The sequence below is a fragment of the Salvia splendens genome, chromosome 10 (assembly GCF_004379255.2).
Source record: "Salvia splendens isolate huo1 chromosome 10, SspV2, whole genome shotgun sequence".
In the NCBI taxonomy this organism is placed as follows: domain Eukaryota; kingdom Viridiplantae; phylum Streptophyta; class Magnoliopsida; order Lamiales; family Lamiaceae; genus Salvia; species Salvia splendens.
This window is the reverse complement of record NC_056041.1, coordinates 21,074,224-21,216,898: the sequence shown is the minus strand read 5'-3', so window position 1 is coordinate 21,216,898 and position 142,675 is coordinate 21,074,224. Positions and strand designations below refer to the sequence as shown.

The 142,675-nt window shown below is 41.7% G+C and overlaps 11 protein-coding genes and 1 long non-coding RNA gene across 20 annotated transcripts; 5 read left to right on the top strand and 7 right to left on the bottom strand.

Annotated features, from left to right (window-relative positions):
- Window positions 1-2,737: 2,737 nt before the first annotated feature.
- Window positions 2,738-4,979, bottom strand: LOC121751318. Of its 2 annotated transcripts, none has more exons than XM_042146038.1 (3): window positions 4,888-4,979; window positions 4,307-4,713; window positions 2,738-4,058 (listed from the first exon to the last, which is right to left on the bottom strand). In XM_042146038.1, the coding sequence occupies exons 2-3, from the start codon at window positions 4,693-4,695 to the stop codon at window positions 3,857-3,859; spliced, it is 591 nt and encodes a 196-aa protein (XP_042001972.1). In that variant the 5' UTR covers window positions 4,696-4,713; window positions 4,888-4,979; the 3' UTR covers window positions 2,738-3,856. The 2 variants fall into 2 exon arrangements, with proteins under 2 accessions (XP_042001972.1, XP_042001971.1); XM_042146037.1 differs by having other exon boundaries at window positions 4,307-4,722; window positions 4,888-4,927.
- Window positions 4,980-10,675: 5,696 nt separating this feature from the next.
- On the bottom strand, window positions 10,676-13,105 carry LOC121752258 (probable polygalacturonase At1g80170). Its single transcript, XM_042147234.1, has 3 exons — window positions 12,444-13,105; window positions 11,745-12,076; window positions 10,676-11,559 (listed from the first exon to the last, which is right to left on the bottom strand). Exons 1-3 carry the CDS (start codon window positions 13,046-13,048, stop codon window positions 11,069-11,071), a joined length of 1,428 nt encoding a protein of 475 aa, XP_042003168.1. The 5' UTR covers window positions 13,049-13,105; the 3' UTR covers window positions 10,676-11,068.
- Window positions 13,106-61,693: 48,588 nt separating this feature from the next.
- Window positions 61,694-64,735, top strand: LOC121751206 (receptor protein kinase-like protein ZAR1). Its single transcript, XM_042145925.1, has 2 exons — window positions 61,694-63,173; window positions 63,964-64,735. The coding sequence occupies exons 1-2, from the start codon at window positions 61,937-61,939 to the stop codon at window positions 64,548-64,550; spliced, it is 1,824 nt and encodes a 607-aa protein (XP_042001859.1). The 5' UTR covers window positions 61,694-61,936; the 3' UTR covers window positions 64,551-64,735.
- Window positions 64,736-66,673: 1,938 nt separating this feature from the next.
- Window positions 66,674-68,814, top strand: LOC121750514 (protein POLYCHOME-like). 2 transcript variants are annotated; one of them, XM_042145066.1, is made up of 3 exons: window positions 66,674-66,856; window positions 67,172-67,577; window positions 68,047-68,814. In XM_042145066.1, the coding sequence occupies exons 2-3, from the start codon at window positions 67,173-67,175 to the stop codon at window positions 68,431-68,433; spliced, it is 792 nt and encodes a 263-aa protein (XP_042001000.1). In that variant the 5' UTR covers window positions 66,674-66,856; window position 67,172; the 3' UTR covers window positions 68,434-68,814. The 2 variants fall into 2 exon arrangements, with proteins under 2 accessions (XP_042001000.1, XP_042000999.1); XM_042145065.1 differs by having other exon boundaries at window positions 66,674-66,861.
- Window positions 68,815-69,217: 403 nt separating this feature from the next.
- On the bottom strand, window positions 69,218-70,711 carry LOC121752757. Its single transcript, XM_042147853.1, has 3 exons — window positions 70,536-70,711; window positions 70,230-70,241; window positions 69,218-70,148 (listed from the first exon to the last, which is right to left on the bottom strand). Exons 1-3 carry the CDS (start codon window positions 70,709-70,711, stop codon window positions 69,218-69,220), a joined length of 1,119 nt encoding a protein of 372 aa, XP_042003787.1.
- Window positions 70,712-93,750: 23,039 nt separating this feature from the next.
- LOC121750582 (rhodanese-like domain-containing protein 9, chloroplastic) lies at window positions 93,751-95,511 on the top strand. The gene is made up of 6 exons (XM_042145140.1): window positions 93,751-93,909; window positions 94,143-94,378; window positions 94,480-94,633; window positions 94,714-94,799; window positions 95,089-95,193; window positions 95,288-95,511. Exons 1-6 carry the CDS (start codon window positions 93,830-93,832, stop codon window positions 95,356-95,358), a joined length of 732 nt encoding a protein of 243 aa, XP_042001074.1. The 5' UTR covers window positions 93,751-93,829; the 3' UTR covers window positions 95,359-95,511.
- Window positions 95,512-96,991: 1,480 nt separating this feature from the next.
- LOC121752239 (cleavage and polyadenylation specificity factor subunit 6-like) lies at window positions 96,992-102,571 on the bottom strand. 5 transcript variants are annotated; one of them, XM_042147195.1, is made up of 3 exons: window positions 101,668-102,571; window positions 99,011-101,341; window positions 96,992-97,347 (listed from the first exon to the last, which is right to left on the bottom strand). In XM_042147195.1, exon 2 carries the CDS (start codon window positions 101,221-101,223, stop codon window positions 99,067-99,069), a length of 2,157 nt encoding a protein of 718 aa, XP_042003129.1. In that variant the 5' UTR covers window positions 101,224-101,341; window positions 101,668-102,571; the 3' UTR covers window positions 96,992-97,347; window positions 99,011-99,066. The 5 variants fall into 5 exon arrangements, with proteins under 5 accessions (XP_042003129.1, XP_042003130.1, XP_042003125.1 ...); XM_042147196.1 differs by having other exon boundaries at window positions 96,992-97,350; window positions 99,011-101,234; XM_042147191.1 differs by having other exon boundaries at window positions 96,992-97,350; window positions 101,668-102,570.
- A 761-nt stretch (window positions 102,572-103,332) lies between these two features.
- Window positions 103,333-108,969, bottom strand: LOC121752321 (cleavage and polyadenylation specificity factor subunit 6-like). 2 transcript variants are annotated; one of them, XM_042147323.1, is made up of 5 exons: window positions 108,724-108,969; window positions 108,337-108,392; window positions 107,892-108,011; window positions 105,150-107,395; window positions 103,333-103,672 (listed from the first exon to the last, which is right to left on the bottom strand). In XM_042147323.1, the coding sequence occupies exons 3-4, from the start codon at window positions 108,000-108,002 to the stop codon at window positions 105,206-105,208; spliced, it is 2,301 nt and encodes a 766-aa protein (XP_042003257.1). In that variant the 5' UTR covers window positions 108,003-108,011; window positions 108,337-108,392; window positions 108,724-108,969; the 3' UTR covers window positions 103,333-103,672; window positions 105,150-105,205. The 2 variants fall into 2 exon arrangements, with proteins under 2 accessions (XP_042003257.1, XP_042003258.1); XM_042147324.1 differs by lacking the exon at window positions 107,892-108,011 and having other exon boundaries at window positions 108,724-108,968.
- Window positions 108,970-122,540: 13,571 nt separating this feature from the next.
- On the top strand, window positions 122,541-123,903 carry LOC121752756 (pentatricopeptide repeat-containing protein At3g53360, mitochondrial-like). The gene is made up of 4 exons (XM_042147852.1): window positions 122,541-122,629; window positions 122,701-123,322; window positions 123,470-123,631; window positions 123,877-123,903. Exons 1-4 carry the CDS (start codon window positions 122,541-122,543, stop codon window positions 123,901-123,903), a joined length of 900 nt encoding a protein of 299 aa, XP_042003786.1.
- Window positions 123,904-124,504: 601 nt separating this feature from the next.
- On the bottom strand, window positions 124,505-129,039 carry LOC121753056 (squamosa promoter-binding-like protein 17). Of its 2 annotated transcripts, XM_042148211.1 has the most exons (4): window positions 128,981-129,039; window positions 125,896-127,316; window positions 125,161-125,300; window positions 124,505-125,087 (listed from the first exon to the last, which is right to left on the bottom strand). In XM_042148211.1, exons 2-4 carry the CDS (start codon window positions 126,081-126,083, stop codon window positions 124,594-124,596), a joined length of 822 nt encoding a protein of 273 aa, XP_042004145.1. In that variant the 5' UTR covers window positions 126,084-127,316; window positions 128,981-129,039; the 3' UTR covers window positions 124,505-124,593. The 2 variants fall into 2 exon arrangements, with proteins under 2 accessions (XP_042004145.1, XP_042004144.1); XM_042148210.1 differs by lacking the exon at window positions 128,981-129,039 and having other exon boundaries at window positions 125,896-127,427.
- LOC121753057 lies at window positions 124,903-125,481 on the top strand. Its single transcript, XR_006040338.1, has 2 exons — window positions 124,903-125,043; window positions 125,121-125,481. It is a non-coding gene; the product is annotated as an uncharacterized LOC121753057 (long non-coding RNA).
- Window positions 128,474-130,639, bottom strand: LOC121752755 (transcription termination factor MTEF18, mitochondrial-like). Its single transcript, XM_042147850.1, has 3 exons — window positions 130,505-130,639; window positions 129,118-130,453; window positions 128,474-128,574 (listed from the first exon to the last, which is right to left on the bottom strand). Exons 1-3 carry the CDS (start codon window positions 130,637-130,639, stop codon window positions 128,474-128,476), a joined length of 1,572 nt encoding a protein of 523 aa, XP_042003784.1.
- Window positions 130,640-142,675: the final 12,036 nt, after the last annotated feature.

Below are 142,675 nucleotides of genomic sequence, written 5' to 3'. Positions count from 1 at the left end.
TGTTGTTTTCCCATTTCTTCCCCGCTTCTTTAATCCTCCCCTAGTCGCGATCTACCGTGTTTTCTATCCTTAGAAAATGCGGGCGTGACAATTATAGTCATGTAATACCTTCCACCACCAAGAGTCTTCACTGGTGTTGGACCCCACAAATCTGAGTGTGCATACTCAAGAGGTGAGGAAGAGTGATGAGTACCCGTAGGGAATGAAGTCTTTTTTGCCTTGCCAAGCACACACTGCTCACATGGCTCAAGTTTGGAACTGACATCTCCTGGGATCAGACCTGACTTCACCAGCTCCTTGATACTTCCTTCAGCTGGATGACCTAGCCTCTCATGCTGTAGCCTCAGATCATCAGTTACCACTGAATTTGAATCCCCAGTAACAGCCTCTGCCATCAAATAATAGAGACTATTCTTTCTTTCAGCCACCATGACAACTTGACTCCTCTTCCTAACCTTCATTCTCCCATTGGATGAACTAAAGGTGAACCCCTTCTTCTCCAACAATCCCAGAGACACTAGGTTTCTTTTTACCTCGGGTATATACCTTACATCACTCAGCTTCTTCATAGAACCATCATGCATTTTCAGCTTCACCATTCCAATCCCTCTCACATTACTGATATGATTATTTCCCAACAAGACAGAACCAACAGCATCTTTCAACTAATGAAACCAAGATTTATTTGGACACATATGAAAGCTACAACCAAAATCCATAATCCACACCCCACTCAAACCATTCTCCATCACATTAAGAATCTCTAGTGTAGTACAATCTTCAATGCAATCAGAGGAGGGATGAGGTTTACCTGATTCGGCCTGCTTCCTTTTCCACACATTGATGTGTCCGGGCTTCTTGCACCAGTAACACGATCTGGTCTCTTTTTGAGCTGGTACAGGAGACTTGCCTCCATCTGGTTTCTTGTTGAACTTTGGCTTCTTGAATTTCTTCACAAGTAGACTCTCAGGTACAGCCTTCGAAGACTTAGCTGAACCATTCTGGAGCTCTCTTGACCGCAAGACTGATTGAACCTCACTGGGGGTAATAGTTTTCTCCCTCCCATACACCATGGCATCTCTGAGGTGATCATAACTCCTCGGCAAGGCATTCAGTAGCATGATTGCCTTATCTTCATCATCGATTTGAACATCGATATTCTCCAAATCATCCACAGCCTTGTTGAATTCTTCCAATTGCTCACTGATTCCTCAATCCTCCAAAAACTTGTATGAATACAGTCTCTGCTTCATACACAGGCGATTGGCTAGAGACTTGGTCATATACAAGCTCTCTAACTTTTCCAAGACCCCAGCCGCTGTTGTTTCCTTTGAGACTTCCCTCAATACCTTATCTCCAAGGCAAAGGATAACCACGCTATGCGCCTTAGCGTGGATCTCAGCTAGCTTGATCTTCGCCTTTTTCATTCGGTACTTCTCCGGCCTTCTGATCTGTGGCTTTATCCTCCAAAGCTGCAGAAAGGCCCTGCTGAATCAGTAGCCCGCACGGGCTTAACTCAGTTGGTTCCTGGGTGGTAGATTGTCCCTAAGCAGACAGGATCGAATGCTGGCAGCCGCAGTGTGGGAGTTTCACCACTGTGGTGGCTCCTTGTGTGCTGGTTACCAGTGTAAGTTCCTCCCACCTAATGGGCCGCTGAGGTACCGTGTTTGAACCCCTCCATAGCGATGTCGGGCCGGGTTATGGGGTCGCCTGGGGTGAGCGAATCACCTTTTGTCCCTAAGAAAACAAGAAGAAGAAAAAGCGCCCCTAACTGATTCTAACGGCTAGTTCAAGAAGTTTAAACTGGGCCTTCTCATCTCTTCCACTCTTGGGCTGAAATGGGCTGGGCTGCTTTATGCATTATACTTCACATTTTGATTTTGCAATGAAATTATTGATTTCTTCTTACTTGCAAATAGTCAAGATTATGGTGTTAGATAGAGCATGATGGTTTCTATCGGAGGTCAATTATGATTTATATTAAGCTATATTAGAGTCAATATTTTAATTGTTTGCTAAGTTTGAACAAATCAATAATTTAACAATTTATAAGACGATTTTAAAGCAGGTATGCAAAATCTGAATTTGACAAAAGTTAAAGAATTTATAGACAAGTACCCCTTGTACTCCTTCCCCACCCCACTTTAAATGCTATTTTGGGATGTCCACTTTTAGTGGATTCGAATAACTCATTTCTCTTGTATTTTATTATATAAAACTATTTCCCCATTGTAGAAAGTAGTCTCTTTCTTTCTATTTGTTCCGTCTCCCAAAATTAGTTCAGTTCTATTTTTGAAAATAATTTCACTACACACTACACTAGGAAACGATTTGCTTATAATTTATGTAAGCACCTTACAGGAGCATTACCTCAGTTTACGGCACGTTTAACTAGTGTTGGGAAAAAATACTGAAATACCAGCCTTATTGTACCGAAAAAAATATAAAAAATACCAAATTTTCGGTACGGTATGATTTCGGTTAATGGTATGAATTTTCATATACCGCGGTACACCACTGCATACCGAAATTTGGTATAAACCGTAATTTAAGGTGTACATCGTAAAATATAAATATAATTAAAAAATATAAAGTATATTTTATATATTTTAATTTATAAAATTACTTGAGAAATATAAATATAATTATGAATAAAATATATTTAATATATTTTCAAATTATAAAATATAAATAATATTCTAAAAACTCAAATTTTCTATTTTCATTGATGCTGAAAGTCAGGTATACCTCAAAGTACGGTATACCGAACTTCAGTATGGTATACCAAAAATGAAGTAAGGTATCAGTATAAAATTTTGCCATACCGAAATTCGGTATACCGAAAATTTTGGTAAGGTAAAGGTACGATTTTTTCGCATACGGTAAGGTATATCGTACTTAACCACCCCTACGTTTAACGGTGTTTGCATTGTTTTATATAGTATATTAAGTGTTAATCTAATTCATTTAAAAAGTTATTGACATTTTTAAATTTTAAAAATTAATAAAAATCAAAGCTCAATTTATTCGTTTTCTATACAACTTTAAATATAAAATAAAATAACAAATCAAGCTTTAATTTTTTGACTTTTTTTAAAATTAAAAATGGCAATAATATATAAAAAACAACAGTAAACGTGTTTCGAAAGATGGTATTGCTCACATAAAGTACTCCCTCCGTTCCTCTATAGTAGAGGTGTTTCTTTTTAGCACGAGATTTAAGAAAAGTTGTGTTAAGTGAGCTAAGTAAATGAATAATAAAGTAGAAAGGAAAAAGGTAAAGAGATGAAGAGAGAATAAAATAAGAGAGAGTAAAAAAAGAGAGAAGAAAAGTTCTTGCTTTTTGCCCAAAAAAAAAGAAACGACTCAGCTATAGTGGGATAATTCAAAAATGAATACGACTCGGCTATAGAAGGACGGAAGGAGTATGTACCATACCATTCCGCACTACACTATCACCTAAAATTTTTATTATACAGAAGAAGAAAATTTATTGAAATATGATTCATATTCCATAAAATTTTCCACTCAATTTCCTTTCCATTATTAAAATATGTGCCATCTCAAAGTGACACATTTATATATGAACGAAAAGATTATATATCATTGATTTGACTAATATATAAGAATTTAGATTTATTACATATATGTTTTATTCTAAAAATAATTAGTCGTACTAAACAAATTATTTGATTTTATCTACGACTTAATAATGCTGTTGGTCCTCAAAGCTTCTACCATGTTTTGATCCATATTTTAAGAAATACTACATAAATTAGAAAAAGTCACAAATATTAAAGGAAAAAAATATGCTAAACTTTTCTGTAACATAAAATTTGGTGGTGGGAGTAATTTCTTACTTGATAATTTGAAGGAACTCCTTGCAATTAAATAAGCCTCTAGGTTTATTAACTTGGCCTATCATCTCTTTGGCATTTTGGTGTTTGACATCTCGAAGAATAGCAGTGAGTTGAACATCTTTGACACCTACTGTGCCATCTTTCCTGAGGATTTCGAAAGCTTTCTCGAGGCCATTGTTTTTCACCGCGACGATTGCTCTACACCAAACCAGACACATGATTAATACTTATTCTATAGCACCAATTACAGGGATGTGATAAGTTGATGTCAACACGAAGACATTTAAATGTCAACAAAATTTAGTTGACATATCAATGCATTCTTATTGACATCTATAATACAGGTTGATGACCTATTTAGCAGTTAGCGATTTAAACCTAACAGGATCCATCAATTACATATTACTATGAGATTATTTTTGGGAAGAAATTTTACTAGTACTTACTTGACAATGTAGACAAAGTCTTCACAACTAAACAAGCCTTGTTGACTGAATTCTTGAATAATCTCCTTGGCTTTTTCCTCTGTGATTTCTGAACCTCGAGCATTGACTGCACGCTGAAGATGGTCACATTCAAGGGTACATTTCCCATCTTCACGGGGGCAGAGGACGCGGAAAGCGTCCTTGAGCCCTTCTTCACCCTCCTTCTTCAAGGCATTTTCGAATTCACCCATCTTGCTAGAGTTAGGCTCATCACTTGCAATTTGTTGACTATCACTCATATTGTCAACTTTTGGCTCTTCACTTGGATTTTGTTGACTCTTCCCATTATCACTCTTGTCAACTTTAGGCTCATCACTTGGATTTTGTTGACTCTTCCCATTGTCACTCATCTTGCAACCTTATACTTACTGAAAATTCTAAATTATACAATTAGTTAGTGTATCATGCAATTTTTTTGAATATGTGGATTTACTTCATATGAGGAAAGTTCAATTTAAGACTCAATTAGAACAAAAAATTCAAGTACATTTACTAATAAACACAAAAGAATGTAACAAATTAAATAACACTAGTAAAGAAACCTGAAAATTGCAGACTTCTCTTGCAAAGATGTATAGTGAAAATGAGTGTTTCGAAACATGAGGTCTTTATACAGATATATACTTCGATTGGCAGGATTGAACATTAAAAGTTATTCTTCACCAATTCAATCAAGCCAAGAATCGTGTATATCTCTTTCTTGCAATGATTTCTATACTCTTTAAATGTTAAAGTAAAAGAATTTTCACACTTTTGCGTAATACTATAATCTTTTTCTTACCCGTCTTTAACTTTATTTATTTGCGAGCTTTTCGGTCATTATAGTGTTATTGATTAACAAGAGATTGATCCACAAGAGAACAAAATTCAAATTTAGATAAAAAAGAAAAAAAATTAATAAAGCCAAATCCTAATTGAGGAGGTAGGGTTTTAATATGAACAAGTTAGGTGCACTCGATAGAGGGCTTAACCCGCGTTTAATTTAGCGACTTTCCTAGTCATTAACCGAGATGCATATAGTTCAACACTTTCATTGTGTGAGTTCATGTCTTCCCATTTTAATTGGATCCAAAACTCTATATTTCTCGACTTGTTTCAACTTACTTGTTTCTTTTCAATTAGTTCATAGATAAAAACTTAAACACACCCTTTCATAGTCTAAATAGTATTTGAAATACGAACATGGTAATTTAGTCTATGTGGATTCCACAACTTGCCGCTTATTACTAAACCATGTACATTTAGTGATTTTTCGTTCTAAAAGTAGTTCGAGTCATATCTCTAAATATGATTAAGGAGAAATACACTAGACGAGGGAAGATGAAAGATAAAGGAAAAGCAGAAAGATAAATGAATTGAATGACATCTTAGTTTAAAAATAAATTTTTATTGAAATTAAGTTGATGAGTAGCTAAGTGTTAAATTTGCAAATATCAAAATTTCGCTTATTTTAAAAGGATACTTGATTGTAAATTTGTAAACTGTAACATTATGGTTTTGCATATTAGCTTTAAAATTCGCCTTAAATTATGAAACTATTGATTTGTTATGGTACCAAAGTATTAACATTCTGATTTTGCAACTAAAGTACTGATTTGTTCCGATTTGCAATCAATTAAGGTTTTGGCGCTAACATAACTTGATAACCTACTTGCGTGACACTATCGAACGCCATTTATAACGACGTCATGTTTTGGTAGTGAAAATATATCATATTATATTAAATTAAATAATTTTATTTGTTGAATTAAGATTTATAATAAGCCATATTATGGAAGAAATATAGATTGACTGTAAAATCAGAATAAATTAATAGTTTAATAGTCTTTTCTAGATTATTATTTCTCTTTTTTACTCTTTCTCTACTTTAACTATATCATTTTCTCAAATCGAATGCTTAAAAGAAACGCCCCATGGGACATAGGAAGTACTTTATGTGGAGATATTGAAATTGGCATGCAAAATCATAATTTCAGAAAATTTGAAAATGTAGAGGCAAATACTTCCATCATCAATCTCATTAAACATGTACCTGTACAAATATGTGGTTTACAATAACCATATTGGCAAAAAAAGCTAGATGTTCCAGACAAAATGAGTTGTATTATTTTTTAACAAAGTCAAATAATTATTATTGCCTAATTAATTGTTTTTTTATCAAAATAGTCTCTGAAGACATAAATTCTAACACATAATTAATCAAATAAGAGAAATAAAGGAAAAAATACGGATAGATTAGAACAAAAGAAAGAAAATAAATATTGCAATTTTTGCATTAAGAGCATCCACAATAGCGCCTAGCGCACCGCCTAGCCGAGTGTCGGCGCTAGGCGGTGCGCTAGGCGATCTATTGCAGCCGCCTAGCGGATTTCGCGAAAAAAAACCCCTAGCGCTCGGCGGTTCCGCGGCGCTAGGCGGTGCGCTAGGCGATCCGCTAGGCACTATTGCAGCGTCCGGATCGCCTAGCGCACCGCCTAGCGCGAATTTTTTATTTTTTTTTCCGAAACACTATATATACGCGACTTGCCTGTCATTTTCATTCGCACCACTTGTATTAACGAGTACTCTCTCTATCTAAATTTCTGTACAAGATCAATAACGGTAAATGGATCTCAACAACGAGCCTACTTCAGGGAGTAGCGGATCTCAAACTCCCCCGATTCCCGTGGGAGGTGGATGGAGTCAGATGCACCCATACTACAACATGTACCCGTGGCAGCAGATGATGCCCGGGATACCAGCGGGGGGGAGTCCGCCAGGGGCGTTTCCGGCGATGTCGGGGTGGGCACCCAGTGTCCAGATGCCGGGGAGGGCACCCAGTTTTGATTTTTCGACTGGTTCGTCGCACACATCGACGCCAACGGAGGCTGCGCCTCCGGCCCAGTTTGACACTTTCTCCTTCGATGACTTGGGGTTAGATCTTCCGGTGTTCCGGATGCTCCCGTTCAAACGGGGGGCGCAGGGCGGGGTCGGGGCGCCCCAAAGAAGAAAGGCAAGGGAAAAGGGTCGGCGAGTCCTCGCAGCCGGGTGAGGACGGCAACTCGGTACGGAGGAGGTGGACGGATGCGGAGAACGTCGCGCTGTCCAAGGCGTGGGTGAGTGTTTGCGACGATCCTCTCGTTTCGAACAACCAGAGGATCGTCAACTTGTGGGGCAAGATAGCAGCAGCCTACCAGAGGTTTTGCCCGGAGGGGAGGCCACGCAATGGGGAGGATTGCCGGAAGGGGTGGGACCGAATCAGGGTTGCGGTCTCCCGATTTTCGGGCTTGTACACCAAAGCCCTCCGCATGATGAGCAGTGGGCAAACGGAGGAAGACTGCAGGAGGATAGCGGAGAAAGCCTTCCCCCTGAAGGGGGTGTACAAGGAATTCACCTACTGGAACTGCTATCTTGTGCTGAACGACTCCGAGAAGTTCCGAGTAGGTGTCGACTCTGGCTGGCCGAAGAAGCAACGGTTGAACTATTCCGGTGATTTCAGCGGCAGTAGCGGTGGTTCCCACGACCTCCCTGAGACGGCCCAGGAGGTCCCGACCCCTCGTTCGTTTGCTCGCCGTACTTGCCCGGTTGGGCACAGGCGGGCTCAACGGGAGGCGAGGGGGGTCGCCGGGGGGTTAACAAGAGGTCCAGTCGGCATCCCCCCTTGGCCAATCCACAGCGGATCTCAAATTCTTCACGCGTCAACAAACGCGCGCTCAGATGGTCAAGACGATGGCCGAATGGCGGGCGGCGGTGGACCTCGTGGAGAAGAGTTTGCTTCAAACATTGCTCCTGAGCATGCAGGAGGATTTGGAGGCGGCACGGAGGGAAGCCGCCGGGAGTAGAGGTGGCGGCGACGGAGGCGGAGGCGATGGTGGCGACAGCGACGGAGGAGACGACGACGGCGACGAGGAGTGAATTATTGTACTTTTTAAAAAATTATTGTAATTTTTTTAATTATTGTACTTTTTTAAATTATTGTACTTTTTAAAATTATAATAGTATTATTAATGTTTCCCGTATATGTCTGGTAAATTAAATTTCGTATATTGTGTGATTGTTAATTATTTCATTTTGTATATATTTGTTAATAGTGATGTGGATATTATGTGGTTAGGCCATGACTGAGCTATTGCTGGGCTATTTGCTTGTTTTGATGATGTGGCAGGAGGATTTTTAGTGCTGATGATGTGGCAGTGGCTAGGCTATGGCTGGGCTATTGCTGGACTATTCCTATTGTAGATGGCCTAAATTGAAATGGGATAAATTTTAATAGATAAAACAAAAGGGAAAAAATAGTACTAGTTTACTAATAGATGTACGTATTGTTTATTTTTATAATAATGAAGAGAAACGAAAAGGTCTAGTGTATGGGACCCCCAACACTTTGAACAATATATAAATAATGACAACATCCACAATACTTTTCTTATTTTTTATTATGATAAAGAAAAAAAAGAAAAAGTAAAGGAAAAGGAAAAAGAACAGAGATGCAAATGGTGGTGAGCGTTGAACAGGAGCATGATATATATTGTGATAAGATCTTAATATTTTCTTAAATGCTAGGGAGAATTGGAAGTTACTCTCTGTCCCGGCTTAAGTAATTGAAATCTTTTTAGCCATTATTTTATAAAAATAATAACATATACTTAAAATGAAGAGAAAGAAAAGTAAGAGATTAAATAATATGTATTTATATTATTCTCTTACTTAATTTACGTTCTCTCAATTTTAACTATTTATGTAGTATCATTTATCCTAAACACGTGCCGAAAATCAGTCAATCACTTATCGAATGTACGTATTATTTTTGGGAGAACAATAGTCTTTAATGTGCTTCTAATACATGAACTTATTAATTTGATATGGTCTATGACGGCAGGCCAGGCCAGGCCGGGTTGGGTTTCAGACTATGTTTATAAAATGAAATTGCAACGATATGGAAGAAGCGAATCTAAATGGAGCTAAAGAAGGCAATTGCTCCACCTCATATTTTCCAACCTATATTAGTATCTGTTTTTAAGTTTATTTCTTTTAATCTCTCATTAAATATCCCGTTTAAATTCTTTAAAAAATCTATACTAATATAAATGGAGAGTTGTCTTGAAGCTTAAGGGTGTATTCACTATGTAAGAATTAGGCAATTCTTGGCCCAATTGGGGTAATCATGGTTGTTCATCTTTCACTAATTAATCGTTAGAGGCCTTATAATTGGGGTCAACCTGCACTGTTCATACCAATTGAGAAAGAATTGAAATCTTGCCATAATATATTGTACAAACTCTAAACTATGATCTGAACTGTTAAAAAATATCAACAGATAATAAAATAATAGCAACAGAAAATATCAACAGATAATAAAATAATAGCAACAGAAAATATCAACACAATGTCAACATATTATCAACACAACACCAACCGTTGACACTGTGTTGACATTTTTGTTGCTACTATTTTGTCATCTGTTGACATTTTCTAATGGTCCAGATCATATTTTGGAGTTTGTATAATATTTATAGTTTGCATTTGATCACATTCTTCTTGTCATATATGTAAGATTTGTTTGTGCATTGAAAAGTGCACCAAGAAATGGACTTGATTTTACACATTTGCCCCACATTTCCACCTTTCCACTTGGAGGGATAAATTTATCAATCCATAATTCTATTAGGTCAAAGTCAGCATTTTGGATTACTATTTGGGCCTTATTTAAATTCAAATCTTGTATACTAAACAATGTGGTCTAGAAACTTGGAAATGTTAGAATTGAAATTCTTCTAAAGTGAACACACCAAGAGTGTCCACAATAGAGTGGAGCGGCCACGATTCCGCCAACGCACAGCCATAAAAACTCTTCCACATCACACCCGCCACAAATCACATTCTTTTATCATTGTTGGTATATTTTAATTGGACTGGAACAAAATTAATTCGACAAAAATAAATAGAATGGAATTGAATGAAAAAAATGAATAGGGAATAAATATTTTATACTCCTTCCATCCCCAAAGAATATGCACTTTGGGGTCGGCACGAGTTTTAATGTAAAATTGGTGAAGTAAGAGAGATGTAGAGAGAAAAGTAAATAAAGTATTGTTAGTGGAGAATGAGTTCCAATTCATTAGAGAGAAAAGAATTTCTAAAATTAAAAAGTGCATATTCTTGTGGGACGGACTAAAAAAAAGAGTGGTAGATAAAATTTTAAAAATAAAATTAAAATTCAAAATTTTTGGCGGACTCCGTCGCCGGCGTGCAATAGGTGCCACGGCTCCGCCACCGTCCCGTCCAGCCCTCCCCGCCGCGAACCACCTATTCTGAAAACTCTTAAATGTTATTTTGGCATAAAGTTGGGTATTGGTTAAGATTAATTAATTAATTAGTTATCAATTATCTATCAATACATATCTGAAAAATAAAATAAAAGAAATCAGAAAAACTGTAGACGAACAATACATAATGGCTTCCCATATACTCCAGACCTTTCAATTCTCCAATATAGAAATTTGGCTTTGAATCTTTTTAGCACTCCTCCTCCATTAGTTTCAACTCCAAAGGCTTAGGAGCTTTGAATAAGAGGAAAGTGACGATATCTAAAAGTTGGTGATAGGAAGGCGGTCGTGGCGGTAAGTGTTACTACTAACATTTCATTCAAGATTTAGATACCAGAAAAACAGAAGAGCAAGGAATTGAATAAGAGCATGCATGCCATAATTACTTCACAACCATGCATCTTCATCTCCCCTTCCCTCATTTTTGCCACAATCCAGTATAGAAATTGAGCAACGAAACATTATTCACAGTTGAGGGAAGAAAATCGAGTGGATTATTCCACTGTTTGTTGTTCTTCTCCTCAGCCCACCTCATGCTCACATCTTCAAGATCCAACCCATCAATGTGTTCCATCATCAGCCCTGCCGTGCTGCGATTCACCAGCCCCTGGCACCCTGGTCTGTAGTCCACAAGCCCGCCCGTGTAGTCTGTCCACCGCTTGTAACTGAGGCTCACGTTATGCAGCTTTATGTTGCTCAGGACTCCACCTTCTGATCCTGACAAGAACACTCCATTCTCTGAAGTTGCAGTGATGTTTATGAACCGCAGGTTGGAAATGGAGCCGGCTCTCGAGCTGCTGTCTCTCGGGCAAGTTGTGATGTAAATAGGTTCTGCTCTTCCCCACCATAGTTCGTCGTAGTACCTTGTGCTGATATTGATGTTCGAAAATGTAATGTCGCTAACATTCCCTTCATCACCACAAACATCAAGACTAGGTTCAGACACTTTATAGTAGTATGTTTGATCTTTATAGAAGCAAGCCATCAATATCTAAACATACAACTACTTGATCGAATACGCTTCTTTCCAAACACGACCAAGCTTTTTCAAGAAAAAGGCTAAATGGAATTAAATGTGAACAAGATATCTGTACCTCCATCTCGTATCTGTAGGGCGAGCCCTCTGTGGGATTCGAAAATGGTTATGTTGTAGAACAACAAACCTCTGAAAGCATACCAACTGGCACTTCCGAGTTTGATGGCTGAGGACTTGGTTCTAATCCAGCAATTGGTTGCAGTGAGATTGTGGAGAGGGCTATTATAAGTCTTGGGACATATAGCATCATCTCCTGTGTCTATGGTGCATCGAGTTATCAATGTATTGTTCGAGTCCTCAATGTCTATGCCATCGTTGTTAGGCGTGTTGAAGTCCCCGTAGATGGAAGTGTCGTGGATCGATGTGTTTTGACATCGAACAATATGCAGGCTACAACGACAGGAACAACAAACATTTATTTGGAATCAGGTTAAGCAAGCAGAGTAGCATCAACAACAGCTCTACCAATCTCATATTCATTGAGATTTTGAGATTTTGCGTATGTTTAAGTCTTTATCAGTGTGCAATTAGAGATTTCACACAACTTATCACAAACAGAAGCAGCTCTCTCTCTCTCTCTCCTAGGGTTCATCTAAAAGATGCACAAACAATTTTCTCTTTGTCGAGGTTCTAATTCACATATGTAATTCAGCAATTGAGTTTGATCATCGCAAAAAGAAGCAGCTTTCTCGATCAATTGAAGATCTATAACACAAAAACAAATGAAAATTTGAAGCAAGCAAAAATCGAAATGTACCACCAATAAGCAGGCTGATTGAAGCTGATATTCCAGATCCTCACATTTTCGCAATCAATAAAACCTACCAACCGCGGGCGGCACTCATCGCCTGAGCACGCGCCAGTGCGATTCCAGCTCACCATCACATTCTTCCTCTCATCGAATCTCGTCACGAACTCCAAACCCTGGCCGTTGATCTCCCCGCCGCCTGTGATCCCCACGTCCGACGCATTCTCCGCCAGCACCACGTACCACTTCTCCTGCTTCTCAGGGTAGTCCTGCAGCCTGGTGCCGCCGAGGATGGTGGCGTTCCTAGAAACGTCCAGCACGACGCCGGATTTCAGGTACAGCGTCGCCGTCAGGTAATTTCCCGGCGGGAAGTGGACCTGGCAGGTGCGGAGATGGAGGGCGGCGGAGGAGGCGCAGTCGTCGATGGCGGATTGGATGGCGACGGTGTCGTAGCGGCGGCCGCGGCCTGTGGCGCCATAGTCAGCGACGGAGACGGAGAGGTCGTCGCCGCAGCGTTGGAGGATGGAGAGGCGTGACGTGGCGGATAGGGATTGGAGGAGAGTGAGAGCTATGAAGAGATATTCGATGCGGATAAGAGTGGTGATTGGATTCATGATATTGTTTTTTCTTGAGGAAAATATTCGGAAGTTTTATAAATCCTTTAGCTATTTTATTTTTATTTCCAACATTATATTATAATCATGATTAATTAATAAATAGGACACACAAGTATTTACATAGTAGTACTTTATTTTTGGCAATATTTTTATGCTATCGCAAGTTGATGCTGATACATCAGTTTTGTTAGATAAGGAATAGTCCACTTTCATTATCCAGGAAATTGATGTGCATAAATCTTGCAAGCAAAGTCCAACCTCAACAATCAATTAAAATATCTTTCTCCTATGACAGATAAGTCACCCTTACTGACACTCCCATCAAATAAGTGGAAGACTAATCGAATAACTAATACTAATATAATATAATACTAATATAATATAATAGAAAATACTAATATAATAGAAAAGAAAAGAACTGTATGCAACTTTAAACTATTACTAATTCGGTCCAGAAAAATAAAATAGTATTTAGTGTGGATAACATGAGATTTAGTACACAATTAGTAAAATAAGAGAGATATAACGATATTTGCATGTAAAAACCACGTCCTCCCATACTTAAGTAGAGGAGAGGCTGCGCGGTAAAAACTCGCGAGTTCAACTCAAGAATCAAGAGTATGTAACAAGTGGTACGTCTGGTTTACCTGAATTCGTGGAGAAGTGGTAACTCAAGTAAACAATTTGCAGGAGGAATGAAGTTAGGGGGAAGGATATCCTGCTATGCATAGCAAGGGGCGGTTTATTTTATGAATAAAATGCAAGGATACTTGTTTTTATCCTTTTTTTTCTTCGAGTGAACTGCACAAAATGGCCCTAACTTTTCGCCTTGTAACAGCAGAGATCTCTAACATTTAAAAATCTCATCACAGGTATCTAACAAAATATATAATCACAAACCGTGTTTTTTCAGACCATAACACCCTCCGGGCTTGAAATATGGTCGCCACTGCATCATCTGCTGCATGTGCTATTGACGAGACGGCAAAAGCAATTGATGTGACAGAAACATCATGTCTTTTGTCATCTCTTATCTTCCCACTGTAGACGCCGCTTCAGACGACCTGCATTGAAATTTTCCTATTTCCCTCCAATCCACTTTCACTTCATCATTTTCGTCTGGCATAACCCTATCTCACCACATTTTTCTACTCATTCTCGGAAAACACTGCTTCATTTCACGCCATTTTCATCAATGCCTCCAAAACGGAGACGAAGTACCGCTGGAGCGTCCTCCGCCCGTAGTTTTTCAAGGCGCAAAAAGAAGCCGCCAACGCCATCGTCTTCGTCACCATCACCTCCAGCATCACATAGATACGGTAGAAGGGGTCGAGGACCGGAGATAATCGACGTAGACCCAGAAACATGGAGCATTCGCGATCCTCTTCTGGATTTCTTTGTCCCGGAAGAAGAATATAGTAAGTTCAAATTTAAAATTCCAAGCAAACGATTTTGAATGTGATTTAGAGCTCCGAAAATTGGTTGTTTTGTGAAATTGTTTTGATGTCGTCGTGTTTGGGAAATTGTTTTGACTGTGATTTAGGACTTTATATGTGAAATTTGTTAGTTTAAATTTGGAATTTTTCTAACTCTACAAACCCTAACAGGGGACCGTGTCGGGATGTTTTCCGTCGCTTTTCATCACGGATGGTCAATCTTTGAAATCAATGGACAAAAGAAGTATGTTGGGGGGCAATTGACATTCTTTGACTTTTGCAATATTCGCCAATTCGAGCTCTTAGATCTTTCCAGTATAGTGTTGCGATTGAGGTACGATAGGAAAACCATTTGTGAGTTTTATTACGTCCATCCAAGGTACAGTGATGGTTGTATGGGCGTGGACATAGGAGGTCCCATTGCTGCCCATTACTGACGATCCAGATCTGGCCCCTTTTCTCGAAGTCGCCGCTACTAGCACAAAGCTAGTTCACATTTATCTCGTGGAGATGACAGAGGCGGCCGCCTTGCTCAAGAAGCGAAAGGAAGAAGCGGAGGAGTTTCTAAAATTTGTGAAAGCTTGTAAAAAACCCACAGTGGTCATTGAAGAGATTGACGAACAGGAACCAATTGTGCCGAAGCTTAAACCGAAAAGGAAGAAACATTAGCACGAGGAGAGGAAACCATCAGCACCATTATTGATGCTTGAGTGGTACCCTAGGGATGTCGAGTTTGAGGAGTATTTGACCAAAAGTTTGGAAGACAAACGTCGCGAATGGAAGAGGGAAGAGGAGGCAACACGTAAGAATTTGATGGATGCATTTGCATCATGTAGTGCAGAACAAGCCGAAGCTGTTGTGGTGGAGGTTGAAGAGAATGATGCAGTCGATGGAGTTATTGGACAAGGAGAGGTCCATGCATGCGAAGCTGTTGTGGTGCAAGATGTCCCAACCCCAATTCACCCCATGTCAAGACCTCCTACTGGGCAATCATTTCCTACTCCAATTCACCCCTCTGTTACAGATATACAACCTGCGGTTGAGGTAGAAGATGGAGTTGAACAAGTTAGACATGGCGAACACGTTATATAACCTGAGGTTGAGGTTGAAGCAGTTGTAGACCCTGCAGAGGTTAGTACACTACTGTGGACTATGTTTGTGATTTATTATTTATGTTTGGTATTCATATGTGATTCATCTTGTGGTCAGATTGGGCAGCATGAAGATAAAGCAATTGTAGACCCTGATAGCGTGGCAGAGGCAGAGGTTAGTGCACACCTTTGTACTAGAGTTGTGATTTATGTTTGTATGTATGGTGTTCATTTGTGATTTTATGTTAAATCAGATGGGGCAATCTATTCACAGTCAAGATGTTCAACATGTTGAAGACAGTGTGTACAACCCGACCCTGGATTTGTCAGACGAACCTCAATGTCAACTGCAGTCGGAAGTTCCCATTGTCGAGGAGATTCCGGATGAATTGCTATTGTCCGGACTTGAACGTGGTGTGGAACATGCTGGACATGAAGTGCATGATGGGCCTGAAGTGCAGGGTGGACCGGTAGTGCAAGCTGGACCCGAAGTACAGGGTGGACCGGAAGTAGAACCTCAAGAGGAGGTATACATTCCATCGTTTGAGTACGTTCCGGACGGCTGCCATCTCCATAACGAGGGACCGCCGACTGATGATGAAGACGATGAGATGGACCATTTTATCTCGTTGGCACACATGTGCCGGGATGAGCAGCTTTTCACCTCATATTACGAATCCATTTTCCAACAACAACATGCGAGACATGAGCCAGAGAATGTAGACCAGCCGGGTGAAGGCGAAGACCAGCAGGGGTCAGGGGGTCAGGGGATAAACGGCGGAGGAAGTATTCGCCTTATGTGGACAAGATGAACATGACAGATAGCCCACTTTTCGAGGAAGAATTTGTGGACGAGCTACAAGATATTGATGACCTTGAGGATTTGGAGGGTTTGAAGAAAAGAGGCATAAAGTTTACCCCGTTCAAGCTCATGAGTAATGAGCTTCCGTTGTGGAAGTCTGGTGATGTTTTTAAGTATAGAGATTTCTTCTATGACGTGTTGAGGCAGTACGCAATAATGACCAGAAGGCGGGTGTAAGTGAAAAGAAGTGACGGCGACAAACTTCGAGCGATTTGTAAAGGGCAAGGTTGTGAGTGGTATGTGTACTTGAGGAAGCACGAAAAACACAACGGTCGGGATTACGTGGTGATGAATATGCAACGCGATCACGCGCACACATGCTCTCAGGTGTTGGATTCGAAGTGGCTGATGACAAAGTGGCTAGGTGAGCGTTACATGGAGAAGATCAAAGCCAACCCTCACATTCCACTTGCAGCTATACGGCAGTGTGTCGATGAAGATTTTAGGCTGAAGATAGGTAGGATGAAGGCATATCAGGCCAGAGAGCATGCACTGGACGACATATTCGGCTCTGCGGCAAACCAATACAGAAACTTGTTCTACTACAAAGCCGAATTGGAGCGGACGCACCCTGATTCTATCATACATATACATTATGAGAATACGATGGATTCTGGCGCCGTGGGTCCGAGATTCCTGATGTTCTATTGCTGTCTAGGCGCATTGAAAAAAGGGATGGATGCAGTTATGTCGGCCAATTATCTTCTTCGACGCTTGTTTCTTGCGAGGAATGTACAAAGGACAGCTCATGACTGCAATGGGAATTGATCCCAACAATGGCTGGTGGCCGATTGCTTGGGCTGTGACTGAGGTCGAGAGTTATGTCCAGTGGAAATGGTTCGTGGAGTACTTATATGATGACCTTAACTTGCATGCAAATGGCCCACGATATGTGTTTATGTCTGACCAACAAAAGGTATGGCTGCAGTGATTTCAATATTACATAATGTACTTGGTATGTGATTTAATTTTATCTATGATTTGATCAATACCTTATGTACTGGAATTGTGATTTTTTGGTAATTTTTGTTTGTTGTGTTGCATCAGGGGCTTGCAAAGTTGATTGCTGAGGAATTCCCACAGAGCGAGCATCGCTTCTGTGTTCAGCACATATACAACAATTTCAAGAAGAGATTTGTCGGAGGAAATTTCAAAGACCGGTTGTGGGAGATTGCCTCGAGTACCACCCTCGAACATTATGTGGACAAAATGGATGCTTTACAGACCGAGTATCCCCAAGCACATCAGTGGCTTTCTGGAGTTGCTCCCAAAGAAAAGTGGGTCAAGGCATTTTTCTCTTCACACACTTGTTGTGATGTGCTCCTCAACAACATTTGTGAGACATTCAATTCGAAGATTGCATTGGCTCGAGAGAAAGCAATTATCAGCATGTTGGAGGACATTCGAACAAGTCAAATGGAAAGGATTCAGATCAGAGGCCAGTGGATCAAAAGCTACGATCACGCAGTCCCTCCTGTTATCAAGGAGCTTGTGGATAAGTGGTACGCGCAGGCTTCATCGTGGAGGGCTACATGGAACGGACAGTCTTCATACCAAGTAACTGGGCCGTCTGGCCAATATGTTGTCAACATGCGCGATTTTACATGCTCCTGCAGATTGTGGCAGCTAACCGGAATCCCGTGCACTCATGCTATCGCAACAATCAACAAGAATGGCGACGAGGTGACGCGATTCGTTTCCCGCTATTATTTGAAGTCAACAATGATTATGCTGTACGAGAATGTCCTTTACCCAATCAATGGGGTGGACAATTGGCCCAAGACTACTTCTGATGGTGCGGTGGAACTGGCGCCCCCGAGGTCAAAGCGACAGCGTGGTAGGCCGAAGAAACTGAGACGTGAGGAGCCCCAGATTCGTCTTCATGCGGATGGAGGTTAGTCATTATGAAATGTCATCGGTGCGGTCAAGAAGGTCATAATAGGAGGACATGCAGCAATGATCCTCGGACAGATGCCCGTTCTCAGGTTGGGGAGACTTCGCAGCATAACGGGTCGCGTGAACGTGGTGAGAGTACTTTGCCTGAATCGTCAAATAATCGTTGACGCCAAGAGGTACTATGCAATAAGCATCTGCAACTATATTCTCTACTTGTACACAGTGCTTTGTCATATATACTTACTATACTATTAATTGTTGCAGCCTAATGTTTCGGATTCGGGACCAAGCAATCGGACCAGGACTCAGCCTCAGAGATGTGGCCGCCGCGGTGATCAAGATTGACGAGCCTTACTTACTCTAAAAACTTTGTGTTTGTTTGGGATGAGTGAACAATATTTTGTGGTAGTGTTGATATGATGTGTATGTTAACGACGAGTTGTTATATTTTGGTGGCAGTGATGATATGATATGTATGTTACAGACTAGTTTGTACCAAATTACTCTAGTATTTTGGTGGAAATGATATCATGACATCTTTTGGTGGCATTTGATAGAGTACTTCGTCGGTTTGTATTCATTTGTGTACATGGTTTGTGATTTCAGTCATAGTTGAGTAACTACATTCGTGATTTCAGGCATAGATGAAAACAAAACGTAATCAATCAACATCAGACATTTGATAGAGTACTTCCTCGGTTTGTATTCATTTGTGTACATAGTTTGTGATTTCAGTCATAGTTGCGTAACCTCATTCGTGATTTCAGGCATAGATGAAAACAAAGCATAATCAATCAGATAACGACATAGCTTTGTTATAACAGTAGAAAAATTACAATGCATAAGAACAAGATTGTGATTTTTAACTGTCGAAAAGTTGTTGCCGTTTTACCAATTGTTAGCGCTCATGCGTCACACTTTTCAGTTTTCATGCCCAGTTGTAACTTCAAGGCTTCAAACTCCACAGTTTTCATGCGCAATTTCTCTTGCAGAACACCTTCAAGTAGCGATTTGGCTTGAAGTTCAGATTCGAATTGGTCTCGCTCAAGTTTCACTCTCTGAAAGTAATTGTCTTGGCTTGGGGATAGACTCGCATCAAACCATTAAAAAAACTTGCAATCATCTTCTTGCATAATACTTTCGCATTAATCTTTCTGCCAACAAAATTAATGGAAAAACGAACAAAATACATGATTTTAACCTTCCATATCGGGCAGCGATAGTAACGTCTACTCGGGTTAGCAACCGTCCTAGATGTCACAAGCTCAGCCTCAAGATCGTGATTACAATTCACAATTTTGGGACGAGGCCAATTCCAATTTAAGCTTGAACCGAAAGATTGAGAAGAAGAAGAAGAAGACGACATTGCAACACGACCTGAATTCAATTCGACAGTACAAAATTCAAATCAGCAATGCAATTTCGCCGAAACATAGCACATAGCACATAGCACAAAAACTAAAATCATAATTCCAGATGCCCAACTGTAAACTTCAACCAAGAATTGCAAAATTTTCCAGATGCCCCGACTGTAACCTTACAACCATAAAATTCGACCAACAATTGCAAAATAGTTTTTCAGATGCCCGACAGTAACCCTACAACAAACAAAAATTCAACCAACAATTGCAAAATAAAATTCCAGATGAAATCGCCTAAACCCTTGTGGATACCCTAAATTTAGCGAAATCCAGATGAAATCCCCTAAATTCCAGATGCCGAACAAATGAAATCCCCTAAATTTCAGATGCCGAACAAAATAAAATCGCCTATTATGTTTAGAGAGGGAAATATGAAACCCGACGAAGATGAAAGATGAAAGAAACAGAGTGTCTATTCTGTTTGGAGACGAATGAAATCATTTAGAGATGGAGGGAAAGATGAAAGAAAATAGGAGAATGGAAAAATAGTGTCTATTCTGTTTGACAAGACAGCTCTTACACATGCAGACTATGTGCAACATAGGGTGCATGTTTAGTAGGTAAATAGTCTAAACTGCCCTTCAGCTCATTTGGGCATTTTCGTCCGGAAAATGGCAAAAAACACAAGGTTTGTGATTATATATTTTGTTAGATACATGTGATGAGATTTTTAAATGTCAGGGGTCTCTGCTATTACACGACGAATAGTTAGGGCCCTTTTGTGCAGTTCACTATTTTTCTTTTTTCCTTTAATTTTATTTAATTGTGCGTTGAAATAGCACAAACTTGCTGTACATAGCAGAGGGATCCATTTCCATGAAGTTAGAGATGTGAGCTTATCTGGACCAGACAGATTGATGAAGCTCATCACAATGCCACAGCTGTTGGAGCTGTAATTTTCTGGTCCCCTCGAGTTGTCCCTCGGTGCACACGAATGGAGCAAACACGCCGTTGTAGCTGGTGTCGTTTGAAGATCCATTAATTCTACATGTTAAAATTCAAGATTTGGCATGAAAATTAGATCAAATTTAGTTCAGATAACCCTTCCTATATACTATACATAACCATTAGCATCAAAATGCGTTGCAATGAAATTTATTGATGAGAAATAACAAGGGGAGCATCATCCATGAGAACGCAAACAGAGCATAGTCTTTTTAATGAAAGTCTGGCATAACTAAATGTCAGACATCTTGAAGTGCAAGTGCATCAATTAATTTGGATGTTAGAATTGGAATAACATGTTGTAGTTTGTCATCTTGCTTTTGGTAAACTATTACCAAATTCTGTGTTTGCGCCCATCTCAATAATCACAAAGCTGATAATATCATGCCAACATATTTACAGACTGAAATTTTATTTTTAAACATCTATTTAAATGCATCATACAAATCCCGACAAGATATGTTTAATGTCCCAGTCCCATACTTGTTTAACTGAATTCTATCGAATCACCAATTTAGGCCAAATTAAACACAAAACAAGAATTAAGAACCACATTGTTTTTTTCTTTATGCAATTATCAATAATTATGTAAACAAACAATATACAAGCCAAATCATTAGCAAAGGGCTGTAATAGTCGAGTAAAATGTCATTCGATTGCCATGACTAATTATTGAATAATCCATCTAGGATTAAGTTATGAAATTATTTTAGTTGGAGGGAGTGACTATGACTAATAATCACATGATTATCCATCTCGAATTAAATTGTGAGATTCCTCATTAATCAAACACAAAGGGATGTCAATCAGGCCGGCCCATCGGGTTTCGGGCCAACCCTACTCGGGTTGAGGATCAATCCGGTGCGAGCTAATCAGGTTGTGATTTCTTTCGGGTTATAGAAGTTCGACCCTAACCCTAAAAGCTCGGGTTTCGGGCTAGCCCATCAGATTAATCGGGTTACTACCGATAATGTTAACATGCGATCAATCCAACAAATAATGATTAAAATTAGTTATATGCTTAAACTCAATTATAAACATGATCAAATACTAATATTTGAGATATTTCGTGAATTTTTAATGCATGCTTTAGAAATTTAAATATTTTTTAGTGAATTTGAAGTTTTAAATTTATTTATTAATTATTAATTATTATATTAATAAAAATTTTAATATGTAATTTTTATATTTAATATAAAACCGAAAGTTATTTTTTAGTTATCTATGTTATAAAATTAATCAATGAAATGTCGAATTAAGAATTAAAAAATAGAATAAAAGAAACTTTCGGGCTTTCGGGTCTGGCCCCTAAGGCCATCCACATCCATGTCTCAATAAAATCTCTTAACCGTCTCATCCCTTAACTATTAATGAGCCCACTGCACTTTTTACCCCCTCTCTTAACTAAGAGACAACACATGCATCCCTCCATCTCTTAACCATCTCATCCCTTAACTATTCATTTAATTTCATTTTTTATTTTTATTTCCAACAAATTCAATTAATATTTCATTGAAATATTAAATTAATACTAATAATTCATAAAATCATTAAAAACCACGAAAATTACAACTTCCGAAAATATGAAAAATACATAATTGAAATCCTAATATTTATAGAAGTAATTGGGAGCTTAAAAAAATAGAAAAAAATTAAAATATTGGAAAAAACGGCTATAAACTACTAGTATTTTTGGTAAAAAATTTATTATTATTATTTTTAATTTTTGAATTTTTTCAGAATTAAAAAAAAAACAACTTTAACGGATATAAACGACGCTCACTCGCAGGCCGACGAGTGGGCGTCACTACTGCACGGGAGCTCGCCATGTGGCCAACGCGCGTGGCGAGATAGCTCGCCAACCACCTCTTGGCGGAGGGACACGGAACGAGACGGAGCACCGGCATCGCCGTCTCGATGTCGTCTCGTCTCGCCGAGACCGAGCCCGCATCGAGACGGCGATGCAGATGCTCTAACGGGTTAGAGGTTAGTGGGGATGCGTGCTAATCGGGTTTTGATTTTATCGGGCTATAAATTTTCAGCCCTAACCTTATAAATTTGGTGGGACATTCGGACCAGCCCACGGGTTATGAGCTACACCAACATACAATACATATTTAATATCGAGATATAATTTTATAAACCGAACCGCCCTAAGAAACTGATATCATTTAAACTAACAATGATGGATAACAGAGTGTCGTGAGTCTTGTGACAATTAACCTTGTTGCATCCGCGGACTAGCTCTTGTTACAGCTTCATTCTGGCATTAATCTTCTCCCTCATTGCCAGCATTTTTACATCAATTAAAGATCAATTACAAAACTTAATTGCACTTTTCGCGGTTACCTAATCTAGATTAGCGATATGATTAGGACGCGATGAGAGATTAAGCTGTGGCTTGGCTGCGGCGAACTCTGACGTGAAGCTCCTCGCCGCTGCCTTTGACAAGTTTCGATTGCTGCTATATACTCATTTTTTAAAAATGATAATAAATAGCTATAGTGGAGATAATAAAGTAAGAGAGAATAGTGTATATGAGAGTTTTCTCTACGTTGTTCTCTCTTACTTTACCGTATCTCCATTTTAACTATTTATTATAATTTTTCTAAAACGAGGGCGGAAAATGAAATATGACAAATTTTTAGGAACATGGAACTATTTTTTTTATTTTATTCGATTCTTTCACCTACCTAAGAAAACAATGTTAAATGACTTTCACACAATACAGAGTGGAGTTTACCTCTTATTTTCTCTCCAATGATAGCGCATTGCTTAAAGAATAATTGTAAAATAAAATAAAAAAAATTGCGATAATATAATCAAATTAGTATTAATGGATAACGAGATAACATTAATAATAGTATAATATTTTATAAAAAAAAGTTCAAAAAATATAATTGAATTAATTTTCATGAACAGATGGGAAAAATTCATGGCCGAAATTCTCAAAGTACATGAAAATAGGAAAAATTTCCATATTTGATAGACTATTTTTTTACACATTTAACTGTGCGTAAGTGAAGTGCATATATATTCTTTCGGGGAAAAAACATGCTCCCTCCGTTCACCAAAAAATAGTTTTATTTGTGGACGGCAAGTTTTAATAAAAAATTAGAAAAGTAAGAGAGAAAAGTGAGAAAAAATGAGAGACATGAAAAAAAAGTGGGTAAATTATGAGAGAGGAGAAAAGTAAGAAAAGTATGGAGAGAAACTCTCAATTTATAGAAATGGACTATTTTTTTGGATATCTTAAAATGACAAAATGTTACTACTATTTTTTAATGGACGGAGGCAGTATTTTCACCTAAATAATGATACTCTATCTTTGAAAAATACTAGATAATTTTAAAATGACATGAATTTTAATGTACAATTGATAAGATATGGGCTTGGATGGTAGCTTGAGAAGTAATTTTCATGGAAGTGGAGTTAGTAGGCTTTTGGTGTTTGGTACAAGGGAGAAACAACCATTTCTAATACTTGTCCTCTAACTTGATTGAGTTACAATGAAACCCGTTTAGTTTTTATTGAAGGGGTTGGCAGCGGAAGCATGCGTTCTAACGGATCACATATACGGATCTATTTAGCAGATTATTCAGACAAATTCTATTCGCGTAATTATCACATGTATATGCTTATGACTTGAATTTCAAACATGCTTTAGCACAAATAATCCCTAAAACATGCTTACTACGGAGTTAGCCAATTTACCGATTTGATTCTCCAAAGAATCGTCGATTGCTCGCGCCTTCTCCACGATGATCTTCAATATTAGACCACGGATCTTCTGGCTGGTGTCCCGAACTCTATTCCGACATCAGGGTGGGCTGATCTTATCGAAACACTAGTACTCGAATAAAGAAGACGGAACTTTCTCACGGAGGAAGAGAGAGAATTTTCGAGCTCCTCTCAAAATAGAGGGGGACGAAAATTTCATTGTGAAAATCAATTGATTTTCTGTCTCCTTTATTCTCCTATTTATAATAGTTCATATTGGGCCCAATCAGAGATCTATGGAAGGTTTTGGATATGGGCTTCCCCAATTAGCTTTTTACTAATTAAATTGAACCCACAATTTAATACAAGCTTATATTGGAATATTACGAGCAGCCACTATAGACGTAATATTGACCTCCCCATCCAAATCCGAAATTACAAGTAATCCGGGTTTTCATTTTTGTTTATTATTTATTTCCCGCGCTTAAGATATAAATGTCCATTAATTAATTAAAGTCTACTATGGACTTAATTAATTAACATCTTATTAATTCCAAGAGTGGACTTAGCAATAAACACTTATTTATTGTTCATAGAGTAATAAAACTCCAACTGGCCAATTTCCGAATAATAAAACCTTGTTCAAGCTCCTCTTGAGGACATTATCAAACGAGACTCACCTCGCGCACGATTCAACATAATAGCAATCCTAGCACCGCTAGATAATGATCATCACTACCCAATATACCTGGATCGTTGAGTGACGAAAAACCCGCACCTTTGGTAAGTCAAAGTAGTAGATACTCAATATCGTATGCTCAATGCTAACGTACATTGATTAAGAAATAGATATTTATCAAGACCTCGTCTTTCAGTAGATAGCATAAAGACACGTCTTGCTGTTAGATCCATTCAGTGTTATATCACACCAACGTCATCTTATTTCAATAAGGCTTAGAAATAATCGGACTGACATTGCAACCTTTCACGATAGGTAGCCAAAGCCTATCTAGGTTGTGAAATTCTCCTTTTTCTTTTGCAAAGCAGTAGTTACCTTAAAGTGGACGACGCCCACAACCAGTCTACTAAGCAAAAGACGTAGGCTTTGTTTACTTCTTATGCATTTAAATGTTTATAAAACATCTTATAAACGCACAAGCAAACACAATGTAATAATATATTGATTCTATTCGTGCAAACTGCTCGAATGATACTGAATCGGGTCAAAAGTGGATTGTAGAGTTTTTCCGTACACAAGTAAGATTCTATTTAAGCGAAGTCGCTCGAAACATGCTTTTGAGTATACTAACCCTAACAATCTCCCACTTATACTCAAAACATGCTTTCGAGTATACCCACTGCCAAAAACTCTCCCACTTATACCCAAAGCAGGTCTTGGAGCTAGATATATCGAACTACCATTCATTTCACATCATGTTTGAAACATGTTGCCACAAAGGCAATTTATGTGAAAAATCTGCTTGGTTGTTCTCTGATAATATCTTTTCCACTACTATGTCTGTGCTGTGTACTTGATCTTTAATTAATTTCATCTCTCTAAGTGATTGCTTAGCTTATGATCTCGTGTTCCCCTGAGTTAGCCTTTGCTAGAGTAAAAATACTCATTGGCATACTCAAACTTACGATCAAAGCTTCTAGGAGTATACTCCTAATGTAAACACATATAATGAGGATGACTTACTCGATCACTGATTAGTCATAAGACTTAGTCAGTGTAACCCCAAGGACATTACATGAATGACTGGTAAACTAGAATATAGTGATTAGTCTTTCTCAAGTACTATGGTATATCCATTACCTCAATCAAAGTCCTTTGCCACAGTTAATATGATATATGATTGCTATGCAAAAGCACAACTAATATCAAACTTAGTACACATCATAGCATACATGAGACATCTATCTGCAGAACCAGTCTCATAATTCTTGTTCTCACTAAGTGTCAAACAACACTTGACTAGAGACAAGACAATTCCATCTTGAATGATAAAAACCTTTTCATGGAAATTCTAATGCTAAAATGTTCCAAGCAATGTATAGATATAGGATTCCTAAGAGAATCTCAACATTCTTTCTAGCAATCTTAAAGAATTAGATGCTTAGAATGTAATTAGTTTCTCTTAAATCCTTTATCTTAAACTGGGTAGACAACCAGTTTCCTACGCTATATGTCAATCTTAGTTGTTTGCAACTTTTATAGATTTCATCATCGTAGAGTACCAATAATACCATATTCAATGCACTTTCAACTTCCTTGTGCTTACAACACATTTAAGGGCACATGTCAAATTCGAAAGATTTGACAATCTCGCTAAAACACATACTTTGATTTAGATGCATGCCTAAGACCACAAAGGTCTTCATAAGCTTCTAATCATGTGTTTTTTGCCCTTTATTGCATACTTATTAGGATGTTCCACGTAGATGATTTCCTCTAGACCTCTATTAATAGAAAGTTGTCTTGACAATCATAATACATACATTCTAATTATGTAAGTGCTGATAGACAGTAGGATCGAACAAATCTTGGCACAACGACAGCGAGAAGATGATATTTCTCTTTGGGCATAGCCCATTGTCATTGTCTAGCCATTTGAGATCCACATTTACACTTGCAAATGTACTAGCTCCCACTGACTGACACAACCTGTAGGTAGTATTGCAAGTCTTGTAAAACATGTTGTCTATCTAAGATTGTAGTTTGGAATCTATCACCTTTTCAAGGACGAATATCCAAATGAACCAATTCCACATTGTAGTTAAAGGGATTATGTTCAAGTTAATCTAAGACTGGGTCTTACGACACTCTTAGACCCATGAACTTGTTATGTTCTTTAGGAACGCTCCCACTACGACATGGTTCTTACAATCTTAGGTTCTGAATTTGATTTTATTAGTGCAAAATTTCTAATGGTATGAGTCCTTGGTAACGTGGAAAATTCGATATCTCTTTGTCCTGAGAGTTATCACGCTGTTAGGCTTTTAGTTCCTTTCTTGATCTTCATACAAGAATTATATCTTTGAAGATTACAGAACTTATAATCTTACATCATTTGGGACAACCTTAAAACATGCCTGATCAGTACTCAACTCCAATTACTTGGATACCTTTCCAACATGTATTGGAACAACATTACACCTTGAGATGTGCCAGACTAAAGTCGCTCCAGTCCACAACTCGTGTTTTGTAGAAGGTACTGATTTTGGTAATTTCTTTAAGGTGTATCTCGTTATATTTAACGCTTGTCCCATCAATGATAAGATTTTCATGAGTACAACTCATCATTTGATCAAACTTGTCTTAGAAAGACTTCGATTCCTTCTTACATAACTATCCCATTCTTTGAAAGAATGCTTGGATTCGTTAATGGAGATTAGACTCCCACTACTGATCATAACGCTTTGTTCGTCTCCTCATTGGTGTAAACCATTGAGACTTGCTAGTCTTTCTACGTTGCACTTATATAAGTATTCTGAATCAAATGATTCTAACTCATAGTGCATCGAATAGACATTCTCGACTTTCAAACTATTTAACAAATTGTTAAAATCTTGATAGTCTAGATCAGTTTGAACAATAACCAAGTATTTTCTTGGCCTTAAGACTAAGAGCCATAAATATTTCATCATTCATTGTTTAAGAAGTTGATGTGTTGTTTAATACTCAATCTTGTTGCATCTATATTGTTTCAATACTATGATGCCTTAAACATCAACCATAAAACAATAATTGAGCATTAACAGCTCCCACTGCAACAAAAACCTAACTGGATCAAGATCTTTTACTTAGAAGTTGCATTGTTATGTAAGTCATTGTCCTTCTCTAAAAGAGGTCAATCCAACTTACAAAACATCTTCATTCGCTTTAAACAAACTTTGATGACAATTCAGACTCTCTCATTTCCATATCTAGTCTTTTGTTCAAATGAACTAGGAATTAGGGAAAATGCAACCTTTATGAATTCGTCATCTATCATGTTACTTTCCTCTAAAAGTAATATGACAACTAATATTCTGAGGGTTTTCTACTTTTCAGTTAAACCTTCTTGTAGTCATTTCTTATTACTTTAGACGATGACTTGAGTCAGAAAACTATTTGAGTGATCAAAAGATTCCTCAAAACATTCTGTCCATCTAGGATATTCCAATCGAATCATCTTGACAGATTCTATTGATATCCATCTTTCATCGTCACTAATCAAGACTTGTCATGCTACTTATAAGAAAATAGTTTGACCTTATTCCTCAAAGAACTTGTCAAGTACATGCAAAAAGCATTCTCGAACAATCTTCGTGGAATTATGTCAAGGAAATGGAGGACATGAATCATTGAGTATAAACTCCAAGTTTTAGCTATGAGATTCTTATCCATTTTCATTTCCAGTCTACATAATTTTGGCATTGGAGTTCATTTCTTTAAGGATCGCAGACAAAATATGAACGACATAATGAAGATTTGGCATATTAACTTATTATCACATACTTATGCTCAATACATAATCGCAAATAACCACAAAACAATTATGTATCTTGCAACTGTAAAATTAAAATTTTGTATCCCCCAGAGGAGGTCAATACGCATTAAAATCTTACAATTTTACTGGTCACAATCATCGACGAATAGTCCAGAGACCACAGAGTGGCATGGCCGCCTAATGTTGCCTAAGCAAGACCACCGAATTTAGCATTACAGAGTCTCATTTCTACAGCACACTCCCATAACAATGCTCATGTGCTGCTAACAAGATCAAGCTATCTCATAAATTCTGTGTGAACTTCTGAATCTTGCAGTTTCTTAGGCTTATTGTCCCCACAGAGCAGGTGGCGATAATATTGAAAACCACATTCTAGTTCATACTATTTATATTTGAGAAGTGAAGTAGGAGCTGAGTCGGATCGTGTGCGTTTCGTGTGCTTACAGGGAACACTAATACAAGTGCTCGGTCAAGACACCGCGCTTCTTAAATCCACTGGATCACTAGGTCCAGTAACCCAAGGAACACAGAGTGTTGTTGTCGTTGGACACGCTCGACTCTCCTTCAAAAATTAATCCCTCAACCCAAATTACTATTAAATTAGTATAGGGAAGTGGGGTCGATCCCACGAAGATGGATTCGTGAGTAGTGTTTAGAGACTCTGGAAACAAGCGGCTGCTGCCACGCAAAGGGTTGAGGTTTATAACAACTACCACTAGACCTAGGCACGGAATTTAAATGCTAGACCTAAGAAACAGAATACTTGTAAAATCAGACATCAACACCGAAAGAAACAATAACTCGCTAGACCGTGTAAATGATTAACTAAATATGACTAGGCAGGAAGAATTAAAAAGTGGGGACCAGGACATTCAAATAAGGTAAGTACGGTAAAAGCTGCAACTAACAAACTCATGCAATTTCCTATCCAACACAAAAACGTAAATGAAGAAAACAGAGCATACTCCTAGATTCGAACAGAATATAGAAATCGGGACGCCGGAAACTCGCTACGAATCGGAAGTACATCAGATCTACATAAACTGAACGAAATGAAACGAAAACACGTAAGCTAGGCATAAAATTAAACCAACACGACTCAGATTCACGTCGAATGCTTAATCCACTCCGGATCCAAGACATCCGAACTCAACACCCAGCACAATCAACTCCATAGCTCCGATTCTCACAGATCTACTCAAATCAACTCCAGATCCCAACAATCACAGACAACCCTACGACATCAACAAGTTAAGAACCCGATTCATCCACAAACAAACTCCATTCTCCCAGATCCAACCACAAACCTGCGATAATCTAGAAAACAACCAACTCCAACAATCCAACTCAGAATTCAAGTAAACATAATCGACAAACAAAGATCAACACAGTCGGCATAAACTAAAACGAAACTTGCATAAACACAGAGAATATCCAGAAAACAAAGAGGTCCGAGCCTCGAACAGCGAAGCTCGGTGAATTCAGCAGAAACGTAAACAGAAAATAAATTGTTTCTTCGCCCTCAAGTAGGACGGTGTTACCACCAGATCGAAAAGTGTGTAAGCTAGAAGTGAACCCCAAGTATGCCCTGAATTTCCCACGAAAGAACCCAAGGGTGTGAAGAAAAGTGAACTAAGCTACAAGCTGTTGGCGAGGTCTCCAACCGAGAAGATCCCTCCAGCGTGCATGCTTCTCTCTTTTATAGACGCGGACATAACCTTCTAGAGTCTTCGTAGAAATCTCTATTCTACCCTTCAACTCCGAGGCTTCCTCCGTCGAGCAATTTTCCGCATAATGTCCACTCTTTCGCCTTCTTCCTAGGTCCACGCAACTGTCTCCCTTCTTTGCTGGACCTGGCGAAAATCTTTACACACCTGGCTTAAAACGCGTGTTAGACCCAGAAATTTCACGAATTAAAGCCATAGACCTATGCATGAAATTAGCCTTATCAAACTGCTCACACTTAAACCATGCTTGTCCTCAAGTATGAAAGACAAGAAAATGAAATAAGGCGAATTTCAATGCACGGTTCCCAAGAACGATCCTACAAACAAGATTTAACAAAAACAAAAACCTAGACCTAGAAAACTAACAGACTCAGAAAAGAAAATAACACACAAAGAGCACAAAACACAACACATAAACATGCACTAGCTTCAACTTTTAGGCAACTGTCCCCACAAGCTTAAGTCTTCTCCGATCATCTACAGTCTCCAAATCCTCATTCTTCCTTCGTCAACCCAAACGGTTCGTCAGTTTGTCAAGAAACCTATGGATTTCCTAGCGGTTAGGTTCGCTCGATCACTCATTCCTCACCAGGGGTGTTAGGACCAAAAACGCTCCAAGGTTAAAGTTACACCACTGATGCGTTGGGTTATGAGAGTTTCCCCTTTTTATTATCTCCCCTCTTTTCTGGGTAAGGCAAATATTTCCTAGGTCAGGTCCTGGACTTCGTCCAGCTTATACCTCCCTTTTTTTTTTTTTTTTTTCTGGACTTCGTCCAGCTTATACCACCAGCTCTGGACTTTGTCCAGCTTATTCCTTCATAACCCATTTTTTCTCCTTTATACTCTACTCCCTAAGCATCAAGTGGCTGCCCATTTTTTACAAGTTAGCTCAAAGTGTTTATGCTTATAACTCACTTTATAGTAAGGCTGCACAGCTAGGTTATCTAAGGTATCCTCTATCGTCCTTACTTCATCCAAACCGCTTTTAGTTTATTAAGGAAGAGGGCATCAAAGTTGACGTATATCCTATCTTCAATCGCTCTCACTAAGGGAATATTTCTGCCTTATTGTATCCACTAGCTCATGCAACACGTAACACACAGACAAGACCTAAAAAAAACTATAAGACTTACAGTCACAGACTGCACCTATTCCCTCCCCCTCCCACTTCACTCAAGCTTGTCCCCAAGCCATCATAGTGAAGGGGGGTAAATAGGAAAGTACAAACATGTAAAATAGAAAACCAAACAATAAACAACGTGCCAAAACAAACAAACTTCTCACACTTAGACCGTACACCGGGCTAAGTGGGAGAAAGCACAACAACCAAAGTCAAACATGCAAAACAGCTCAACCCCTTCTCACACTTAGACCAGAAATTGGGCTAAGTGTGGAAAGTAGCAACACATATGTACAGAGCAAGCATCCTGGCACAGAACATTAAAACAAACAAAAAGCAGAAACAGAAAGCAATAAAAGACGAAAAGTAAAAGTTACTTGGGTTGGGGAAAATTAATTCGGGGTCTGGCCCCCTCGGGAGCCAGACTTGGGCGGCACAGCCTGTTGGGTCACTTTGGCTTCCTTTCTTTCCGGTGATTCCGGCTTCTCTTTCCTCTCGTCAGTCTGTCCGGGTACGGTCTTCTTCAAGGTCATGGGTCTAGTAGAGGACGAAGTGATTAGAGGCTTGGTGACTTGTGGCTGGTTCCGGATAGATAGATCTCCTGGACTTGGCGCCCTAGGTCCGCCACTAGGTCCAAGAAGTAATATTGGTGCGTCTGGGAATTTCTCGCGCAACCACTTCATCATTGTCATTATTAACGCGACACCCTCCGTCATCTTCTCAGTGCATCAAGACGACATTGCCACCAGATCAGAAACGCGCCCCTTGAGGGCCACCATTTCCTCCCTAACCGTCTGAACCTCCGATCTCATTTCTACCATTCCCGTTCGTACTCCGGCAACTTCCTTCCTTACTCTCTCAGCTTCACCACTGTCTTTTCCTTTACCCCGCAGGGCCACAATCCCTTCCATCACTTTTTGAATCTCGGATCTCATCCAACTGACTTCCTTTCTCATTGCATCCACCTCCACAACTGGCTTCCTGGCATCACCTGCATCAGCAACGTCCTTCACACCCGCCACCTCTTGTTCCTGTTTGATCTGGGCCTCTGATTTACCAACTTCGTAAAAACAGACATCCCTCTTGTGCATGATTAGCAGCCCCTTGTTGAAGAAGTACTCCATATTGAAAACCTCGGGGGGTAGACACATCTTCACCTCCCGGCAAGCCTTGTGGATCTTCATAATCACATTGCGCTGCAGATAAGCTCCCAGAAGGTGGCATGTGTATAGATGCCGGGAGGGATTGGCAGTTACTTGGTGGCAGGCTTGAGCTAACCAGTAGCCCAAATGAACACGTACACCCGTGGCCATGCACCAGGTAAAGTATAAGTCGGCGGTTGTCAAGGCGGTGTTGGCTGTGCCCATCAGGTTGTAGCTAATGAAGGTTTGGGCGAACCTCAGAACCCTGTCTTCGATGTGGTGAGCCTTCGAACAACTAGTTTTAAATTGACCCACCATCGGATGAGTCAAGAACTCCCATGCGCTCTGCGCTTTGAAACCTGGCGTGAGTTTTGGTGGACCAACCATTCTCTCATTCCATAAACCTTCGTCATCTTCCGTACGCGTTAGTAGACCCATCCGTAGAGTCCACTCCCTGATACTCATCACATGCTCTTCATTGAAGAGCCTGAAGTTAATGGAATCGGCATCCAAGTCGGTGGTGGATTTAAACCGAAAAGTCGAGAAAAATTCCCGTGCCACATCTATCAGAACCTCAAGGGTGCTATGCTTTAGCAACCAGTCAAAGCCGATTGCCTCTATATACCCCCGAAACTCGTCATTGCTTGAGATCCCCTTAAGCTCTGCTGAATCGTACATCTTTCCCGATTTGGCATGTTTCCCAACGGTACTCTTCTCCGCATATATCGCTGTACGTTTTGGGTCATCAAACTTCCCCATCGCATTCAGTAGTTCCTTAGTTATCCAGATTTCTTTCGGCTCAAAATTGAGCTCCACTCCTTGTTCTTCCTCGGAGTCACTGGACTCATTAGGGCTTTCCGACTCGGCATCGGACGATATTTTAGCAGGTGGAGAGGGAGAATGGTCGGCGGACTTCCCTCTTGCTTTCTTGGTCGAGGAAGGAGCGATCTGCTTCCCCTTCCTCTTCCTCTCGACCGCGCGTCTGCGCTCCTCCTCGTCGCTCTCCCCATCGTCAGGTCTGGGAGAATCTGCCTGCTCAGGTGCTGCGGCCCCTCGACCCAGCATGTCCTCCTCCATCTGCTGGACGGTTTCATCTATCTCATCAAGCAGACTCTGACGAGCCTGCCTCCTTGCTTCCCTTGCGTTTACCGGTGAATCAGTCCCATCGGGGACATCAGTCAGATCCACCATTAGAGTCATCCCGTCGTCGACGGGTTCCTGTGCCTCGCCAGACGCGAGGTCGTCTTCCTTCCCAATCAATGGGGTTGCCCCCTCAATGTAAATAGGGGTCTCTACCCCACCCGGACTTCCCGTAACAAATTGGGCTTCGGTGCCCTCAACCACTTCTGGGGTTTCCCCCGCCGATTGTCTTTCAGAAGTTAGGGCTTTGCCGCCCGTTGGAACATCGCAACCAACAACAGGGGTTTCCCCTTCGACCAACTCCTCCAAAACAGGGGTTTCCCCCTCTGTAAACTCCTTCGCAACAAGGGTTTCCCCCTGTGTATAGCTATCAGTAACAGTAGAAAGACCCACCCCCACAGATTCAGGCAGGGTGTCTCTCTCAACAAAATCCACGGCGGCAAACACAGGATTTACCTCCTCAGTGACAGAACCTAACCTAGGCTCACTTACGGCCAACAACTCCAACCCCGCGGTCAGATCTGCTTCTTCTTCGCGAGATTCTGCGGTGGTTGGTTCTTGAACAGTGACGGCTTCTTCTGGTACAGCGGTGGTGGGTTCTGCGGCAGCCACCGGTTTGGGTGTTGAAACCCCTGAAGTTCCCGGTTGTGATACGGCAGATGTAGAAACGGCTGGTGCAGATTTCCCCATTACCGCCGCGAACATGGCAAATGCCTCCATCACCTTTTCTGGTCCCCCAAATTTTTGTAGTATATCAGCCATAAACGCCGTCGCACTTGAATCGGCGGATCCTGAAGTGTTTCCGGTACTCGGCTTGTTATCCATGAAGAATTCTGTAGAAAATCTTGACAAAAACTAGGACAGAAATTTCTTTGATTAGGGTTAGAGAAAGAAAACCTAGAGAGAAGTTTGGGGAATTCTGGATGTAGAGAGAGAGTGAATAAGGGAAAATGAAAAGAGAACACGGTTATTAACCGATAGGTATGGGAGAGGACGGTTTGCAGGCGGTTGCAGGCATGACGCTAGCGACTGTACGCCTTCCCATAAAGGTGTCCTTTGAAATTCAAACCGGTGCCAACTCCCTCCAAAACTTTACTTCTCAACTCCTCGCCCTAGCGAATTCCTTCTGCAAAACCGTACTTAGGAAAAAACATTAAACAAAAACTTGAAACGCCAGACTCCTCCGTTTTAGGGTATGACAGTATCAAAAACATTCCTAAAGAGTCTGGTATTTCGAAAATATTTTTGGAAGATTATTTTTTTTGTTTTGTTTGGGTTTTTCTAGATTTACGAAAAGCGATTAAATATTTACAAAATTTCTTACGAGTGTTCTCAAGATTCCCCGGGTCAGGGTATAAAAACTTTTCAGTCACTCGACCCAGGAAATCTTTAAGAACACTTCCTTCCTAGACCCGTTTGCGGATATCAAGAAGCGCGTGTAGCGGCACTTCGTCCACTACACACATCTCCGAGGCATCCCTAAACACCTTCAGACGATGACCATTGACAAGGAAAGGAGTAGAGTTTGAAGAACTTCCCTGGATTTCTACTGCTCCATTTGCACGCAGACTCACAACAGTCTATGGCCCAATCCCTTTGGACTTTAACTTGCCGGGCATTAACTTGAGCCGGGACTGGAACAGGAGAACCTTCTGCCCAACTTGCAGTTCCTTGGTCCGGAGATTTTTATCATGCCACAATTTGGTCTTTTCCTTGTACCACATTGCTGACTCGTAAGATTCAAGTCGCAATTCTTCCAACTCTTGGAGTTGCAGTTTCCTCTCTCCCTCACAAGCTCGAGGACTCATATTAATCTCCTTGACCGCCCAGTACGCCCTGTGCTCAATTTCCACCGGTAGGTGACACATCTTGCCAAATACTAACCTGTAAGGAGACATTCCAATGGGTGTTTTATATGCTGTTCTATATGCCCATAATGCATCATCAATTCTCTTGCTCCAGTCTTTCCTCGACGGATTCACCGTTTTTTCTAGGATCGCTTTGATTTCTTTATTTGATATTTCCGCTTGGCCGTTGGACTGAGGATGATATGGTGTGGAGAGGCGATGGTGAACTCCGTACTTTCTCATTAGAGCTTCAATAGTCTGGTTGCGGAAATGCGTCCCATTGTCAGATATTATAGCTTTGGGTACTCCGTACCTGTTGAAAATGTTAGCTCTAAGGAACTTCGCTACCTCTTTAGGTTCACACGATGCGGTTGCTTTTGCCTCTATCCACTTCGAAACATAATCTACTGCCACAAGTATGTAGGTGTTTGCGTATGAAGACGGAAATGGACCCATGAAGTCCATCCCCCAGACATCGAAGATCTCACATACAATTATTGGAACTTGTGGCATTTCGTCCCTCCTGGAGATTCCCCCGGTCTGTTGACACCTCACGCAGTTCTGACAGAATTCAAAAGCATCCTTATTCAACGTGGGCCAGTAAAACCCACTGTCCAACACCTTCCTTGCGGTCTTCCTAGGTCCAAAGTGACCTCCACACGCTAGGGCATGGCAATGGTTCATCACATCCCTCTGTTTCCACTCTGGGATACACCTCCGGATAACTTGGTCGGCTCCCATTCGCCACAAATACTGGTCATCCCAGAAATAGTACTTGGCCTCACTCTTCAATTTCATCTTCTGGGCCCGGGAGATTTCTTGGGAACTGGGTACCTCTCCAGTGACTAAGTAATTTGCCAGGTCAGCGAACCATGGCTCAGTGTTTGTCTGACATTTCCCTTTCTCGGCATCCCCTGGACCTATTAATGCCATGAGCTTTTCCCAATTGATGGGTCTAGGGAGTTCTTCCAGATAATACAAATGCTCCTCGGGGAATGCATCTGGAATTGCTTCCTCGGTCTCTCCTTGAAAGATACGACTTAGGTGGTCAGCCACCTTGTTCTCAGTTCCTTTCTTATCCTTAACTTCCCAATCGAATTCTTGTAAAAGTAATACCCAACGGATTAATCTTGGTTTAGACTCCTTCTTTGCCAGCAAGTACTTAATAGCTGCATGGTCCGTGAAAACGATCACCTTCGACCCCAGCAAATACGGGCGAACCTTCTCAAATGAGTATACCACCACCAGCATTTCTTTTTCGGTGGTGTCATAATTTTTCTGAGCTTGATTCAGTGTTTTGGATGCATAAAAGATCACATAGCTTTTTCCATCAATTCTTTGACCTAGCACTGCTCCCACGGCATAGTCGCTTGCGTCACACATAATTTCAAAGGGTAGATTCCAGTTGGACGCTCTAATAATGGGGGCAGATACTAGTCTATCTTTCAACAACTGAAAAGCCCTTTTGCACTCCTCATCGAACTCAAACTCCACATCGTTATGCAATAAGTGAGTGAGTGGTTGAGCAATCTTTGCGAAATCCTTCATAAACCTCCTATAAAATCCTGCATGCCCTAGGAATCCTCTCACCTCTTTCTGATTCGTCGGGTAAGGCAGTTTCGAGATGACATCGATTTTTGCTTGATCTACCTGTATGCCTCTTTCCGATACCACATGCCCTAGGACAATTCCTTCAGGGACCATAAAGTGGCATTTCTCGAAATTCAAAACCAAATGCCTTTCCTGGCACCTCCTCAGCATTATATCCAAACTCGCCAAACACGAGTCAAATGAATTCCCGTACACAGTGAAGTCGTCCATAAAAATCTCGATGCAATCCTCTAGGAGATCCGAGAAAATACTCATCATACACCGCTGGAAAGTCCCTGGCGCATTGCAGAGACCAAACGGCATCCTCCTATAAGCGTACGTTCCAAAGGGACACGCGAAAGTTGTCTTCTCTTGATCCTCGGGATCCACATAGATTTGAAAATATCCACTATATCCGTCCAGGAAACAGAAATATTGCTTACCTGCCAGCCTCTCCAACATCTGATCAATGAAAGGTAGCGGGAAGTGATCCTTCTTAGTAGCCTCGTTCAGCTTCCGGTAGTCAATACACATCCTCCACCCAGTAACACAGTCGAGTGGGGACCAACTCATTTTTATCATTCTTAACTACCTGTATTCCTGACTTCTTTGGTACCATATGTACGGGACTAACCCATTCACTGTCTGGTATGGAATATATGATTCCTAGGGATAGCAGCTTCAATACTTCCTTCAGCACTTCTTCCCTCATGTTCGGATTCAACTTGCGTTGCGGATCCCTACAAGCCTTTGCTCCTTCTTCTAAACGAATGTGATGCATACACATATCTGGACTGATTCCAACCAAGTCAGAGAGCGTCCACCCAATGGCTTTCTTGTTTCTCCTAATTACATTCAGCAGTTCCTCTTCTTGTCCCTCGGTCAAGCTGCTGTTAATAATCACCGGGAAGTTTTCGTTCTCCTCCAGATAAGCATACTTGAGCCCCGGTGGAAGTGTTTTCAATTCTTTCTTGGGGATATCTTGTTCCTGGGGCAAGGGATTTTTTTCTATTGTCATTCCTTTCTTAGACTCAGCAGAACTGTTCATGCTCGCCACATAAGGTGTCTTCCTTGACCTAACTAGCTCCGAACTTGTACAGAATTCCAGAATTGCTTCCGCTAGTTCCTCATCTGATAACTCATTTGTGTTCATTGTTTGACACCAACTGGCTACTTCTCTATCAATGGCATGACCCATCTCAGAATTCTCGATCTGTTCCTGCATTAACTCTGTCTCAAGATATTCCTGGACCAAGGGGTTAATAACATCTATAGCATACAAATTTTCAACGTCAAGAGGTCTTTTCATTGCCTCATCTATGTTGAATGTATATTTCTCCCCATTGTAATCAAGGCAAATAGTACCGTCAAAAACATCAATGATAGTTTTAGCAGTCCGTAGAAAATGTCTCCCTAGAAGTACTCCGCCAGACTCTGCAGACTCATTATCACTCATCCTTATCACATGGAAATCAACTGGGTACAAGAAATCATGTACCTTTACTATCACATTCTCAAGCACACCTTCAGGACAAATGCATGACCTGTCTGCCAATTGGATCACAACTTTCGTGTCTACCATGCCTACCCCTACTAACCTCTTGTATACAGATAGCGGTAACACATTTATCGACGCACCTAAATCACACATAGCATGCTCGATTTTCACGTCACACACCAATAGAGATGGGTAAGGTAAACATACCTGGATCATTGCATTTTGAAGGCATCCTCCGCTTTTGAATCACTGCCGAGACATTCTCGCCTATCAAAATTTTCCCACTGGGTCTAGCCTTTCCAGCTATAAATTCCTTGATGAACTTGCTAAACACCGGCAATTTCAAGGCCTGCAGGAATGGTAGATTAATGTCTAGTTTCCCAAAAATGTCCATGAAATCCACCGGCTCTTCTTTCTTCTTCTTGGCTTCCCCCCGGCGCGGGAAAGGCTTCAATCGTTTTCCTGCTTCTGTAGAACTGTCAACTGAGAATTCTCCAGTCTCCTCCCTTTCTGCCTCGTTCTCAAATACTGGCTCTGGATCGAGGGAGAATGGCTCAGTTGACTTAGGCAAGGGTTTCTCCAAATCTCCTATCTTAAGGCCATCCTTGACCAAAGAACTTTCTCCTTCCAAGTCCCCAGACCTAGGAATAGTATCTTCTTCCTTACCTTCCTTGGGGCTTATCGCTTCCTTCGTTCTCACCACTGGCCCATCATATGCCTTCCCGGATCTCAAGGTAACCTGACTTATATTCGCCCTATCTGGTGGCCTTACTGAGGCGGGAATCTTTCCCTCGTTTCCTCTCATATCACTCAAAGCAGTGGCTATCTGGGACAATTGTTTAGCCAGCATATCCATGGCTGCCTTTTGCTCCTGTTGAGCATCTTGAAGCTTATGCACTACGTCATTGTTCGATTGCAGGTTGCTTTGCATATGTTGCTGAGAACTGACGAGGTCGTGCACCATATCATCGATACTCTTTGGTGACTTTTGTGGTTGACTGGGCCCTGGCCCTATACTCAGCGTCGGTCCACTCGCTTGATTCTGACGAGCGTTCCCTTGACCGCCTGAAGAGTTGTTGTATTGATTTCCTTGGCCCTGGTAATTATTCTGAAAATTCCTTTGGTGCGGTGGCACATAAGAGTTCCCTTGATTATTCTGATTTCTGTTCCCCCAGCTTGAGTGGTCTCCTTGGTTCCGATTGATCCAGCTGCCCTGCCCCTCTTGATTCCTTCCTGACCAGTTATACTCAGTTGGGGTGCTGGCTGGCTTTGCTCGTTTTCAGACCATCTAAAGTTCGGGTGATTCCTCCAGGGTGCATCTCTTTGTCTTCCTTGGTTCCAACTTCCATCAGGATTCCAACTTCCCATCGCGTTCGCCTGGGCCTGGTAATCACCTTCCTGAGGTCCGTAATATTGCTGGAGTTGATTATCTCCTGGACCTAACAACTTAGCAGTTTCCCTTGGTGCGGCTGTATTAGTTTTTTCGATAGCATTCAGCAAGGCTTTCTCCAGCCTATCAATCCTTGCTTCAACTTTGTCATCCTCCTGCTCCCTCAATGCATTCACAGAGCCTTTTCTCACAGCATTCCTCGTACTGTCATACGCTTTCTTGGCGTCGATTAATCTTCCCAAAATCTCTCTTGCCTCACTTCCTCTCTTTCTTGTAAAATTCCCCCCGCTCGAGGAGTTCATCAAATCCTTAGACTCGGGAGTTGCCCCTTCATAAAACAGAGAGTAGGTCTCTGCCTCTATCATCCGATGATTCGGGCATGCGTCCAGCAATCCCTTGAACCTTGACCAGTATTGGCTCAATGACTCATCGTAATCCTGCTTGCATTCCACTATCTCCTTCTTCAGAGCGTTCGTCTTGTTGGATGGAAAGAAGTAATCTAGGAACTCCAATTTAAAGTCCCTCCAGGTGCGGATAGAATCCGGGGGTAATCTCAACAACCATGTATTTGCCTCCCCCTTTAGAGTGAAAGGAATCGCGCGCAAGCGATAGTCCTCCTCTGTCGCATCATTAGGCCTCCTTTGAATGCCACATAACTTGCTAAACTCGTTCAAAAACTCGTACGGGCATTCACTCCTTCGCCCAGAAAATGTTGGCAAGACACCTAACACATTCGTTTTGATCTCAATAGATCTCTGACGTGGGTTCATCACTATTGCGTGTGCTGGTTCTCCATCGAGATGAGCCGTTAGTGACCCTATTTCTGGATCTGGGTCCGCTACGTGTGCCATCTCAACTTCCTCTTCCTCCCCTGTTTCTGACTCTGTTTCCGATTCTGGTGGGGACTCCGGATCTGTTCGTCCTGAAGATTCCCAAGATTCGTCACTCAAAAACTCAGTCGGGAACGGATCTCCCGTCGTGAACCCTGATCTGGTAGTCACAGTGGAGGCTGTATCCTTGATCTTCCAAACGAACTGACCGTATTTCCAACCAGACGAGTTACTCCGGTGGAAGCTCCTGCTCATGTACTACAAAGAAAACGGAAAGAAAAAGTAAATTAAAATTATTCACACCAAAAACTCTAGGCACTAACACAAAGTACGCCATCCATCCCCGGCAACGGCGCCATTTGAAACGAGGATTTTCTTCTTTTATCGCGTGTGCACAGAAATAGATCACTGCAAGCGCTTGGTCAAGACACTACGCTCCTTAAATCCACTAGAGCACAAGGTCTAGGAACTTAAGAGAACATAAAGTGCTTGGTCGTTGGACACACATCGACTCCCCTTCAAAAAATATAAATCCCTCAACCCGAATACTATGAATTAGTATAGGGAAGTGGGGTCGATCCCACAGAGATGGACTCGCAAAGTAGTGCTCAGAGACTTTGGACAGACAAATGGCTGCTGCCACGCAACAAAAAGGGTTGAGAATTTTAAACTAACTCTAGACCTAGGCAGAAAATGTAAATGCTAGACCTAGGACATGTTAAACTTGTAAATTCAGACTTCGACAACAAGAAACATAACCACTTCCTAGACAGTGTAAACAACTACCTAATCTAGCTAAACAGAATATGACTGAAAGTGGGGACCATAATTCCAAAAATGGCAAGTACGGAAAGAACTGCAGATTAACAAACTCTGACGCTAGCTCGCAGCAAAATGCATCTTCTCCACCCAATTGAACTTGCAGATGAACAAACAGAGCAAAAAGCGAGATTCGAACAGAATATAGAGATTTGGTCGTCGTTATCTTGCTGCAACTCGGAAACACATCAGATCTGCGTACACTAGACGGAATGAAAGAAAAACACGTAAACTAAGCATGAAAATCAGATCGAAACTACTCAGATTCACGTCAGAATGCTTGATCCACTCCGGATCCAAGACATCCGAACCCAACAACCAACAAATCCAGCAAATCCAACCAAAATTCTTCCACAATCCAACTCCAATCTCCCAGATCTGACCATTAACCTGCAATAACTCAGTAAACAGCTGCGAAACGCATCCAACTCAGACAATTTAAAAACTCCAAAATCTCAATAAGCGAAACGATCAAACCAGAAATCAACACAATCGCCATGACGGAAAATCAAACTTGCTTTTAAACCAGAAACTATTCGGTGAAAACAGCGAACCGAGCTTCGAACAACGAAGCTCGGCAGAGTAAGCAAAATGTGGAAAGCGGAAAATAAATTGTTTCTTCGCTCCTAACAAGAGCGGTGTTACACCATTTCGGAAGCTAAGATGAAACCCGGACGTGCGAACTGAGATCTCCTCAAAACTAGTATCAAGTGTGTGTGTGGGAAAGTGAACTAAGCAACAGGCTGTGGTGAGGTCTCCCCCGGGAAGATCCCTCCAGCTTGCATGCTTCTGCCTTTTATAGATGCGGACATAGCCCTTGAGTCTTCGTAGAAATCTCTATTCTACCCTTCAACTCTGGAGCTTCCTCCGTCGAGCAATTCTCTTCATAATCGTTCACTAAATCGCCAGTTCCTCGACCTTGTGATTTTTTGGTCTTCTTTCCTGGACCTGGCGAATTCCTTCACACACCTGGCTTAAAACGTGCGTTAGTCCTAGTAAAATCACGAATTAAATCCCTAGACCCATGCATGAAATTAGCCTTATCAAACTGCTCACACTTAAACCATGCTTGTCCTCAAGTATGAAAGACAAGAAAAAGAAATAAGGCGAATTTCAATGCACGGCCCCCCCCAAGTACTATTCTACAAACAAAACAGACTCCTAGACCTAGACAACTACGAAACACATAAAAATCACAAAAGAAAAGAAAACACATAAGCGCATAAACTGGTATTTTCCTAGCAGCCATCCCCACAAGTTTAAGGTCAATCCAAGCGTTTACAGCCTCAGATTCCTCCCCTTCCCTTCTTCTATCTAGTCGAGTTGTCAGTTCGTCAAGATAGCCTTCTGACTTCCCAATTGTTAGATTCACTCGATCACTCATTCCTCACCAGGGATGTTAGGATCGGATCGCTCTTAAGTTAAAGTTACTCCACTGATGCATCGGGTTATGAGAGTTTCTCCTTCCTACCGTCTCCTTTTTATTCCTGGGTCTGGTTACTACTGCTTCCTGCCCTTAAATTTTTTTTTTTTTTTTTTTTTTTTTTTTTTTTTTTTTTTTTTTTTTTTTTCTGGACTTCGTCTAGCTTATACCTCCGGTTTTATTATTTTAACTCCTCCCCTGGACTTCGTCCAGCTTATACCTCCTTTTCCTGGACTTCGTCCAGCTTATACCTCCAGAAACCCTTTTTTTTCCGTCAGACTCTTCTCCCTAAGCATCAAGTGGTAGCCCATTCTTTTTACAAGTTAGCTCAAAGTGTATAGGCTTATAACTCGCTCTTATAGTAGGGCTGCACAACTGGGTTATCTAAGGCATCCTCTATCGTTCTCACTTCATCCAACTGACTTTGATTTATTAAGAGAAAAGGATTCACAATTTAGCATGTATTTTCTCTTCAATTACTCTCCCTAAGGGGCTTTTTGCTATTCATTTTACCAGTTATGCAAACACGAAACCTAAAAAAAAAACTTCTACAAACTCCTAGACCTAACAGAATATGTACAAGACACTATCTGCACTAACTGCGTCCCCCCTCCCACTTCATTTATGCTTGTCCCCAAGCAATCCGTATGAAGTGGAAAGCAGGCCAGTTAGTGGCGACATGAAACGAACTCAACAAAACACAAACTTCTCACACTTAGACCAAGCATTGGGCTAAGTGGGAGAAGGAACAACATACAACACAAAACATGTTATGACATATAACCCCTTCTCACACTTAGACCAATGCCTGGTCTAAGTGGAAGGGTTCAACACATATATACAGAACCTAGCATGCTGACAGGTAAAACAGAAATAAAACGAAAGAACTGTTAAATAAAAGAAAGAAAAAGTTACTTGGGTTTGAGGGGAAATTCAATTCGGTGTCTGGCCCCCGTGGGAGCCAAACTTTGGTGGCACCGTCGGCTGGGTCACCTTTGCTTTCTTCCTGGCCGGCATCTCCGGCTTCACTGGTCTGTCATCAGCAGGTCGGGGTATGGCTGTCCTCAGGACCACGGGTCTAGCGGAAGAGGGGGTGATGTGAGGCCTCGGGCCTTGTGATGGCTTCTGCGCGGATACACTTCCTGGACTTAGCGTTGTAATGTTGCCGCTAGACCCAGGAATAGTTTCTGATGCATCCGGGAACTTTTTGTGCAGCCATTTCAGCATGGTCGTCATCAAAGCAACACCCTCCGCCATCCTGTTGGTTTGCTCACTTGACGAAACCACCCAATCGGTGATACGTCCCCTCAGGACTGCGGCCTCTTCCCTGCTTTTTCCGAATTCCCTTCGGATCTCAGTCATTTCCTTGCGTACCCCGTCGATTCCTTTCCTTACCTCCTCAACTTCTTTCTGAACTCCCTGAACCATCAGCCTGACTTCGTCCTCAGTGGCTTGATCCTTTACCTCCACACCATCGGGTTCCTGCTTGACTTGTGCCTCTGACTTACCGACCTCATAAAAACACACCTCCTTCCCTCGGGCGATCAGCAACCCCTTGTTGAAAAAAAAGTCGAAATTGAAGACTTCCGGGGCTGAGCACATCTTTACTACACGGCAGGCCTTGCTGATTTTAATTACAATGTTGCGCTGCAAATAGGCCCCGAGAAGATGGCACGTGTACAGATGCCTGGACGGGTTGGAGGTGACTTGATGGCAGGCTTGGGCTAACCAATAACCCAAATGAACTCGTACTCCTGTGGCCATGCACCACGTAAAGTATAGGTCGGCGGTCGTCAGGGCGTTGTTGGCAGTGCCCATCAAGTTGTAGCTAACAAAAGTTTGGGCGAATCGCAGGACCCGATTTTCTATATGGTGTGCCTTCGAAAAACTTGTTTTAAATTGACCCACTCTTGAGTGAGTCAAGAACTCCCACGCACCTTGTGCCTGAAATCCTGGCGTCAACTTCGGCGGACCAACCATTCTGTCGTTCCACAGGCCCTCATCATCTTCTGTTCTCGTTAGCAAGCCCATCCGCAGCGTCCACTCCCGGATACTCATCCTATGTTCTTCATTAAAAAGCCTGAAGGCTATGGAATCCGCATCCAAATCGGCGGTGGATTTGAACCGGAAGGTGGAAAAGAATTCACGGGCCGCGTCGACTGGAACTTCGAAAGTGCTGTGCTTTAGTAACCAATCAAAACCGATTGCATCTATATACCCCCTGAACTCATCGTTAGAGCTAATATGTTTGAGTTCCGCCGGGTGGTACATTTTTCCGGACTTCGCCACCTTTCCCTCAGCACTCTTTTCCTTGTATATGGCCACACGTTTTGGATCGTCAAATCTTCTCATATTGTCTAGCAGCTCGTTTGTAATCCAAATCTCCGTCGGCTCAAAGTTCAGTACATCCTCATCTTGCTCCTCCTCTGAATCACTGGACCTGGCAGGATTCTCGGGGTCCGTGGCGTATGGTACCTTGGCGGGTGGAGGAAGTGGAGATTCAGTAGATTTCCCCCTCTCCTTCTCGGTCGAGGAGGAAGCAACTTGTTTCCCTTTCCTCTTCTTAGCCCTCGCGCGGCGCCCCTCTTCGTCACTCTCCCTTCCACTCGGCCTGGGGGAGTCTTCCTGCGCAGACACGGCTGTCGCTAGGTCCAGCGTATCCTTTTCCTTTTGTTGGGCAGAAACGGCAATGTCATCAAGAATACTCCGACGTGTCCGTCTCCTTGTTTCCCTTAGATTAAGCTGCGAATCGGCCTCCTCAGAGACCTCAGTTAAATCCACTATCATGTTGAGTCCTGCATCGACAGTTTCTTGAGCACCCTCAGAATCGAGTGCTCCACTTTCCTCTGCTAACAATGGGGTTGCCCCCGTGATATAAACAGGGGTTTCTAACCCCGTAAGATTTCCTTCAGGTTGGGCTTCAGTGCCCACAGATTTTTCGGGAGTCCTTCCCGCATCAACATCTTCCTCAGTAAATTGGGCTTCATCGCCCCCAACTACGTCTAGGGTTTCCTTTTCAGAATTTAGGGCTTCGCCGCCCACTTGAACATCATCATCATCAACAACGGCATCCCTCTCAACAGACGCCTCCAGAACAGGGGTTTCCCCCTCAGCCCTACTAACAGTAATGGCGGTGTCTTCAACTACCGCAACAAGAGCATCTACCCCCCCAACAACACTCTCCACCAAATTCACAGCAGAAATATCAAGGTTTACTCCCTCTGAAACACCATCACCTCTAAACTTTAAAACAGGGGATTCCTTCTGAGAATCAGAACCTAACCTGGGTTCACCTACGGCCAATAACGTCAGTCCCGCGGCCAGATCTGTCTCTACTTCGCGAATCTCCGTAATGGGTGATCCTGGAACGTCGGGCACTGCATCGTCCTCCGGCCTGGTGGCGGTTTCTGGGACTGTGTCCTGGGCAGAGGTGGTTTCTTCTGGAATAATGGTAGCAGCCTCCGGCGCGGTTTCTTGTACAGCAGTGGGTGGTGTCTCGACAACCTCCGGTTGTGTCACGGTGGTTGTTGGAACGGCTGGCATGGGTTGTCCCATTGCAAACATCGCGACGCTTGCATCGCTTTATCGGCCCCTCCGAACTTCTGAAATAGTTCATTCATGAACTCCGCCGCACTCTTCTCGGCGGATCCAGAAGCGCTGCTGGTTCCTTGTTGGTTATCCATGGTATTCTGCAGAAAATTTTGAAAAGAACTTGGGCGAAATTTTCAGATTAGGGTTAGAGAGAGATTGAAATTTGGGGTTTTTTTTGATTTGGGAGAGAGAATATTTGGAGAGAGAATGAGTAATGAAAAAAAATAAAAAGGCCAAAACCGATCATAGTGTAGGCATTGGAGAGGACAGTTCCTTTTGCAGGCGGGTGCAGGTGGTGACGCTAGCGACCGTACGCCTCCCCATAAAGTTCTCTTTGAAATCCGGACCGGTGCCAATTCCCTCCAAAACTCTTTTACCCCACAATTCCTTGCTCAAGTAAATTCCTTCTGCCAAAACACACTAAAAGAAAACATCAAACTAAAAAAAAACAAATATGAAACGCCGAACTCCCCGGGTCTAGGATATGACAGCATCAAAAACATTCCCGATGGGTCTGGTGTTTCGAAAATATTTTTGGAAGAATAAAATTTTTATTTGTTTGGATTTTTCTTGATTTAAAGAAAGCAATTAAATATTTACAAAATTGTTGTAAAGTGTTCTCAAAATTTCCTGGATCAGGGTATGGTCAAACTTTTAATTACTAGACCTAGGAGATATTTTAAAAACACTTCCTTCCTAGACTGGCTAGGTGATATCAAAGAGTGCGCGTAGTGGCACTTCGTCCACTACACACAACTCTGAGCTATCCCTAAAGACCTTTATCCTATGTCCATTGACAAGAAAAGGTATGGAATTTGGTGCACTTCCCTGGATTTCAACTGCTCCGTTTGCTCGAAGTCCCATGATGATGTAAGGCCCAATCCATTTAGACTTTAACTTTCCAGGCATCAACTTGAGCTTGGATTGAAACAAAAGGACTTTCTGTCCTACCCTGAGTTCCTTGACCCGGAGATTTTTATCATGCCAAAGCTTAGTTTTTTCCTTATACCACATGGCAGATTCATAAGACTCAAGCCGTAACTCTTCCAGTTCCTGGAGCTGCATCTTCCTCTCTTCTTCACAAGCCTGCGGATTCATGTTGATCTCTTTGACCGCCCAGTATGCTCTGTGTTCGATTCCCACGGGTAAGTGGCACATTTTTCCGAATACCAACCTATATGGTGACATACCAATAGGTGTCTTATAAGCTGTCCTATAAGCCCATAATGCATCATCCAGTCTCTTACTCCAATCCTTCCTAGACGGGTTCACCGTTTTTTCGAGAATGGCCTTTATCTCCCTATTTGATATTTCTGCCTGGCCATTGGACTGAGGATGATAAGGTGTAGACAACCTATGGTGGACTCCGTATTTCTTCATGAGAGCCTCTATTGTACGGTTCTTAAAATGGGTTCCTTGGTCTGAGATGACAGCCCTAGGGATCCCGTACCTGTTGAAAATGTTAGACCGCAGAAATTTGGCTACTTCCACAGCTTCGCAGGAGGTCGTAGCTTTTGCCTCTATCCATTTCGAAACGTAGTCCACCGCCACAAGTATGTATGTATTCCCATATGAAGATGGAAATGGACCCATAAAGTCCATACCCCAAACATCGAAAATCTCACAAACAATCACCGGAACTTGTGGCATTTCGTCCCTTCTAGAAATTCCTCCAATCTGCTGACACCTTTCGCAATTCTGGCAGAATTCGAATGCATCCTTATGTAATGTAGGCCAGTAGAAACCACTGTCTAGAACCTTCCTTGCAGTCTTCCTAGGTCCAAAGTGACCCCCACAAGCTAAAGCATGGCAATGATTCAGCACATCCCTTTGCTCCCACTCCAGAATGCATCTCCTAATTACCTGGTCAGCTCCCATTTTCCACAAATACGGATCGTCCCAAAAGTAGTATTTGGCTTCACTTTTTAATTTCATCTTCTGGGCCCGGGAAATTTCGTCGGAACTGGGCACTTCTCTAGTGACCAAGTAATTTGCTAGATCAGCGAACCATGGCTCTGCATTCGCCTGGCATTTCCTTTTTTCAGCATCTCCTGGACCTGTTGCTGCCATTACTTCTTCCCAATTGATAGGTCTAGGAGAATCGTTAAAATAATAAAGATGTTCTTCCGGGAACGCATCAGGTATTGCTTCATCCGTCTCACCTTGGTAAATGCGACTCAGGTGATCAGCCACCTTGTTCTCCGTCCCCTTCTTGTCTCTGACTTCCCAGTTAAACTCTTGTAACAGTAACACCCATCGGATCAACCTTGGCTTAGACTCCTTCTTTGCCAGTAAGTACTTTATCGCAGCGTGGTCTGTGAAGACTATCACCCTCGACCCGAGCAGATATGGTCGAAATTTTTCAAAAGAGTACACGACTGCCAACATTTCCTTCTCCGTGGTGTCGTAATTTTTCTGGGTTTGATTTAGCGTTTTTGACGCATAGAAAATTATGTAACTTTTTCCATCAACTCTTTGACCTAGCACCGCCCCTACTGCATAGTCACTCGCATCACACATGATTTCAAACGGCAAACCCCAATCAGGTGCTCTGATGATGGGGGCAGATACTAATATGTCCTTCAGCAGCTGAAAAGCCTTAATGCATTCCTCATTAAAAACAAACTCAACATCGTTATGCAACAGATGAGTGAGTGGCTGAGCAATTTTTGCAAAATCCTTTATAAATCTCCTGTAGAATCCTGCGTGACCTAGGAATCCCCTCACTTCCTTTTGATTTGTCGGGTGGGGCAGTTTTGATATCACGTCCACTTTTGCTTGGTCCACCTGTATGCCCCTTTCCGATACTACATGCCCCAGGACAATTCCTTCAGGGACCATGAAGTGGCATTTCTCGAAATTCAAAACCAAGTGCTTCTCTTGACATCTTCTCAGCACTACATCCAAGCTCGCCAGACATGAATCAAATGAATCCCCGTATACAGTGAAGTCGTCCATAAAGATCTCGATGCAATCTTCCAGCAGGTCTGAGAAAATACTCATCATACATCGTTGAAAAGTGCCTGGTGCATTGCAAAGGCCAAACGGCATTCTCCGATATGCATACGTTCCAAACGGACACGTGAAAGTTGTCTTCTCCTGGTCCTCGGGGTCCACGTAAATTTGGAAATACCCACTATATCCGTCCAAGAAACAGAAATATTGCTTGCCTGCTAATCTCTCCAGCATCTGGTCAATGAACGGAAGGGGAAAATGGTCTTTCTTGGTTGCCTCATTCAATCTTCTGTAGTCAATGCACATCCTCCAACCGGTGACTAGCCTGGTCGGTACCAACTCATTCTTGTCGTTCTTGACAACCTGGATTCCCGACTTTTTGGGTACCATGTGTACTGGGCTAACCCATTCACTGTCGGGTATGGAATAAATGATTCCTAGGGATAACAACTTCAATACCTCCTTCAATACCTCTTCCCTCATATTGGGATTCAATTTGCGTTGAGGGTCTCTGCAGGGTTTCGCTCCTTCATTTAATCGAATGTGATGCATGCACAGATCAGGGCTAATCCCTACCAAGTCAGAAAGTGTCCAACCAATAGCGTTCTTGTTCCTTCGGATGACTTTCAGCAGCTCCTCTTCCTGTTCCTTGATCAAGTTGCTGTTGATAATCACCGGAAAAGTCTCATTCGCCTCAAGGTAAGCATACTTTAGGCCTGGCGGAAGTGTTTTCAACTCCTTCTTGGGAACATCTTTTTCCTGGGGCAGGGGGTTCTTTTCTGCTGCTCCAGTCGTCATCCCCTTAGTCGATCCAGGAAGATCTTCCTCGCTTGCCCCATAAAGTGTCTCCCTCGATCTGGCTAGCTCGGGCTTGGTGCAAAATTCCAGAATTGCTTCTGCTAGCTCTTCATCTGACAACTTGCTCGTATTCATTGCTTGGCACCAACTGGCCACCTCCCTATCAATAGCATGACTCATCTCTGAGTTCTCAATCTGTCCCTGCATTAATTCAGTCTCGAGGTATTCCTGGACCAAGGGGTTAATGATATCTACAGAATGCATATTTTAAACATCAAGTGGCTTCTTCATTGCCTCATCTATGCTGAATGTATATTTATCCCCATTGTAATCGAGACAGATAGTACCATCAAAGACATCAATGATAGTCTTAGCAGTTCGCAGGAAAGGTCTCCCCAATAATACTCCGCCAGACTCTACAGACTCATTATCGCTCATCTTAATCACATGGAAGTCAGCCGGGTACAGGAAGTCGTGTACCTTGACTATTACGTTCTCGAGCACTCCTTCAGGGCAGATGCATGACCTGTCCGCCAATTGGATCACAACCTTCGTATCCACCATACCTACTCCCACTAACCTCTTGTATATGGACAGGGGTAACACATTTATGGATGCTCCCAAGTCACACATAGCATGCTCAATTTTTACATCGCCGATGGAAATAGGCAAGGTGAACATACCTGGGTCATTGGATTTCGAAGGCATCCTCCGCTTCTGAATTACCGCGGACACATTCTCGCCTATCAAGATTTTTCCACTAGGTCTAGCCTTCCCAGCTATAAACTCTTTGATGAACTTGCTGAAAACTGGCATTTTCAAAGCCTGTAAGAAGGGTAGATTTATCTCCAGTTTCCCGAAAATATCCATAAGATCCACTGGCTCATCCTTCTTTTTCTTTGCCTCTCCTCGGTTTGGGAAAGGTTTTGGTCGTTTCCCGGTTCCGGAACATTCACCTGCTGAAGATTCATCGACTCCTTTTTTCTCTACCAATTCCGGTTCTGGATCTAGGAAAAATGGTTCGATTGTCCTGGGCAGCCGTTTCTCTAAATCTCCTGCCTGAAGTTCATCTCTAACTGCAGGGTTGCTTTCAACCGAGTTTCTTGATTCAGTGGTTTTTTCCTCGGTTTCCTTATCCTTAATGGGGGTCGTGACCTCCCTGTACCTCATGACCGGCCCTTCGTACTCCTTCCCAGATCTCAGCGTGATCTGGCTAATATTGGCTTTGTCAGGTGGTCTTACCGATGCAGGAATCTTGCCCTCGTTTCCCCGCATATCACTCAAGGAAGTAGCTATTTGAGACAACTGTTTGGCCAACATATCCATTGCCGCCTTCTGTTCTTGCTGCGCATCCTGAAGCTTGTGGACCACATCATTGTTCGACTGTAAATTGTTCTGAATGTGCTGCTGGGAACTAACGAGGTCGTGAACTATCTCATCAATGTTCCTTGGTCTAGAGCTTGGCTGACTAGGGCCTGGCCCTATATTTTGGTTTGTTCCACTTCCTTGGCCTGGGCGAATGTGCCCTTGACCTCCTGGATTGTTGTTGGAATTGCTTCCTTGACCTGGGTAAGGTGCTTGGAAATTCCTTTGATGTGGTGGTACATAAGAATTCCCTTGATAATTTTGATTCTTGTTTCCCCAGGTCGAGTGATCTCCTTGATTACGGTTGTTCCAATTTCCTTGCCCCTCATGATTTCTCCAGTTACCCTGCCTCTCGGGCTGCGGTGCGGACTGTATACTCAGTTGGGGTGCTGGCTGGCTTTGCTCGTTTTCAGACCATCTAAAGTTCGGGTGATTCCTCCAGGGTGCATCTCTTTGTCTTCCTTGGTTCCAACTTCCATCAGGATTCCAACTTCCCATCGCGTTCGCCTGGGCCTGGTAATCACCTTCCTGAGGTCCGTAATATTGTTGGAGTTGATTATCTCCTGGACCTAACAACTTAGCAGTTTCCCTTGGTGCGGCTGTATTAGTTTTTTCGATAGCATTCAGCAAGGCTTTCTCCAGCCTATCAATCCTTGCTTCAACTTTGTCATCCTCCTGCTCCCTCAATGCATTCACAGAGCCTTTTCTCACAGCATTCCTCGTACTGTCATACGCTTTCTTGGCGTCGATTAATCTTCCCAAAATCTCTCTTGCCTCACTTCCTCTCTTTCTTGTAAAATTCCCCCCGCTCGAGGAGTTCATCAAATCCTTAGACTCGGGAGTTGCCCCTTCATAAAACAGAGAGTAGGTCTCTGCCTCTATCATCCGATGATTCGGGCATGCGTCCAGCAATCCCTTGAACCTTGACCAGTATTGGCTCAATGACTCATCGTAATCCTGCTTGCATTCCACTATCTCCTTCTTCAGAGCGTTCGTCTTGTTGGATGGAAAGAAGTAATCTAGGAACTCCAATTTAAAGTCCCTCCAGGTGCGGATAGAATCCGGGGGTAATCTCAACAACCATGTATTTGCCTCTCCCTTTAGAGTGAAAGGAATCGCGCGCAAGCGATAGTCCTCCTCTGTCGCATCATTAGGCCTCCTTTGAATGCCACATAACTTGCTAAACTCGTTCAAAAACTCGTACGGGCATTCACTCCTTCGCCCAGAAAATGTTGGCAAGACACCTAACACATTCGTTTTGATCTCAATAGATCTCTGACGTGGGTTCATCACTATTGCGTGTGCTGGTTCTCCATCGAGATGAGCCGTTAGTGACCCTATTTCTGGATCTGGGTCCGCTACGTGTGCCATCTCAACTTCCTCTTCCTCCCCTGTTTCTGACTCTGTTTCCGATTCTGGTGGGGACTCCGGATCTGTTCGTCCTGAAGATTCCCAAGATTCGTCACTCAAAAACTCAGTCGGGAACGGATCTCCCGTCGTGAACCCTGATCTGGTAGTCACAGTGGAGGCTGTATCCTTGATCTTCCAAACGAACTGACCGTATTTCCAACCAGACGAGTTACTCCGGTGGAAGCTCCTGCTCATGTACTACAAAGAAAACGGAAAGAAAAAGTAAATTAAAATTATTCACACCAAAAACTCTAGGCACTAACACAAAGTACGCCATCCATCCCCGGCAACGGCGCCATTTGAAACGAGGATTTTCTTCTTTTATCGCGTGTGCACAGAAATAGATCACTGCAAGCGCTTGGTCAAGACACCACGCTCCTTAAATCCACTAGAGCAAGGTCTAGGAACTTAAGAGAACATAAAGTGCTTGGTCGTTGGACACACATCGACTCCCCTTCAAAAAATATAAATCCCTCAACCCGAATACTATGAATTAGTATAGGGAAGTGGGGTCGATCCCACAGAGATGGACTCGCAAAGTAGTGCTCAGAGACTTTGGACAGACAAATGGCTGCTGCCACGCAACAAAAAGGGTTGAGAATTTTAAACTAACTCTAGACCTAGGCAGAAAATGTAAATGCTAGACCTAGGACATGTTAAACTTGTAAATTCAGACTTCGACAACAAGAAACATAACCACTTCCTAGACAGTGTAAACAACTACCTAATCTAGCTAAACAGAATATGACTGAAAGTGGGGACCATAATTCCAAAAATGGCAAGTACGGAAAGAACTGCAGATTAACAAACTCTGACGCTAGCTCGCAGCAAAATGCATCTTCTCCACCCAATTGAACTTGCAGATGAACAAACAGAGCAAAAAGCGAGATTCGAACAGAATATAGAGATTTGGTCGTCGTTATCTTGCTGCAACTCGGAAACACATCAGATCTGCGTACACTAGACGGAATGAAAGAAAAACACGTAAACTAAGCATGAAAATCAGATCGAAACTACTCAGATTCACGTCAGAATGCTTGATCCACTCCGGATCCAAGACATCCGAACCCAACAACCAACAAATCCAGCAAATCCAACCAAAATTCTTCCACAATCCAACTCCAATCTCCCAGATCTGACCATTAACCTGCAATAACTCAGTAAACAGCTGCGAAACGCATCCAACTCAGACAATTTAAAAACTCCAAAATCTCAATAAGCGAAACGATCAAACCAGAAATCAACACAATCGCCATGACGGAAAATCAAACTTGCTTTTAAACCAGAAACTATTCGGTGAAAACAGCGAACCGAGCTTCGAACAACGAAGCTCGGCAGAGTAAGCAAAATGTGGAAAGCGGAAAATAAATTGTTTCTTCGCTCCTAACAAGAGCGGTGTTACACCATTTCGGAAGCTAAGATGAAACCCGGACGTGCGAACTGAGATCTCCTCAAAACTAGTATCAAGTGTGTGTGTGGGAAAGTGAACTAAGCAACAGGCTGTGGTGAGGTCTCCCCCGGGAAGATCCCTCCAGCTTGCATGCTTCTGCCTTTTATAGATGCGGACATAGCCCTTGAGTCTTCGTAGAAATCTCTATTCTACCCTTCAACTCTGGAGCTTCCTCCGTCGAGCAATTCTCTTCATAATCGTTCACTAAATCGCCAGTTCCTCGACCTTGTGATTTTTTGGTCTTCTTTCCTGGACCTGGCGAATTCCTTCACACACCTGGCTTAAAACGTGCGTTAGTCCTAGTAAAATCACGAATTAAATCCCTAGACCCATGCATGAAATTAGCCTTATCAATTTCCCTTGCTTCACTTCCCCTCTTTCTTGTGAAATTCCCCCACTCGAGGAATTCATTAAATCCTTTGACTCAGGAGTCGCTCCTTCGTAAAACAGAGAGTAGGTCTCTGTCTCTATCATTCGGTGGTTTGGGCATGCATCCAACAACCCCTTAAATCTCGACCAATACTGACTCAAGGATTCGTCGTAATCCTGCTTACACTCTAATATTTCTTTCTTCAGTGCATTCGTCTTGTTGGATGGGAAGAAATAATCTAGGAATTCCAATTTGAAATCCCTCCATGTGCGAATAGAATCCGGGGGTAACCTTAATAACCACGTGTTAGCTTCCCCCTTCAAGGTAAACGGAATCGCACGTAGGTGATAATCCTCCTCTGTTGCATCATTCGGCCTCTTCTGAATACCACACAACTTGCTGAATTCATTTAAGAACTCATACGGACACTCATTTCTACGCCCAGAGAACGTCGGCAAGATGCCGAGCACGTTTGTCTTGATCTCAATAGTCCTCTGGCGTGGATTCATCACTATAGCTTGAGCTGGTTCTCCATCTAAATGGGCAGTGAGAGAACCGATCTCTGGATCTGGATCTACTACCTGCGCCATGACTATTTCCTCTGCTTCCCCTGTTTCTGACTCTGTTTCTGATTCGGGTGGGGATTCTGGATCTTCGCGTCCTGACGACGTCCAAGATTCGTCGCTAGTTAATTCACTCGGGAACGGATCTCCTGTGGTGAACCCTGATCTGGTGGTCACAGTAGAGGCTGTATCCTTAACCTGCCAAGTAAACTGGCCGTACTTCCTCCCAGACGAGTTGCTCCAGTAGGTAGATCCTGAGCCTCTGCTCATAAACTACAAACAAAAGAGAAAGAAAACAAATCAAAACTATTTATACCACAGACTCTGAACACTAACACTAAGCACGCCATCCATCCCTGGCAACGGCGCCATTTGAAGTAGGAGCTGAGTCGGATCGTGTGCGTTTCGTGTGCTTACAGGGAACACTAATACAAGTGCTCGGTCAAGACACCGCGCTTCTTAAATCCACTGGATCACTAGGTCCAGGAACCCAAGGAACACAGAGTGTTGTTGTCGTTGGACACGCTCGACTCTCCTTCAAAAATTAATCCCTCAACCCAAATTACTATTAAATTAGTATAGGGAAGTGGGGTCGATCCCACGAAGATGGATTCGTGAGTAGTGTTTAGAGACTCTGGAAACAAGCGGCTGCTGCCACGCAAAAGGGTTGAGGTTTATAACAACTACCACTAGACCTAGGCACGGAATTTAAATGCTAGACCTAAGAAACAGAATACTTGTAAAATCAGACATCAACACCGAAAGAAACAATAACTCGCTAGACCGTGTAAATGATTAACTAAATATGACTAGGCAGGAAGAATTAAAAAGTGGGGACCATGACATTCAAATAAGGTAAGTACGGTAAAAGCTGCAACTAACAAACTCATGCAATTTCCTATCCAACTCAGAAACGTAAATGAAGAAAACAGAGCATACTCCTAGATTCGAACAGAATATAGAAATCGGGACGCCGGAAACTCGCTACGAATCGGAAGTACATCAGATCTACATAAACTGACCGAAATAAAACGAAAACACGTAAGCTAGGCATAAAATTAAATCAACACGACTCAGATTCACGTCGAATGCTTAATCCACTCCGGATCCAAGACATCCGAACTCAACACCCAGCACAATCAACTCCATAGCTCCGATTCTCACAGATCTACTCAAATCAACTCCAGATCCCAACAGTCACAGACAACCCTACGACATCAACAAGTTAAGAACCCGATTCATCCACAAACAAACTCCATTCTCCCAGATCCAACCACAAACCTGCGATAATCTAGAAAACAACCAACTCCAACAATCCAACTCAGAATTCAAGTAAACATAATCGACAAACAAAGATCAACACAGTCGGCATAAACTAAAACGAAACTTGCATAAACACAGAGAATATCCAGAAAACAAAGAGGTCCGAGCCTCGAACAGCGAAGCTCGGCGAATTCAGCAGAAACGTAAATAGAAAATAAATTGTTTCTTCGCCCTCAAGTAGGACGGTGTTACCACCAGATCGAAAAGTGTGTAAGCTAGAAGTGAACCCCAAGTATGCCCTGAATTTCCCACGAAAGAACCCAAGGGTGTGAAGAAAAGTGAACTAAGCTACAAGCTGTTGGCGAGGTCTCCAACCGAGAAGATCCCTCCAGCGTGCATGCTTCTCTCTTTTATAGACGCGGACATAACCTTCTAGAGTCTTCGTAGAAATCTCTATTCTACCCTTCAACTCCGAGGCTTCCTCCGTCGAGCAATTTTCCGCATAATGTCCACTCTTTCGCCTTCTTCCTAGGTCCACGCAACTGTCTCCCTTCTTTGCTGGACCTGGCGAAAATCTTTACACACCTGGCTTAAAACGCGTGTTAGACCCAGAAATTTCACGAATTAAAGCCCTAGACCTATGCATGAAATTAGCCTTATCAAGAAGTCCGCCTTATGAACTCGCTATTTCTTAGGATTATTGTCCCCACAGCAGGTGGCGATAATATTAGAAAAAAAAGCTTCATAAATTGCAGACCAATTGATAGAGACCATATACAACGCATTTGTTGTAATTATCGCTTAGATATTTTTTATGGTTTTTGCATAATTATCACATAAGTAGATAAAGCAGATAATCCACTTACAAAGATAAACACCAAATAAACAGATAAATCCATTTAATGCATGGCATTTAAACACACTGGATAATTAATGACAATTATTTAATCTAGTCAAGGGAGAATCAATTAAATAATTATGTTATATCTTGGATATTTATTATCCAAATTCATTTAGGATTTATCAAGATAGTGTTAACTATCTAAATCCATTTAGGACCATTCTAGATTTTATTTCAATAAAATCAAATCCTTCAATTCAAGACAACGTTGATCTAGGATTATCATTATTTAAATCATTCTAGGATATTACTAGATAGAAACGATTCCATCATAATCCATACGATAAATGAAATCCAATTAACCAAGATTTATACAAATCTTAATTCTATTTAGAATAGACATCTAGAATATATCAAATATTACTTAGGATTTTTTGATAAATTAATTTATCTAAATCCAATTAAATACGGATTTTCTTATATATTATCTTTATCCTAATCTATCTAGGATATAAATCCAAAAGATAAGGATAATCATGGATTAATACTTATTTTAATCCATCTAGGATTTGTCTTAAATCTATTCAAATCCATAGGATAAAATAAATTAATATTAATATTAATCCTAATCCATCTAGGATTTATTCTTGGAGTAAATCCATATAAATCCATAGAATTAGATAATATTATGTTATAATTATTTAAATCCATCTAAGATTTATCTAGGAACAAATCCATATAAATCTATAAGATAAGAATAAAATATTATATTATAACTATCCAAATCCATCAAGAATTTATCTATGAATAAATTCATTTAAATTCATAGGATAAGAATAAAATAATATTATTATTATTATCTAAATCCAACTAGGATTTGTCTAGGAATAAATCCATATAAATCCATAGGATATAGGTAAAATTTAGATTATTATTTTCCAAATATAACTAGGATTCATCTAGGAATAAAATCCATATAAATCCAATGAATAAGGAAAGAATCTAATTAATCCATGATTTGATATTATATCAAATCTTATATAATACATAAAATCCATAAAAGATATATTCAAATCTTATTTCCAAATTCATCTTGAATATTTTCCAAAATAAATCCAAGAATCTAGGGAAATCTTCCCAAAAGATTTTATTTCCATTAAATAATAATATTTTAATGATATCTTTTAATAAAATAATTAAATAATTATTAAAATAATCTTTCATCATTATCTCATCGCACGAACGATGAACGACGAAAATCCGATGAGTTCGTCGTCGGAGTACGACGCATTCGGTGTCGCAGTCTGCTGCGCGTAGGGGCGCGGCTGCACTCGGCCGTCTCGACCATCGGGTGACGACGTATCTATCCAGGCATCTCGACGGATGGCGTTGGCTCTCGGCCAGCGTCTCGCTACCCGTCTCAGCCTATCTAGCTCATCGGACGATGCGTGCTCTCGAGACACGTGCTCTCGAATAGGAGCTTGCGCGGTGGCGTAGCTCCTCTCGGCCAGCAGCTGGTCGCCTGTCTCGGCCCCTCCCAAGCATCGATGCTCCCACTTCTACGGCACACGTCGCGCTAGTCGGCGCGCACGTCTCGACCAGTGGCTCGGAGCTTTGTCTCGGTCCTTCCGCCTAGGGTTTGGGCTCTCGGCGGCTGGGTGTCTCGGTCGGACCACCGCACCATGCTAGCCTCCGTGTCGATCTCGACGCGGGTTCATCTGGGGCGTGCGGTCTCGGCCGGCGGCGCGCACGAGCCCTCGCTCCTCTGCACGTCGCCCCGTGATCGTAGCTCCCCTGCTCCCACTGTCTCTACATCCCTACTTCGATCGCGCGTGGGGCGATCTGCCCCGGCGGGAGCGCCGACGTATCGCACGTCTCGTACGATCGAAAAATTCAAGTTCCTTGATTCGATAGTTCTTGAGTTCATCATGCATAAATATTAAACAAAACACCAACAACATGCTTCGCAATCAATTAACGCATGCATACATGAATTTCGCGAAATTTAAATCCAAATAATCAGAGCCAAAGACTGGCTCTGATACCAATTGAAGGGGTTGGCAGCGGAAGCATGCGTTCTAACGGATCAAATTTATCAAGTAGTGGTCCCATGAGATGAGATCATTTAAAAGTAAACTTTAAACCATCCAATTTTGGAGATATGTAAAAACGCAGAGATTTGAACCTTTTCTAATTCCTAAAAAAACTTGTTCGTAGTTTTGTCTATTAAAAATGGCCAACTGTATTTTCACTATTACTATGTCTAATTTGATTTAAAATGAAGCTAATGCTAATAAATCTAGAAACTCCACATTGTGACAAAAGAAAAGTGCACTTCCAATATAAATGTCGAGTGCATCTATTTTGTTCATACTTCCACTATTTTTTTAAAAAAACTAAAGTCCAATTTTAGTCCCTTATATTTGCTTTAAAATTCTTTTTTGTCATATACATTAAGTTTATGATCTTTTAGTCCATAACATATTGTTTTGGTACATTTTGGTCTCAAATAAGGTCACAAACTTAATGTATGAGAGCTGAAAAGAATTTTATGGAAAATATACGAGACCAAAATTGGACTTTAGTCCTAGATTATAATTAAGTTATTAAATTGATCAAACATTTTGATGGTTAATTTTAACAAAAAATGGTTACTTTGGACCAACACAATATGTTTGAGACCAAAAAGTACCAAAACAATATGTTATGGACCAAAAGATCACAAACTTAATGTAAAAAATCAAAAAGAATTTTAGGATAAATGTAAATGACCAAAATTAGACTTTAGTCTTTTTAAAAATAAAAACTTTGAAATGAAAAATTTTAATAATAAATTAATAAAATAAGTAAGGTAGAAAGAAAAAAGTGTAATTGCGAAAAAACAAAATTCAGCGTATAAAGATAGAAATTTTTTGAAATAATTTTTAGTAAAAACTTTACACTTGGATTTTAACATCATTGCATGAAAGCAAAATGAAAGAAAATGAAAAGCTGAGATGGAGCATTTGATTTAAATCAAAAGTCCAAGAACAAAAACCAATGTATAATCAAGTAAATTTGTAGTCTTCTTCCATCACATGAGATAAACACTGTCCACTCTCGGTTTCAGACAACAGATAAAATAAATCAAAGATTCATACCTTCTCTCTCCCTCCGTCCCAGATAATTCGGGTCACTTTGACCCGGTACGGGTTTTAAGAAATGTAATGGAAAGTGGGTTGAAAAAGTTAGTGGAATGTGGGCCCTACTTTTATATATTAGTTTTATAATAAAATGTGAGTAGAAATGAGTTAGTGGAATATGGGGCCCACTACCAAAAATGGTAAAAATGAAGTGGGACAAATTATGTGGGACGGACCAAAATAGAATACTGAGACGAATTATCTGGGGACGGAGGTAGTAATAAAAACAAACAACCACCTCCCAAAAACATTAATTACTAAATTCACTGATGCAGACACTCCAGGCTACAATTAAACCAGCACAAATCGGGATAGGATCCCCTGCTGAAATGTACAGCAAGGGCGGCTGCTTCTCACACACCATTAAAATAATATTATATTAATTTAATTTATTTTATTATTTTATTATTTTATTATTTTATTTCCATGTAAGGGGCAGCAGCCCTGCCGTGCATTTCAGGCAGGATCCTATCCCGCACAAATCACCATCACTGTCAAAGCCAAATTCATCCATGAATCAAATTACCTCGAAAACACAATTATTTTTCAAACTGAATCAACAAATTCTTCACCAACCACCCCACCACACACAGTCCTCACCTCAAATCACACACATTCTCTCTGCAATTCCAACCAAATCCCATTCGCAAATTTAGCCTTTGAGCTCAATGCTCTCAAAAAGACTCCATTTTTACTGAGCCAAGATGCCAATTTTGAAAAAGAATGCTCTTTTCAACCTCTTTTACTTCTCCACACTCTGCATTTCCCTCTCATCTTCACTCAACACAGATGGGCTCTCCCTCTTAGCTCTTAAATCCGCCATTTCCGAAGACCCAAACAGAGCTCTAATCTCATGGTCGGAGCTCGACGCGACCCCGTGCAGGTGGGCCGGGGTCGCCTGCGATGATCGCGGCCGCCGCCGCGTCGTCGCCGTTTCCCTCCCGGGAAAGAATCTAACAGGCTACATTCCGTCAGAGATCGGCGCACTCTCATGTCTCGCTTTTCTTGATCTCTCCCACAACTTCTTCAGTGGGCCCTTGCCGCAGCAGATCGCCGCCCTCCAGAGCCTCGTCCATTTCGATATCTCCTCCAACAATTTCAACGGCTCGCTTCTTCAGGGGCTGAGCAATTTGACCAATTTGCAGGGGACTTTGAATCTTTCCTATAATTCGTTTTCCGGCGAGATTCCGGCGAGTTTTGGGCGGTTTCCGGTGATGGTCAGCCTTGACCTCCGGTGTAATAACCTCAGTGGAAAGATACCGGAGGTGGGGTCGCTGTTGAATCAGGGCCCCACTGCTTTTTCAGGGAATCTTGATTTATGTGGGTTTCCGTTGAGCACTCCGTGCACGGCGCCGGAGGCTAAAGATCCGATTTTTATTGGTAATCCTCAGAAACCGGAGGGAAATGGAGGTGGTGGGGTGGTGGAGGGGAGAGAGATTAACGGGAAACTGGTGGTGGTTTCGGTTATTTGCGGCGTTTCTGTGGTGGTCGGAGTGGTGGCGGTTACGGCGTGGGTGATTAGGAGGAGATGGAATGTGGTGGAGGAGAAATTGGGGAAGAGGGAGAATGTGGAATTGGGGGGAGAGGAGGGGAAGAAGGGGAAATTTGTTGTGATGGATCAAGGGTTTGGGTTGGAATTGGAGGATTTGTTGAGGGCTTCGGCTTATGTTCTTGGGAAGAGTAGGAGTGGGATAGTTTATAGGGTGGTGGCCGGTGGCCGGAAGGGGGCTGCTGCTGCTGCTGCGGTGGTGGTGGCGGTGAGGCGGCTGAGCGAGGGGGACGTTGCGTGGAGTTTGAGGGAGTTCGAGGCGGAGGTGGAGGCCATTGGGAAAGTGAGGCACCCCAATGTTGTGAGGCTGAGGGCTTACTACTATGCCAGTGATGAGAAGCTGCTCATCTCGGATTTCATCAGCAATGGGAGCTTGTGCAATGCATTACATGGTGAGAATTTTGCAATTTCTTGATTTTGATGTGGTAATGTTTGAGGATTAGAACATCAAATTCTCTGCTTTTAGATCATCAACTTCTTGAAAAGTGGTGATTCATCTTTGAATATTTTACACCATTTAGTTAAACTAGGTGGGAAAGGAATATCCTCATTGTAGGAGTAAGATTTTTTTGATAGCCTAAAAAGGGGACCAATAATGAATCATAAACATGAGAATGTTGAAGGGCCGTGGTGGTAGTAGGTTTAGGGTTGGGACAACGACAATCGTCGGACCACACATCACTTTAAGACCTTCAATGATTATCGGGACCACACTCGGGTTAGAATTTTATGAATAGTCAGGCACCACACATTCCACAATTCTTGCAATTTTCTTCTAGTTATGCGTACAAGGGCTCTTGTTGAGTAGGATACGATGTTGAAGTTTTCGTAGTAGTTTCACGATGGATGGATCACGGACTTGTATAGAAGCAAGCCATATGAATATAATTCTGAAATAGAGAATACAAATTTCAAAATATGTTAGCACCATGAATAATTGGAAGTTGCTCTTTGTTAGTTTGTTGAGGATTCTGTTTTCTAGCTAGTACTATGCTGTTCTCAACGATTCCTCGTGGGTTAATTTCGTTGTGGACGATTCAAGATTTCGTGGCAAGTTTAAATGTAATCGTTGCCTACTTCTTAGTTCATATAGCAATGCTGCATCATCCAAACGATATGTGGTTTGTCGAGCATGGAATCTCGATTTGCATAACTTTAGCTTTTGTTCGTTTCCCGGTGCAGGCGCAGTGGGGAACACGGGACCTCCTCTGTCGTGGGCTGCAAGGCTCAGAATCATCCAAGAAACCGCAAGGGGTTTGATGCACATTCATGAGTGCAGCCCGAGAAAGTATGTCCACGGAAGCCTCAAATCATCAAAGATCCTCCTCGACGACGACCTAAAGCCGTGCATCTCCGGTTTCGGCCTGTCCCGTCTCATCCCAACTGCCACGAAATCGGCGGGTGCTCCGTCCAAGAAGCCTAGTGTGCCAAACATGATGTGTGTGGCTCCGGAAGCTCGGGGCCCAGGTGCCAAACTCAACCAAAAGTGCGACGTCTATGCGTTTGGGATCTTGGTCATGGAGATCCTGACGGGGCGGCCCCCCGACAACGACAGGGAGGAAGGGCTCGAGAGCTTGGTGAGGAGGGTTTTTCGGGAGGAGAGGCCGTTGTCGGAGATCATAGACCCCGCGCTATTGCACGAGGCTCGTGCCAAGAAACAGGTCGTAGCTGCATTTCATGTTTCGCTGAACTGTACGGAACGTGATCCAGAGCTCCGGCCGAAGATGAGGGCGGTTTCGGACAGCCTAGATCGAATTAAGTTGCAGTGATGTTGTAAAGATATGTATGTGTCTTTGTAGGATCCCTGATTAGTTTCTAATGTTGCATTGTTATGATATATATTTTCCCCTATCTCTGTATGTATAAATGTTAGTAGCACTAACTAAATTGTTCATGAAAATGCCATTTTCTGCAGCTTGAACTAAATGTAAAAGCTATGCCAAAATAAGAGAAATGTCTGCTGTTTTGGAGCTTGGAAGGAAAAAAATGATGCTTTTTTTCGTCATATTTTGCTGCTGAAGTTGAAGTCTTGAAGAAAGAATCAGAATTATGAACAACTTCAAATGGTGCAATATTATTTGATTGGGGTGCATTAATGATAATTATAATAAGGATGATAACCATAATAAATCTTCCAAAAGTATCCTTTTATGAATGAAATATATCATTTTTAAATAAAAAGAAATCATTATATGTTGAATTTATATCATCTTAAGCACGACTATCATGATATACATGTATATCATTTTATTGATGAAAAGTCCTACTATCATTTTTATAGAAACATAATTATTTTATACAAACAAAATACTCATTCCCTCCAATAATAAGAGTCATATTTTACTTTCGGTCAATCCCACAATAAGAGTCATATTTCACTTTTACCATAAATGGTAAATAGGTCTCACGTTCTACTAACTCACTTTTCCCACATTCTATTATAAAATCAATATAAAAAGTGGATCACATATTCTATCAACTTTTTCAACCCACTATTTTTTACATTTCTTAAAATCCATACTCATACTAAATGTGACTCCTATTATAAGACGAAGATAGTATCATTTTATTGATTACAAGCATCATTTATATGTGCAGAGAGAATATTATTTTATTAAGTATAAACATCATTTTATACATATTGAAAAAATTATCATTTTATTGATTACAACTATATATTTTTATTATTATTATGGTTATCATCCTAAATATAGATATGATATGATCACTAACTCCTATTTAATTTTTTATATTATTGTTAGGTTATCATCCTATTTAATTAGTTTCTACGTGGATATAGTTAACTAAGGATTCCGGATTTGTGTAATGGAAGAAAATTTTACTATTAGAAATTCAGCCGCATAGTTGGTTATGGGATTTGGATGGTTTGAGCTAAAATCACCACTAATCCCATCTTCATCTTTACAAACTACCTTTTTTTTCAAATCTTCACTACTAATTTCAAATAGTTGTCCTTGACTAAAGATTTTCTCAATAAAAATTCCAATATGAGAAAACAATTGACTTTGACTTTTGTTAATGATCATTGTATACGGCACAGCTAAAGAAAACTGTCATCGTTGAAATTGGAATGTCAACTTTAGATCAGATGGTATTAAAGACATTTGAGGAATCAACATTTTATGACCAATATTATGTCCACCCAAGACTTCTAGCTCCAAAACATTCATTAGTTACATAATAAAGACGATATGCAAAAAGCTCTTTAGGAATGACTCGGTTTCGATGATTGGAGGAACCACGTTTACGATTAGAAAAGCCAATGTCTTCTCTGTAACCCCTTCATCATAAAGGAACAAAATAGCATTTTGCTAAAACATTACTGTCATCCAACATCTGTTGAATATCAATAACAATTTCAGAATGGAGATTATTGGCAACATTCCACTCTCTAAAACGCAAAATTTAAATTATAATAAGTATATTTAAAAAAATTGAAAGAAGAGTAAAATATAAAAATTAAACTTAAGACACATACCTCGTCAATCTACTACATGCGGTGCACGCCGAAGACCGTCGCTCGGCTACCCTCCACAATAGACGCCGTCGCTCAACATCCCTATTATGAATGCTCTAAAGTTTTCAACAAATAATAATCATACAAATTATTTATAATATGAATCTTATTTTACCAATTACATCGGACCAAATGAGCATTGGTAAATACTGCCTGACACTAATTAAAAGTATATAGAAAGTAATCACAACTGTTACGTGATTAATACAGCATTAACATTACTAAGTAAAATAGTAAAATAAAGAATGGTCATATTTTGGAACAAAAATAGAAAAGAAGTGATACGGGTAAATTCGAACAAAACCAGCATCCGCCAGTCGCCACTGTGAAATTTGAAAAATTGCGAGTATAAAGTCCGCCCAAAATCATTTGAAAATTTGCCAGTTCACCTTCTCTGTCTCGCACATCAAATTTCCAAATCTCTTCTTCTTTTTCTTCAATTTCTCTCACTTCACTCAGCTGAATGCCGGCCTCCCCAGCTGTGTAAATCTACTTTACTTGCACGATTGAAGCCCTCTCAAGAAGCTCCACACAAAAGTAAGGTACAGAAGAAATGTTCATACTCATATTCATTTTTGGGGGTTTTCTGGATTAGTTCACCTGCACGTCGAAAACTGTTAGGTTTTATGTCGGATGATGTTTCGAAGTGATTTTCGTTACTGATTATGTATGTTGTTGCTGGTTTTCTGTTTTCCGGAGTGTTTGTATTTCAATTTTTGGTTGATTTAGGGTTATTGATATTTCGGTGTATGAACTTTTTAAAAACTAATCAATAAGAATTTATTAGTGTTGATTCTGTTCTTATCTGATTCCAATTCCAACAATGTATTGTGTTCTTGGCGAATTTGATAGAATGCCGGAGACAAGAGATAGATTACCAAGGGATAACGACGCTATGGTCTCGTACAGCAGCCGGAGGCGGATCGTTGGGGATGGCAACAGCAATTCTGATGTCACCGTCTTAGTGGATGAGGCCGAGGATCGATCAACTGGAACTCCCTTCCGGTGGAGAGGAGCTTCAATGGTGGGTACGCCACCATCTAGGGGGGTTGCTCGTCGAAGGGGTGTCCTTGGAAGTCCAAGATTTGGGCGTTACCCGAACTATAGTAGATCATCATCACTGGCCATGGGGCGAGAAAACATGTCCCCTGCGGTGGGAAGTGGCCGTGGTCGAGGTGGTTTCCGAGGGCGAGGAAGCATCTGGTTGCCTGCTTGGTATCCAAGGAAACCTCTTAGGGACATCACTGCTGTAATGAGGGTAATGTGGGAATTTTTTGAAATTAATTGATTGTTTCTTGACTTGTGTTGATTGGAACGTAATTAAATGGTTTAGTCTCACTAGTGTTTAGTGTTTACAATGACTGACATTCAATAACCAGAGAGTAATCTATTATCAATTATGGTAAAACATTAGTGGCCTGTGTCACCATATTGCCTCTAATTACTACTCCTATAGTCCTATTTCATTTATTTAAGATGAAACCATTTATTAAGATAGTTTTCTTATAATCACCAGTTGGTTTGTTTATATGGCATCTGGAGATGCAGTCATGCATTTGCCAAAACAAGTCTTACAAATGTTGCGTGATTGCGCGTGAACATGTTTAGTGCTTAACCCTGTACAGGTTTCTGGCTGATACTAATATGTAGAAAGTTCGATTAAGCAAGTTTTGATCTTTGAACAATCTTGTTTAGCAGTACTAATTTTGAGGCGATTCTATGGTCAGGCAATTGAGAGAAGAAGAGCACGCCGGGAAGAAGGTGAAGGCCTAGAAACTGAGAGTCCTCTACTCCAGGACCAGATAGTTCACGATCCATCTGTATCTACATCAGTTGCTCAGCTCGAGCAAGATCATTCCGTGACTTCCCCACTTTCCACAGCTGGAATTAGGTGCTGCCCACCAACAGTGGGCAAAGTGCCAAATATATTGCTCAATGTTACCAACCAGAGTGAAGAAGGTTCAACTAGCTTAACACCTCAGAAGAAGCTCTTAAACAACATTGAGGTGGTTGAAAGAGTGGTGATGGAGGAGCTTCATAAGCTAAAGAGCACTCCATCTGCTAAGAAAGCTGAGAGGCAGAAAAGAGTGAGGACATTGATGTCAATGCGCTGAGGTTTGACCGTTCATCATGAGTTGCATCATTTTCCTCAATCAAGGTTGAGATTCAAGGATTTGGTGTTGTCAGAGGACATAGAACATCTGACTGGTTAGTACAGTTGATTATCTCTTGATGATCGGATTCTTAGTTTCACGATCATCCCTTGATGATCAAACTATCCACTTTTGGGAACATCTTTAGTTCTCTATCCATGTTCATATGTAGATTAGCTGAGATCGGTTAGGCAAGAACAAGAGAGCTTGTTGAAACATGCTGGAGTCATTAATTGTTTTTACTCCTGCTACTCAATAGATGCAGTAAAATACATGTAAAATTCTCATTTTCTGCTGGTAACTGTTGAGTACCTTTTCAAGTCTTTCAGGTGAAATATCTAACTAGATGTATGTTGTGTCACCATAGTTGGCTCCTTATGTTTCTATATGTGAAGATGGAATATTGATAAATATGAACTGGAATATATGATGCCATAGTTACATGCTATTTCTCATGTCTGCCAAATTCTTTATCAACTAAAAGCAGCAGGTTTAATTCATCTACTGTTCATTTCTTGATATGAAACATATGAAACATCAATATGTGTGTGAATGAGTGTGTATCTGTAAAAAATGTAGATCATCAATATATATTAATACAGGTTCTTTATCAGTAAAAAATATTTTATGAGTAATGTAAATCCATATCTATACGCATCACTGTCTGTGTCATACTTATGCATATGAAAGCAATTCTAAAATATTTGTCGTTTAGAAATAGAAACTAGATGACTCATTATCAACTCTAGAAGAAATGTTTGTTGGCACAGTTTTGGTGCAAGCCGAAGAAACAGTTGCTGCACTCATAAGCCAGACCATCATCACCCAACCTCAATGCTTCATGACAAGATCCACACTTGCGGCCGCTGCAAACAGAATCGTTCCGTCTAACCAGCTCGACAGGGCAGCCATGGACATCCACACGAACATGAGAACCCAACTTGATCCTAGAAAGCTGATCTATAGAGGGAATGCAATCAACGTGGAACAACTGATAACACTTGCTGCAACTGTAGTTCCACTGCTCTATGTCGATACGTTCTTCACAGACCTCACAGAAGAACTCATCAGTACCATTGGTGCCTCCTTCCGGGGCATTTGTAGTTAGCCGAAGAGGGTGCTGGTCATAGTAGTGGCGAACAGTCTTGGGGAGAAGGGCGCATCTGACATGTAGCTTGAAGATAGGACAGCTGCTGCACTCGTAGCAGATCCCATTCAAGATGGAAGCGCAGCAGCTGCACTTCTCATCGATGATCATGCTACGAGACATGAAGAGAATGTGGGTGCTCTTGTGGGGTTTGTGTGTTATTGCAGGGTTGATGAGGCTGCAGACGACATCCAAGGTGAAGTCATCGCAGTTTTCGCAAGAATATGCGAATCCATTGCAGCGTAGATGACAACCCCTGCAGGAGAAGCCGGTTTTTGGCGCTTTGGAGTGGAGCACGAGGCTGTGTTCTGCGTGGGCAGGGTGCCTGATTAGCTCTGGAAGACGAGCGCAGCATCCATGGAGAAAGAAGTCTGGACATTCAGAGCAGCTATAAAATGGGGGAGAAACGTATTGGACGCATGCGTTGCATACGCGGCGGTAAGACTGCTTCACATCCTCACTTTCATGGAATATCAATGGATGTTCATGGATTTTAGATGGATCACTGTCACCACCATCACTGCTGCTGCTAATATCATGTCAATATAGAGAATCAGACTCGTGTGTTCGTTTGCCATTGGTAAACGACCTAAGTCGCAAGCTTTTGCACCTCGCATAAGCACTGCAAAATCATAAATCAGTAAACAATAGTAGTATTTATTTCGATCAATGTTTGGATAAAAATTTGAATGAAAATAGAGGTATACACACCTGGCTTGAAAGTTTGGGGATCTTGGACAGCACAGTTGATGTGAACAAGATAATTAGTACATCTGAGAAAAACAAAAACCCCTGAAGTCCCCTTATGAAGTTGAAAACAGATGAAACATATAGAATGAGGGGAAGTAGGGAGATTAGATGAGAAAAAGAGGATGTGGGTGATGTTTATAATGGAAGGCATTGAGTAATGAAGCACAATCTGGATGAATCCAGTAACCGCAGAGGCTGCATAGATAGGACAGACTGAGCTTCTCCTTCTCTGGATCCGTCTCTGGCTCTGATTCCGACTCGTGCTTGCTGTTGCAGGCGCCACAGGATAAAGAGCACGAGTCCTTTAGCCTGATGAGCGTTGATGCGAATCAAATTGTACATTTTTATTCCCCTAACTTTACGTGATTTATATAGTTTGATGCTTGCAAAAGTTTGTTTTATGGTGTAGGAATGAAGCCCGGATGGTGAAAAAGTTGTGCAAAAATTCCCATGACGGCCAGAAAGCTCTCAAAAGGAGTCACCCGGCCGGGTGTATTTTTAAGCCTACTAATTCCACCCGGCCGGGTGGATTAATTCTAACGGCAATATTGCAGTTTCGTGGCAGCAGTTTTGGGGGAGAAAAAGGCTGCAGTATTCAAAGGGGGGGGGGTGACAGATTGGACGGAGAATAGGAGAAAGAAGCAAGAGGAGAGAAGAGGAAGGAAGGATCCAAACTCCATCTCGGGGGAGATCATCCATCATCTAGAGTCGGAGAACACCATAGAGTTCACGGTTCACGGTTCTTTTGGTGTAATTCATTTTAGTATGTTGGGCTAGATTTCCTTCGTTGCTCCGAATATGTTGTAGGGTGAATTGTGGATACTTTGATGTTTTTTACGGTTTAATTTATGCATGATTCTTGTTTATGAATTGTTTAATCATTCTACTAATCTTGAGACGTCTAGATAGGTAGAATTTTGTAGCCATTATTCTATTGCCTCTTTAGCATAGATTTTGGTCGTTACTCATATGCAAGGAACTTGAGATTTGATACTTGTTCAGAGAGATAATCTCAAGTAGATCGATAGTTTTCATCTATAAATTTGGTTTAGTGTCTGCTGCGCTTCCGCGTGGGCATTAAATTAAAATGAGCTAATTATCGTGTTTGACAATTGAAGAAACTAATCTAAAGCTTGCTACGCGACCTAGTAGTGGTGATAGGTTAGTGAGTAGAACTTGGGAGACGTGTTCAGCTTATCCTAGGTATACAATTCTCTTGAAGTGTTCAGCGGATAGGGAGCGTAAAACAAACTTAATCCTCTTAAGCATAGTCTTGATCGTAATAATCCATCGAAGTATCGACATATAGGAGCAATGCTTTCTTCTTATCTTATTTTCTAAAGTTTGTATTTTGTTTATCGTTGTGTGATTTTTCATCTCTTTATCATATTTTATTTTTTTCAATCTCGAATTAAATAACATACGCCTCCCTGTGGTTCGACACTCTTTTACTACAACTACATCTGTACTCTTGCAGATAGGTTGTAATTTTAGAGCTAATTTAATTAACTTGTGTGATATTAATCCATTGATATAAAAGCTCTAAAAATACACATCAAGTTTTGGCGCCGTTGCCGGGGAGACAATTGGTTATTTAATTTATGATTCTTTTTGTTTTTATTTTTGTATAGTTTTCTAACTTTTTATTTTCTTGTTTCAGAGTTGTAGCTAGAAGGCTAAGTCGAGCCAACGACTTTAAACAAAGGCGCTAGTAGGGAGGCAACCCAATGAGTTTTTAGTTTTTTTTCTTTTAATAAATCGAGGGTTTTGTTTGCTCAATTCTTTCCTTCGATATATTTTTTATGAATTGAGCTTTTCTTTTTTTTGTTGTTTTAATTTTTTTGTTTGTGTATGAGCAATATGGAGATAGGATTCACATTGGAGCTTATGAGCAAGTAAAATCAGTAGGTTGATGAGGAGGGTGCAAGAGATGGTTGATGAGGAGAAGGGGGTGGTGTAGGTGAAGCTCGTGGAGGTATTGGAGCGGAAGAGTGGCGCATTGTTCGTGCAGGAAAAGCTTTTCTCCCTGGGAGAATGTTATTGAGGGAGTTGAGAAGATGCGCTGCCTGCAGGCGCAGCACACTGAAGAGCTCTTGCTGTCTGGATCCTCGACTCTTTCAACCTTCCTAATTATCACTTTTGGATTGTAAGGAATTCTTTCTTCATCAATCTTGATCTTGACAAAGGGTACTTTTTTGTTGATATGCAAGGATGGGCTTCCTTCTGAAGGTGCACTAGGCTGATCCTGAGGTGTGGATTGAGTTTGGAAGTTGCTTCCACTTCCAATTATGAACTGAGATTGAGAATATGGATTTGACTGCCAAGTGGATTGAATTTGAGAGTTGCTTCCACCTCCAAGTATTGGAGGGTAATGACTTTGTTGCCACGTGGACTCGGCTTGAGGATAAGGACTTTGATAAGGACCTTGTTGCCATGTGGACTGAGCCGATGGGTCAGGACTTTGGTAAGGACCTTGTTGCTGCGTGGACTGAGCTTGAGGGTAAGGACCTTGTTGCCATGTGGATTGAGCCGGAGGGTCTGGACCTTGTTCCCATGTGGACTGAGTCGAAGGGTAAGGACTTTGATAAGGACCTTGTTGCCACGTGGACTGAGCCTGAGAATAAGGACCTTGCTGCCACGTGGACTGAGATTCAGGGTAAGGACCTTGTTGCCATGCGGACTGAGCCTGAGGGTATGGACCTTGTTGTCGCGTGGACTGGGTCGAAGGGTAAGGAGTTTGATAAGGACCTTGTTGCCATGTGGACTGAGCCTAAGAATAAGGACCTTGTTGCCACGTGGACGGAGTTAGAGGGTTAGAGCATCTCCAATGGCGGCGTCGTCACCGGCACGCCGATTTTTCGCGGACGCCGGTGCTGACGCCAAACCATTGCGAGCGGCGTTGGTGAAATCGGCGTAAAAATCGGCGTGCCCACGCCGATTCTTGGGCTGACGCCGATCCTCACGGCGCCATTGTAGGCCCCGGATCGGCTTCAGACCGGCGTCAGATTTTTAATTTTTTTTAAAAATTTTTCGAAATACTATATATACGCGCTTTGGACATCATTTTCATTCACACCACTTGTTTTAACGAGTACTCTCTCTATCTTAATTTCTGTACAAATAGGCATGGATTGAGATGGTTTGAGTAATAGGCCGTGCACGGCCCTTATATTTATATACCCTAAATTAAACAGACAAAGACAAAACAATTGCATCAAAATTTCTAACCTTACTGCAAAGAAAATCGGATTCTATTTGGTTTTGCTCATCATGTTTCTTTACCATCATTCTACGTTTTGTATCTTGACTACTTTCAATATGTGATATTTATTGTTTAATGATAAAGAGAAATAAGAAAAAGTTACTGGAAAAAAAAACAATAAAAGAAGAAGAACCGGTCGGGAAAAGAAGATGTATCATCGTTGATGGTAATTAATTAGTAAGTTAGTATCAGAATCTAGCATGAGTACATCACTTAATGTCCTAGTAATATTAATTATTTTATGTTTTTAGTAGGGTAGACATGTGACCTCACTAAAACTACTGGCTAAGATAAGAACATGGTGTTACTTTCCTTTGAGATATAAAAAGAGAATATTAATACAGTTATTATTAAAGAGATTACAAACTAGTATTTGAGATAAAGCGCACAACTTTAATTACTGTATTTAAATATTAAATAAAAATTTATGGGATTTTAAGGTTCGGTGCCGGTTATTAAGTTTAACCAAAATCCAAAACCAAAAAAATAAGGTTAATCGAGAACCAGAAAAATAAGGTTAAGGTTTGGTGCCGGTTATTAAGTTTAAGCTAATCTCGGTCCTCGGTTAGACCGAGAACCGAATAACCATTATTTTCTAATATTTAAATTTTATATATTTTAGTTTGATTATTTTGGTTTTGGAAAAGCGTTCGGTTTCGGTTCTAGATTTCGAAAAAAATGGGAGTCGGTTAACCGACTAATCGGTTCGGTCGGAACCCAACCGATCGAATCCCCACCCCTAAATATTAGTGATGAAACCATGCAAGTTTCTCTTCATTTAATAAGCAGGGACTCATATAGTCATATTAATAGGAGTTCCTCATAGATTTGATGAAAATGGTGAAAAAATTAAGATTTGTGAGCTCGTATACTTCTAAAATTAAATAATCTTGCAGAATTGAAAAGTAGCTGTTATTGTACTTGTCGTATTCTCAAAAGTAGTGTGTGCATATGTGGCCCAAGTGGTAGAATGATTAAAGGTCATACCAAAAATCACAAGTTCTGAGTTCACCGTGGCTATTAAAAATTTATGATTATTGAAAAACCAAAAAAGGATGCTCTGTTCAATTAGATTCATCTTTTATCCACAAATTTTGTGTAACGTATTCAATCCTAATTCAAGTAAAGTATACTATTCAATACTAACTAATCAAGTTAAAATAATATTAAATCCTAATTATCAATTTCATACTCCAACTAGCAATCGTAAAATTAAATAATAAAATGGAATTGAAGGAAAACATAAAGGAAAAACTTAAATACTAGTAACTGATTGTGGAACACTAGTAAAAGTGTAACAAAACTAGAGCATTTTCTCAAATAAAGTAGCATAACATACACTACGAGAATTAATCTTAATTTTTTTTGTTGTGTACAAATAATGTGAATCTTAAGGATTCAAGACACATATGTTTGCCCCGGACTTGCTCTTGTAAATATTTCAATAACCCAAACAAACCCAACAAGAAATGAAACAATAAAAATGGTGGAAAATGGAGAAGGTGAATGTGTTATGATTTAGATAGATGCTTGGAACCTATGGACCTTCTACAAAACAATAAAGACAATCTAAGGCAACTTTCACCAAAGCAAGAATCTAATGGCTCCATAAAACTAGCAACACAAGAACTTGAATTACATACCTTAACATTCAATCTAAGCTCGGCAATAGATTAAAATGCAACTACAAGGGATTTTAATAAATCTTCAAAGATGAAGAGGAATGCTCACAATGGAGTCTTTGGTAGGTTTACAAAATGTTCAAAGCTGCATAGAAAAAACCCTAACATGTCTATTTATACTATGAGTGAAAAGGAGCAAAATAAAACAAATCTTGGTCAAAAAGTCACATCCCGGACAAAACGCCCGACCGGGCGTTTTGCATGAGGAAAAACGCCCGCCCGCGCGTTTCGTTTAGCATTGCGCGACTTTCTTAAAACGATCATAACTTCCTCATCCGGGCTCCGATTGAGGCATGCAAAGTATCCACGTGAAGCTCTTTCGACGATGAAGACAATGATGATCTGAGGAGTGGATTTGGATTTTATCTTCATAGTGAAATTCCCATTTGAATCAGACCTCTGAATCCGGCTTGGCTCCTTGCCATGCCTCCACCTTATTCTCGGACCCCAATCAACCCATGGCCCGCGATGTCTTGGTAATTCATGATGTTGAATATCTAGATTCACATCATCCTCTCCTTCTTTGTGAAAGGATTTGTCCTCAAATCCGGTTCTTTGATTCTTCTTTGGGGCACCCGGATTCACATCATCCCCTCCTTTTGAAGGATTTGTCCTCAAATCCCAATCAAGTATACCTTGGGAAATGGGTGATTCATCTTGGCATTACTTCCATGAGCTTATTACCGGTAGGAAGTTACTCGGTACATCCACGACTCGGGGTTCACATTCTAATCCTCTCAATTCTTGTCTCCTAAAGTCATCAAAGAGAAAAGACAAGTCATAAGAGTTAGTGAAATAAGGGGCATTCTCCTCACCAAGGGCAAAAAGGATAGGGTGATTTAGAGCCCTCCCAAGGTTGATCTTAGAATCTAACAAGCAACTTTTTTTCCTCACATGCTTGTAGTTTTTCTCTCTCGGTTTCTTTGATTCACACTCACCCCCACCACTCTCTCTTGGCTTTTGAGTCTCACATTTTCCTTTTCTCACACTCTATTGGCTTTTGAAGCATGCCCTCACTCTCTAGCTTTTTCTCTTTCTCTCGATCCTCTCTCAAGTGCTTGTTTCCATTAGCAACCTCATGTAGCTTTGGTTCGGTGTTCAAGATTTGAAGGGCATTCAACGGCTCACATTCGTCTTTGGCTTCCACTAGGCTAGACACACCATCATTGAAAGTTGGGCGTGCGTCTAATTCATGTATGACCATGGACTATTTTTCATCCTCACATTGCTCTTCATCATCATCGGCAACAAAATCCTCCATATGCTTGACACGCTCTTTAACAATGTAGTTAACATTGTCACACGCACTTTGAATCAAGCTTTTTGAAAGAGGAAAATTGGATGACAACCACGACGAAACCTTCGTGTGATAGCTAGGATGAGATAGGTCCACCTTCTTTGTTTGGATGCTTCTTCGGCTTGTGTCTCCACCACCATGTCGAGGGCTTGAGCTCGTACTTGCTTTACTTGAGACTTTCTCCCCCTTTAACCACTCATGCACCTTATGACGATCATGATCCCTCATCCACCTAGAGTGAGACTCTCTATGAAACATTGGAGCTCGTTCCCTCCTACTCCCTCTAACAAGTCCATCATCATGGTACCTTGACTGGTAGTCACTCCTACCATGTCTCTCTCGGTCACTAGGTGTTATGGAATGGTTATTCTTAACTCTATCTCTAAGAAGGCTTATATCCTCATGAAATGTCGTAAATCCTCCTTGCATAGCATTCACATTGTCCCGCACCTCGTGCATCTCCTTCATGATTGAGGAGAACATCTCTTCGATAGTAACATCGGATGGTGAGACAACTTGATTTATAGGCGAGTCATGCCTAGAGTTCACCATTTCAAGTACCTACAAAACAAATTGCACAAGACTAGGGACAAGTCACCATTTCGTCGACAGCTATAAACCCTTGGTTTTTTTTCTGCATGTTCTATTCTCCAAGGAAAAGGAAAATATTTTATCCATCTTTTCTATTATCTTGGATTCTGACTGCATTTTATGTTATTAGATGGGGCAATTATACTTTTTTATTATAATATATGGAGGGGCAATTTAGTGCTTAGTTAATAAATTAATATAATTTGCTATATAAATTTACATGTACATGGAAAATTGAGGTGGGGCATTTGCCCATTCTCATTATGAATTGGATCCGTCCCTGAGTATAGAACTGTCTTATTTATTTACTATCAGAAAAAAAAATTAACTACCAACGGGTCGTAGCTCAGTTGGCAGCGCGGAACTCAAAGCCCCCAGCTTCGGTACACCAGTGGTCAAATTAAAAAAAGAAAAAAATTAATTACATCGCTATTGTTGTTTTTTCATACAGTGTCATGCAACATGGAGAACAAAAGTATTGTTGAAAAATAAACTTGATTTGAGTCCGAGAGAAAGAATTTTGATAAACTGAAAAAAGAAATTTTGAAATGGTAATATACTATGTTTTAATGAAAGGCCAAAGTATGAAACATTATCCGAAAATTGTAGAAACTCCAACTAAATTAGTAGTAGAAACATCTAAGAAAAAATATGTAGATGTCTTGATGAAAATTTAACTAGCTATTAATTGTCGTAGGATCACATATTTGTTGTTAAGATCTTCATCATTGGTTCAAAACGATTCTAACTATAAAATGAATTCATTTTTGTTTGAATCAGTATGATATTAATTAAATAGCCTAAGATATAAACTAACTATACTGCGAGAAAGAATTCAAGTTTGCACGTTTATTATCTCTATTATTGTGAAATGTTAGAAGCTTTATAAAAGATGGAAATAGGTTGATAATAAATAGAAAATTGAGGAATTGATAATGTTAGAAATATATGAATTAGTTTGATTTCGTTTTATTGAAAGGTTCAGTAGGAAGACTTAATATCTTCCGCACATAATTATGTGTTAGCGAGCACAAATTTGGCAAAATGAAACTATAATGAATTTGGCAAAATGAAACTATTTTTCGTGAACGGGATGTAAAATAATTTGCAAGCTAAAGAGAATAAGGGAAAGCTCCCTCCATTTTGGATCTCTTTATCAAGATTCCAATTTGGGATCTCTTTATCAAGATTCACACGAGTTGTGTTCGCAGCACAACCAAAGAATAGCAAAATGAGATTATTATTCGAGGGCGGAGAGAGTAAAATAATTTCACGTTTCAGTTTCCAAAGTAAAAGTTGTTAGCATTATTGGTTGATCAAGGCATTAGCACGGGTGCATGCGTGCGTACGATGGAGCTGCAGCTTGATCAAGGAGACAGGAAGATAGCTTGATCAAGGAGACATGAAGATAGCAGTTGGAGGCGGTTATGAACTAGCTCAACAAACTTTCATGAAGAACTCTTTCACTTAAGTTCTAGTATAAATAGTTAGTTTGTTTACTCATTGTAGTGCGTGTAAAAATCAGTTGTATACATTCACTACTCGATCAATAAGAGTTTTCCATTCGGTTTCTCAAAACAAGAATTCATCTTCTTCAACTTGTGTTCTTTTCTTTTGTTCTTCGTTTATAATCTTTCAACAATTGGCGCCGTCCAGTGGGAAGCGATCAAGAAGCAAAGAAAGATGGTTGTGCGTATGAAGGCTGAAAAATTCACGGGCAAGAACGACTACGGCTTATGGAAAATGAAGATGCGAGCCGTTCTTGTGCAGCAGGGTTTGGCTACTGCTCTGACCCCAGCCGACGCAGATGCAAAGGGAAAGGCCCCTGCCCTCGACGAGAAGGCTCAGGCTAAGCACGATGAAATGCTCCTTAAAGCGCATAGTGTCGTGATATTATGCCTAGGAGACAAAGTGTTGAGGGAGGTGCAGACCGAGACGACCGCAGCTGGAATCTTGAAGAAGCTTGATGAAGTATATCTGGCTAAATCCTTGGCTAACCGTTTATATATGAAGAGAAGGCTTTATTCCTATAGTTTTTTGGAAGATAAGTCAATTCTTGAGCAGCTAGAGGACTTCTGCAAATCTATAGATGATATTGAGGCTGTTGACGTGAAGATTGGTGATGAAGATAAAGCCATCTTGGTACACAATGCCCTTCCCAATTCGTATGATCAGATGAGGGATGCCATATTGTATGGAAGAGACAAGCAGATCACTTTTGCTGAGGTTCATGCCGCGCTCATGGCCAAGGAATTACAAAAGGGGAGCAATGACTAGATCTGATCCACAGCCAGAGTCTCTCAACATCAAGAAATTCAGTAAGAAGAAGTTTAAGAAGAAGAATGGAGAATCTAAGGCTGAGTTTTCTGGAGTTAAAGAAACTCGTTCTTGCCATTGGTGCAAGAATCCAGGGCATTTGAAACGAGACTGCTATGTATGGAAGAAGAAGCAGGCCAGTGAAGGGAACTCTCATTCAAATAATGTGAATGGTGAAGCTGATGAGGTGCCTAAGGTGGTGAATGTGACAGATAAATGTGAGAAATGATTCTGGATCATGGATTCTGGTAGCTCATTTCATATGTGTCCCACAAGAGAATGGTTTCAGAATTTGAAGGAGGCACATGGTACTGTGCTCCTAGGAAATAATCAGACCTGCTGCATCAGAGGGATAGGAAACATCATGTTGAGGGTTGATGATGGATCTATCAAGGTGCTATCAGAGGTTAGATACATTCCTGAAGTCAAAAGGAACTTGATATCTCTGGGAACTTCGGAGAAGAAGGGATATTCTTTCATATCAGAGAATGGTGAGATGAAAATATGCAAGAATTCTCAAGTAAAGATGACTGCAAGAAGGAATGGAAGCTTGTATTATCTTCAGGCAGCAGTCATTGAAGGTGAGTCACATTCAATAACCATACCAGATTTAAAGACTTGGCATCAAAGATTAGGATATCCTGCAGAGGGAAGCTTGAAGGCTCTGATCAAGAATGGCTTGATAGAAGCCAATGCAGGGGACCAATGGAAGTTTGTGAGGACTGCTTACTGGGAAAGTCAAAGAAGCAGAGCTATCCAGCAGGTAAACATAACTCAACTTCCCCCCTTGATTACATACACTCGGATCTCTGGGGCCCTGCACCAGTTAAGAGCCTAGGTGGAGGAAAGTACTATATGTCCATTATTGATGATTGATCAAGGAAAGTCTGGGTATACATATTGAAAGAGAAGTCCGATGCATTCAAGACATTCAGAGATTGGTGTACCGAAATGAGGAATGAAAAAGGCTCAACACCAAAAGTTTTGAGAACAGACAATGGACTGGAGTATCTGTCCAAGGAATTTGACCTTTTCTGTCAGGAAAGGGGGATTAAAAGGCACAAGACTATCCCAGCAAACCCTCCACAAAATGGGGTTGCTGAGAGAATGAATAGAACCTTGCTTGAGAGAGTAAGATGTATGTTGAGCTCTTCTGGTGTGGGGAGGCATTTCTGGGCTGAAGCAGTCTCTACTGCTGCTTGCTTAATCAACAAGTGCCCAGGATCTGGGATAGATGGAGTAATCACTGATGAACGATGGTATGGTGGAAAGCCAGATTATAGCAGACTAAAGCCATTTGGTTGCAAAGCCTTTGCACACCAGAAGCAAGGAAAATTAAATGCAAGAGCCCTCAGATGCATCATGCTAGGATACCAGAAGAGAGTGAAGGGATATAGGCTTTGGTGTCTAGAGCCTGGTAATCAAAAGATATTGGTGAGCAGGGATGTGGTCTTCATTTAGCACACAATGCCTTTTCTGGATAAGAAAGATGAACCTGAAGCTGCTTCTGATACTGTGAATAATGATGCTCGCTTTGAGGTGGAGAATGCTGATGTTACTGAAGATAACTATGATGATCTCTCTGATTCTTATGTTGATGATGGTCAAAGTGAGATCACTATTCCAACAAGAGAAAACACAGATGATGTAAGCACTGATCACATTTAGACAGAAGCCTCAAATGCTCAAGGAAATCTCAATGATTATCAGTTGGCTAGGGACAGAACAAGAAGAACAAATATCAGGCCTCCAGCTAGATTTAGAGACACTGAGATGCTTTTCTATGCCCTTCACATAGCTGAGCAGCTAGAATATTCAGAACCAAGCTCCTATGCAGAGGCCATTGCCAGCCCAGAATCAAAGCAGTGGATCCAAGCCATGAAAGAAGAAATTGACTCTCTACTCAAGAATAAAACATGGATTCTTGTGGACAAGGCAGAAATGAGAAAGATGATTGGACGCAAATAGGTATTAAAAAAAAGATTGAATCAGCCCAGGCAGACTCAGATTCAAGGCAAGGTTGGTGGCCAAGGGCTTCAATCAACAAGAAGGAGTTGACTTCAATGAAATATTCTCACCAGTTGTGAAGCATAACTCTATTAGAGTTTTGTTGGCTGTAGCAGCACAGAGAGATTAGGAGCTGGAGCAACTTGATGTCAAGACAGCCTTCTTGAATGGAGACTTGGAAGAGACCATTTACATGGCTCAGCCACAAGGTTTTGAAGTCCCTGGATCAAAAGGAAAAGTTTGCATGCTCAAAAGGAGCTTGTACGGTCTGAAACAAAGCAGCAGACAATAGTACTTGAAATTTGGAGAAAATCTGTCAGAGCTTGGCTTTAATAGATCACAATATGACAACTGCGTTTTTGTTAAAAAAATAGAAGGATAAGGAGCCAATATATCTCCTATTGTATGTAGATGATATGTTGATATCGGGGAAGGATATCAATGAGATAAGAAAGGTCAAGAGGCAGCTAAGTGCCATTTTTTAAATAAAAGATCTTGGAGCTGCCAAAAGAATACTAGGCATGGATATAGTCAGAGATAGAAGTAAGGGGAAGCTGTGGCTTTTCCAAACTGACTACATCAACAAGTTTTTGAAGAAATTCAAGGTCGACAACATGAAGAGTACAACTACTCCTCTGGCAGTTCACTTCAAGCTAACAAAAGATCAGAAACCAAAAGATGAGGTGGAGAAGAAAGAGATGCAGCTGATTCCCTATTCCAACATAGTTGGAAGTATGATGTACATGATGATTTGTACACGGCCAGACATTGCTCATGCTTTAAGCTCTACAAGCAGATACATGGTTGATTATGGGAGGCAGCACTGGAGTGCTTTGAAATGGATAATGAGATATCTAAATGGAGCACACAATCTTGGAATCCTATTCACATCAGAAGCTGGAGTTGAAGGGGATCCTCTGATTGGATATTGTGACTCAGATTATGCAGCCAATGTTGATACTAGAAGATCTCAGACAGGCTATATCTTTACTTTGTATGTGTTGAATAATTGGTGGACTCTCATTTGGGCTGGTTGTTCATTTGGCCCGTGTGATGCTGAATTGGGCTTGGCCCAAAACTAAACCCTATCACTCTAGATCCTGCCACGTGTACTCCTACTCGGATCATGACTCTCAGCCGCTGGATTGTGGTGTGTGTTTGTTATGTGAGAGGTGAGTCCTTTCATTTCCTCATTCATTCTATTCACTCTCACACACTCTCTCTCTCTCGAAGCTCTCAGAAACTCTCTCTTCTTCTCTCTTTCTGCTTCCTTCTCAAACGGTTCTCCGGTGGTTTCTTAGTAATTTCTCACGGTTGGAAGTGTAGTAGATCGTGCTACAGTAGTAGAGAAGGCAACCACTTCGGTTGCTGATGTGTTGGTGAAAACTAGGGTTTCATGTGTGAGTGTTTCTGTGTGAGGTTGTTCTCGAACGGTTTAGATCTGGTGTTTTGGGGTCGGTTTGAGCTGGAATCTGGAGTGTGAGGTTAATCACTGGTTGATTCTACTGTGCTCATTTGGATCTGAGTTCTTGAGAATAGGCTTGTGCTATCGGCAGGTGTCTGAGCCGAAGCATTGATTTCTTCTGTGTTCATTTCTTGTATCTTGTGTTTAATCGTATAACTGTGTTAGATCTGAGAGGGTCTATTCCTTGTAGTACTGATTCGTTCGTCAAGTGTGCAGGCAGAAGAAGCTGGAGCTAGAAGAGGATCTTAGTCTTGTGTAATAGATAGATCTCTATTCTGTATTCTGTATTCTGTATTCAAGTTCATTGTAATCTTGAATTGTAAAATCAGTTGCGTGGTTAGAGTTTGACTGAGCTCTCTTGTGAAGAACAAAGAGGTCTTGGTAATTAGTGAATCCAATCTTAGTCTGATCCCTACAGTATGGTTAGGCCATTTGCTGGAAATCAAGTTTGCAGAGTGTAGTGGCTTTGTCTACTACAGAGGCCGAGTATATGGCTCTCATTTCAACCGTGAAAGAGAGTAAATGGTTGCTTGGATTGGTCTCTGAGTTCGGTATAGATCAGAAAAGTGTGGCGGTTCATTGTGACAACAATGGGGCGATTTTCTTGGCTAGGCATCAAATGTTTCATGATCGTAGCAAGCAAATCGACGTTCGGCTCCATTTCATTAGAGATGAAGTTGAGAGCGGGAGGATTAAGGTGTTAAAAATTGACACGGCCCATAACCCTGCAGACATGCTCACCAAGTCGTAGAGCAAAGATAAGTTTGAGTATTGTTGCAGGCTAGTAAACTTGCATACTGTGGAATTTTGAGAACACCAGGCCATGACCAGCCAAGGTGGAGATTGTTAGCATTATTGGCTGATCAAGGCATTAGCATGGGTGCATGCGTGCGTACGATGGAGCTGCAGCTTGATCAAGGAGACATGAAGATAGCTTGATCAAGGAGACAGGAAGATAGCTTGATCAAGGAGAAAGGGAGATAGCCGTTGGAGTCGGTTATGAACTAGATCAACAAACTTTCGTGAAGATCTCTTTCACTTAAGTTCTAGTATAAGTAGTTAGTTTGTTTATTCATTGTAGTGCGTGTAAAAATCAGTTGTATACATTCACTACTCGATCAATAAGAGATTTCCATTTGGTTTCTCAAAATAAGAATTCATCTTCTTCAACTTGTGTTCTTTTCTTTTGTTCTTCGTTTATAATCTTTCAACAAGAGTTTATGAGATAATTCAAATTAGCGTGCTTTTATATTCCATTTATTGGACTATCCCTTTGCATATGATTGAGAATTTGAGATTGTAATAGAGAAAGAAAAAGTTAGTCTTTGAAATTTTGAATTTGATGTTGATGATTCAGTTGATAAATGAGATACAACTTCTACATGTTTTTTTGGTTAAGAGTAGCTGGATTTATAGAAATTGACTTGCTGGAGTTGTACTTCTTTTTCTGTTTCAGTTAGGTGAATTGATGTGTTATACTATCGGTTCATGAGATCTGTTTTGTAGATCTGTTATCCGTTTTGTCATTTGTATTGAATGTCAAGAAATCCCCCCTATTATATTTGTTGCAATTACCATCATCATGCACTAAAATGGCCATGATTTGTTCGATTAGCCCGAGTGATCCCTCTTTCTGGATTTGCAACTTAGGATGCAGTGGGGTGCAACTTATATTGTTACTAAGGGATTCTCTTTGGTGCCATTGAGGACAAGGAACTGATTAGCTTGGGAATTTCTTTTAGCTTGTAAGCAAGAATTACAAGGTATCAATGAATTTTAATTTATGTAGTCCTTCATTACATGTAGAAATGGCAGTGTTTTAGTTGAACTGCTACATCCTCATATTGTAAAGGACTGAACATCAAAACACTTATATACAAGAATTGAGCAATATATTTTTGTGTATGCTTGCTTGACTTGTAGTTTACTGTTTTATTAAGCTATGGATGTTTCAATGATTGTATTGACATTATAAAACCTTTTAACTTATTATCTCTTGTTAATTGCTTGCTATTGTACATGTGTTTGTTTGAAGGAGAAAGTTTTGGCAAGGGTTGAAGAGTTACGTGCTAATGGGGTAGAACCTGATTATGAAGCGATCTTTCTCGAGCTTTTTGGGCGAGTGAAGAAAAGGAAATAGGTTCCCGGAGCTGGACATGCAACAAGCTTGTATTTTCCATTTGCTACCAGCTCAGTTGCTGCCTCTACATCTTCGGGATCAATTGGTCTTAACACTGACCAAGCCTGATGGTTGGGCGAATTTTTGATAGTAGTAAATGCAGGTAATGAATATAGATCACGACACAAGGAATTACGTGCTTCGATTTACTGAGGTAAATCTACGTCCACGGGAAGAAAGGAGGGCAAGATTGTATTGCTTGATCTGGTTTTCCAGCTTACAAATACAGACTTGCTATATGATATTTAATGTCTAGAGCCCTCTTCTATCTGATCTAAGTTCTATTTATACATTGAACTAAGATCGTGGCTTGCATCACCACTAACTAGGTCGTGGCTTGCATCACCACTAACTAGGTAGTGGATGTCGTGGAGGTCATGAGATCCTGCATGGGTCCACTATCTCTTTGTTTGGTCCGCTATCCTGCATGAGTTGACACCACTAAATAGATCGTGTAGTGGAGGTCGTGGAGGTTCTGCATGAGTCCACTATCTCCCAGTTCGGTCGAATACTGAGACCGAACTTCTGAACTATTGCCGAGCAGCTTTTGCCGATCTGAGAGTAGAGCTTGATTGGTCGGCTTTTACCGAGCTGTAGGCTGGGGCCGAACTCTTTGGTAATGCCGAACTGATTGGTTGGCTTTTACCGAGCTGTAGGCTGGGGCCGAACTCTTTGGTAATGCCGAACTGATACTCTTCCTTGGGCTTTGGGCTGATGGACCGTCACTGCTATTGGGCTTGTTTAGTACGTACCCCATCACTACCCCCCCCGAAAAGCGAAGTGAATCACTTCGGCGAAGCGAGTCACTTCGGCATTCTGGATAAAGGTACGGGGGAGGCTGACGTCAGGGGACGTGCCTTGCGCGTGACTGCATTAAATGCGACAGTAAAATCCGGCCGTTGAATCCTGAAAAGGTGGGATTCGAAACGGTGCGAGGATTTTGAAATCTTCTCCGAATCTGATAAATACGTCCTTTCTTCATCATTTGAACACTTTTGCTATTGCTTCTTCTGCATTCTCTCTCTTTTGCGTAAAAATTTCCTTCCACTTTCAAGAATTTCTTCAGAATTTCTTCAGACTTTCAAAGAGTAAGAACCATGTCTTCTTCTTCTTCTTCTGAGTCAGGTAGCGGTAGGAAAGGGGGTAAGGGGTCTTCTAGCCGGAAAGAATTCGGGGAGAAGACCGTAGAGTATTTTCACAGCATCTTGAGTAAGGATACTGTGATATCCTTACACGAAAAATATTTTTTTCCTGGGGGGAAGGTTGCGATTCCCGACAACCTTCATAGGGCTGACTCGCCGCCGGAGGGTTACGCCACCGTTTATGAAGCCGGCTTGGAATGCGGGCTTCGTTTCCCACTTCCCCCTGCCTTTGTAGAGCTGCTAGATTTTTTTCAACTCCATTTAGGTCAGGTGACTCCGAACTCTTGGAGGCACTTATCGGCCTTTGCTGCCGAACTGCGTAGGCTAGATAAGGATCTGTCTCTGAGGGCAATCCTTAATTTCTTCCAGTTTAAGAGGAAGGGATCTTGGTTTTACTTGATCCCTTTACAGCCCTTTAGGGCCTTCTGCAAAACCAAGTGGCCAAAGTGGCAACATCGCTTCTTTTTTTATAATAGGACAGCGGCTCCGGGCTTTCCCTGGAGAGGGCCGAAGTCCGTGATTCCTCATCCTCGGTTAGAACCGTTGGACGAGCTCGAGGGCGAGCTCAATAAGATTCCTATGATTAGGAAGCAGTACCTGGAGTCTGAGCTCGTCAAGGGCGACTTCGTGTTCGACTCCTCGTCTTCGGACGAAGAGACTGAGGGTGAGGAATTCTTTTTTATGCATTACTGCCTTGACGACGAAAACTAACCTTGTTTTCTTGCTTTTTGGCAGTGAACTTGCTGAACAAGATTAGTCGCAAATCCTCCGAATCTAAGGAACCGGAGAGGCCGAAAACCACCAGCTCGGCGTCTGATGCCGAGAAGAATCCGAAGAGGCAAAAGACCTCTTCTTCGGATCCAAAAAAGCCGGAGTCCACTTCGGCAAAGGGGAAGGGGAAGACCCAGAAGCCCCCAAGAGCGCCAGAGAAAGACGTGGTCTTGGCGCCTCCTTCGGAGCATATCTGTGAGCCATTTTTATGGCCCACGGACTTCGCCGAGGTGAATTCTCTTCTTGATTTTCTGGCCTTGCTTTTTTCCTGTATTTTTTGTGGTCCCTCGGTTGACTTTTTCCTTTTTCCATTTTCAGAGGAACGATATGCTCTCCAAGCTCGTCGCCGTTGAACTCTCCAAAGCGTCCAACGATTATGCTGAGATGCAGAGGAAGTTGGCGGCTGCTCGTCACCAGGCCGAACAGGCTAAGGCAGACTTTGAGAAGGCCAGAGCTGCTAGGATCTCGGCCCAGGATGAAGCCCAGTTTGCCAAAAACCAGCTCGTCATCCAGCGAGAGCAGACGAAACGGAGGGATGCTGCCGCCGTGGTTGCCCAAGGGGAGGTTCTCCGTGCTTTCGCGGAGAAACTCTTTCTGAGCAATCAATTTTCGGCCTTTGTCGGTGATCTGCTGAAACTGATGACCGATAATGCCGAGCAGGGGCCCGAAGTCGTTCTGCCGCTGTACGGCCGAGAGATAGCAGCTCGTCTCCAGAGTCTGCCGCTCCTTGAGGAGCTTGCTTCGTCCTCGGTCCTGCTTTCTGCTGACCGAGTTCGTAGTTGCCGAGCTGACCGGGACGAGAATATGGAGGCTATCTTTGCCTCCTTAGGGCCAGTTTCACCCGCTCCAATTTTCCACGGAGAGGGTGAGAGCGAGCAGCTTGATCTGCAGACCGGAGACAGGCAGGCCGAGCAAGAGGTGCTGCTGATCGGTGATGGGGGCACCGAGCAGGCTGGGGGGAGCAAGGAGGCCGAGGCTGAAGCTGAGGCAGACAAGGAGAAGGAAGCTGAACTTCACCGAGGAGCCGGAGACGAAGCTGGCGGAGTATGATTTCGTCTCCCTTCTCTTAGTTTAGTTTCTTCCTTCTTGTAAAATGGCCTTGAAGCCCGCCTTGTGTAAAAATTTTTTCTTATGAATGAAAAAATTCTTCTTTCTGCACTTGTGTCTTCGTATAGCTTTTCGTACTCTCTTTTACTCCTGTTGTGGTTTACTACTTGCTCAGCAAACTGAAATGCCGAACTGACATAGGCTGCTTTGTATTCTTAACTCTTAAGGAGCTGGAGGTACTTCACTGGAAGCGGCTGTACTCTTCCGCTTTAGACGAAGCTGAGAAAAAAGCCATAGCTGACCAGATGAAGAATGACGAACTCTTGGCTTGTTTAGTGAAGCTGGAGGCCGACAATAAGGACTTAGAGTCCGAAAAGAAAGATCTGGAGGCCGAGCTGAACACTGCCGTCGCTGAGAGGACTGCGTATGAGGATTTCATCAGCAGGCGCGGGGGAATGACCATCTCTGAAGTTCAGGAACGAGTTGACGAACTGTGGGAGGAATATCACGTACTCCGGAGGAACAATGCGCTGGAGAGCTCGGCTTGCCAACAAGTTGTGAAATCATTGCGGCGCTGGGCTTCTCGGTACGACATCGTTCTTTCCCGGCGTCCTTCAATCGAGAGATTCCTTAGGCATTTCCCGCCAACAGATGCTCATACTCCAGCTCAAACCTCTGATCCACTTGCTCAAAATCCTACTCCAAATCAGCAACGAACTCAGGAGCAACCGGAAACGTCAAGACGAGAACGGACTCAGGAGCAACCGGAAACGTCAAGACAAGGACGGACTGAAGTTCGTAGAGGAGCTGTGATTATGAGTGAGCAAGATCAACAAATGCTTCGTGAAGAGACTCTTCGCCGCCGAGGTGCCAGTACTTCCCGGACTCAAGGAAGAGGCGGTAGGTCGATCAGAGCATCTCGTCGACCTGCTTATTCTTCAGCTGCCCGGAACGCCCGAACTCGGCTTCACGAGGATTTTGTGAATAGATGGCTCAACTTTAGCAACCAGGGACAGTAGAATAGTCCTTTGTAATAGCGTAACGCCTTCTCGTAGGGCAGCGGAGTTGTATGCCGAACAAGTTTTAATAAATGAAATCTTCATTTCGCTTCTATCACTGCGTATTTACAGCTCAGCGAAAAAATTTCATCGTGCTCGTCCTCGGTCTTATGAAGTAAACTTCTTTGACCGGACTCGTCCTCGGTCTTATGAAGTAAGCTCCTTTGACCGGACTCGTCTTTGGTCTTATGAAGTAAACTTCTTTGACCGGACTTGGTCCTCGGTCTTATGAAATAAACTTCTTTGACCAGACTCGTCTTTGGTCTTATGAAGTAAACTTCTTTGACCGGACTCGTCTTTGGTCTTATGAAGTAAATTTCTTTGACCGGACTAAGCTTGTGTCCTAATTTGGCGAGTTTTATCGCTCGGATCGGACTTTCCCTTGTCCTAATTTGGGGATCGGACTTTCCCTTGTCCTAATTTGGGGATCGGACTTTCCCTTGTCCTAATTCGGCGAGTTTTATCGCGTGGATCGGACTTTCCCTTGTCCTAGTTCGGTGAGTTTTATCGCGTGGATCGGACTTTCCCTTTGTTGCAGTTCGTTTCAGACGAACTGCTTGTTTCTTAAGCTGAATTGTGGTCTTGTATCCTCCTTAGAAGCTTGGACTCACAATCGTTGGCTTATATATGTTCTAAAAAGGGGATCAGCCTTCGAAGAACAAGATACCTCAGTAACATTTGTAAGAGACGACACGCATATAGACAGACAAAACGCACATAGACGAACAAAACGCACATAGACAAACATGAAAAACAAGTAAAAAACAAAGAAAGCACATACCCCTAGGACCGAACTAGACACAAGACTGACTGACCGGACTGTCTCTTACAAATGGAACTTCTTGAGGTTGGAAATGTACCATGTTCGGGGTACTTGTTCTCCTGACATGTGAGTCAATTTGTAAGACCCTTTGCCGAGGACTTCTGACACCCGATATGGACCTTCCCATGTGGGTTCGAGTTTGCCCAGCTTTTCTGCTCGGCTTACTTCGTTGTTTCTCAAGACGAGATCTCCCACTTGAAATTGCAGCTTTTTCACCCTTTGGTTATAATACCGGGCTACTTGCTCCTTGTACTTGGCTGCTTTTATGCAGGCCAATTCTCTTCTTTCTTCGGCCAGATCTAGTTCGGCTCTCAGTCCGTCCTCATTCAGTTCTGCCGAGAAATTAAGAGTTCGGGGACTGGGTATGCCGTTCTCAACCGGAATCACGACTTCAGTGCCGTACACCATCGAGTTCGGCTCCGGTGTGACTTCGGTCATTTCGCCTGCCTCTGACTCCGGCTGCTGTGATTGCTATGCTTGATGGTGCCGAGCTGATTGCTCGGCACTTTTAAGCGCAATCTGCAAACACTCGCTCTTTTTTGATCACCTCGGATGACCGCTATCCCTCCTTTAGTGGGGAAGGAGTTCGGCGAGGAAGCCTCTGATCGCTATGATCGGGCTTCTTTTTGTCTTCTCTAGATGAGCTGTCTAAAGACCGTTTTCGACGGTCTGCCTCATCGGCACGAGAAAACTGGTCCGCAATGTCCCACATCTCTTGAGCTGTTTGCGGACTGCATTCCACGAGCTTTCTGTAGAGAGCTCCGGGCAGGATTCCATTTTGGAATGCCGAAATGACAAGTAGATCATTGAGATAATCTACTTGTAGGCATTCCTTGTGGAACCTCGTCATAAAGTCGCTGATCTTTTCGTCGCGACCTTGACGTGTAGAAAGCAGCTGAGCCGAAGTGATTCGGGCTTCCGCTTTCTGAAAGAACCTCCTGTGGAAAGCATCCATTAGATCTCGGTAAGATCTAATGCTGCCTTGGGGGAGGCTATCGAACCACCTTCTTGCGTTCCCGATAAGCAGCTCGGGAAACAGCTTGCACATATGGACCTCATTGAGACCTTGGTTCGCCATGTTATACTGATAGCGTCCCAGGAAGTCATGAGGATCCACTAACCCGTCATAAGTCATCGACGGAGTTCGGTAGTTCTGTGGCAAGGGAGTTCGGGTGATATCGTCCGAGAACGGAGTCTTCAATGCTCCGTACATGGCGAACCCGACATCTCTTCGGTATGGAGGAGATGGAGTTCTCTTGTGATTCCGGTACCGAGGAGGAACAGGAACATGTCGGGGTTGAGGATTTTTCTTCCTGGAAGACACGGCACTACTGCGGTAGTGACTTTCATGTCTGGATGAGGAGGGAGAATCCACCGTTTTCGTCTCCGGCTTTTGGCCCTTTTGCAGGAAAATTAAGAACTCTTCCTGCTTCTCGGCCAAAAACAACTTGACAGCCTCGTTCAAATCAGGCTGCTGGGAAGACTCGGTGCGATGAGTCTTTGAGCGGCTTGTTCCTTCTCCGTGAGAACTGGAAGTAGATTTCTCCCGAGGCTGTTTTCTAGACCTGCGGGCTGGACTAGCTTCCTCATGGTTATCACGAACGGTATTATGGGTGTTACGTGATCTGGTATGCATTTTTTTGGTGGAAGAGGATCAAAAACTCGCTTTATCACAAATTTGGTTCTCTGTTTCCCACAGACGGCGCCAGTGATGGTTGGGCGAATTTTTGATAGTAGTAAATGCAGGTAATGAATATAGATCACGACACAAGGAATTACGTGGTTCGATTTACTGAGGTAAATCTACGTCCACGGGAAGAAAGGAGGGCAAGATTGTATTGCTTGATCTGGTTTTCCAGCTTACAAATACAGACTTGCTATATGATATTTAATGTCTAGAGCCCTCTTCTATCTGATCTAAGTTCTATTTATACATTGAACTAAGATCGTGGCTTGCATCACCACTAACTAGGTCGTGGCTTGCATCACCACTAACTAGGTAGTGGATGTCGTGGAGGTCATGAGATCCTGCATGGGTCCACTATCTCTTTGTTTGGTCCGCTATCCTGCATGAGTTGACACCACTAAATAGATCGTGTAGTGGAGGTCGTGGAGGTTCTGCATGAGTCCACTATCTCCCAGTTCGGTCGAATACTGAGACCGAACTTCTGAACTATTGCCGAGCAGCTTTTGCCGATCTGAGAGTAGAGCTTGATTGGTCGGCTTTTACCGAGCTGTAGGCTGGGGCCGAACTCTTTGGTAATGCCGAACTGATTGGTTGGCTTTTACCGAGCTGTAGGCTGGGGCCGAACTCTTTGGTAATGCCGAACTGATACTCTTCCTTGGGCTTTGGGCTGATGGACCGTCACTGCTATTGGGCTTGTTTAGTACGTACCCCATCAAAGCCAATGAGCTTATCGAGAGACAAGTACCACCATTGCAACAGGAAATCGAAGAATTACGGGAGCTGGTGAAGGTCCTTAGTCAACAAGTTCAAGATTCGAGAGGAAGTGAATAGATTTATGTGTGTTTGGTTTGGCATATAGGAGCAGTTAGTGGCTCATTCGTTTCCTTTTCTAACGTTTGGTTTGACATGAATCATCTGTGGAATGCATGGTTATAGGTTGTGGCTCGCCTATTAAATACTTTTTTATGTAGAATATAGTTTTTTTTTTTCTATGTAAACTTTGAATTTTTTTATTCTTTTGAATTATTTTATATAATTTTTAAAAAATAAATCATAATACTAATTTGAAAAAATAAAAATTAAAAATTAGAGAATTTGTGAGCACCTCTGTGCTTGCAAAAATAGGTCAGAAAATTGAATTATTTGCCAGCACAGCATAATGCTTGCATGTGGTTGAATTTTACGACCACATTGAGGAAATGTGCTCGCAAAAAGGTGCTCGAAATTTCTACTATGTGCTCTCAAAATTTAAGCAATGTGCTCGCCTGTTGCTCGCAATTATTTGTGACGAGGCTAATGGGGAGCACCTCGCAAAGTGCTTGAAAAACACCTCTTTTGCAAGCACATTTGGTTATTTTCGAGCACTTTGGTGATTGCAAAACACTTTTCTATTAGTGGCATATTTTAATACTTCCTCTGGTCGTCATTAAATTTCTCATATTTCCTTATTTGGACGGACCCTAATAAATATCTCACTTTACTTTATACTATTTTTGGTAGTAGATCTTACATCCACTAACTCATTCTGACTCACATTATAAAACTTATGGATTATATAAAAGTATGACTCATATTCTACTAATTTTTTTCAACCTACTTACAAAGTCAAACAATTTATTAAAATCCGCACGCATTAAATATGAGAAACAATTTATTAAAATCCGCGCGCATCAAATATGAGGCATTAAATGAAGATTGGAGAGAGTATAGAGTAAATAATAGATAAAAAAAATTAAAATTAAACGTAAACTAATTTAGCAGGATCGATCAAAATAGGAAAAGAAAACTAATGGTTAGGAACATAAGAACATAAAATATCACTTTTAAATCATAAAAATATAAAATTGTCACTCGTCATTCGTAAGCCTATAGTGAAGGAAGTCTCATAGCAATTTTCGCTCCATCTAAATTCGGTTGCTCAAGAAATGGATTCTTGTGTGATTCAATCATTTTTAATTTATTAAAAAAAGTCTGCCCAATAAAAAAAAGAAGGAATAGCTGAGAATCCCCAAAACACTCAATTTTAACCTAAAAAGGTATATCCAATCTCATTAAATTCCTTGTGCCACGTGGCAGAAACCCATTCACAGTCGTAAATTTCGTTGGAGAAAAGGAAAGTAGACAAAAAAAGATATGCAGAGGGAGAGAGTGTGTGTGTGTGGAGAGATGGCAGGGATAACATTTTGTCACCACTTAGCCTTCTCCTCTCAGAGGTAATACACTATTTCCAATTCAAATCTTTAACCAACCAAATCATACTGCAGAATTCTATCTATGCAATGCTTAAAATCACACTTTAGTCCAAGTTTTTATGTGTAATTTTCAGATCTTGAAGATATGTGTAAATAGATTTTCACATTAACACTATACAAGTTGTGAGTGATCAAGAAATGAACTTTGCTACTTACTCATATGGTTAATTAACAGCCTAGCAATGTGGTTTCAGCAACTTGAGCCCATCTTGGTTGATCACCGGAGCGACTAAGAGGCCACAACTGCATATTAGAAGATCGGTGATCAGGGCCGAAGTGAGCTTCGTGGACTCTGATGAGGCCAACAAGCTGATAGCGGTCGAGGGCTACGCGGTTGTAGACGTTCGCGACAAAACTCAGTTTGAGAGAGCACACATAAAGAACTGCTACCACGTCCCGTTGTTCATTCAGAACAACGACAACGATTTAGGCATGTTATATTATTATAACTAACTAACTAACTAACTCATCTTGCTGCTGTTTGTTATGCAGTTGGTAACTAGTTTTTTGTATATATGTTTGAAATGGCAGGAACGATAATAAAGAGAACCGTGCACAACAATTTCTCGGGCTTGTTTTTCGGGTTGCCTTTCACCAAGCCTAATCCGGAATTCGTTCAGTCTGTCAAGAACCAGTTTTCATCTGAGAGCAGCAAGCTGCTGCTTGTTTGTCAAGAGGGACTCAGGTATCATTTTGCTATGAATTTTGATCCTTGTAATGTTGTAATATCAGTAATGTAGATCTTCGACTGGACGATAATTGAAGGTCTGCTGCTGCTGCCTACAAATTGGAGGAAGCCGGTTATCAGAACATAGCGTGCATAACATCCGGACTACAATCTGTAAAACCTGGTGATCAATCTTCAACAATCCTCCTCTGTTTTAATTGGTGTTTGAGTATTATATATATAGGGAAATGATCCAAACAAGAAGGTATCTAAATCCAGAAATGCAGCCCAAATCTTGGCCCTATGATTAGATAATCTAATGGTGAATAATTAACCAAAAACACAAAACGTCATTGTTAATCAGTTTTAGGTCATTTTATAATTTTTAGATCATTTTAGGTCATCCTTTATTAAAATGACCTAAAAATATACTACGTATAAAAGCAAAGGGGTAATAGATAGCGTGGCTGCAGGTACATTCGATGCCATTGGCTCAATGGAGCTGCAAGATGCGGGGAAGGCTGGTCTGATTCAAGTCCAAGGCAAAATCTCTGCAGTGCTGGGGACTGTTCTCATCTGTGAGTGCGGATTTTCAGTTTCTAGTGTTACATTTTCATGTCATATCTCGTGTTATATGCTCGTTTTTTGAAAGACTGGTTGCTCGTTGCCTAGGTGCGTTTCTGTTCATTACATTCTTCCCTGACCAAGCAGAGAAGCTGTTCCAGCTCGCGCCAACAAGCTAAAAGCTCGAGTAATTCAGTATGACTTAGATTTTGCACCTGAGAAGTTGAAATATTTGAACACAACAAGGAAATAGATTATTTGGTGTAATTATCCAATCAGAAATTGCAGGTTCACAGCAGCTTTTAAGACCCAAAAATACAATCATTTATACATTTTCAGTGTGCTAATGTTTTACAAAGAACTCAACAGGAACTGCACCATCAGTAACTAGTTGATATTTGGGTTGAGCCTTTTCTCGCGGGTGTAGACATAATTAATCTTGTCCGTGTCCCTTTTCTCGATACCTAACTCTTCAAGGATGGCAGAAGTGGCTGCGAATGCACCTCCTGCGGACATGGCTGATGAAACGCTCCTCCCTGTACGTGTTTCGAATTTCTTTTGGCCACAGTTGAGACAAAATTTCTTCCTAGCACAGGCCTCATTTAAGTTTGAATGAAACAGAATGATAGTATGAATTCCTTTTGGTCACAGTTCAGACAAAATTTCTATACAATTGCTATTTTCAAAATCAAGACAACCAATATAACAGAAGATGATAAAGCAAAAATACAACAACAAGAACTCAAGGAAATCAGTGAATAGCAGTAGTTCAGTTCATTCTTCTTGAGTGTCATTCCATCCATCAATACATAAATCTTTATCTTCTTCCGTCGAATTTACATAGTACAAATTCTCTTTAATTTTGAGTAGCAACATTCAGGAAAACAATAACTCAAAGAGAAATTTATAAAGAAACACAAAAACATCACCAAAGAGTAATAACAGTAACAGTATGCAAATTTTCTCAAAATCTGGAATTGAAATAAAAACTTCCCCTCCTAATATCTAACTGAAAAAGCTAGCACATTCATAGTTTTCATAATCTGATGAAAGGTTTTCCATAAGGACACCAAAATGGTTTGTGCAAAACCACAAAATTCCATCATCAATTCAAGTCATGGATGAGAAATTTCTTGCATATAATTTTATTTAAGATTTTTTAATCATAAGCATAATCATAATCTTGCTTCTATTTTTGTGGCTTGTGGTATTTGATAAATTCTATAGGCTTGTATAGTGGTTTTCTTTACAGGAAAAAGATAGTGTGCTGTGTGCATACCATCGAGTTATTTGAGTGAAATACTTGTTAGTTGTGAGAGAGTCTCACTTTGGTGTGTATTGATAGAGCACTTTTGGGTAGCCAAGATCTATAGTAGATTTATCCATTTCACTTGTAAAAATAGATTATAATAGATCATGGCATTGAAAATCTAATTTAAGATTTATAAAACCAAACTGAAATATAAACATATTTTAAAAAAATTCAAAGCATGTTTTAGAGTTAAAAAAAATTATAGTTTATTTGAAATTTCCAATTCACCGTGCCAACCATATTCGGGTCGCGGGTTAATCAAATGCGAACTATTATAAAAGTAAAATTAATGGGTAAATAATAGAGGATACATAAACACATCAAATCAAAAAACAAAGAATACACACCTCATTTTCCTCTTTTCATATGTACAAATCGATTTCTACATACAAACACATTTACATTTGTTAGCTGTCTATAGTTACTATTCTCTACTGCTACATGATATTTGCCCAAATCAATTAAACAAGTTACACCCAAAAAAAACAGGGGAGAAACAATTACATGAACAAAATTCAAAACAAAAATATGGGGCAAAAAGGGAACATCCCAAGTCTTTTAATCTATTACATCATATTCATACAACAATTCATTTTCAAATATTCACTGTCTCAGGTTAGACTTCACCATTTTAACCCATCATCCACAACATGAAATTGTTAAAGGCACATTCGAATTCAAACATAAATGAAAATGTCTGAAAACTAAATAGAAGGTTCAGCCTAGCGAACACGAAGAGGTGTCCCCATGCCATCTCATCCTCTCCTACGTAGAATCTTTATGCATACACCTATCTGCTTTTGCTGGACTCCAGACTTCGGCCGAACAACTTCCAACAGAATATCACGGCTCCCAACTACTGTCGGAACAAATATGTTAGACACGAGTTTATACTGTCGATATCAACCAGATATCTACTCAGTGCTAATTGACCTTAAATCAGCACCCCAATAGCAATATCAATGACATAATCAGAATATTCGATTGAATAGACACATTTAGATATAAATGGCATACAGTACTCCTTAAGTGTGCTAGGTGTGCCGGATCTCACAAAAAAAAATTCTACAAGAAACTACTATGCAATGCAAGAGTAAGAGGCAACGGATAATACATTGTTACAATTTTCTACTTTTGTTTAGCCAGAAAACTGCTCTCTAACTGTATATTTTCCTCATCAAATTTAATGCTGAAATATATTCCAGTATTTGCAAATACTATTTTTTAATATACTACTTCACCTTTCCATTCCATGGGTGTATATTCAAAACAATCTGAGATCTACTTCTAAATTAGCCTTCGCCTAACACAAAAAGGAGACAGCAGTTCTTCAAGAATCGGAAAATATTTTTTAATTAATAATTCCCAAATTTTTATCACCATCTACATCATAGAGCCATCTATGCACCCTTGACATTGCTGGGCTTTATGTAACCATGTAAGGTATAAAATAATAGTCGAGAACAAATTTTGCAGAGCAGGGAACAGTTGATAGGACTCCATTAATTTCGTGGATCAGAGTCCTTAAACCAGTTCTCACTTTAACTATTTGTGAGAATAATATTTGGAGGTCCATATAATATATACATTGAGTATATGCTGCGACAGATAGGTGATGCTCACTGAAATAAGCACACATAACTCAGAAAACTCTAACCCCCATTCGGCACTACCTAGTACCTACACCCAATAACAAACAAAGCATTCCAAAAGAAAATTTATCATTCGAAATGCCTTGCTAGATAACCAAATTAAAAAGGGCGAGCAAGAGCACGTATCTATTTCTGTTATTTCATTAAACAAACTATTATCTTGTTGAGTTAGTATTATCAAAATTAGATTAGAACTAGACTGTAGTCAGCTTTGGGCATTTTGCCCCGGCTCTGTAAAATAAAAGGGCTGTTTTCCGTACAAAGAGTCATCTAGGCTTTGGGCATTTTGTCTAGCACTAGGGAACTGAAAATTATCTCATTTGTTGATCCCTATTATTTCGAGATTGTTTATTAATTAAACCATTCATGTTTGCTTCTTAAGTTCTTGTGTGGTCCTTTTTACTCGATCAGGCCGGGTGATAGTTATTGCTAACTAACATTTAATTCTTGCTTAAGTTTTTCACTAATCTGAAATTTTTGCCCAAGAAGACTTATCCAGTGAACAAAAACGAAGTTAAGGAAATGCACTAACATTCTCAAAGTTTAACAATGCTGAGAGGCACCTAAACTAAAAAATGGAAACTGTCAGTTCAGAGTTAGAAATACTACAGAATAAACCTCAATAGGCAGCTCAAGTGCTCAACTTTAGTTTTAGGTTTTCAAGAAGGGGAATCAACAGACAGAAATGCATGACCAAAATCTGGTGCTTATTGGTGTGTAATGATCCAACTATAATCAACATAACAAAGAAGGTCAAAGGCTGATTTTACATTACTAAGAAGAGATAGCAATTAAAACAAATAGCAAAGGCAAAAGAGTGTACCATATGCATAAATTCAAAAAGAATAATATAGTAGAAGAACTTACTAGCATCCAGCAAGAAAAGAAGCGGTATCTTCAAGTTGCTCTACAATCCAATAGAGTTAATCGGAGGTCAGACGCCGCCTCTTCCCATAATCAGCATCCCTTGATCGTGATCTATGCTCTTCCTCATGAGATACCCTTGACTTTCCGTGGGATCTTGATGATCTTCCCCTGTCCCAATCATCATCATATTCTACCTCGCGATTTTTGTGCCTATGATGATCACCATATCTGTCTCTATCATCTCTATGTCGTTCTCTTTCACGTTCACGGCCACCACGCTCATGGTCTATGGAACGCTCGCGATCTTTTTCACGTTCTTTTTGCCTGTCTCTGACAACATCTTTGTCATCACGATGTCTCCTTTCTGACCAATCATGATCTTGTCGAACATCCTTCTCTCTAGACGCATCTCTTTCATACCCAGCTCCTCGATCATCTCTGTACCTTCTTTCAGAAGAGCCAGACCAGTCCCTTTCTGACCCTCTATCTTTATCCTTCATGGTATTGGGCCACGGCCCCCTCTCTTGACTCCCCTCCCCATACTGATGGTCCGATGTAGCTTCTTCCCCATAACTAGATTCCCCTGCTCTCCCTCCATGTTCATCTCCAGCCCATCCTCCCATATTAGGATCTGACCACATTCCCATATTAGGGCCCTCAACTCCAGGAGTGGGACCCATCCCCATGCCACCCAAGGGCATCCCCCTCCCAAAGAACGCAGGATTAACATGTGGAGCTACACCGGGCAAACCGACATTCCCGACAGGCCCAAATGAAGACAAGATGCTCGGAAAGGGAGCTGCAGGAGCACCAGGAAATCCACCATAACCACCCATTCTCCCCATGTGACCTGCAAAAGCAGGATCGAAACCTTTGCCCATCATAGCCTGAGGGTGCATCATTGGAGGGGCTCCACCAAGCTGACCAAATCCGTTACCAGCTAAGCCACGACCAGCCATTCCACCAGCTCTACTCCTCATGGGGCCAACTGGGCCTCTGTTATTCATACCTCCCTGAGCATTACCTCTACCCCAGTTTCCTCTCCCAAAACCCCTGCCATTATTATCACCACCATTGTGAGGATTCCCACCAGCATGTATATTGTTACCAACTCCACCAGGTTTACTGGGTAAATCTGCAGGGCCTCTTCTTGGTTGGTTAACAGCTGTCCCACCCATTTGTTGTTGATTTCTATTAACCTGGGCCTCACCCATTCTTTTAACAGTATACGGTGAGGCATAAGCAACAACGCAGGGCCGTCCATTGAAAACATGGCCACTCATTCCTTCTTTGCAGGAAGTCGCAGCTCCAGGATCAAAAAACTCGACTTGACAGTATCCTTTGGACTTGCCACTAGCTCTCTCATCAAAGAACTTCACCTCTTTTACCGGTCCATACTTGCACAGTTCTGCTTCCAGTTCACTATCTGTTGTCCACCAATGCAGGTCACCGACAAAGAGTACTGTCCCTCCACCCCCACTGCCAACCCCAATTCCACCTCCAACTGCCCCATCACCTCCAATACCAGGCCCTCCACCCATACCATCAGCTCCATACACATTTCCACCAGACCCGTTCATATTCCCCATGCTCCTAGCATTATCATAAGTCCCTAAGTTAGCCACATGTGGCTGCTGATGATGAACCATTTGTTGGTTATTTGGGACATTGCTGTTTACGGCCCGCTCTTCCAAATCAGCTATTTTATTAGATGACTGCCCTAACTCAACTCTAAATCCAACCCCACCACCAGGAACTAGCCCTCCCGCACCTCTACCACGTCCCACGTCACTTGCACTGGCATCCCCTCTAACTCCCACATCTTGAAACCCCGCCACTATACCAGGAATCCTAGATGGAGCTCCCTCATCCGACAAACCCATACCTTCACCATCTATCTGCGGTTGAGGTTGCGGCTGAAGCAGTGGCTGCTGCTGCATCTGTGGCGGAGGAGGTGGAGGCGGGTCCACGATCAGCTTCTTGTCTTGAACTTCCTCAGTCCTGTGAGCAGGGTGATCCTCATTGCTACGAAGAGACTGCTGGAAGTTCTCGCCAACATTGACGTCATTGTAGAGATCCTCATAGTCATCATCCTCCTCGCCCAGAAAACCATCGTCATCAGCAACAGCTGAGATTGCCTCGTTACGGTGGAACTGCTCGTTCGGATCTCCACTGTAGCCATCACCTCCACCTTCAACTTCATTTTCATCCATCACTTGACTCACTACTCTAAACAATAAGGGTTACAATAAGGGTCCTGACAAATAAATTAAAAATACAACAAGCCATCAAACAAAAATTGAGGGCACTATCCACTTCAGAAATTTTGATCTGCAGGCCAAGGGAATAAGTATAGGTAAAACACAACATTGATTGGAATAGAGAAATTAAGTAAAAACTTCAATTCCTACATTCAAGAAAAAATTTAGCACCCTAAATGTGCCCAAACAGCCAATCATGCTAAGGAAGCCAAAATGGTTTGTGCAAAATCACAAAAGTCCATCATCAATTCAAGCCATGAATGAGAAATTTTCTAACCCTAGAATCGAAACTGATGCAGCTCGTCACTAAAAATTGAAAAGGGCGGAAAGGTAATGCAAATAATTAAACCGAGACACTATTATTCAGTGTATATATTCCGAGAGTAAGAAGCTCACCTGATGAAATAGCGAATTTAGATCCGTCGGAGAGGGAGGGAGGGAGAGATACAGAACAGAAGAATCGAAAATACGGTCGATAAAGAAAATTGGCAGCTCGTGCGGGCCTTTATTGGGCTTTATTGATCCAAGTAGCCCGTACATCTCCATTTTTCATCTGCCATATCCGGCGATTTTCGATTTTTTGTGCATTTTCTTTTCTTTTTATTATTATTATTATTATTATTATTATTATTATTATTATTATTATTATTTCCTTCTCATAAATTTTAACATAATTTATGAGAAAACATCCGATCCCCAAACTGCACGCCTCTTTCCACAAACCTGCCCCCACCCTATTCTCTCCTCCATGGCAGCGGGACCAAATATACATAGATATACAAATTTTTTAGATCTCCAATTTCTTCTCCTCAATCCCGCTCCAGCCAATCTCCAGAAACTCAACCGCCACCGTTAAATCTGACCCGATCCTCAAAAATTCCAGCCTGATCTCGGGCCAAATTGAGCGCAGATTCCTCTCCAGCCTGATCGAGAGGAACTTCATCTCAAGTAATCACAATAAGGAAAGTCACGATCATCAAAATATAGAGCCCCAAAATCACATTCAACCAAGTAGTAGTAATAGTGGGAACAGCAGCACGATCACGAGCCACAATTTGAACAGATATGAGCTTGATTGACAAAAACTATGGCGTTGGGGATGAGAGCGGAGGAAGGTGGAAGAAGGTTTGGGAGAAAAACCGATTTTTTTATAAACTGTGTTAAAAATTTGTAAGGGTAATTTGGTCAATTATAAAGGTTATGAAGGAAATAATAAAAAAAAAGAAAAGAAAATGCATAAAAAATCGAAAATCCCTAATTCCGAAAAATACGCATGCATTGATCTCATATTTTGAAAGGTCGGCGAATTAAATGTCAAATACGAAAGGTCAGCGAATTTAATCATTTTTTCCGAAATTATCTTTTCAAAATTTTTATGTTACCAAATAAAAAAATATCAAAATAATATATAAATTAAAAGGCAACACCTAAAATAATTAATATTTAAAAAGAAAAAAGTTAGAAAATTCTTCGTTCGGGTGCCAGCAGTAGCAAACAATAGCCTAAACGACCGTTGTCCGGCCTTTGGGCGCTGACTAGGTGGAGGGCGGGGGTCTAGGGTGGGGTGCTGCAATAGTGGACGATAGCCCAGACGATTGTGAATGCCCTTATGTGATGTTATGCTTATTCTGCTGGTAGTGTAACTCTAATTCCTTTGATAATTAATGGAACTTTTGTGATATTTACAATAATAGGTCACTTTTTAAAAAAATTGCAAAGTTAACATTCAATTAACAAAGCATGTTAGATGTGAATCTAGTGAAACGTATCGTATGTGTCGACCACGGACGAGGGCTACGCCACGACAATTGCAAGATTCGTTAGTCGTTCTCATTCTAAGCAATAATAAGGGAGAAGAGGCATGACTCAAGGAGGTCTGAAGTTTGAAGAGACTGCCCGAAGTCCAGAATGACGAAACGAGTCCAGAATAGTCCATAATAGTCCATAGGAGAGGACTCAACAAGGTGGTCTGCCCGCACGAGACACAACTATGCTCTAACAGCTACATGATATTTGCCCAAATCAATTAAGCAAGTTACACCCAACTAAAAACAGGGGAGAAACAATTACATGAACAAAATTCAAAACAAAAATATGGGCAAAGAGGGAACATCCTAAGTCTTTTAATCTAATTACATCATATGCATACAACATCTCATTTTCAAATATCCACTATGCCTTTTAACCCATCATCCACAACATTGATTTGAAAAAGACACAATCGAGTTTTAACATAAATGAAATGTCTGACAACTAAATAGAAGGTTCTCTGCCTAACGAACACTACGAGGTTTAACCATGACTTCTCATCCTCTACTAAGTAGAATCTTATGCACCCTCTGCTTTTGCTGGATTCCAGACTTCAGCGAACAACCTCCAACGGAATATCAATGCCTCCCAACTACGGTCAGAACAAATATGTTAGACACGAGTTATATACTATTAGTGTCAACCAGATATCTAATCGGGGTGTTGCAGTGGTAATTGAGCTTAAAACAGCACCCCCAATGGCAATATCAATGACATAATCAGAATGATTGATTAAATGGACAGATTTAATTAAAAATAAAGGTATCCAACACGACGTATACAAGTAACTATGCATCATAGTTGACAGGGTTCCGTTCATTTCATGATCAGAGAGCTAAATGCAGTTCTCACTTTTCTATTTCCAAATATTTACAGGGAGAACATATATGGTAATAACCAACATCCAATAAAAACATGGAACAAATTAAGATGACAATTTGGAGATCCATATAATCTATACATGAGTATTGTGTTGCAACAGATAAAGGTGATACTCACTGAGGCACACACATCTCAGAAACTCCCCCCCCCCCCAGAAACGGTCAGGCTTTGGACATTTTGTCCCGGCTCGGTAAAATAAATAGGTTGTTTTCCGAACACAAAGGCATCGAAGATTCATTTTGGAAATAGCTGGCCCAGCGCTAGGGAGCAGAAGATTATCACTTTTGTTGACTCCTATTGTTTCGAGAGTGTTTATAATTATACTATAATCATGTTTGCATATTAAGTTCTTGTGTGATCCTTTTATACTCTAGCTTGCCAAGTGATAGTTATTACTCCCTCCGTTCCACGGTAGTTGAGTCATTTCATTTTCTGCACTCGTTTTGGAAAAATAATACTCCCTCCGTCCCACATGAATATGCACTCTTTCCTTTTTAGTTCGTCTCACACGAATATGCACTTTCCAATTTTGGAAACTCTTTTCACTCTAATGAGGTGGGGCTCATTCTCCACTAACAATACTTTAATTACTTTTTCTCTCTACATCTCTCTTACTTTCACAATTTTGCATTAAAATTGGAGAAGAAATGAAGTAAAAAAGAGAATAATATAGATAAGACTCCTCTCTACAGTATTGCCTCTCTTACTTTACTATTTCTCTACTTTAACTATTTATTATCATTTTTCTAAAACGAGTGCAGAAAAAGAAATGACTCAACTACTGCGGAACGGAGGGAGTACTATCTAACTTTTAATTCTTGCTTAAGTTTTTCAACTAAACTGATATTTTTTGCCGAGAAGACTTATCCCGTGAAAAAGAAAGAAGTTAAGGTAATGCACTTATATTCTCAAGTTTAACAAGGCTGAGAGGTACCTAACTACTAAGAATTGGAAACTGTCTGTTAAGATTTAAAATTAAACCTTAATAGGCAGCTCAACTTTTGTTTTAGAATTTCAAGAAGGAAAATCTAGTGCTTTACTTATGTGAGATGATCCAGCTATAACAACATAACAAAGAAATCAAAGGCTAATTTTACATTATTAAGAAGAGATGCAATTGAAACGAATAGCAAGGTAAGAAAAGTCTACCATAAATTAAATGAGAACAATAGAGTTGAAGGACTTACTAGCATCCAGCAAGAAGAGAAGAATTATCTTCAAGTTGCTCTGCAATCCATAAGAGTTACTCAGAGGTCAGACGTCGCCTCTTCCCATAATCAGCATCCCTTGATCGTGATCTATGCTCTTCCTCATGAGACACCCTTGACTTGCCATGGGATCTTGATGATCTTCCCCTGTCCCAATCATCATCATATTCTGCCTCGCGGTTTTTGTGCCTATGGTGATCCGCATATCTGTCTCTATCATCTCTATGCCGTTCTCTGTCACGCTCACGGCCACCACGCTCATGGTCTATGGAACGCTCACGATCCTTTTCCCGCTCTTTTTGCCTGTCTCTGCCGACATCTTTGTCATCACGATGTCTCCTTTCTGACCAATCAAGATCTTGACGAACAGCTTTCTCTCTAGGCGCTTCTCTTTCATACCCAGCTCCTCGATCATCTCTGTACCTTCTTTCAGAAGAGCCAGACCAGTCCCTTTCTGACCCTCTATCTTTATCCTTCGTGGTATTTGTCCACGGCCCCCTTTCTTGACTCCCCTCCCCATACTGATGGTCCGAAGTAGCTTCTTCCCCATAACTAGATTCCCCTGCTCTCCCTCCATGTTCATCACCTGCCCATCCTCCCATATTAGGATCTGACCACATTCCCATATTAGGCCCCTCAACTCCAGGAGTGGGACCCATCCCCATGCCACCCAAGGGCATCCCCCTCCCAAAGAACGCAGGATTAACATGTGGAGCTACACCGGGCAAACCGACATTTCCAACAGGCCCAAATGAAGACATGATGCCCGGAAAGGGAGCTGCAGGAGCTCCAGGAAATCCACCATAACCACCCATTCTCCCCATATGACCTGCAAAAGCAGGATCAAAACCTTGGCCCATCATAGCCTGAGGGTGCATCATTGGAGGGGCTCCACCAACCTGACCAAATCCATTACCAGCTAAGCCACGACCAGCCATTCCACCAGCCCTATTCCTCATTGGGCCAACTGGGCCTCTGTTATTAATCCCTACCTGAGCATTACCTCTACCCCAGTTTCCTCTCCCAAAGCCCCTGCCACTATTATCCCCAGCACTATGCTGATTTCCAACAGCAGGTATATTGTTACCAACTCCACCAGGTTTACTAGGTAAATCCGCAGGACCTCTCCTAGGTTGGTTAAGTGCTGTCCCACCCATTTGTTGTTGATTTCTGTTAACCTGGGCCTCTCCCATTCTTTTCACAGTATATGGTGAGGCATAAGCAACAACGCAGGGCCGTCCATTGAAAACATGGCCATTCATTCCTTCTTTGCAGGAGGTGGCAGCTCCAGGATCAAAAAACTCGACTTGACAGTATCCTTTGGACTTGCCACTAGCTCTCTCATCAAAGAACTTCACCTCTTTTACTGGTCCATACTTGCAAAGTTCTGCTTCCAGTTCACCATCTGTTGTCCACCAATGAAGGTCACCGACAAAGAGGATTGTCCCTCCACCCCCACTGCCAATCCCACCTCCACCTCCAACTGCTCCATCACCTCCACCGCCAGGCCCTCCACTCACACCATCAGCTCCATACACATTTCCACCAGACCCGTTCATATTCCCCGTGCTCCTAGCATTATCATAAGTCCCTAAGTTAGCCGCATGTGGCTGCTGATGATGAACCATTTGTTGGTTATTTGGGACATTGCTGTTTACGGCCCGCTCTTCCAAATCAGCTATTTTATTCGATGACTGCCCTAACTCAACTCTAAATCCACCCCCACCACCAGGAACTAGCCCTCCCGCACCTCTACCAAGTCCCACGTCACTTGCACTGGCATTCCCTCTAAATCCTACATCGTGAAACCCCTCTACTACACCAGGAATCCTGGATGAAGCTGCATCATCTGGCAAACCAATACCTCCACCCTCTAGGTGTGATTGAGGTTGCAGCTGAAGCTGTGGCTGCAACTGCAGCTGTGGCGTGGGTTGGGCCACCTTCGGCTTCTTGTCTTGCACTTCCTCGTTCCTGTGCGTTGGGTTGTCCTCATTCCTACGAAGAGACTGCTGGAAGTTCTCACCAACATTAACGTCATTGTAGAGATCCTCATAGTCGTCATCCTCCTCGCCAAGAAAACCATCATCATCAGCAACAGCTGAGATTGCCTCGTTTCGGTGGAACTGCTCATTCGGATCTCCACCATAACCAGCACCTCCACCTCCAACTTCATTTACATCCATCACTTGACTCACTACTCTAAACAATAAGGGTATAAAAAGGGCCTTGAAAAACAAATTAGACAAAACAAAATACATTAGAACCGCTCAGACAAAAATCTATACATCTATACATCTATAATGACAGATTTTTCTAAAAATTCACAAAATCCCATTCTAGCTAATTTTGGCAGGAAATCATTAAATGATTTCAAAGATAATATTATGTACATCTAATGCATATTATATAATTTTCAGAGAAGCTGTTGTATTAAAGACTGAGAAAAACTAAAACTGTCAATTGGTTAATACATGTGTATCTCGAGCCGTGTGCTCTGTATTGTGAAGCTGCATTACATATCTAGCTTTGTGCGTGAATATTAAATTTATGTGGTAAAAAAGGTTGGCTACAGGATGATTTTATTAAAGATAATGGGATACTGACATAGTGTGAAAGATTTTTTAGAATAGATTTTCTGATTCTGATTTCCGAGATATATGACAAAATTCGAATTCAAACTTGAAAAAAGAGCAAAATCACTAAGAATTTGTCTATAATTACCAGCCACCATTTATTTGTTTCCATGTTCATTTCACTCTCTTCTCTTGGTTTCACTCTCTTTCTGCAACCTAAAAGATGTCTCTTGTGCATGCCTCCATTCAATTGCCTCATTCTTCATGACTATGAAGGCATGCACAAGTGACATCTGTTAGGTTGCAATAAGACAAAAGATAAGATAATATATCAACAAATTAGTAAGTTCCAGCAATGTGTATGCTAAAAAACTTCTGACATAATTAGGATACGGCATACTATATTAGTAAAGTCTAGAAATATTTATTTGACATAATATGGTACATATTAGTAGTAATTATCGCATAGAAAAAGAGCTTAGACAATACTTAGAGCCAAGAAAGATGTTATTCTAGCAAAGAGATGTTTGCAAGTAAGATTTGTTATCCCCATACTGGCAAAGAGATGTTAGCAAGTAACAACTGAAGCTCACCTTTTTATTCTGAATGAGCTTGCAACCTTCAAGAGGACCTATACCTGACAAAAATCCTGATAAAGAGGTTCAGTAAATTGAGGGTTGATATTTCCAAATAAACAGTTAAATGCAGACATCACATATACATATAGCAACTAGTATCGAAAATCCAAAATCACACCTAAAACAGTTAAATGCAGATTTTTCATTTTTCAAGTGAAATTTGGTTGCTTTAACAGTATATTCTCAATTGGCAAACCAAGAATAGATTTTGTTCTGCACATCTCATGAAGGCATGCTGCATATAACTATATGAGTGGAATTGGGCTGCACAGTGCGTTCAACTCATCGGTTGTAGAAAACAAACAATCTCGAACCAAATTTCAGAAACAAACAAAACCTTACCTACAATGCAGTTACAAAGCTCTTAATTCTCTCCATTGACGAAGCAGAGCCTCCGATTCTCCGTTCGAGCTCTCTCCGCCTACGTTAACAACACATATTCCACTCAGATGATCTAATCAGATTCAGCTTAGGGTTCGGCGCCGGCTTAGAAATTTGGGGCTAAACCTAGAAGGAGCAATATGGTTGGGCTCTTAATTAATTTTAGGTATACTTCATAATTGAGTTATTCAAATGTATGTACTCCATTTCCCAGCCCAACAAATTAAACTCTTCTTATTACCCCATAATTATTTAATATGGCACGAATTTTACAAAATCTAAAAATTGAATGAAAGAGATTCGTGGAAAATTGATCATACTTTTGTATATTGCTTTCGTCTCAATATGGGTCTCATTTTGACTCTAGGTTTTAGAAATATAAAAAAAAAAAGCAGATCGATAAACTTAGTGGTACGTGGATCCTATTTTTATATACTTAATGTCTCATTTTTCCTTTTTAATATGTCCGCCATAAATGTTATCCTACTATATTCAACAAGGGGATCTCACATTCTACTAACCCACGTTTTACTCACATTTATTATAAAAACCAATATAATATACAAATATAATCCACGTTCCACTAGTCCTTTTTTAGTTTTTTTTTTACAAAATTAAATAATTTTTTAAAACCCGAGCCAAGAAAAAATGAGACATTTACTAATGAGCGAAGGAAGTATTAATTTTATAATAAAATACGAATGAAATTGAGTTAGTGAAATATGGTGTTTGTTATAAAAAAATATTAAAAATGAAATGGAACCATAATAAGGGATAATAAGGGGACTACAACAAACAAGAGGTTCATACAACAATAAAAATATGAGTGACGTAAAGTTAGTGGAGTGTGGTATAATTATCAAAAGTGGTAAAAAAGTAAATTAGACATATTAGTGGAATGTTATGTTTTTTATGCTTTTAATTAAGTTGGTCATTTTTAAATTTTTTGCTTAAGTTAGTTTGGATCATTGAATGTAAGGAGATGATTTGTTTTGGAGTATAAATTTATGAAATAAGAGAGAAATTGTTTTCGTTATTTGACAATGATGTTAGAATCTTCAATACACTGCAGAGGATCCTTGCCGCTGTGACCGACCCATATAAGAGGATAGGAACCCTCATCCTCCACCACTCCTATCGACGGTATGTCCACTGAAATTGGTGAATTTGTTTGAAAATTTGATGTTTTTTTGGAAATTCGATTGAAATTGGTTAATTTATTAGGAAATTTGTTGAATTTAATTTGAATTTTGATTAGGGTGTGATAATTTGAGTGGATTTGAGAATTTATCTCATCAGCTTTATTGATGGATACTCAGCTCCACTCAAATCATAAAGAATGCATCTGAAAAAACCTGTTGGCCAATTGCAGGCAACCTACTCGACGAAATTCCCCACTAAGGTTTAGGGGGAAATCTCTGTTCAATCAGCGATGTAAAATAGATGTGCAATCAGCGGTTGCTAAACATTGTATTTCTTCCACTTTTGAAGTGGTGATCATACAAGAAACTGAAGAACTTGATGCTGGCATCACTATTACTTTCGAGCAGAACGTCTTTTTCTAATTCGACAAAGAATGAAACAGTTATGTTACACAAGACGAGCTTTAGATAACACGTAACCGTAGTGATCTTTGCTCGTTTGGATGAATACCTATGGAAGAACAATGTGAATGCATTCGTTGTTATGCTTTCTGTGCACACAGACTAGATGCTATATCTGGTAGATACGTTTTGAAAGCATCTGGTGTTTTCTGCACCAGAAGATGATGAGAAGATTGCAGTCTACTCTGAAATGTTCCTGCAGCCATGTCAACTGCGGCATTCACAATGCTGCGAGTTCAAGTTTCAAGAATGAACAGCCTTTTAATGTGTATATAGGCTCCTTGTGCAATCAGAAGCTTTTCAGGGATGCCCTTCACGCCTTTGATGCTTTACGAAAGAAAGCAGATTGTGTGATTGATCCTAGCACATATATTCATTTGATTTCTGCGTGCTCAGCTTTGAGATCCGTGGAATATGGAAGGAAAGTTCACGATCATCTCTTGAGATCTAACTTGCTCCCCTATATGATTCTTGAGAATCACCTAATCAATATATATGGAAAATGTGGATTAACAGGGGATGCTGAGGAAGTTTCGACAGTATGTGGGAGAGAAATGTGGTGAGTTGGAATGCATTGATTGCTGGATACTCGCAGTACGGCCAGGACATTGAAGCCATTGAATCGTATATCGAAATGCAGTGGTTTGGTTTTATGCCCGATCACTTCACTTTTGGAGGTGTGATTAAAGCTTGTTCACGTCTGTCAGAGGCTGGTTTGGGGGAGCAGTTGCATGCCAAGGTTGTTAAGTCTGAATTTGGTTCCCACCTAATAGCTCAAAATGCTCTCATTGCAATGTACAACAAGTTTGGTCGAATTAACGAGGCATGGGATGCTTTCTCCTTAATCAAATTAAAGGATTTGATTTCCTGGAGTTCAATTATTGCAGGGTTGTCAAAACTGGGTTATGAGATAGAAGCTCTGAGTTGTTTTAAGGAAATGCTGTCACGGGGTTAGTGGATCTTTGGGAGTGTTTTTAGAGCTTGTGGATCTCTTGGTCAGCCAGAATATGGCAGGCAGATACATGGGGTTAGTGTTAATTATGGGTTTGAAGCCAATGCTTTTGCTGGTTGCTCCTTGGCTGATATGTATGCAAGATGTGGCTTCTTGTATTTGGCCAAAACTGCATTTAAACTGATCAAACATCCTGATATAGTATCATGGAATGCAGTGCTAGCAGGCTTTGCATATGGTGGTGATGCAAATGGAGCAATGCTGTTCTTTTCTCGGATGAGGCATTCTGTGATACGGTCAGCGGCCTGGGCGGTTGGAAGGTATACACACGCCGCAATAAGGGGAAGGACGTTGGAGGCGGCGAGGAAAAGAAGGGAGCCGGTGCAAGGGGTTGAAGAAGTCAGCCGTCAGCTCATTTATGTTTCAGCTGTGTTGGGATTCAATACGCACAAGACTTTCACACACTCAGGTGAATCACACACACACTCACAGTTGTATGATCACTCACAATGCAGAAGAACACACACTCACACTTAGAGTATCGAAGATGGTAATCTTGGAGAGAAAACTTGAAAACTCTTTATTGATTTTTTCACTACTAACTACGTACATGGTTTTGAGCTATTTAAAGCTCTACAATCAAGTAGCAACTGCTACTAACTAACTACAAGAAGAATCAAGAAAGCAAGAAGAATAACTGCTACATCTCGGCTAACTAACTGCTGCACCAACGGCTAGTTTCTCTAGGCCGAACTTCCTTCTCGGTTCAAGACCGAACTGTAGCTTCTTCTTTTTCGGCTCAAGACGAACTCTATTCTTGACTCAAGACCGAACTTTCTTTTCGGCTCACAACCGAGCACTCTCTTCGGCTCACAACCGAGCTCCCTTCTCGGTTCACAAACCGAACTCCTTTCTCGGTACACAAACCGAACTCCTTTGCTTCTCGGCTCAAGACCAACTGTCTTCTCGGCTCAAAGCCGAACTCAAAGCCGCGCTCAAAGCCGAGCTTCCTTCTTCTTCTGCTAGTTCCAAGCTAGTTCCAGCTCGGTAAGCCGAGCTTACCGAACTCCTTTCTGGCCGAGCTTCTTCCAACTGAAATGAGCACTCCATTATTACAATTCTCCACCTGAGGGCTCATCTCAGTTCGTGCACAAACATTGATCAACTTCTTGCAATGATCAAACTTGTCTCTACTTAGAGATTTAGTTAGCATATCTGCCGGATTGTGCAAGGTGTTAATCTTAACCACCTTCACCCTTCCCCTTTCAATCTCATCTCTAATAAAGTGCAACTTTATGTCTATATGCTTGCTCCTTTCATGGAAACCCGGATGTTTAGCCAAGCATATAGCTGAGCTGCTGTCACAATGAATCACCATTGTTTCTTGGTCAAAACCAAAATCAGAAATTACTCCCTGGATCCAAAAGCTCTCCTGTACAGCTGCAGTGAGAGCTATATACTCTGATTCTGTAGTTGAGAGAGCAACTACACTCTGCAGACCTGATTTCCAACTGATCACAGTTCCAAACATGGTGAACAAATAACCTGTTTGAGACTTTCTGGTGTCCAGATTTGCAGCATAGTCTGCATCACAATACCCCTGCACAACCTCCTCAGATCCACCTTCCCAGCCATTGAACACAATCCCCCAGTCCTTAGTTGACTTCATGTACCTCAATATCCATTTAAGAGCATTCCAATGCTCCTTCCCCGGGTCTGCCATGTATCTGCTAGTCACTGAGATAGCATGAGCAAGATCTGGTCTTGTACAAATCATAGTGTACATGATACTCCCAACAACACTAGCATAAGGGATAGCCTCCATCTCATCAGCCTCTTGCTTAGTTTTAGGAGCTTGTTCCTTTGATAATCTGAAACTCTGGGACAAGGGTGTTGAGGCAGGTTTAGCATTCTCCATTCTGAATCTCTGCATAACTTTGTCAATATAATCAGTTTGCAGCATCCACAGCTTCTTGCAGCCTCTATCTCTCTGAATATGTATGCCTAGGATCTTCCTTGACTCTCCTAGATCCTTCATTTCAAAGCTCGACTTCAGATCTTGTTTAACTTTCTGAATTTCTGTCATAGAAGGGCCTGCAAGTAGCATATCATCCACATAGAGTAATAGGTAGGCAATGGGAGTCCTGCCTGCCTTCTTGATGTAAATACAATCATCATATTCTGACTTGGAGAAGCCAATCTTCTTCATCTGTGCATCAAACTTCTTATTCCACTGTCTAGGACTTTGCTTAAGTCCATAAAGACTTTTCTGTAGCAGGCACACCTTGCCTTCTTCTCCAGTCTTCACATAGCCCTCTGGCTGTTCCATAAAGATAGTCTCCTCTAGATCCCCATTGAGGAAGGCTGTCTTCACATCAAGCTGTTGTAGCTCCCAGTCTAGCTGGTTCACAACTGCCAACAAGATCCTAATAGAAGTGTGCTTAACAACTGGAGCAAATACTTCATTGAAATCAATTCCTTCTTGCTGTGTGAAGCCCCTAGCCACCAGCCTTGCCTTGAATCTGATTCTATCTTTATCAGTGGTCTCAATCTTTTTCTTAAACAACCACTTACAACTGATCAGCCTCCTTTCTTTTCCATCTGTAGTCAGTCTGGATTTATCCACCAAAATCCATGTTTTGTTCTTGAGTAAAGATTCCATTTCCTCATTCATGGCTTCAATCCACCTTTCTCTGTCTTTACTCTTCATGGCTTCTTTATATGTGAGAGGATCTGCAATATCAATGCCCTCAGCAGCACAAAGTGCATAGTAGACCACATCAGAAAACCTTTCAGGTGGTCTTGTATTTCTTCTGCCTCTATCTCTTGCTATCTGGTACTCTCTGGCAGAGTCTGCTGTAGGCTCATCAATTTTTCTACCTCGAGCTAGAGCACCATCATCCTCTGGTTCAGACTCACTTTCTGAGTCAGAGGCTCCACCTGCTCCTTGGCAAAGTCCCACTGGCTCCACCTTGAGGAAATCACTCTCAACTTCATTGGAGTCCAGCTTCCTTTTTAAGTATGGCATCTGATCCTCCAAGAACACAACATCCCTACTCACCACCACCTTCTGCCTACCAGGCTCAATGCACCAGAGCCTATACCCCTTAACACCCCTCTGATAACCCAGCAATATGCATTTTAGAGCCCTAGCCTCAAGCTTACTTTGCCTAGCATGAGCATAGGCTGCACACCCAAACACCTTGTATTTTGAGTAGTCACTATGGGCTCCATACCACATGTAATCAGGAGTCTCAGACTTAAGGGCAGTAGATGGACACTTATTTATGAGATAGGCTGCTGTATACACAGCCTCTCCCCAAAATCTGTTGCTCAGACCAGAACTGAGTAACAAGCACCTTACTCTCTCTAGGATAGTCCTATTCATCCTCTCCACAACACCATTTTGCTGGGGGTTACCAGGAACAGTGCGGTGCCTCTTCATACCCTTCTCTTTGCAAAACAGATCAAACTCAGTAGACAAGAATTCCAAGCCATTGTCAGTTCTTAGGCATTTAACACTCCTTCCCTTCTCTAGCTCCACCTCTTTACACCATATCTTGAATTTTGTGAATGTCTCTGATTTTTCTTTCAGTATATACACCCACAGTTTCCTAGTGTAGTCATCAATAATAGCAAGGTAGTATTTCCCACCACCAATTGAGCTTACAGGTGAAGGGCCCCAGAGATCACTATGTATGTAGTCTAATGGGGCTGTAGAAGAGTGAATACCTGTAGGATAGGGTGCCTTCTTTGCTTTTCCAAGTATACACTGCTCACAGGGGTCCATCTTGTTGAAATCTCCAGAGATCAGGCCCTTCTTGATGAGTTCTTTCAAGCTTCCTTCTGCTGGATGGCCCAATCTCTTGTGCCATAGCATTATGGAATCATCTGACACTGCATTGCTTTCTCCATCAACAGCCTTAGCCTTCAGATAATAGAGAATGTGCTCTCTGTCAGCCTCCATCATCACTGCATTCCCAGATTTCACAAGCATCTTTCCCTGACTCATCAATATGGTGAACCCTTTCTCCTCCAGCATTCCCAATGAGATGAGATTTCTTTTCACTTCCGGAATATACCTCACCCCAGTTAGGATCTTTATAGAGCCATCTTGCAAACTTAGCTTCACTTTCCCTATCCCTTTGATCTGACACACATGGTTATTTCCAAGAACTACAGTCCCTGATGCTTCCTGAAGATCATGAAACCAAGATTTGTTGGGGCACATATGGAAGCTGCACCCTGAGTCCATTATCCACCTGTGACTGATCTCATTATCACTTACATTCATGAGTTGAGCAGGGGGATCAGTACTCTCTACACAATCAGAAGTGTTGTGGCCCTCAGAGGCTAGTTTTCTCTTCCAGGCATGGCAGTCCTTCTTCAAGTGCCCTGGTTTCTTGCACCAAAAACATGCTCTGGTTTCCTTCTGAGCATCAGAACTTGAGGGTTTAGAGCCCTCAAACTTTTTCTTGAAGTTCTGCTTTTTGAACTTCTTCACATTCAAGGCCTCTGCAGTTTGAACATTGGAGCTTGCAGAGCTTCTGCTGGTAGTCTTCTGGAGTTCCTTAGCCATCAAGGCCGAGTAGACTTCTGCATAGGTGATAGCCTTATCTCTGCCATAGATAATTGCATCACTCAACTGGTCATACGAGCTAGGCAAGGCATTCAATGTAAGAATGGCCTTGTCTTCATCTGAAATTTTAACATCCACAGAGCCCAGATCATCAATGATCTTATTGAACTCCTCCAACTGCTCTATGATAGATTTTTCACCAGAAAAACTATAGGCATAGAGCCTCTTCTTGAGATACAGCCGGTTAGCCAAAGATTTTGCCAGGTAAACTTCATCTAACCTGTTCAAGATCTCCACCGCAGTCTTGGCTTCTTGAACTTCCCTCAAGACCTTATCTCCAAGGCACAGAATCACTGCAGAATGTGCCTTGAGCTGCATCTCCTCCATCTTTGCCTGAGCTTTATCATCAAGCATTGGAGCCTTTCCTTTCTCTTCTGTATTTGCAAGAACTGCGGCCAAGCCTTGTTGAATCAAGACCGCCTTCATCTTCATCTTCCACAGGCTATAATCATTCTTGCCTGTGAACTTTTCTGCATCAAGCCTTGCTGCCATCTCTGAAACCGTTTGATCCTCTGCAAATCAGCTTCAATATCCCCTTCCCACAGACGGCGCCACTTGTTGGGATTCAATACGCACAAGACTTTCACACACTCAGGTGAATCACACACACACTCACAGTTGTATGATCACTCACAATGCAGAAGAACACACACTCACACTTAGAGTATCGAAGATGGTAATCTTGGAGAGAAAACTTGAAAACTCTTTATTGATTTTTTCACTACTAACTACGTACATGGTTTTGAGCTATTTAAAGCTCTACAATCAAGTAGCAACTGCTACTAACTAACTACAAGAAGAATCAAGAAAGCAAGAAGAATAACTGCTACATCTCGGCTAACTAACTGCTGCACCAACGGCTAGTTTCTCTAGGCCGAACTTCCTTCTCGGTTCAAGACCGAACTGTAGCTTCTTCTTTTTCGGCTCAAGACGAACTCTATTCTTGACTCAAGACCGAACTTTCTTTTCGGCTCACAACCGAGCACTCTCTTCGGCTCACAACCGAGCTCCCTTCTCGGTTCACAAACCGAACTCCTTTCTCGGTACACAAACCGAACTCCTTTGCTTCTCGGCTCAAGACCAACTGTCTTCTCGGCTCAAAGCCGAACTCAAAGCCGCGCTCAAAGCCGAGCTTCCTTCTTCTTCTGCTAGTTCCAAGCTAGTTCCAGCTCGGTAAGCCGAGCTTACCGAACTCCTTTCTGGCCGAGCTTCTTCCAACTGAAATGAGCACTCCATTATTACAAGCTGCTTTCCTATTCTCATGCACGGCAGTTTCAGCTGCTTTCCTTTTCTCATGCATTCCTAGATTTATGCTTTTAGTTAAGTTCCGCTTAGTATAAATAAAGGTAATTAGGAAGCTCTTTTTATCTGGGATAGATCATTTGTAATTGGACGACTGAAGTCGTAGGCCTCTGCGGAGGAGTGTTCTCTCTTATTATTTCAGCAATCCAAGTGATCGATTCCTTCATTATTACCCATACAATTTACATATCGAAACAAGAGCATATCTCGTGCTCCCTCTCCTCTCCCCTCGCCTTTCACTCCTATCAATTGGTGCGGTGAACAATGGTGAACTCTAGGGCGGACACGCGACTGGATGAATTGGAGAAGGCGACGAGTGACCTGCGCCAGACCAGCCTCTCGCTGGACGCCGCGGTGAAGGAACTAAACACTCAGTTCCGCCATACGGAGGAACAGGTAGCGGCCATGCTTCAGGAGATGCGCGAGGGTTTCGCGTCACTGAAACTCAAAGACACGACTAACCCAGCAGATGGATCCACGTCGGCGAACCACGGCCCCAGGCAGCCGGCCACCGGGGGCGTTTCGGCGTCTCCCATGCCCACGTTCGATGGCTCGGATGCCCTCGCCTGGCTGGCACGGGCGGAGCAATACTTTTTGATCGCAGGGACTGCCCCCGAGGATCGGGTGGGTCTCGCGATGGTGGCCCTGGCGGGCTAGGCCCTTCCGTGGTACCAATTGCTGCGGCTTCGAGTTCCGGACCTGCCGTGGGCTCGATTCGCAAGGGAACTGATGAAACGTTTCGGGGGCACCGGAGCATTGAATGAATACGAAGCCTTCGCAGCGGTCAGGCACACGGGTTCCGTGGCGGAATTTGTCGCGGCATTTGAGGCACGCCTCGCGCAAGTACCGGACATTTCTTGCCAGCAGTACCTCGGTTTCTTCATGGCCGCACTTCGACCAGAGGTGCGTCTCCAAATGAAGGCCGCCAAGATCACGACCTATGAAGACGCGGTCGAAATGGCCCTCGATCTAGACATCATAGCCTCGGCTCAGCCCCAACGGGCTGCCTCTTCCCAGACCACGGTTCAAACGCCCTCCTTTCCGGCGCCCTCAAACCGGTCGACCTCCAAGGGGTATTCCCCAGGCCCCGCGTACTCCACGGCTTCCTCGAAACCGGTGTCAAAACGTTTCCGTAACGTGTCCCCGGAGGAGTATAGGCGACACATAGCAGCGGGAACCTGTGTCAAATGTGGGCTGAAGTTTGGGCCAGCCCATAGATACCCTCCCAGAACCCTCAATGTCATGATATGCGACGAGGAGGAAGTTGCGGAAGAGGACCCCGACGCTGAAGACTCGGAGATTTTGGAGACTGGGGCGGAACCCCAACTGTCGGCCTTGTCTCTAAACGGCTTAGACACGGCGAATACGATGAAACTTTTTGGGGAAATCGCATCACAACAAGTAAAAGTAATGATCGACAGCGGCGCCAACTATTGCTTCATATCCGAGGAGTGCGCACGGCGACTCGAACTACAGATTACCCCGACCTCGCCCTATTAGGTGGTACTAGGCGACGGCTCCACACGTCGGGCAGCCGGGATGTGTAGGACCGTGCCACTTATATTGGGGAACGAGGAGTTTGTGGTGGCGTGCTACGTGTTTCCCCTCCGGAACATCGACGTCATTCTAGGGGTCGCTTGGCTCGCATCCCTCGGCTACGTCATGGCTAATTGGCAGCGGTCATCCATGGATTTCAAGGTCAACGGTCGGCCGGTCTCACTCAGGGGAGACCCGTCCCTCATGCGCCGAGCATGCTCCACCAGCGACCTTCGCCGCCTCGAGGACGGGGACTGTTGCTGGGTCCTCCACGCCCTCGAGAAGGACACCGCGGCCGAGCCTTTCGGGTTCGATCCGGCACTGCCAACCGCAGCCAAGTCGCACCTCCTGAGGCTGGTTGAGGAGTTCCCGGCAATGACGAGGGAAACCGTCGGGTTACCCCCCGCCGCCGGACGGACCACAGGATCCCACTTCTTCCCGGCACCGACCCCGTCTCGGTAAGGCCCTATCGATACAACCACTTGCAGAAAGATGAGATGGAAAAGCTCGTCGCCGAGATGTTAAGTTCCGGGGTAATTCAACCCAGCACCAGCCCTTTTCGAGCCCGGTACTCCTGGTACGCAAGAAAGACGGCTCATGGAGGTTTTGCGTCGACTACAGGGAGCTCAACAAAAGAACAGTCCCGGACAAATATCCTATCCCGGTGATCCAGGAACTGCTAGACGAGTTGCACGGCGCCAAGTGGTTCAGCAAAATCGATCTGAAAGCAGGGTACCACCAAATTCGGGTGGCCAGCAGGGACGTTCCGAAGACGGCATTCCGAACCCACTCCGGCCACTACGAGTTCCTGGTCATGCCTTTCGGCCTCACCAACGCGCCCGCCACGTTCCAGAGCCTAATGAACGACATCTTCCGCCCGGCCCTTCAGAAGTTTGTTTTGGTATTTTTCGACGACATTCTCGTCTACAGCACGTCGTGGGATGATCATGTGCGCCATCTCGCCGAGTCTTCGAGGTACTTAACGCCCATGCACTGGTGATCAACGCGAAGAAATGTCTTCTGGGTCGCTCCTCGAGTATCTCGGCCACATTGTGTCGTTCGACGGCGTTAGAATGGACCCGGCCAAAATTTCGGCTGTCCTCCATTGGCCGACGCCGACGTCCCTAAAAAGCATCCGCGGGTTCCTAGGGTTGACGGGTACTAACGCCGCTTCATCAAGGACTACTGCAAGATTGCCGCCCCATTGACGGAGCTCTTGAAAAAGCCCCTCGTCACCCAATCTAAGGCCGCATGGGATTGGCCGCCGGCGGCAGCCGCTGCCTTCGACACCCTCAAATCGGCACCGACATCGGCACCACTGCTCCGGATGCCGGATTTTACAAAGGAGTTCGTCATAGAGTGCGATGCTTCGGGGCGGGGCCTCAGCGCTGTTCTAATGCAGGACCGCCAGCCGGTGGCATATTTCAGCAAGACACTGTCCTCTCGTTGGTTGGCCAAGTCGGCGTACGAGAAGGAGCTCATGGGCCTCGTCCTCTCGATCCATCATTGGCGTCCCTACTTGTTGGGCCGGCGATTCGTCGTGCACACGGATCAGAGAAGTCCTGGCCCACCCCGTGGCCCACCCCCTGGCCACCCCGGCACAACAAAACTGGGCGGCAAAACTGCTGGGCTATGATTTCGCCATCGTATACTAGGAGGGCAGGTTGAATCGGGCAGCCGATGCGCTGTCCCGGCGGGACGAGAACACACCGGAGCTCGCGGCGATTTCCATTCCGTCTTGGCCAGACTGGTCCTCGGTCCAGGAGACCCTCTCGGCCGACCCATCTTTGGCAAAAATCAAGACCGCTTTGGAGGCCAGCCACCGCACTTCCCCACACTACGAGCTCATCCATGGGACCCTATTCTATAAAGGGAGGATAGTCGTGCCACCCCATTCTCCGTGGATCCCGAGACTCCTGGCCGAATTCCATGTCACCCCCACCGGGGGGCACTCGGGAGCCTACCGCACATACCGACGGATCGCATCAAACGTTTACTGGCCCGGGATGATGAAGCACGTCACGAATTTTGTAGCGGCTTGCACAACGTGTCAGAGGCACAAGGCCGACACCAAGTCCCCGGCCGGCCTCCTCCAGCCCCTGCCAATACCGAGCCGCGTGTGGGAAGATATCAGCATGGATTTCGTCTCGGGGCTGCCGAGAGCTGGGGGTCTGGACTGCGCGTTTGTAGTCGTCGACCGTCTGTCCAAATACGCCCACTTTATCGGCCTTCGACACCCGTTCACAGCCCGGCAGGTCGCGGACGTTTTTACCGACGAGGTGGTTCGTCTCCACGGCATTCCCCGGTCCATCGTGTCGGATCGCGACCCCATTTTCCTCAGCTCTTTCTGGAAAGATCTATTTCGGGCCACGGGCACTACCCTCAAGATGAGTTCCGCCTATCACCCCGAAACCGACGGCCAAACGGAGGTGCTAAATCGGTGCCTACAGACATACTTGCGTTGTTTTTCCTCCGACAGGCCGAAGCAGTGGAACAAGTGGCTCCCATGGGCGGAGTACTGCTATAACACGAGCGCCCATTCTGCTTCGGGCATGACTCCGTTCGAAACAGTTTACGGTCGTCCCCCGCCCACGTTGCACGCCTTCTTGCCAGGGGAGGTCCGGCCCAGTCCGTTTTGGACTCTCTACGCTCCCGTGACGAGATGCTGGAGCTGCTGCGGCACCACCTGCGTTGAGCCCAGGACCGCATGGTGGCCTCCGCGAACAAGCGACATCGGGATGTCGAATACTGCGTTGGCGATATGGTCTACCTACGGTTCCGGCCCCACCGGCAGTCCTCGCTGTTCACGACCCGAAATAGGAAACTCACCCCCCGATTTTTTGGGCCTTTTAAAATCGAGGCGCGTATTGGGGCAACGGCGTATCGGCTGCAGCTTCCCGACTCAGCCCGCATACACCCGGTGTTCCACGTCTCCCTCCTCAAACGGGCCGTGGGAGACGCACCTGTGGAAACCACGCTACCCGACAGCCTAGTCGATGTCGCGCCCCCTTTCCTTCCGGACAAGGTGCTGGCACGTCGAACTGAGCGCCGAGATGACGATACCGTCGACCAGGTTCTCATTGGGTGGGTCGGCCTGGGGGATGACGAGGCAACTTGGATGGACGAGGCGGACGTCCGCGGCCAGTTTCCTTTCTTCAGCCTTGCGGACAAGGCTGTTCCGACGGGCGGGGCAATTGATACGGTCAGCGGCCTGGGCGGTTGGAAGGTATACACACGCCGCAATAAGGGGAAGGACGTTGGAGGCGGCGAGGAAAAGAAGGGAGCCGGTGCAAGGGGTTGAAGAAGTCAGCCGCCAGCTCATTTATGTTTCAGCTGCTTTCCTATTCTCATGCACGGCAGTTTCAGCTGCTTTCCTTTTCTCATGCATTCCTAGATTTATGCTTTTAGTTAAGTTCCGCTTAGTATAAATAAAGGTAATTAGGAAGCTCTTTTTATCTGGGATAGATCATTTGTAATTGGACGACTGAAGTCGTAAGCCTCTGCGGAGGAGTGTTCTCTCTTATTATTTCAGCAATCCAAGTGATCGATTCCTTCATTATTACCCATACAATTTACATATCGAAACAAGAGAATATCTCATGCTCCCTCTCCTCTCCCCTCGCCTTTCACTCCTATCATTCTGGGTCAGCACCGAATGATATCACTGTCCGTTCCCTGCTCTGTGGCCAATGGTGTTATCTTGGCCAATGTTATCAGAGCATGTGGGAAAGTCGCCACATTAGAGATGGGGGATCAAGTTAACTGTTGCGCTGTGAAGTATGGGCTCGACTCTGGCATTGCTGTCATGAATGGATTGATTGATATGTATGTCAAGTGAGGATCCCTTGAAAGCGCTGGAAGGTCTTCGACTGCATGCCCAATCCGAATGTTGTTTCGTGGAGTAGTTTAATTGTGGGATATGCACAGTTTGGCTTGGGACAAGAAGCTCTGAATCTCTTCAGAAGAATGAAGAAACACGGCATAAAACCTAACCAGGTTACATTTGTAGGAGTTTTGATTGCTTGTAGTCATGTTGGACTGGTGGATGAGGGGATACAGCTTTTGAAATCTATGGAACACGAGCATGGTGTGATCCCTACACGAGAGCACATCTCGTGCGTTGTTGACCTTCTTGCTCGAGCTGGTCGTATCCATGATGCAGAAGTTTTCATTGATCAACTGGGATTCGAACCGGATGTAATGACATGGAAAACTCTATTGGCTGCTTGTAAAAATTGTGGCAATGTTGAAGTTGGAAGGCGTGTTGCTGAGAAGATCTTGAGGGTTGATCCTTCCAACCCTGCTGCTCATGTCTTACTGTGCAACATACATGCCTCTGCTGGCAACTGGAAAGATGTGGCCTGTTTGAGAGCTTCGATGAGAGAGAAGGGCATCAAGAAACTCCGTGGACAGATATGGATCAAAGTCAAGGATCAGATCCACGTTTTCACAGCAAAAGATGGACTGCATCAGGAAAAGGACGTGATATTTTTGACTTTGGATGAGTTATTGTTGCAAATCTCTGAGGTTGGGGATGTTCCCACCTTCAACTAGAGATCAACATTTTCTCAAAGGTACACACTGTTTGGTTTGATTGTTGATTGTATAAGGTTACATAACTCTAGAATGAAAGGAAAGAAGTTGAAGAAGTTCCTTTTCTTTCTCCGGTTGCAGGTTTTCTTAGTTAAAGTGGGAAGGAGGAGAGTCGTATTGAACTTCAGAAAGGCAGATGCTGCTCTAGCGCAGCTTGAAAATAGGGAGGTTAAGGTGGAGAAGAAGGAAGAAGACGATGAGGAAAAAGAATGTGAAGAAGAGGAAGAAGAAATTACAGAAGAGGTACAAATACAATATTTTCGAAAAAATAAAATTGTGTGTGTGGCTTGATCAATCTGGTGACTGGTGTCATTTTCTTATAGTTCTAAAGTTGAAATGGTGCATGAAAATTGTGTTTCTATCTGCATTTGGTACTAGAAGGTTCCAAGTGATAGCTCTTTGATACCATCATCTCATGCTTAACAAGCTCGCACCTTGGCTAATCATGGATTATCTTGTTGGTTAATTGTATCTTTCCTTTGATGCAGGATTTTCTTAATAAGTATAATAGCTGAAGCTAAGAAATGAGTTCAAATAGTCTCTGCTGTGGATGCCAGGTAAAAAGATCGCAGTAACAGTGATTGAATGCCATGTCTGTTGCTTAACTTTAATGCGGAATGCTGGTTTTTAACCTTAAACATTTTCAGTACGAGTCCATGGAGACCTTCGAATCAAGCTGCCTCGGGATTAATGAATACAACCACCAAACTTTAAAACCTACAGGCACCACCTCAGACTTGGTCTACACCGAATTCTTATAACGTGGGAAAGCTAGACAGGATGATGCATTCTAAATATCTAGACAACTACTCCTGAAGAATTTTCTATCATTCTGTGAGATCAGCAAATGGTCTATTTCATTCTGAAATAACTAGAAACATCAATCTTAGTTGTATCAAAGATTCAGGTTTAAATGGAGTAATAAATTTCAGTTGTTTACTGTATTTCGTCCAAACAGCTTGATATAATCATCCAATTCTGTCACCATTGCTAAAGTTCAGTTCTAACAGAAGCAGATATTCAAGAGTTTAGGCAGTTACCTTCAAGAAAAACAGCATATAGCTGATCATCATAATCAGCTTAGGATATCAAATGCAAGTATGTGCTATCTGCAGAGGAACAAACAGCAGACAATAATAACATCACACGTTCTACAAGTACATTGTCGATTATTAAAAACACCCGAGCTTCGACTGAGTTCGAGTTTAAAGAGACCAATTCATATGCTGAAGGGAAGCCTGGCCATCGAAGTGCCCCTCATTTGGCTGAGCCAAGCCGAGGTCCCCAATGAACTCATTGCTGGCGCCATGAGTGGTCTGTCCGTGACCAGCATCATGAACCTGGTTGTATGAAAGTGGAGCACCATGACTATTGATGAATGGTTGAACCATGGGCACCAGTGCACCGTTGTTTCCAGGAAAATTGCTTGCTCCAAGGCTGTTGGAGCTCGTTCTTGAGCCCCAGGGCTGAGTTGACAGAAGAGAGAGAGCACTGGTGGAGTCGGAGACCCCATTGAAACATCCGTGTAAGGATGATCCGGGACCAGGCAGAGGGTTATGTGAGCTGCTCTGCAGTGGAAGCTGGGACTTTCGTGTTATCGAAGCTTGATTTCCCGGTACTCGTTCTGATGATGTATCCAGTCCATTGAGAGTCGGGTAGGTGCTGAAGTCCATCACAAAGCCTCCAGAATTTCTGCGGTCTTCTCACATGATCTGTTAGTTAATATTCACAGAGCGAGCGAGAGAAAGGAGTTTAGGTCAGTGATGCCTAACCAAAAATGGACGGGAAAAGGCTTCCATAGCGAGGAGACAACAAGGATCCTGCTGGTGGCTTCCTCCTACGCTCGTTGTGCCCAGCTAGGCGCCTCCGGCAACTCCTCTTTCCCTGGTCGAATTCGGGCAACTGATGAAATCTAGAACAAGGCCAACATATTATAGTAAAAATAGAAGGTATGTGTTATTCATAATCATTGCAAATTCACCAAATTCTTTGTCATATTTAATCTTCTATCATTTCATTTGACAGAACCAGATGTGAACTATTAAGACTTAGACAATCAGATTATATCAATTGTAAACTTGATTAGCTAGAAATGGCTGCTGCCTTTAATGAAGCATTTTTCTTTCTTTTGGAACATTTCAAATCATGGATAAAATTTCCATCATTTAAAAGTAGAAGGTTTTTGTAATACTAGTTCACTGAAAATGAAAGAAAACAGCTTAAAAATTGAGTTACAAGTGAACTTCAATGGCTTGTGCATCCCTATCACATTAGCTAAGCCAAATTATATGAATTAGTTCTCACTCCAGAAAAGAACAAAAGCAGCAATATTTCACACACATAAATATATATGCCAACTGTAAAACCTCAAACATCAGTATCAAAGCCCAATCAACATCTACAAATAAACAAGAAAGCAAGGGCATACTATTATAAAGCAAGGAAAAAGCAATGACCTTGAAAAATAAAAACAATTTACAATCAATCAAGAGAGAGAGAGAGATGACCTGCTACACTGCTGACAAAACCTTTGGTGAAGGGAAGCAACAATGACAGTATGAGATTTGGAATGCATCCCACAAACTTTGTGCCTGGAATAGTAAGGCTTGGCATGAGTCAGATCTACTCTGCAGCCCTCCACCTGACACACAGGTGCAGTCCTCCCCTTCTTGCCAGAAGAAGAGCCCTTTTCCATTCTTGCTCTCTACAGACCATCCATTGAGGCTGTTTTGTGAATCAGATTATTCAACCCCACATGCATTATTTTAAAATGGAATGAAATGGGGTGTCATAAAAATTGGGTCTTTCAATTAAAAATGGCTTCTTTTTTGGTATTCTCTCAAAAAAAGAAGCCATGAGTTGAAAGGCTGCTCTTTTGTGTTCACTGCTTATAAGTAAATACTCATATATATCGAGGTGGATTTCAAAAAGCAGTGTTTCTGTGTTTGAAATTAAATAGTGATATATATTTACAACTCATTTTTTTAATACCTACCTCTGATACTTACTTCCAAGTTCCAAGTTTGAAATTTAAGTGACACAATTATTCTTTAATATCATGGAAATTTTTTTGAACATTGCACTTTGCACAAAATTTTCATTTCTTTAAAACTAAAAAGCTCTTAAAGCCATGAAGAGCATTTTGACTATGTTAGTATTTTAAATAAATAATACATTGAATTTCAAGTCTCGCGTGAATTTCATGTCATTCCGAGACTGCGGCATTTATAAGTTTTTGTGGACTATATTTGCATCATAATCCCCATCTTGAAAAAGACTCGAGCTCGAGTCTACTTCATCTGCTTCTTCTTCAGCGTCACCTTGGTACGGTGATAAATCAGCCACTTTGATTCGTTCAACGTTTCAGGATCGGCGGTGATTAAACAGCCACCGAATGGTACACTTAAATAGGTGGATTGAAGAGAAACCTCTCTTTCATTTCTGATATGTAAAAGTTTGTTATCACCTCCGTTTGACCATGTTGGCATGTTAAGTTCAACACCCAACAACTTAGAGAAGTCTTGCCAAAATTTGCTCAAGAATATAACATCTCTATCACTTATACGAATATTGGGAAGACCATGTAAGTTGAAGATGTTATCTAAGCCACTATAATAGCAGCATATGGATAGCAAAATGTTCATATTTAGTTAGTTTGTCCAGTCCACCACCACCAAGATTGAAGTTTCCTCATGAGCCCTCTATAAACTCCAAGCTCACTTGAGATGAAGCCTCTTCAGGTATAGAGAGAGACCGTAGCAATCCCGATGAAATCTGACCCCGAACCCCGAAATGTGTATTTTTGGGGCCAAGCCACCGGACCCCGAACCCCAATGCCACAACCGTCCTCTGCCCGGTGTCTGTCCCGGCTCACTAGATAGCCGAGCTCTGCACTGCACTCCTTTGAAATCTGAATCGTTAATTGAATCTGCAAATTGAAGATTGAATTAAGGGAGAAGAAGGCTATTTGTGCTTATAATTTGAGTCATTAAAAAGTGCAAAAGTCTTTCCAGCGACATTATATCGATGTTTGGGGATGTCTGACAATATTTTCAAAGAATAAGAACCGCGAATGATATTAGTGCAATGTACAAGGATTAAAAATGTAGTTCTCTCTTCTCTTAACTGACTCATTCTTTCAACAATTCAAGTAATTCATAATAAAGTTCTTGAAATCCGACAAAACTTTATAATGTTAATGTTTATTTACACTCATTTCATAATGATGCTAAATTATTCCAAATAAAAATAAAACAAATGAAATCTTAGTAATAACAAGAGCCCTTTTATTAATGATGGTATTAATTCATGCACAATAATAGAAACACCAAACTTATTGTTGTCTTGCAAAATAGTACAAAGCAACTTATTGGAGCTAATGAATCAACAAAAAGGCACAAAGTAGTATAGTTATGTTATAAGGAAAAGATCATAAAACATGTAATCCACTAACACCAAAAAATAATTATATAGTACTAGAAGGGGGTGTTCGGTTTGCAAGATTGTATCCCGGGATTAAATATGTAGTGTGTTTGGTTCATAAGATTCAATCCCACAACTCAATCTTAGATGGATAATCATAGAATAATTAGTCATAGCTAACCCTCCATGACAAAAATAATCTCACAACTCAATCCTAGATTATATCTTGATATTATTTTATCTTGGAAACCGAACACCACCGAATAGTAATTTGTTTGCCAGCAAAGTTGGTGATAAAGTCAAGCAATGAGCCTTCTAATATCTTTTCTTCATCACCTCAAGAGGAAGAGAAGAATAGGACTCATGGATACCGAACACCCACTTCTATCAAGATAAGGCCCTTATCTACCCTATCAAACGCGCCCTAAATGTCAAACATTTAATGATCTTGATGTGAACTTGTATTGTATTCAGACTTGGAACTCATAATATTTATAGCTTCAATGTGATCTGTTTTACCAACTTAGTCATTCCAATGAAACAACTCCACATTTTGTACATACCTAAGGGGGCAAAACTCAAGAGAAGAAGGGATGAGTTTTATATATGAAGCATGTAACCAGAAAACTTTATAACAAATTTCAGCAAAATTAGAAATTTGACTCAATCTTTAAGTTTTAGCAATCTCCATTTCAATAGATCATCATTCATTCCCAGTTCAACAATCTGAGCTATCTGCGTAGCTAGTTTACGGCTGAGAATCACTACAAGCATAAAAGGCAGATATTGTGAAATACACAGCCCAGCCACAAGTTTTGCGAGGACACATTTCCTCGATTTTTCCTCATTTCTACCAACATGGACTTATGACTCTTGATGAAATTCGAGTTTTTATAGGCTTTTCAAACAGATTTAACCAAAAGCATTACTGTCAAAGCAATTCCCAAATCCCAACAGGTGTAAAGGAGACAAGAAATAGAGATAGAACATCATAACAAAGCAGTGATAGAATGACAGATTGAATAACAGAGACATTTTGAGTAAAATCTCATTCACCGACAATTAAGGGGAAACTGCATTAGGAAGAAACCAAACAGTGAGGACATCTCCATTTAGCTATAGTTTGCAGTGATATTGTAATGTTAACACCCAAGTTTAATTAGCATGTACCTGCACTTATGTATCGTCTGCCTTATTCAGATTCTGCAGGTAGCAAACCATACTTTTCCACGCCTGCCTGCCATAAGAATTCCGGTCCAAGAGCTCGTTGAAACTAAATTATTTAAAGATATGTTTTTTATTCAGACTTATCCAAAATTCAAGCCCTCTAGCGTGAGGAACTACATAAGCTCTGAAAAATTCTTCATCCGTAGTAGCCAAGAGCGTGCTCAGGGACAAACCGGGACGCACTGCTCCTTGACCTTTAAGCCATCTGTACATTAAAAGCCTAAGCTTCACCCTCTTAATTGTGTAGGATAAAATTTTGGGATGAGTGAGTAAACCAGACACTCCGTAGCCCAACTCCTCAAAGAAAAGCCGAATCTTCGTCTCAATAACATCACGAGTCTGGTTGAGGATTTGAGGAGATATTCTGACCATCTTTATTGCCTCCTCGCGGCTCAGGCCATTCTTCATTAAACAGTTGAACCTCTCTTGAAGTTCAACTCCTCTGCCCCGAAGCATTTTAAGACTCTTTTCCAAGTCCTCTGAATTCTTTTTGAAGCCTAGGCATATCAGAAACTCAGTTTTCAAAGCCATACTTTTAGCAGCCCTCTTTTGAGTTTCTAGTCGTTCGAATCTCCTACCAAGGACCCATGCCTCCATTGTGAACGGATCATCGTTGACCATTTGACAGAGCCTGTTCTTGCCACAGGACAGTAGGCTTAATATGCTTTTCACTTTTTTTAATTCAATGGAACCCAAAAGTGCAGGGTACGAGCAGACTATTTTACCGATATCTCGGGCAGCCATGTCTATTTCAGAGAGGAACATGTAGGAGGTATGTAAATTCTTAGTAAACTTCAAAACTGGTATTTGAGGAAACTGATGAAAAAGAGTGTGTAGATCACTCTTTGTGGCTCCGAATTTTAACAATAACCCGATTAGGCCATAGGTAACGCGCCCAGAGCACTCGAGCAGAAGATCGGGATGCTGCTTAATCAGTTCCCCGACTTGCTTCTCGCTCCAGCCCAACTTGCACAATAAGCACATGAGCTGAAGCATGCATTTCCAGCTGTAAGAATCCTCCTCGCATATATTCTCCGAAAGCCATTCGCATTCAATCCCCACCATCTTTAACATCTCCAGAAACTCAACAAATTCATCAACATCCACCTTCAAAAGACGAGGACTCGCAGCAACAATCTTGGCAACGAGAGACCGTCTCAGCCCCAAATCCTCTAAAGATCGAAGCTTTGCCTGCAGAGAGCCGTAGTCACCCCGGAATACCTCATTAGCCTCTCTGAAAATCTTCCCAATCCTATTCCTTTCAATGCCATAGTTATACAGAACATAATAATTGTCCAACAACAACTCATCATCACACAAAAACATCAAGTTTCTAGGAAGATACTCCACGTATTCGGAACGATTCAATCCTATGCTCTCAAAGAAGGGCTCAAACTCATTAACTGGATGGTACCTCTAAAAACGCATCACGGAATGCTTAATCTTGCTATCATCATCTATAGCCACTCTCTTCATCAACCTATTGAAAAACTCTAGGGTATTTTTCCCCATATTTTCAGCATCCATGATCCTCAAACTCCTAGTTGAATGGAAGTACTCTACCAAAGCAGATTGTGCTTGTGCTTTCACTATACGCCCCATTTTCCCACTCCCACCAAAACCCACACTTTTTTTTCAAATCAATTGAGCTCTCTGTTGTATACGGGAAAATCGGGTTTATAGGGCACTTGGCCTTTAAAATAACGAAAATGTACCCATTTTAGTATCTATTCTATATATGGGAAAAACGCCAACTGCATTGGTATTTCTCTAAGTAAAGACGCCGAACGCATTGGCGTTTCAATAAGTTAAGACGCCAACAACATTGGCGTTTTATAATGGCGTCGTATTTTAGCTGTATTTTCTCCAAAATACAGCTACGATAAAAACGCCAACTCAAGTGGCGTGTTACAAGAAAAAACGCCAACTGCGTTAGCGTGTTCAATTTTAAAAACGCCAATGTAGTTGGCGTGTTCAACTATAAACGCCAATGAGGTCGGCGTTTTTAACATAAACACGCCACCCTGGTCGGCGTGTTTCTGTTGAACCATATATACCAATCAGATCTCCCCCAACTTGGCGAACCCTAAATACTTTCCCTCCCCAAAACGCGAAAACCCTTCCCAAGGCGGAAAAACCTTAAGGTAATCCTTGCTCGGGTCGAACCGGTGGTGGATTTGAGCGTGGAGATTTCGATTTTTGCTCATTCTTCCAAACATTATTCCTTCTAATCGGTTAGTATATCAAATTTTAGACTCAATCTTCCAAATATTAGTCTTCCAATATTTGATGGATTGTTGTGATAATATATATTGTAGTGTAATTAATATAATATTTTGACCAATTGTTATGGGCACACTAATATTTTGATGGATTATTATGATAGTATATATTTTAATAGAAATATTTTGACCAATTGTTATGCTATTATATGTTGTAGTATATCTAATTTTGTTACCAATATTTAATGGATTGTTATGATAATATATATTGTAGTGTATTTAATAGAAATATTTTGTCTAATTTTTGGCTCACTCTACATAATGATGAATGTAAAAATAATACATATTTATTTGTGTTTTACAGTATTGCAGATAGTATGACGTGGTGTGCGAATTTATATTGGGGTGGAAAGATAATTCCCGGTGCAGTTATTCCGTACCCTCCTTTTGCTAAAGGATTCATTATGTTGGATGAAACAATTTCGTACGATGAGCTTGTGGAAAAAATTTGTGAAAGGATGGGGATAAGCATATATGAAAACAAAATTCAAATAATATGGAAACGTACTATATGCTTTGGATCCGGAGTAACGTTTGTAGGTATTCTACTAGAAGAAGTATGCATGCAACTAATGTTTAGTAAGAGTATGGTTATTGGAGATCTAATTGAATTATATGTTGAGTATTCGGCAATTACTCAACATCATAGTCATCATGTCATAAGTTATGATGTTGGTACGTCTACGAGAGCCAAAGAACTATATTTTGCTGCAACACAAGATTTTGAAGCTGGAGGCGTGCATTTAGGGGAAAGTGACAATTGTGATGTGGTTGAGGACATAATAGGTCCTGATAAAGCTGACTTTCTTGATCCACAATCACCTTATTATTCTGAAGATTCCGACCCGGTTAGTACAGACTCAGATGGTGATCCGTCGGATGATGAACAATTTGTTGCTTCAAGACCATCCATTCCACTTGGAGAAACAACAGTTGGAGAAACATCAGTTGGTGGAAGGACAGTTGGAGGAAGAGTAGTTCCACAGTTCCCACAGCGTGGAATCAACTATTTTCGCACCTTACCAGGTCCATATGATAGTTTTGATCCCAAAAACTTTGAGCGTGATGATCCCAGTGTGCATTATTGGAGTGAAAAAGATCCTAGCAATGTCGGTTTGCATACTAAATTTAGAACGAAGTTGGAATTGAAGGCAGCTGTGACTCATTGGCATTTGGAAAAAATCCGACAATATACAGTTGTTGAAAGTAAAGGAAAGAGATGGCATGCAGTTTGTAAGTGGCCACAAGGAAATCCGAAGGATACCTCATTACCGAAATGTATGTGGGAGTGCCGAGCAACACTGAGAAAGCATGACGAACACTGGCAAATTAGAGTGTTTAGCACTGCTCATACTTGCATGGGGGATCGTAACTATAATGGGCACGTTAATCTTTCGTCGGGTATGATAGCATTGAGTGTTCGACATCAGATAGAAAACGATCCTTGCTACAAGGTAAAAACAATTGTGGCGGATATTGAAAATAGATTTCATGTCAAAGTTAGTTACAAGAAAGCATGGTATGCTCGGAGGACAACGATTGAGCTTGTATACGGTGGATGGGAGTGGTCGTTCAAAGTTTTACCAGCTTATTTGAATGAAATGCAAAGACAAAATTCTGGCACAATTGTGGAATGGTTGCACGATGACATATTAAGCAATGGTATGAACAACGTATTCAAGTACGTATTCTGGGCTTTTGGACCAGCTGTGGAGGCTTTTCAACTATGCAAACCAGTTTTAACGGTTGATGGAACTCATCTATGTGGACGATGTCGAGGTAAAATTCTTATTGCCGTTGGATTTGATGCTACTAAAAAATGTTTGCCTGTTGCATATGTCATTGCTGATGAGGAAACCAAAGAAAGTTGGAATTGGTTTATGGAACGCATTAGACTTCATGTAGCAAAGCATGAAATATGTATCATATCTGATAGGCATGTGGGAATCATAGATGCAATGAATTCTCCCATATGGAAAGAAGAACCCAATGTGGGTCATCACAGATTTTGCTTGGTACATGTCAGAAAGAATGTTTTGCAGAATCACAAAGGTATCATGGTCAAAAGACTTGTTTGGAAAATTGGTATTGCTACCAAGAAGCGCAAGTTTAAGATCAGACATCGTTTACTTCGAAACGTCAACAACGAGGATTTGCAGTATCTTGATGCCGTGGAGTTAGAAAAATGGAATTTGGCGTACGACAAACACAAAAGATGGGGTGAGATGTCCACTAATATTGTGGAATCTTACAACAATGTGTTGAGAGGCGCAAGACAACTCCCAATCAAAGTTTGCATTGACATGATATTCTGGAGGACTGTAGAATGGTTCAATGAGCGGTCAATTGCAGCAACACAGTGTGTCACGCCACTTACCCCGTGGGCGCATGAGAAAGTGTGCAAACATGATGTAAAAGGTCAGTTACATAATGTCAGAGCATCAAACACAATTGCAGGGATTTATTTGGTTCGAACAAAAAGTCGACTTGGTGGAAAGGGTGATAACAAGTGGAAGGTAAAGTACTTGGAGTCGAAGTGCAAATGTCAAAAGTGGCAGATGTGGAGACTTCCATGTTCACATGCAGCGGCAGTTGCGCGGTTTAGAAACGACAACATGCTGTCGCTTGTTGATCCCGTATACCGCACAAGTGTTTGGGTACACCAATATTCTACGGTGTTCAATCCACTCAGACACCAAGATTATTGGGCCGTGCCTGAATGGACTTTGCAATGTTCACGAGCTCAGTTAATGCCTAAAAGTCGTGGTCGATACCGTACTACTAGGATTCCTAATCAGATGGATGTCCCTGAAGCTGACTAGCCACGAGCCCGACGCTGATGTAAACATTGCCGTCAACCAGGTCACGACAGGCGCAACTGCCCGAATGCTCTTGCAAGGATGGATACTCAGTTGGTAGATGAGGCGGCTGACGATTTTATGCCTCCACCTCCACCAAGATCTGCATTTCGAGGTCGTCATTCTGTCAGCCACACTGATGTTGGCGATCACGATTTTATGCCTCCACCTCCACCAAGATCTGCAGTTCATGGTCGTCATTCTGTCAGCCACACTGGTGGTACAGGCGAAGACATCGGTCTCAGTGATGTCCCACATTCTCCACCTCGGTCTTCTGTGCGAGACGATTTTTTCGGGGTTGATTTAGAGAATGTCGTTATGCAAGATACTCCTCCGTCTAGACTCTCAACCGCCAGAATCGGGAAGGGTATCCGTAGCTTTTTTACGCGGAAAAGGAGAGACAATTGAACGTTTAACAACTATTTAGTTGAATTGAACATTGTTTTGTTTATAATCCTAGTTGTTTATTGAATTCAACATTGTATTGTTTATAATCCTAGTTGATTTTTTATTAAAACACACCAACTTTATTTGCGTTTTTCATTAAAAACGCCAACTGGATTCGCGTTTTTTAATATAACACACCAAATGGATTGGCGTTTTTTAATATAACACGCCAAATGGATTGGCGTTTTTTGATAAAAACACGTCAATGGGGATGGCGAGTTTGTTCAGAATGTCCGATTCCTGCGTGGAAAAAATTGACCAAATTTTGTTCTAACTTAGAAACGCCATTGCAAATGGCGTTTTTTAGAAAAACGCCAACTATGTTGGCGTTTTATAAGAAACGCCAACTTGACTGGCGAGTTTGTTCAGAATGTCCGATTCCTGCGTGGAAAAAATTGACCAAATTTTGTTCTAACTTAGAAACGTCATTGCAAATGGCGTTTTTTAGAATATGTTGGCGTTTTATAAGAAACGCCAACTTGACTGGCGAGTTTGTTTAGAATGTCCGATTCCTGCATGGAAAAAATTGACCAAATTTTGTTCTAACTTAGAAACGCCATTGCGAATGGCGTTTTTGAGAAAAACTAAGACACGCCAACTTGACTGGCGAGTTTGTTCAGAATGTCCGATTCCTGCGTGGAAAAAATTGACCAAATTTTGTTCTAACTTAGAAACGCCATTGCAAATGGCGTTTTTTAGAAAAACGCCAACTATGTTGGCGTTTTATAAGAAACGCCAACTTGGCTGGCGAGTTTGTTCAGAATGTCAGATTCCTGCGTGGAAAAAATTGACCAAATTTTGTTCTAACTTAGAAACGCCATTGCGAATGGCGTTTTTGAGAAAAACTAAGACACTCCAACTTGACTGGCAAGTTTGTTCAGAATGTCCGATTCCTGCATGGAAAAAATTGACCAAATTTTGTTCTAACTTAGAAACGCCATTGCGAATGGCGTTTTTCAGAAAAACTAAGACACGCCAACTTGACAGGAAAGTTTGTTCAGAATGTCAAAGAAAACGTGCTTTCCTCTATCTCTTTATTGTCTCTTTTTCATTTTAATTAGGGAGTACTAATATCATATATCCAAAACAATTTATCATATTTTATCAAATTATCAATATGAAAACGTATAAAAAGAGGATTTATCAAATTACTAAATTAAAGAGTTCAAATCAATGAAAAAACATCAATATCAAGATGATGTATCAAATTACTAATATAAAGAGTTCAAATTAGTTTAATCGTCTTGCTGTTTCCGCATAAATAGGCCTCGTATCCCCTTCCCAATTCTGGATGTAGATCTAGGGATCCTAGAGGGAGGAGTATCTTGAACAACAGCGTTCTCTAGATCCACCCCAAATAAATCATCTCGCCCAGACAACTGCGATGGAGAAGCGGGGACATCACTGAGGCCAATATCTTCTCCGGTACCACCGGTGTGGCTGACAGAATGACGGCCTCGAACTGCAGATCTAGGTGGAGGTGGTTCCACAAAATCATCATCGGAGTGGTGTACGAACTGAGATGACGACTCTCCGCAGGCAGTTTTCTTCTTGGTTCGTCGTTTTCCCTTTTGCCTAACGGGTACGTCCACGTCCATTGCAGAGCGCTGGGAAGGACGGTAGTCCATCAGCTCAGCCTCCCCGGATATCTGCAGTCCGTCTTGAACCATCCTCGAAATGGTTTCCAAAGCCGGATGTTCTGTCATATCTTGGCCACTTAGAAAGTGGCGTATATTATGAAGCGTCTCCACCTACAATTTTCAAAGTTAATTACATATCATAATATGGCTTTAAATAATTAAAAGTTTTTGTAATTTACCACGAAGTTATGAGAAGATGCCGTTTCATGGAAGCCTTTTTCAGCATGCACGCCAGGTTTGGTTAAATAAACCACAGTTATTTGGCGAAACCAATTCATATACTCTTCGGTTGCAACAGGCTCATCACTGTCCTCCAGATCAGTCCACACCAAGAAGTGTCTATTGTCCCACTCCTGTATATAATGGGCGTGCCATTCAACCCAATTCCGACCAGATTTTCCACGGCAATCCTGTTTCGCAAAATCAGTACCGTGGAATTGGGGGAGGTTCGGGATATACGGTTGGACAATCCCAAATTGGCGCAACACTCGTTGAGGCAGGTGTGGCTCAGCCAGATTCCAGCAAATAAGCGTTGTTATCTACATCCATATAGGACGCGGCATCACAACATTGCGGCAACTCCCGATGGAGATAAGACCTCCAAATAAACTACATGTGACACAAATTTATTCACAATAATTTCAATAAAAAACAACAAACAAAAAACAATTTATAGGTATATGAAGTACCTGGTTGGCATGCATCATGGAGAACTGATCTCGGAAATTTTCAATACAATGCCTGGGTGCTTTTACATAAGACGCCGGACCATTCCATCTAAAAAATTTAAATTATGAGCGAATAACACGAAATTGATGAACATTAAGCTTAAAAAATGAATTAGTGAATAACTTACGCGCTTGCACATGGTAGATAGTCTGTATGCACGGGATCTAGCATCATCGGTCTAATATTTGGGATTCTCTCCCAAGCCCACAGCTGTAACAAAGTTAAAGCTCCCCCGACATCGGTCATCTTAGCAACGACAGCTTCACACAAATTGTGGTACAAGCAAACAAGCGTCGCACCACCCCAACTATAAGTAGAACACCGTTCTACATCCATGAAAAATTACAGGTAGAAGAACGGAATTTTATTCCCGGAGGCGTTTGGAATCATCAGACCTCCAAGTAATAGCAGACAATAGATACGACCCCGCTGAGCATATATGTAGTGCTCGTGGTCATCAGTCAGCTCAATCCTCAATTGACGCGATAAGCTTGTCTGCTTAAAAGCCATTTCTTTCAACTCAGATGCGTCATGTATGAATCCTAGAAAATCCAGACACCTGTCCTTCCAATATCCCACATCCGTCGGGGGGAGGTAACCCGTCACAGCCTCTCCATCAACTTTGAGGCCCCATAAGACCTCCACGTCTTCCAATGTCACAGTCGCTTCACCGACTGGAAAGTGAAACGTGTGAGTCTCTGGCCTCCAACGTTCAATCAAAGCGGTGATAAGATGGTGGTCAATGTCCTTTGGTTGACCACACCTCAATATACCGTCGAACCCCATCTGGTCCACTATTGTCAAAACACGGGGATGTATGGGAACCTTCCAAATTATTCGTTCATATCGTCAGCAGCGTACGTCTTCGGATGGAACTCCTGCCCATATGCTATTATAGACGTGTTGTCTCTGAAAATACAATACAGAAGGATCCGCAGGACCACATGCAAGCCGACGACGAGAAGTTGAAGATGATGCCATAATTTACCTACACATTAGTCCTCAACCCAAATTAAACAATACACAAATTCACCTACACAACATTGCACATTCAAAAGCATAACACAATTCACAATTCACCTACACAATTCACAATTCACAATTCACAATTCACAATTCACCTACACCAACCTAACAATTTCAATTTCAATTTCAATTAACAATTTCAATTAACAATTTCAATTTCAATTTCAACCTAACAATATACACAAAAGTAACAATTCAAACTAAACACTATACATCAACAAAAACCCACATAAACCAAATCAATTTGCCCAATTTTTATGTTATAACAACCTAGGGTTTAGGTTTATAATCAAAATTATATACAAATTCACTTAAACCCAAACAATGCAACATAATAATCAACAACAACGGCATTCAAACAATCCAAAATTCACAATATTTCAACTCAATTCACAACCCATTACAAACCCTAGCTAACTATCCAACAATTACTCTAATAATGTAAAAGATAAGCATACTAACCGAAGAAAATATATGAATTTGGGGAAGAATAGCACCGATTGATGAATGGAGGGCGAAATCACGTAGAGGAGGGCGAATTCCCAACAAGAGGCGCTGTTTTGTGTTTTTCGCGAAGTGTGTGGTGTGTTTTTCGCGATTTGGGGAAGGTGAGGCTGTTATATCAGGTCTGTGAAAACATGCCACTCGTGTTGGCGTATTTAACTGTAAAACGCCACTTGTGTTGGCGTCTTTTGATTGTAAAACGCCACTCGTGTTGGCGTATTTTAATTGTAAACGCCGTCCTTGTTGGCGTCGTTTAATAAACACGCCGATCCCTTCGGCGTTTCTACTATAATAAACACGCCAACCCCAAAGGCGTTTTAATATAACTGTATTTGTAGAAAATACGCCTCAAATACGATGACACTATAAAACGCCAACTGTGTTGGCGTTTTTACTTATAGACACGCCAATGTCATTGGCGTTTTTCCCATATATGGAATAGATAACAAAATGGGTACATTTTCGTTATTTTAAAGGCCAAGTGCCCTATAAACCCGATTTTCCCGTTGTATACAACCTAACCTTTTGTACAAGATGATGCGAGCCATAACCATAAAAATTGGATTTTGATGATTTAAAATTGCTATTAGCGCTTGGTAAAGAAATCCAACGCAACAAATGGGGTGCTCTGATAATCTGTAATCTGCTCATGAATTTATTATTTTTTTGCAAAATTTGTAACAAATTAAAGAATTAAAGAAAATGAGTGTTCCTTTTTTTAGGGTTGAGTTTATCACCTTGATCGGGTTTTCTTGAAGAAGTTTGGACATGAGGCTTCGAGCTTCGAGAAAATGTGGAGATACAGCCTACAGCTTTCTCTACAGTATACGCCCTCATTGGAGATTAAACTAAGAGCATCAGCAATGGTGGACTTCCGCGCGGATGTCAGACCGGCGTGCGCGACGTCCACCATTGTGCAACTGTTCAACGGATACGGACGTCCGATACGGATACCGCATGTCCGCGCCTTTTTGCTGACGTCCGTCGGGACGTCCACCATTGCGTTGACTCCCACGGACGTCGGTGCGGAATTCCCGATTCTTGCATTAATTTTTTTTTAAAATCCCGATTTTTGCATTAATTTTAAAAAAAATTCTATAAATACGTCTCGTTGCACTTCATTTCAATCGCACCACTTGTTTTAACAAGTTTCTCTCTCTCTAACACACTTTTCTTTCGAAGAGCAATGGAGCACCACGATAGCGATTCCCCCGCTTCGAGCGACTCACCGTCGCCTTTTTTTCCCGTCGGCGGAACGGCGCCGATATCTGCCGCGAAGCCCCAACCTCAAATGCCGGCGGGGATGATGCCCGGGTACTACAACATGTACCCGCAGTGGTATGGGATGATGAGCCAAATGTCCCAGATGCCCGGGGGAGTTCCAGAATGCCCAAAATGCCAGGTATGATGCCCGGAATGCCGGGTATGATGCTTGAAATGTCGGGGATGATGGACCAGATGCCCGATATGATGATGCCGGGGATGATGCAGGGTCGTCGGCGGGTGCGGGGGGGGGGGGGGGGGGGGAGTAGGTAGGGGGGTCCCCTAATCACCGGTGGACAACGTCTACCGGCCTTACATGGATTTACTGTCGCCGGACAACCCGACGAGTACTCCTGTCGAGACCCAGTTCACTGGCCTCGACACGTTCTCGCTGGAGGAGTTGGGACTATCTCCGATCCGGAATTTTCCCACCGACGCGCCGACGCCCATGGGGAGAAGGGGAAAGGGAAAGGGGAGGGGACGGGACACTACATCGTCTGCGGCGGTGTACGATGGTGGATCGGGGGCCGCTGAGGTGGGGGAGGGGTCCAGCGGGAACAAGAGGACCATCTGGAGCATGGAGGAGTGCATTGCGCTGGCGAAGGCGTGGATCAGTGTAGTGGAGGATCCATACGTCAGGGCGAACCAGCACATCGACAGGATGTGGTGCCGCATTAGCCAAAGCTACCTCCAGTTCAAACCGGCAGGGGGTAAGCCTCACAACGGCGAACAATGCCGGAAACAGTGGGAGCAGCTGAGGAGGCAGCTCAGCTGCTTTGCCGGCCTTTACACGAACTATCTCCGCATGGCGTCCAGCGGCATGTCCGCCGAGGACGTGAAGCTTGCCGCGCACCAGCAGTACATCGATCCTTCAAAGGGGTTCGAGGAATTCAAGTATTGGGATGTCTATCTCGTGGTGCAGGATTCGGCCAAGTTCACTGCGGGCGTTGAATCTGGCTGGCCGAAGCGAATGAGGATTAGCGCATACGGGGAGTATAGTAGCAGTGCTGGTTCCTACGAGCTCCCCCCGCCGAGGCAGAGTTCCCCACACCCACATCGTCGAACCGCCGCCGTCGCCCGGGTGGGCAAAAGGCCGCGACGGGGACTCCGGGGGGAAGCGGCAGCGGATCCGCCAAGGCCCAATCTGCAGTACCCACCCAAAACGATCCCCAGAACCCCTCATTCGTCCGCATCGCGACACATGAAACCTTGTTACGTGCAATGGTTGAATGGCGCCAAGCAACCGACCCCCATTACAAGCGGAAGCTTAAACCCCTCCTAAACAGTATGCGGTGCGATTTGGGGTTCGACGAGATGTCGGTTAGCGGCGGCGAGGGGGGTGGCGGCGGCGACGACGAGGGTACCGGCGGCGGAGAATCCGAGGAGTGAGAAGGCGGTTTTTTTATATTTATATAATTTTTTTATGTATTTTTTTAATTAAGTATGTTTTTTTTAATAAAATGTTCTCATTTTCTTCATATTTGTGTCGAAATTTTACTTCCGTAAATTATTAAATTGGTGAATTTGTGGATTTTTTAATATATGAAGTCCGTCGGGATGTCCGCCACTGTGCAGTGAGATATCCGTATGACGTGGCATCCGCAGTGGAAAGTCCGTATGAAGTGGCATGAGGTATTTTGGAGATGTCCGCCGGGACATCTGCACCACTGCGGATGCCCTAAAAGGAAAATAGAATAGAAATTAAAAACGAAAGCTGTAATTTTTAAAATTTGAATACTGATAAATTTAGTCTTTTCATTATTTCGAAAATTCTGGAACTGATTAATTTTAAGTAAAAGTAACATTTTTTTTCAAAAGATGTAACTATGTAAGAAATTCTATTCCAATTTCACTAAGAAAAACACAAATTTCCCCTAATAATAAAAATATTTTTATGTTTACTGTTAGTTACTTATACACAGCGTAGTTTATATTTTCGAAATTGACAGAAGATATAGGGATAAGCGAAAGAGAAATAGCAAAACATAAATAAAAAAGAAAAATCATTAAATTTAATTATAAAATTATTAAAAGCAAATTGATTTAAAAAAATTATGTGATTTAATTATATTATGAAATTATTTTATAATTAATTTTGATAATTATAATTAGCAATACGTTAAATCATAGTACTAACATAATAAGAGAGCCGAAGGAGTAATTTCTTTATTTTTAAATATGATTTTAAATTATCTCACTTTTAATGTGATTTTTATTTTTAGAATTTAAATTATGTACTAATATTTAATTTTTAAAATTTTACTGATGTAAATATTAATTTTTAAAAAATTTATAATGATACTTTCGAATTTTTTTATGAAGTTTTATTACTAATGCAATGTTTTTAGGAATTGTAGTTTTTAAATTGAATAATAGAATAATAAGACTCATAAATAGTGAAGAGCATGCTCTTTGATTATAGACATTGTGCCTTAATTAAGAGTATGGAATAAAATAGGAATAAAATTGGAGTATGACCTATAAATAGTGAAGAACATGCTCTTTGTTCCCTACATCAGCTATGAGTCTGTCTAATGCATTCATATACTATATTGTTATAGAAAAATTGATTGAGTTAACAATATAAATTGTGATAGATTATTCATATTTTCAAAATTGAATTAAATATTATCTCCTAAAAGTATGATAAAAATGATTATAATACTATAAATTTAACACGGTACTAGTTTAAAAAATATAATTTAAATAAATATCATACAATTATGAAAATTTGAATACATTAAAATTGGATTAACATCATGAGAAAATATAAATCTATAATTTGATTTCTTTGCTTATTGTAAACGACTAAACGACATAGAACAAAAACTATTAATTCATATATATGTGAAAATTAATATATGGAGTACTAAAATTTAACAAATGCAT

Bases quoted from the DNA above. Each gene is read 5' to 3' on its own strand.
- LOC121751318 (XM_042146038.1), bottom strand. From the start codon at position 4,695: ATGAGTGACAATGGGAAGAGTCAACAAAATCCAAGTGATGAGCCTAAA. The intron at 4,059-4,306 runs GTAAGTACTAGT...GGTTTGGTGTAG, and splicing joins GACTTTGTCTACATTGTCAA to AGCAATCGTCGCGGTGAAAA.
- LOC121752258 (XM_042147234.1), bottom strand. From the start codon at position 13,048: ATGAATCCAATCACCACTCTTATCCGCATCGAATATCTCTTCATAGCT. The intron at 12,077-12,443 runs GTACATTTCGAT...CTGTCGTTGTAG, and splicing joins AATCAGCCTGCTTATTGGTG to CCTGCATATTGTTCGATGTC. The intron at 11,560-11,744 runs GTACAGATATCT...GTGGTGATGAAG, and splicing joins CCTACAGATACGAGATGGAG to GGAATGTTAGCGACATTACA.
- LOC121751206 (XM_042145925.1), top strand. From the start codon at position 61,937: ATGCCAATTTTGAAAAAGAATGCTCTTTTCAACCTCTTTTACTTCTCC. The intron at 63,174-63,963 runs GTGAGAATTTTG...TTCCCGGTGCAG, and splicing joins CTTGTGCAATGCATTACATG to GCGCAGTGGGGAACACGGGA.
- LOC121750514 (XM_042145066.1), top strand. From the start codon at position 67,173: ATGCCGGAGACAAGAGATAGATTACCAAGGGATAACGACGCTATGGTC. The intron at 67,578-68,046 runs GTAATGTGGGAA...TTCTATGGTCAG, and splicing joins ACATCACTGCTGTAATGAGG to GCAATTGAGAGAAGAAGAGC.
- LOC121752757 (XM_042147853.1), bottom strand. From the start codon at position 70,711: ATGTACAATTTGATTCGCATCAACGCTCATCAGGCTAAAGGACTCGTG.
- LOC121750582 (XM_042145140.1), top strand. From the start codon at position 93,830: ATGCAGAGGGAGAGAGTGTGTGTGTGTGGAGAGATGGCAGGGATAACA. The intron at 94,800-95,088 runs GTGATCAATCTT...GCGTGGCTGCAG, and splicing joins ACTACAATCTGTAAAACCTG to GTACATTCGATGCCATTGGC. The intron at 95,194-95,287 runs GTGAGTGCGGAT...CTCGTTGCCTAG, and splicing joins GCTGGGGACTGTTCTCATCT to GTGCGTTTCTGTTCATTACA.
- LOC121752239 (XM_042147195.1), bottom strand. From the start codon at position 101,223: ATGGATGAAAATGAAGTTGAAGGTGGAGGTGATGGCTACAGTGGAGAT.
- LOC121752321 (XM_042147323.1), bottom strand. From the start codon at position 108,002: ATGAGGCAATTGAATGGAGGCATGCACAAGAGACATCTTTTAGGTTGC. The intron at 107,396-107,891 runs GTAATTATAGAC...TTGTTTTTCAAG, and splicing joins AAACAAATAAATGGTGGCTG to GCCCTTTTTATACCCTTATT.
- LOC121752756 (XM_042147852.1), top strand. From the start codon at position 122,541: ATGGGGGATCAAGTTAACTGTTGCGCTGTGAAGTATGGGCTCGACTCT. The intron at 123,323-123,469 runs GTTGGGGATGTT...CTCCGGTTGCAG, and splicing joins TATTGTTGCAAATCTCTGAG to GTTTTCTTAGTTAAAGTGGG. The intron at 123,632-123,876 runs GTACAAATACAA...CCTTTGATGCAG, and splicing joins AAGAAGAAATTACAGAAGAG to GATTTTCTTAATAAGTATAA.
- LOC121753056 (XM_042148211.1), bottom strand. From the start codon at position 126,083: ATGGAAAAGGGCTCTTCTTCTGGCAAGAAGGGGAGGACTGCACCTGTG. The intron at 125,301-125,895 runs GTCATCTCTCTC...GCCTTGTTCTAG, and splicing joins TTTTGTCAGCAGTGTAGCAG to ATTTCATCAGTTGCCCGAAT. The intron at 125,088-125,160 runs GTTAGGCATCAC...TCATGTGAGAAG, and splicing joins CCTTTTCCCGTCCATTTTTG to ACCGCAGAAATTCTGGAGGC.
- LOC121752755 (XM_042147850.1), bottom strand. From the start codon at position 130,639: ATGGGGCGTATAGTGAAAGCACAAGCACAATCTGCTTTGGTAGAGTAC. The intron at 130,454-130,504 runs GTGGCTATAGAT...ATGCGTTTTTAG, and splicing joins TCAATAGGTTGATGAAGAGA to AGGTACCATCCAGTTAATGA. The intron at 128,575-129,117 runs GTCTGAATAAAA...TTATGCTTGTAG, and splicing joins AGGGCTTGAATTTTGGATAA to TGATTCTCAGCCGTAAACTA.